This window comes from Phocoena sinus, chromosome 7, assembly GCF_008692025.1.
Source record: "Phocoena sinus isolate mPhoSin1 chromosome 7, mPhoSin1.pri, whole genome shotgun sequence".
Lineage (NCBI taxonomy): Eukaryota > Metazoa > Chordata > Mammalia > Artiodactyla > Phocoenidae > Phocoena > Phocoena sinus.
The window spans coordinates 59330839-59475017 of NC_045769.1; the positions used below are offsets into that span (position 1 = coordinate 59330839).

Genomic DNA, 144179 nt, shown 5'->3' on the forward strand with positions numbered 1-144179 from the left:
ACCACCATTTTTCAGGTAAAGATGGGATGATAAATTTCTACAGTTGTTATGATAAAAGCCTAAAATCAATTAAAAAGAGAAAACAGTGGGCTTCCCTGGTGGCGCAGTGGTTGAGAGTCCACCTGCCGATGCAGGGGACACGGGTTCGTGCCCCGGTCTGGGAGGATCCCACATGCCGCGGAGCGGCTGGGCCCGTGGGCCATGGCCGCTGAGCCTGCACGTCCGGAGCCTGTTGCTCCGCAGCAGGAGAGGCCACAGCGGTGAGAGGCCTGCATACCGCAAAACAACAACAACAACAACAACAACAAAAAACAACAAAAAGAGATCTATACATAGAGAATTGCAGATGACATGATCTATACATAGAGAAAACTACTAGAGCTAATCAATGAATTTGGTAAAGTAGCAAGATAAAAAAATTAATGTACAGAAATCTCTTGCATTCCTATACACTAACGATGAAAAATCTTAAAGAGGAATTAAGGAAACACTCCCATTTACCATTGCAACAAAAAGAATAAAATACCTAGGAATAAACCTACCTAAGGAGAAAAAAGACCTGTATGCAGAAGACTATAAGACACTGATGAAAGAAATTAAAGATGATACAAACAGATGGAGAGATATACCATGTTCTTGGATTGTTAGAATCAACATTGTGAAAATGACTATACTACCCAAAGCAATCTACAGATTCAATGCAATCCCTATCAAATTACCAATGGCATTTTTCACAGAACTACCACAAAAAATTTCACAATTTGTATGGAAACACAAAAGACCCCGAATAGCCAAAGCAATCTTGAGAAAGAAAAACAAAGCTGGAGGAATCAGGCTCCCACACTTCAGGCTATACTACAAACCCACAGTAATCAAGACAGTATGGTACTGGCACAAAACAGAAATATAGATCAATGGAGCAGGATAGAAAGTGCAGAGATAAACCCATGCACATATGGTCACCTTATCTTTGATAAAGTTGGCAAGAATATACAATGAAGAAAAGACAGCCTCTTAAACTATAAGTTGTGCTGGGAAAACTGGACAGCTCCATGTAAAAGAATGAAATTAGAACACTTCCTAACACCATACACAAAATAAACTCAAAATGGATTCAAGACCTAAATGTAAGGCCAGACAATACAGAACTCTTAGAGGAAAACATAGGCAGGACACTCTATGACATAAATCACAGCAAGATCATTTTTGACCCACCTCCTAGAGAAATGGAAATAGAAACAAAAGTAAACAAATGGGACCTAATGAAACTTAAAAGCTTTTGCACAGCAAAGGAAACCATAAACAAGATGAAAAGACAACCCTCAGAATGGGAGAAAATATTTGCAAATGAAGCAACTGACAGTGGATTAATCTCCAAAATTTACATGCAGCTCATGCAGCTCAATATCAAAAAAAAAAAAACAACCCAATCCAAAAATGGGCAGGACACCTAAATAGACATTTCTCCAAAGAAGATATACAGAGTGCCAACAAACACATGAAAGGATGTTCAACATCACTAATCATTAGAGAAATGCAAATCAAAACTACAATGAGTTATCACCTCACACCAGTCAGAATGGCCATCATCGAAAAATCTACAAACAATAAATGCTGGAGAGGGTGTGGAGAAAAGGGAACCCTCTTGCACTGTTGATGGGAATGTAAATTGATACAGCCACTATGGAGAAGAGTATGGAGGTTCCTTAAAGAACTAAAAATAGAACTACCATACGATCTAGCATACTGGTGGGTTTTTATCTTGCTCCTTCATCTGCTGTGTGTTTTCCTGTCTTCTCATTTTGCTTATCTTACTGTGTTTGGGGTCTCCTTTTCGCAGGCTGCAGGTTCATAGTTCCCATTGTTTTTGGTGTCTGCCCCCAGTGGGTAAGGTTGGTTCAGTGGGTTGTGTAGGCTCTCTGGTGGAGGGGACTGGTGCCTGTGTTGTAGTGGATGAGGCTGGACTTGTCTTTCTGGTGGGCAGGACCACGTCCGGTGGTGTGTTTGAGGCTATCTGTGACCTTATTATGGTTTTAGGCAGCCTCTCTGCTAATGAGTGGGGTTGTATTCCTGTCTTTCTAGTTGTTTGGCTGGTCGTTGAGTGGAGCTGGGTCTTAGTGTTGAGATGGAGATCTCTGGGAGAGCTTTCGCCATTTGATATTACTTGGAGCCAGGAGGTCTCTCTCCCAACTCAGAGGCTCAGGCCTGACACCTGGCTGGAGCACCAAAGCCCTGTCACCACACAGCTCAGAAGAAAAGGGAGAAAAAAGAAAGAGAGAGAGAGAGAGAGAGAAAGAAGGAAAAAAGTAAAATAAAAATCTAGTTATTAAAATTTAAAAAGTATTAAAATTAAAAAGTAATAAAAAAGAGAGCAACCAAACCTAAAAACAAATCCACTAATGATAAAATGTGCTAAAAACTATACCAAAAAAAAAAAAAAAAAAAAAACGGACAGAACTCTAGCACAAATGGTAAAAGCATACAAACAAAATCACACAAAAAAGCATACACATACACACTCACAAAAAGAGAAGAAGGAAAAATATATATTTTTTTAAAAAGGAAGAGAGTAACCAAATCAATAAACAAATCTACCAATGATAATAAGGTCTAAATACTAACCTAAGATAAACATAAAACCAGAAATAAATTAGATGCAGAAAGCAAACCCCAAGTCTTCAGTTGCTCCCAAAGTCCACTTCCTCAATTTGGGATGATTTGTTGTCTATTCAGGTATTCCACAGATGCAGCATACATCAAGTTGATTGTGGAGATTTAATCCGCTGCTCCTGAGGCTGCTGGGAGAGATTTCCCTTTCTCGTCTTTGTTCGCACAGCTCCTGGGGTTCAGCTTTGGATTTGGCCCCACCGCCGCTGCATGTAGGTCGCCTGAGGGTGTCTGTTCCCACCCAGACAGGACAGGGTTAAAGTAGCAGCTGATTAGGGGGCCCTGGCTCACTCAGGCCAGGGGGAGGGAGGGGTATGGAATGCAGGGCGAGCCTGCAGCGGCAGAGTCCGGCATGACGTTGCACCAGCCTGAGGTGTGCTGTGCGTTCTCCCGGGGAAGTTGTCCCTGGATCACGGGACCCTGGCAGTGGCGGGCTTCACAGGCTCCCAGGAGGGGAGGTGTGGATAGTGACCTGTGCTTGCACACAGGCTTCTTGGTAGCTGCAGCAGCAGCCTTAGCATTTCATGTCCATCTCTGATGTCCACGCTGACAGCCGCGGCTCGCACCAGTCTCTGGAGCTCATTTAGGTGGTGTTCTGAATCCCCTTTCCTCGCGCACCCCGAAACAACGGTCTCTTGCCTCTTAGGCAGTTCCAGACTTTTTCCCCGACTCCCTCCCAGCTAACTGTGGCACACTAGCCCTCTTCAGGCTGTGTTCACGCAGCCAACTCCAGTCCTCTCCCTGGGATCCGACCTCCGAAGCTGGAACATCAGCTCCCAGCCCCCACCCGCCCTGGTGGGTGAGCAGACAGGCCTCTCAGGCTCATGAGTGCTGGTCAGCACCGATCCTCGTGCGGGAATCTCTCCGCTTTGCCCTCTGCACCCCTGTTGCTGCGCTCTCCTCCGTGGCTCCAAAGCTTCCACCCCCACCCCCACCCCCACCCCCAGTCTCCATCACTGAAGGGGCTTCCTAGTGTATGAAAACTTTTCCTCCTTCACAGCTCCCTCCCAGAGGTGCAGGTCCCATCCCCATTCTTTTGTCTCTGTTTTTTCTTTTTTCTTTTGCCCTACCCAGGTACGTGGGTAGTTTCTTGCCTTTTGGGAAGTCTGAGGTCTTCTGCCAGCGTTCAGTAGGTGTTCTGTAGCAGTTGTTCCACATGTAGATGTATTTCTGCTGTATTTGTGGGGAGGAAGGTGATCGCCACATCTTACTCCTCCACCATCTTGAAGGTCCCCCCAGCTACTATGTTTTTTACTCTTAAGAAACACATGAAATTTAAGAAAACCTTAAATTTTCTAAAATATACCACAAGGTATTAATTACTCACTGAAGTACCAAAGCCCAATACCATATTGGATTTATAGAGTGAAAGTCTCCCAAAATGTTTTATAAATTAATTGGCTGTTTTATAAATATAATAATCCTTATCTTTATCTGGGGAGTTATTATTCCTATTTTGAATATGGAAAAAGGGAACAGGTTGACCTCAGCCTTATAAAAGGCTATCAAGTTGTACAGATAGATTGTCTAGCTAATTTTCTCCACTTTACAAGCCGAGAAGAGGACTGTGTAAATTCTCTCCATCAGTCCTTGAATGTTAATTTAAATGTTTATTGAGCATCTAGCTTGTGCCAGACATAATGTTGAACATTAAGCACATAACAGTGGGAAAAAATATGGTTGTTATCCTCATAAAGCTTCTGCTGTGAGAGACAGATGTTAAACATTTAATTACACTTGTGATCAGGATCACATGTGGCTCTCAGAGTATGTATCAAGAGGCTTGATCTTGAGTGGGGAAAACTTCCCTGAGGAAGTCATGTTTCAGCAAAACTCTAAAGGATGGAAAGAACTACTTATATTAAAAGCACATGAAACAAATGGTGCAAGCAGAGGGTACAGTCATGATGAAGGAACTCGGCACATTCAAGGAACTGAAAGAGCAGAATAGAAACTTTAAAAAAACAAAGCATAGGGCTTTCCTGGTGGAGCAGTGGTTGAGAGTCCGCCTGCCGATGCAAGGGACGGGGGTTCATGCCCGGTCCAGGAAGATCCCACATGCCGCGGAGCGGCTGGGCCCGTGAGCCATGGCCGCTGAGCCTGTGCGTCTGGAGCCTGTGCTCCGCAGTGGGAGAGGCCACAACAGTGAGAGGCCCGCATACCGCCAAAAAAAAAAAAAAAAAAGCATAATAAGATATAGATGGGGCAGATTGGCAGGATCTTGTTGATAGTTGTTAAGGATTGGGACTTATCTCATTGACTCTTTACAGTTTTAGACACAATAGGAAAATTAACAACTTGATTTTTTAAAATGAGCAGAAGATCTGAACAGATTCCTCACCAAAGAAGATAATATAGATGGCAAATAAGCATATTAAGAGGTGCTTTGCATCATATGTCATTAGGGAAATGCAAATTAAAACAGTGAGATACTACTACATACCTATTATACTGGCCCAAATCCAGAACACTGACAACAACAAATGTTGGCGAGGATGTGGAACAACAGGAACTCTCATTGACTGCTGGTAGGAAAGCAAAATGGTACGGTAGTCACTTTAGAAGACAGTTTGGCAGTTTCTTATAAAACTAAACATACTCTTCCCACACCATCCAACACTCATGTTCCTGGGTATTTACCCAAATGAGTTCAAACCATGTCTACACAAAAACCTGCACATGGATATTTATAGCAGCTTTATTCATAATTGCCAAAACAGAGAAGCAACCAGACATCCTTCAGTAGTGGATATCAGCAACCAGACAGTGGAATATTATTCATCACTAAAAAGAAATGAGTTATCAAGCCATGAAAAGACATAGAGGAAACTTAAATGCATATTACTAAGTTAAAGAGCCAATCTGAAAAGGAGGCTATGTACTGTATGATTCCACCTATACAATATTCTAGAAAAGCCAAAACTGTGGAGACAGTAAAAAGATGATTGCCAGGGGTTAGGGGAAGGGAGAGATGAATAGGTGGAGCACAAAGGATATTTAGAGCAGTAAAACTGTTCTGTATGATACTATAATTGTAGATACACGTCATTATACATTTATCCAAACCCATAGAATGTATAATGAGTGAAACCTAATGTAGACTCTGGATTTGGGGTGATAATGATGTGTCAGTGTAGGTTCATCAGTTATAACAAATGTACCACTCTGGTGGGGGATGTTGATGGTGGAGGGGAGGATAGAGGAACAGGGGTACATGGGAACTCTGTACTTTCTTCTCAATTTTGCTTTAAGCATAAAACTGCTCTAAAAATAAAGTCTATTTTTTTAAAAAAGTTTCAGGAGGGAAATTCATGAACATATTTAAAATTTTAATAGATCACTCTAGCTGCAGTGACCCATGTGGATGAAGATAAAGAGCAAAAATGGGTGCAGAAGAACTTAACTGCAGTGGTCCAGGTGAGAGCCTGGTACTAGTTTGGTCTAGCATGGTGTCAAAGGAGAAAGTGAAACATGTGGGCCCTAGAGAGTGGCACGTTTCTGTGCCTAAATAAATCAATGAACTACTTACCCTTAGTTTCCTCACATATTAAAAAAGAGAGGGGGGGCATCTGGGGGTTGCCCAAGGGGCTTCATGATTTAGGAAGAACCTATCACTGAATTATATGTAAGGCAAACCAGAATTAACTGAGCATTTGATACAGTTTTCTTTTGTAATGGCAGCCCTGCATTAGACAAGAGCCATCAGGCAGATTATGATTTTTATGAGAGAATTTAAAAAATAATTTCTGAGGACTCTTTAAATATAATGATCCATTATTTTAGTAATAATCCTAATTGCAGTGATAGTGACCAATAAATATCATAATGCAATCAAACACCTAAAATGGAAATTTCTAGAAACCAATGAAAACATAGTGTTATTTTGAGTTGGAGTTTTCTTTTGTTTATATTTCCAACTTTGAGTCTTACTTGGTAATCCCTGTGTAACTTTAACAGAGTTTTTTTTGTTTGTTTGTTTGTTTTTGCGGTACGTGGGCCCCTCACTGCTGTGGCCTCTCCCGTTGCGGAGCCCAGGCTCCGGACGTGCAGACTCAGCGGCCATGACTCACGGGCCCAGCCGCTCTGCGGCATGTGGGATCTTCCCGGACCGGGGCATGAACCCGTGTCCCTTGCATCGGCTGGCAGACTCTCAACTACTGCGCCACCAGGGAAGCCCTTTAACAGAGTTTTATAATCTTTGGACAGATATTATTATTCATATATAAGGTTCATAATATTTTATATATTATAACGTTCTTAATGTTCATAATATGCTAATATTTCTATTTCATCACCACTGTCTCATTCCTATTCCTGTTTTCACTGAATGAACAGAAGTAAAAGATGAGAGAGATTTGAGACACCAAAATAATATCTCCTATTCCATTTCCTAATCTCCCAGGAAAGCTCTTCTAAAAATATTAACATAAAAGTCTGTTAAGGGGTATGGGCAAAAAAATGCTAGATAATTAGAGCTAAAAGCTCACTGGTCAGCTAAGTCTTGACAAAGAGCATGTCTGAGTTTAATAAAACATTTGCATAATTAAAAGACTGGAATAAGACAATGTGTAAATCTAGAAAATTTTGCTAGAGCTGGCTAATACTTGCCTAAAGCACAAAAAACTTATTAGTTGAGACAATATTTTCCATTACTAAAAAAAAATCTGCTTTCTGTTGTAACTGAGAAAATTATTTGAGGACAATATATAATAAATGTATACATTATTTTAATGTTTCATGCTTTATGCAGAATTGGATATTTAATTACTGTGATTTTTAAAAAGGTATTGTGGCTAGAAAAAAAAATACAAGTCGGTACCTAAAGTGATACCTGGCTATCCATGATATATGTGTCCAGTTCCAATGTTATTTTCTTTCTCAATATTTCATCAAGGCTACATGTAGTTTTAATAGCCAAGCTATCACCTGAATGCTATTAAAGAATAATCAGATCTGCTCAAACTTAATTTATATTATTTACCCATGTAACAGATTCTAATTTTGAGGAAGATTGCTGACCATTTATGCGATCACTAAGAACTAATATTTGGCTTATAAATTCTAATTTCATCTTTTGTACACTGAGGAAAAAGATTAACAATTTTATCCACATCAAGATGCTTGTTTTGAAGGATTGATTCCATCTCTTTGAATAGTTCCTTCTCCAGTTTGCTCATGTTGTCCAACATTGTTTTGGCTTTTTCCTGAACAATTAAAAAATAAAAATAAATAAATACACAGATACACATGTGTGCATGAGCACACACGCACACACACGAGTCTAACACAATTCCAAACCACCTCTACAGACAAGGTTTGTTCATTCTGGTTTCAACTTCTGGTTCGGTTCCCCTTCTCCTATTCTTTAGATAAAGAAAGAATGAAATTCTTTGGGAAAAATCATTGTTCTAGATTCAGTTAATCTATTAACCACAAACTATTAGTTATTTTTAGTAGAAAATACAATAACAATTATGTAGTATTAGTCTATAAGCAAGAAACTTAAAAGACAAATAACAGGTCAATTGAAAATTTGATATTAATTGTGTATGGGGAAGGTTGCTGAAAACTGAAGCTGAAATATTTTCATGAATTTGGATCTTCTACATTTAAAACCAGCATTATCAGATTAAACAAAGGAAATAGAACAGTGATGTTCAAGGGAAAGAGCAACTAAAAGAAAAGTCATTTTCTCTATGATTCCTCCTTGTATCAACAAGGGGGGAAAAAGGTCATGATTCTTATAGAAAGGAGCAATTTTTAAGTTATTAATGAATTACCATCATCAGTTAGAGGGTAGGTACTGACAGAAAAAGTGTATAAGAAGAGAGTTACTAGGGCTTCCCTGGTGGCGCAGTGGTTGAGAGTCCGCCTGCCGATGCAGGGGACACGGGTTCGTGCCCCGGTCCGGGAAGATCCCACATGCCGCGGAGCGGCTGGGCCCGTGAGCCATGGCTGCTGAGCCTGCACGTCCGGAGCCTGTGCTCCACAACGGGAGAGGCCACAACAGTGAGAGGCCCGCATACCGCAAAAAAAAATAATAATAATAATAAAAAAAAAAAAAAAAAAAAGAAGAGAGTTACTAGAAAGTGAGCATAATTTTTAAAATTTGAACCATAATGGGGCAGAACTCCACAAAACAAGGATTCTTAACTTTGACCTATACTTCAGTATGAAATTATATGCAATTTTTTCTGAAGAAACACTGCATTTCATATCAGTGCAAAAAATGTATTTTATCAATAAATGGTATTAGAATAATTGGTCATCTCTTTGGAAAACGAAGTTAGAACCCTACTTCATAACACCCATAAAAATAAATTCCAGATAAAGAACTAATTTTTTTTCAAATATGCATATATGTATTTGAAAGAAAATACAGAAGTTATATTTATTTTGAGGTAAGGCAGCCCTTTTGAAGCATGAAATCAAGATGCCTTAAAGGAAAAGACTAACAAATGCAACTGATTAAATTTTAAACTTTTGTCTGACAAAAAAAGTTAAATAAACAAACTGAGATTAAAAATTTGCTACACAAAAAATTTATTCACATATTTTTGCCTCTTTGAGGCAAAAGACAAAAACAACCAAGAATCAATTGAAAAACAGACTAAGGAAAATAATAGGCAAGTCATTTAAGAGGAAATACAAAGGCCAATAAACATATGAAATTTTCAACCTCATTAGTAATCAAGAAATGTTAACTAAACTACCAGTAGGACTGACTCTCCCTAAAACATAAAAGTAGTTATTTACAGAGCCAGGACTAGAACCCAGGTCTTTGACACTTCTTCCTTCAAATCCCATTGTCTTTCCACTACTTCATGTTGTCAATCAACATTTAATACCTATTAAATACAGCCTAAAATAGTAACTGCTTTAAAATTTTATTTCATTATTACTTAGAAGAATGTCAATCAGCAATTTAATTTAGTTTAACGGGCATTTAGTAATAAGTCTACAAAACCCACCTCCCAGAAGCAGTATTTAAGGGGGAAAGGGAGCTAACAACTCTTGAGAACTATCATAAGCAATGAGAGCAGTGCAGAGGCTGCTCAGGAAGGAGGGGAAATCCCTCCAGAGAAGACATTCATGAAACATATCACTGAAGAACTTGAGCAAAGGCAAGAAGAACCAGGGGCTCATCATTTTTCACAGCACTGTGCTGAGTCTGGAGGATGGGCCAAGCCAAGCCCATGGAGGGAATGACACTTCTGGCCCGGTGCACTGGGCCCTTGTCAGTGTACTTAATAGGCTCCTAGAACAAAACACTTGCCTCTCACTCCATGCCACTAGGCTACAAAAAGGTGTTTACACTGTAGGTCAGAAGTAAAACAAACTGGTCTCAGAAAAAAGCAGTAGTGTCAAGAATCTATAGCAAATAGAGGATCTGTACAGAGCTCTCTGCTTTAAACATAAGCACGGGGGTGGGCCGGGGGGGTGGGGGAGAGAAAAGCAGGGCAACTATGTAAACATACTACAGAAAAAGGAAATAAGTAAATAATTGCCAGGGAGGAAAATTCATCTAATTCATTTAATGTAGAAAGAATGTAAATGTATATACCTTCACAAAGTAAAAGTTATTATAGGCAATAAAAATCAGAAGCAAAGCTGGTAGAAGCAGGTGAGAAAAGGTATAAGATGACCAATCTTTTCCTTCATTGCAAGAATGAGTTGAGAGTTCTGAGAAAGGCCTTTAGGTAGCCCTTCCATTTCCTTCTAATCTATTTTTTTAATCTCTGGGGCAGAGACAGAAGAGGGCAGGAAGGCTGAAGAGGTATGAACATTATAAAATTATTTGTCTACCCATCAATCTATCTGTCCCCCCACATTATATATCTACTTGTTTCTGGAGATGAGATTGTGGGTGATGTGTTTAATCTTTTATTATGCTTACATTTAAAAATAATAAGCATTTATCTTTTATTAAAACTTCAACTCATTATAATAATTATTATTTTAAGTCTACGGGGTGTCAAGTCACTTTCAATTAAAATTAATCTGAGGGTATATGATTAAGAACATTATTTTAGAGACCAAGTTAACTCCCCTCTAGAGGTTTTGTAATTTTTGGTGTGAGATACACTAAGAAAGCTACTTAAACTCTCCAAGTCTCAGATTTCTTATCAGTAAAATGGAAACGATAACAGTACCTACCTGGGACTTCCCTGGTGGCACAGTGTTTAAGAATCTGCCTGCCAATGCAGGGGACATGAGTTCGAGCCCTGGTCCAGAAAGATCCCACATGCCACAGAGCAACTAAGCCCGTGCGCCACAACTACTGAGCCTGCCCTCTAGAGCCCGGGAGCTGCAACTACTGAGCCCTTGTGCCACGACTACTGAAGCCCACATGCCTAGAGCCCGTGCTCCACAACAAGAGAAGCCACTGCAATGAGAAGCCCGCGCACTGCAACGAAGAGTAGCCCCCGCTCACCACAACTAGAGAAAGCCCGCATGCAGCAATGTAGAACCAGCGCAGCCAAAAATAAATAAATAAAATAAATAAATTTATTAAAAAAAAATAGTACCTACCTGATAAAGTGGTTGTGAAAATTAAATGAAATATCCCATGTAACAGTACCATGGTGCTTGGTGTATAATAAGTGTTCAATAAATGTTAGCTATTGTTATTATGTTTAATATACTACATTTCTCTAAATTCACAATATATTCTTAACCATTTTTTTAACCAAAGTTCAAAAATAATATAGCTCTATTATAGTCTAAGCATCTAAACTATTTTTAAACCTATTTTTATATAAAGGAAATAAAGCTGAAATTTCAAAGTTCAAAATATGGATTCAATCATATTTTAAGTTATTCTTTTTTTTTTTTTTTTTTTTGCAGTATGCGGGCCTCTCACTGTCGTGGCCTCTCCCGTTGCGGAGCACAGGCTCCGGACGCGCAGGCCCAGCGGCCATGGCCCACGGGCCCAGCCGCTCCGCGGCATGCGGGATCCTCCCAGACCGGGGCACGAACCCGCGTCCCCTGCGCTGGCAGGCGGACTCTCAACCACCGCGCCACCAGGGAAGCCCTTAAGTTATTCTTAATGATAAAACAGAGATATAATCTAATCATACCTCCTTATTATCTAGTATTTCCAAGGCCTGTTGATGTTTTTGGTAGAGTAGGTGTCTTCTGTCAGGCTTAATGTTAAACTGTGGCTTCTTTTTAACTGAATCTTCAAATGTGGGTGAACTGGTGTCCAATAGTTGTGAAATATTTGGTACAAATATGAAAGGCTTAAAAACAGATCTAGAAGAAAAAGTATTAAGTTTGGTATGTGGGGATATAAAAATATTCAGGCGAAAAAAAAATATTCAGCATTATTCTAAATCTTCTAAGATTCCCTTTACTTTCTACTAATTTATAACATACTAATTGTTCCTGTCATACTACTTATACCCATGCCTGTCTTCCCTGGTACACTGAGATCTCCTTTTGGGGCAAGGGATCATACTTTATTTAGCCTTATATTCCCATGAACCTAACAAAGGGCCTGGCATATAAACAGTGTCAAGTAAAATTATAGTTCATCATTTTCTACTGCAAATTCCACAGTTGGAGGGTAAGAACAATCCTCAATGTAACAGACTGAGCATTAGGATTTGGGATGAAAATAAGCAGCAGTATTAATAAGGGATTCACAAGTTTTATTCCTTTTTCTGGAAGATATCTTTAATAATATGAAAGATTATAATACTAAGAGATAGTGAATATAAGATCACTTCTAAATGTAATGTGCATTAAGTTTTATGAGATACCAATGATTTAAATCAAGGTAGTCTGTATATATCCTACTTAAGATATAACTTGAACTATTGATATTTTGTTTTACATGTATGTATTTTCTAGATCATTTAACCTTTTTACTCTTACTCACCATCTAATATTTAATACTGAAATCTGCATTAAAAAACCAATCTACTTATTTTTTTTTTTCTTTTTGGTACGCGGGCCTCTCACTGTTGTGGCCTCTCCCCGTTGCGGAGCACAGGCTCCGGACGCGCAGGCTCAGCGGCCGTGGCTCACGGGCCCAGCCGCTCCGCGGCATGTGGGATCTTCCCAGACCGGGGCACGAACCCCCGTCCCCTGCATCGGCAGGCAAGACTCTCAACCACTGCGCCATCAGGGAAGCCCCAATCTACTTTTCTTGACAATTTTAAATATAGCTAGGGAAAGAGGGAGTAGGAATAACTGCGTACCAGAAACTATAAACATTTTCGTCCCATATGAATGAGAATAGATATGGCAATGATACACATAGGAAAATGGCAGACTAAAACCTGAATAGAAAATGCATTCAAAAGACCTCTGGTGGCGCAGTGGTTAAGAATCCGCCTGCCAATGCAGGATACAGGGGTTCGAGCCCTTGTCTGGAAAGATCTCACATGCCACGGAGTAACTAATCCCGCGTTCTAGAGCCAGCACTACTGAGCCCATGTGCTGCAACTACTGAAGCCTAGAGCCCGAGTTCCACAAGAGAAGCCACCGCAATGAGAAGCCCGCACACCGCAATGAAGAGTAGCCCCCGCTCACCGCAACCAGAGAAAGCCCACGTGCAGCAATGAAGACCCAACGCAGCCAATAATTAATTAATTAAAAAAAAAAGAAAATGCATTCAAAAATTATTGTGGTATCTGTGCAACAAAAATTTAGCCTGACAAAATCATCACCAAACTAATGACTCTACCCTACCCCTGACCCCCTGCCTGGTTTATAGTATTTTGTGACTTTACCTCTCAGGATCAGGAGTCCCTGTAAGGAAGTGGATGCAAGGAACGTTGGAGTCTTGAGGTAAAATAGAAACCATGCTTGCAGTGGTCAGGAATTCTCCCTCCATATTAATGCCACTTGGTTTATCTCGGAGAATTTCCATCATTGTTTCAAAGGTTATGTTTCCTAGGGAAATGAATTTTAAGACGATCAAATACATATGCATTTGCAGGTTGGTATCCTGCAATTATGAACTGCTTTCTCTATTGATAATATATAATATGAGACACTGGTCTAGGTATAAATTAAGTAAGACTGACTATAAGCAAATCTTGTACCATAACTGTTAGACTCACTGCACTGTCCCAAGGAAGATTTTTTTCTAATATAAAATATACAAAATCTCAAAACATTATAACAGGTTAAATCTGTTATTTCCTAAGCAGACGAAATCAATAATGCAAAATACACTCAATCTCACTGCCCTTCCAAAAATTTTTAAGAGGTATGTAGTTAACAATTAACTAATGACAATAATAACTATTATCTGAGTCTATCCATTCTGGGAACCAAATATTAAGAGAATATTGTGTTTAGTTTCCAATATTATACAAGATGTTCTTTACAAAATAACAAATTATTTTTCCTGTAATATAATTGCTATGCCTGACATTAATACTCTTGTATGAAAGTGTGAATTGTAACCTGAGTGGGAATGAAGGAGGCAAAAGACATTATTGGCTAATGGAATTTGTATGTACATAGTTCCACTGGACTACTTTAAAAATTTAAATGTCCATCACGTGTAATGAAAATAAATGGCATTATATTCTGTTTTCTGCTTTCATAGGTAAAGTTTGATATTTTAAGGAGATTTTTTTGAGAAAAATAGAAGAAAATCTATCTCTTTAGCAAACACAACATGTCCATGGTTACAGAGAACCTCAGAATCCCATATTTGGAAGGCATTTCCACCAAAAAATTTTAAAAGCCAATCATGCCCTCAGACAGCTCTGTTTCTTTCTATATATATCCATAGTCAAAGATGTGATTTAGGATCTGTCTCATGACAAGATGAATAATCTTACCCTTCCACAATGCAGTCCTCCAAAAGTAGCCAAAATATCTTCTTCTCACATGATAATAATTGTCTTCTCCAAAATTTATGATTCAATTCTCCCAGAATCACATTAAAACTCCTTCAAATTAAAACTTACTACTAAGCTTAACTTAAATAAACTTTTCCTCTCCATCTGTCTTTGTCTGTATTGGTCCTATCTTTTGTTTAATCTTGGTCCTGTCTCTGCCATCAGATGATAAATTCCTGATCTTTTGTCTGTATTGGTTCATATCTCTGCCATTAGATTACCAAATTCTCTCAAGACAAGAATGGATTTTTCTCTGTTTAGTTCTCATTCATTCAACAAATATTTATTGAACACCTATTAAATGCCAGGCACTGTCCTAGGCAATGGATAGATAGATAGACACAGACAGACAGACAGATATTGATAGATTTAGACATGGATATAAAGCTCTGTGAATATAAAGAAATGAAAGTTCCCTGATCCAATTTCAATTAAGGTAACCACAGTTAACAATTCAAAAAGGATTTCTCCTGGGACTTCCCTGGTAAGACTCCATGCTCCCAATGCAGGGGGCCCAGGTTCGATCCCTGGTTTGGCAACTAGATCCCACATGCATGCCACAACTAAGAGTCCACATGCCACAACTAGGAGTCTGCATGCTGCAACTAAAAACAAAAGATTCCGCATGCCACAACTAGGACCCGCTGCAGCCTAAATAAATAAATAAATTTTTTTTTTTAAAAAAGATTTCTCCTGAAGAGTTTCAGAACAGGTCTGAAACCTTTTCTTTGAATAAATACAAGAAATTCTCATCAGAAGAAAATTGGTACCAGAAAATAGCCACTTAAAGCAAACATATTTAAATAAGAATCAAAACTTCATGGTATGTAGTGGAGGAAAAGGATTGACTGGATCTTTAAAATGAAATTAAAATACAAAAATAAGTTTATATAAGCTTATAGTTAACAAAATTTAGGTTAAAATTTTAATATGCTAATTCTTAGAACAAAGAATGAAACAAGTGTAATTTTTACAACAAAATGGTAAGAGAATTCGACTTTATTTGACTATTGCAGAATGATCATATAGATAATGATTGCAAAAATATATGAGGACTTCATCAAGTTTCTCAAGTCCCTCTCTTCTTTTTTTTTTTACTGTATAATAATTTTATTGTTTTTCCTTTTTTTAAATTTTTTTGGAGTATAGTTGATTTACAATGTTGTGTTAGTTTCAGGTGTACAGCAAAGTGAATCAGTTATACATATACCTACTTCTTTTTTCTTTTTTTAGATTCTTTTCCCATGTAAGCCATTACAGAGTATTGAGTCGAGATCCCTGTGCTATACAGCAGGTTGTTATTAGTTATCTATTCTTAATTATTTAATATTCAAATCATTTTCTTTTGAAGCACTTTGTTGTGTTACTGCTCTCAGTTTTTCTTCAGTTGTCAATAGGTCTAACTCTCTGTTCATTTTTTATTTGCCAATGGCTTTGTATGTGACCTAATCAGTATCCGATGTTAATTTCATGGGCTTCTGGAAATCTTGCATCTTTTGTAAGACTTTCAGTTTGTATTTTATTTGTATTGTGTTAATAATCATTAAGAGACATCAACAAAAATATTGACGCAAAGAAGAGGAAGGGGGCTTCCCTGGTGGCGCAGTGGTTGAGAGTCCACCTGCCAATGCAGGGGACACGGGTTCGTGCCCCGGTCCGGGAAGATCCCACATGCCACATGCCGTGGAGCGGCTGGCCCGTGAGCCATGGCCGCTGAGCCTGTGCGTCCAGAGCCTGTGCTCCACAACGGGAGAAGCCACAACAGTGAGAGGCCCACGTACCACAAAAATAATAATAATAATAAAATATAATAAAATGCTCAAGTCTTCTTTAAAAAAAAAAAAACAAAAAAAAAAAAAAAGAAGAGGAAGGATAGTGTTAAGTTGGGAAAGATATTTGAATGAGGACTAATTTTATAAATAGATGGTTCATCAGTGATTATCTTTACGTTTAAGACTACCTTTGCTTCCTTATGCAACCCTTGTAACTTTGGGGCATCAGACTGAAAATTCAGATAAAATAGACATCCCTCCTACCATCCATCACAACTTGCTGCAATCTTTGCTTCACTAAACAGCTGATATATGACTAAAATGAGGTCATTTTTTTAAAGTATCTACATCTCACCAATTTTCTTATATGACCTCCTAATTTTTCATGCTTGTACAAAGTTTATATTCCCCAAAGTATAATTCGACAAGAAAATTAAAATACGACCACTAACATATAATTACTTACCTGAAAAACCGAAGAGAATAGATTTTAAAACTATGAAAAAAAATAGACTATCAATGAGGTGTCCCATTAAATAAGTAAAAACACTCAACAGCTTTCTTATAGATCAAAACCAACCAATTAACAAACATAATAGAAAAATATTCCATTCATATTACCAGTAAAAAAATATTAAATATCCAGAAAAAAACTTAAAAGTCAAGTAGGAATCAGTAATCTAAGCTTCCACCTTAACAAACTAGAAAAAGAAGAGCAAAATAAGCTCAAGGCAAGCAGAAGGAAGAAATAATACAGATAAAAGCAGAAATCAATGAAATTGAAAGCAGAAAACAGAAAAGTCAATGAAACAAAAAGTGGTTCTTTGAAAAGATCAATAAAATTGACAAACCTCTAGCTAGACTGACAGAAAAAGAGAAAACACAAATTACAAAATTACCAATATCAGAAATGAAACGGGTATCATGACAGACCCTGCAGACATTAAAAGCATGATAAAGGAATACTATGAACAACTCTATATCCATAAATTAACAACTTAGAAGAAATGGACCAATTATTTGAAAAGCACATATTACCAAAACTCACTCAATATGAAATAATTTGACTAGCCCTATATCTCTTAAAGAAATTGACTTTAAAACTTCCAGAAATCTCCAGGCCCAGATGTTTCACTGGAGAATTCTACCAAACATTTGAGGAAGAATTAACTCCAAATCTACACAATCTCTTCCAGAAAATAAAAAAGGAGGGAACACGTCCTGACTCATTTAATGAGGCAAATATTACCCTTATACCAAAACCAAACAAAGACAGTACAAACAAACCAACACAGACCAAAATCTCTCATGAATACAGATGCAAAATCCCTCAACAAAATATTAGCAAAGAGAACCCAACAATATATAAAAAGAATTATATACCATGACCAAGCTGGGTTTATTCCCAGGATACAAGGCTTGTTCAATATTAGAAAATCAATGTAATCTATCATATCAACAGGCTAAAGAAAAAAGAGAATCATATCAACTGACACAGAAAACGCATTTGACAAACCTCAGTATCTATTCATGATAAAAACTCTCAGCAAACAAGGAATAGTGGAAAACTACCTTAACTCCATTAAGTTGACAAAGTACATCTACAAAAAGCTACAGCTAATACTATACTTAATGGTAAATGACTAAATGCTTTCCCCCTAAGACTGGGAACAAGGCAAGGATGTCTGCTCTCACCATTCTTATTCAGTATAACACTTGAAGTCCTAGCCAGCACAATAAGGCAAGGAAAGGAAATAAAAAGCATACAGATTGGAAAGGAAGAACTAAACTGTCCCTATTTGCAGATGGCATGAAAGTCTATACATAAAAATCCCAAGGAGTCTAACCAAAAAAAAAAAAACCCAAAAAACAAACCTCCTGGAACCAGTAAATTCATTTAGCAAAGTCACAGAATACAAGATCAACATACAAAAAAGTAATTAAAACAATCTGAAATTTTGAAAAGAAGTTCTTATTAAGAAACAATTTGTTTAGGCTCTATAGAAGAGAACTAGAGACAGTGTTTTCTCATTTAGGTTGAAACTGCAAATTTTGTAGGTCCAACTTCATTTATAGAATCTATTCTAAAGAAGTAATTTTGAAATGCAGATAAACTTAATAAATAAGATGTTCACATGATTTACCGTGGTAAAAGGGAAACAACCAAATAGTGAACAATACCATTTGTGTCCTCCCCTCCACCAGTTACTATGTTTCAGAAGGTCATAGACTGTATCATGTCTGCCACTATGTGGCCCCATGCCTAGCACAGAGCAAGTGTTTATAAAAGATTTCTTTAACAACAACAAAAAATGTCAATATGGAAAACCTAGACAAATAAAATTATAAAAGTCTACTTAGAACAGAAAAGAAAAATTCAATAAATGGACAACCATATCTTGTTCTTGACTAGGAAGACAATATTATTAGATGTGAATTCTCCCCTAAAATAATCTATAGTTTTAATTCAAATCCAATCAAACCTCAAAAAGATTCTTCGGGGAGAAGCTGGAAAAATGATTGTAAAATTAACCTTGAAAAATGAACAGTCAAGGATTGTCAGGAAAATTCTGAAAAAGCAGAATAATGAGGAAATATTTGTCTTACCACATTAAAAAAAAACCCTGTAAATTCATTCATATTGTCCTTTGGCTCATAAAGCAAGTATTGAACACTTATTATGTATACTTACACTGTTCTAAATGAAACTGGACAAATACAATAATCTAATTTACACTTGGGTTTACTTAGGAATTTAATATTTGATAAAGTTGGTTGGCATTTCAAATCAACAGAAAAGATAATTCATTTAAAATATGGTGTTGAGATCACTGGGTAAGCATTTGAGAAGTGAGGAAAAAAACAGTAATCCTAATTCATATTTTATTTTAGAATAAGTTCAGAAGAATTATAAATTTTAAAAATAAAACTATAAATATAAGATGTAGATAACCATTTCTGGTACAGTGAAATGGCCATTCTAAAAGCATGACATCAATGCTAGGAACCATATAAGAGCAATTCCACATGGGACAGAATCAACCATTTTATTATTACTTTTCTATTTATGCCAGCTATTGTTTTTCCCTTTTTATCCTTTCTTGCCCTTTTTGAATTTAACAAGTATTTATTATTCTATTTCTCCCCTGTTAGCTTATTACTTATATATTCTTTTATTATTTTATTAGTTTCTCTTGACTTATTAGTCTGCCTTAAACTAGTTCTTCACCACTTAGTTAACGCAAAGACCTTGTAACACTTTAACTCCAATTACTGCCTCCTGTTTTTAGTGCTATTCTCATACATTAATTCTGCTGTGTTCATCTGGGTCCTCTGAGAAGCAGATGCCACAACATGAGATTAAATGTACAAGGATTTTATGAGGGAAAATGCCTATGAGAGAAAATGGAGAGGAAGTTGGACTGTGACAGAAGTCCGAGCCTGGCTTTACTAGAGAGGGAAGAAAGGTTGGGTGAAAGTGACCTAGACTGCCACACCACCTAAGGAAAGCTTTGCAAGGCCCTTAGGGAGTCTTTGACCCAGAGTCGGCCATCACAGGAGTCCAATGACCCCAGGAATGGGCCTACCTTAGTCTCCCTGCTGCTTTCAGTCATTGGCCCGGAGCAGCCTGTGGGAAGCGCAGCCTTGGTACTACATGAATTCAATGCACAACAGAATTTGAGCACTGCAGCTATGGCCATTGGTCATAAAATTATTATTATTTTAAACACACAATATTCATTTAGTTTCACGCACGTATTTACTGTTTCTGTTGCCTTCATTCACTCCTGCTTACCTTGCCTCTATCAAAGATCATTTTTCCTGCCTGAAGAATGGCCCTTAGTATTCCTTTTAATGCCAGTTGGCTAGTGACAAATTTTCTCAATTTTATTTCAACTTTACTTTTAGAGGATATTTTCAGTGGGTATAGAATTCTAAATTGGTAGTGATTATCTTTCTCCATCACTTTACAGATGTCATTTTATAGTCTTCCAGATTCTTTCTCTTTTGAAAAGTTATCTGTCAGTCTTATAGTTCCTTTGAAGATAATATATATTTTCTCTCTGACTGCATTTAAGATTTTGTTTATTTTCCCCCTTTAGCAATCTCACTACGATGTGCCCAGGTGTGGTTTCCTTTTATTTATTCTTGGGATTTGCAGAGCTTCTTGGAGCTGTGGCTTGATGACTTTTATTAGTTTGGAAAAATTCTTGGCCAGTATCTCTTCAAATCTTGCTTTTGCCCCTCCATATTCTCTCTCTCCTTTCCTGCTGGGACTCCAACTACATATATATGAGACCTTTTCAGTGAGTCCTATATGGCTCTCACACTCTTGTCGATATTTTCCAAACTCTTACCTCTGTTTCAATCAGGGAACTTTCTACTGATCTTCCAGTTCACTATTTTTTTTCTTCCGCTATGTCTAATCTGTTGTTAAACTAATCTATTGAATTCTTTTTTATTTTTTGCAGTACGCGGGCCTCTCACTGTTGTGGCCTCTCCCGTTGCAGAGCACAGGCTCCGGACGCACAGGCTCAGCAGCCATGGCTCACAGGCCTAGCCGCTCTGTGGCATGTGGGATCTTCCTGGACCGGGGCACGAACCCACGTCCCCTGCATTGGCAGGCACACTCTCAACCACTGTGCCACCAGGGAAGCCCCTAATCTATTGAATTCTTAATTTCAGTTATTAGAAATTTACAGTTCTATTATTTCCATTTGGTTCTCTTTTATAGATTTCAGTTCTCTGATGAAATTCTCCATCTTTTTGTCTAATTTTCTTGAACATATAAAACATACTAATTTTAAAGTCTATATCTGATAAAACTAATTTGGGGATAACCAGTGGGTCAGTTTCTACTGTCTGCTTTCTCTTGATTTTCAATCACTTGGTCCTATTTCTTGGCATGTCTGATAATTTTTTATTGAACGTTGGACACTATAGATTAAAATCTGTAGAGGCACTGCATGATATTTTCCTCCACAGAGTATTTAATTTTCTTCTGGCAAACAGATGGAATATAGGTAGATTACCTATTGATCCGGCTGAGACTGGTCTATTCTGTTTGTTCTTATTCCTAAGGTGTAGCCTTTCTGGGGTTTTAACTGAAAGCCTGGAGTATTTTCCAGGCCCCTTCTTCTTGGTTGTTCATCAAATCCAATTTTTGTCCCTAAGGCCTTGTGAGACTGCCAAAATCTCTACTTAACGTTTTAAGCTCTTGGTAACTACTCATCCTACAGAGTCTCATCCTACATATGCACGGCTTAGAAGTCAGCAACTGCTTTAAGGAGAAATTGTGACATAGAAGGTCAGACTCTTCTCAGAGTCTTTTCCCAATCTCCTGGATCTAGGCCCCTCATGTCCTAACTGTTTTGGGTGTTCACCATGCCTTCAAACAGTGGGTTTTATTTTCCCAGCTTTTAGTTATTCTTGGGGAGAGGTTAGTCTCGTACTAGCTACTCCTTGTTAACCAGAAGCAAATGTCCAGCTTTGTGCTTTTAACCACTCCAATTTTATGCCTCCCACTTATTAAGTACATCAGTCTCTTTTTACCCTCAAGTAGTATCAATTTCTGAATAACAGTAATGAATGTGGTAGACCCATACTGTAACAAGTACAGTTTAAAAAAATAACACAAAACATATAGTTCCTGTCAGCAGATATTTTCAGATACTTTGTATGGCAATGTTTAATTACTTCATTAAAATTAGTTCTAAAGAATCAAGTAACTTTCATTTAACATAGTTGGTTGACCACAGGTATGTTTTTCCTCTCTCCCCAAACCCTACTACAATGACAGCAAAGGAATAAAAAATGAAATTACTCACAAAGACAAAGAAAGCATGAAGAGCAAGAATTTCCCCCCATCCCCATGATATATGGGAATAATTAAAAGAACAAAAGCTTACATCAAGTCTTGCACCCCAAATTGTGATTTTTGTGACATTTCAAATTAAAATAAAATTGATTTCCATATAAAACAGTCTAATGTTCCACCCTCAGTTAATCACGCAAACTTCCGTTTTATGTTAATAGCAAATTTTCACTTTCTACATAATATAGCTATGACTTCAAATTCAAGAAAAATAATGTATAGATAACTTGTTACAGGAGCAATCAATATCTTTCTGTTAGTTTTGAAAAAATGCAGGAAGAAAAAAAAGGATACACCTGAAAACAACCCTTAATATTAAAACTAAACAATAAAGCAAAAGCCATCCACACCTATCTATCACACACATAGCTTCTGCACCTAGTGAGATTTTAGAATGATTCAAATATAAATTCCTGTAAATGGCAAGTTTTAACAAAAACAGTGTCAGAACCATAACACTGCAGTAACACAGGTATTATGAAAATGTTTTCTGCAGTCAAAACCTACAATTCTCAAAATGAAAGAAGGATTTACATGATCACTTGAGTAGGATAACTATATGTAATCCACTTGTAAGCACTGAATAAGTACTGAGACTGCAATGGCAGCGTTCACTACAATGAATGCAAAACACAGGGTACAATTTCACTGCAATTTAAACTAGTTATTTAAAATACAAGAGTGAATATAGATACAACTTGGATATACATGCAGCACAGTTAATAGCTATCAGGTAGGAATAGTTGTAAAGAACAGAGGTAGGCTCTTCCATCTAGAAGACTCATAGGAAGAATTAGCCATAATGTACTAGTAGACAATTTTCTATAAAAGTACTGGAAAGACATTTATTCTTTTGGCAAAGCACAGAAAGTGGGATGAACTATACTTCATACTTAGGGGAAAAATAAGTTTCATGTCAGATGCATCTATTACTATAATATTTTATGCATTTCAAATCTATAATTCAGTTATTTTGTAGTTAAATATAACAGAATTAATTATTATGATACAGTGGCTAATTAATTTATAATTATTTCTACCTATTTTTCCTTCCTTTCGTTCGATCACCCTAAACCTTATGATTCTTGACATTTTCCTCTCCGCCTTAATTATGTGTTGTTATTCTTCATTTTTTAAGAATACCTGCTAATTTTATGTCTTAAGCCAGACAGGTTTATTGCCAGAATAAAAGGATACAACAATGATCTTTGTTAAACTATCTGCAAATTACAATTTAATTCAATTCAACTAATAATCCTTTGTTAATTTAACAAAAAAAAGAAACTTATTAAGCACACACACACTAGTGCAAGACACTGAACTAGGTGCTGAGAGAAATATAAGGACAAATGAGAGTCCATTTTTTTTCAATTTCATACAGGAGACAAATGAAGAGCACAAACACAACTTCCTCTTTTGTAAAATGAAGATAATACCTACTTCACATGGTTGCTTAAAGAAAATAATGTAATCACTTAGCACAGTGTCTAGCCTTTGATACACTTTTTTAATAAATAGGAGTAGGTGTTGCTGCAACCAGTACTCTGTCTCTACTTTTACAACAACAGTAAGCCTAAAATCAAAATCCTTAGAATAACATATTTTAGCATTTTCTACATATGTATCTATATGAAAAAAGATAGTTTAAATAACCTACTTATAAAATGGCAAACTAATATTAAGAAACTTTATAGGAAACTTTTCAAATGATGACATTCTTCTGGAAATTAAAATATAAGATATTAAATACTTTGAAAACAATGATGTTAAGGCATTCTAAAAACATTCTGTCACAAACTTTTTTCTGCTATACATATAATCAATTTGTTTAATGAATACCTGAGAAGCAAGTATCAATCACTGACTTATCTATCTCTGAGTAGTTGCTTTCTGATTGATTTATAGAACCATTTTATCCTTCAAGTGAAGGAAGATAAATCAGTCACAGATTTTTATTAGTGGAAAAACCCTTTTAGCATTTATCTGCCACCCAATAATCTTCTAAATAAAAGTTATTTTTCTGGAATTATTTGGAGGTGAATAGACAAAGGTACATTACTAGTAATTTTTTAAGAGTTAGTAGTAACCAAATATAAAAATGGGGAAAAGATATATTAAGAAGAGGAAAGTTATTTTAAAATTATAAATTAACATAAGAATATGGTTAACCTCACTAATAGGAGAAATATATTTTAAAGTAATAACATGCCAATTTTGCCTAAAAATTTAACAAGATGGCATAAAAACAATATCCTATATTGGTAAATATATTAGAAAATGGGCACTCAAATATTACTGGTGGAAATTTAAATTGATGCAACTTTTCTGGTGGTCATTTTCGCAATGAGTTTCAAAAGCCTTAAAACATGCACATGCTTTGAAGACACATTCTACTTGTAGGAAATTATTCTAGGAAAATAAACATGGATGTGAAAATAAAGAAGCTATAAGCATATTGTATAATTTTAAGTGGTAGAAAACTAAAAACAAACTAAATAACAGAGAATTTGTTAATTAAAGCATGATTCATACAATCAGTCTTTACTATATAATGATAAAATACAACCACATGGAAATATATAATATACCAAAATAATAGAATACTATGCATCTGTTAAAAATGAGAAAGTTCTATATATATTAAAATAGAATGATCTACACTATATATTGGTAACTAGAGAAAACTTATGTGCAGAAGAGTGTGTATGGCATGCTACCATTTCTGTAAAAAGGAGAAGAATATCTATACATATTTGTTTCATTAAGCATACATCATCTCTGAAGGCATATACAAGGAAATGCCTGTAGGAAAAAGGACTGAACAGGGGCATGTTAGAAGGGAGAGGCTTCACTGTATACTCTTGTATACCTCTGAATTTTGAATCATGTGAATATATTTATTTTTATAAGTAAAAGAATGTCATAGAATATTAAATGACATGGGAAGGAGTTCTGCTTTCATTTAGGCTGAGTAAGCTTCCATCATACTAACCCTCCCTCAGATAACTATAAACTTGGGACAAAATACACTAAGGCTCTTTACTGTGAGCAAAAGCAGGAAAATTCTGGAGGAGAGGTGACACTTGGAAGATGGGATGAAGCACAGAATAAATTTCCCATTTTTGTTACGGCTTTAGCCTGAGGGAAGGCCACAGCCAATGCTGTGCAATGTGGCACAGGTAGTTATAGAAAACCTTGGTCTTTCTGGCCTGAAGAACCAGAGGCCAACTACCGGTACTAGAAGGTGAAGGGAGAATCGCAGAAAGGAGAGAGTTATAGAGAGGAACCCCCAAATTCTTTGTAAAAAAAAACAAAACTCTGCCCAAATCTCCATCTGTTTCATGAATCAGCATATGTGGGGGAGAATGACAGCAGCTCAGCTAAAGATAAAAGAACGAAACTGGAATTTGAGCTGCTGACCAGGAGACAGACTTTGCAGACAGAACACAACCAATTCAACTGCTAAATCAAAAGTTATTGATATTTCTTCCTAGGTGAGTTTTGGTGATTGGTGGCTTTCAAGGACTTGGTTCATTTCCTCTAAGTTACTGAACACACTTAGAGCTGTTTATAGTGTTTCCCTATTATCCTCCTAATGTCTAGGGGGTCTATAATAATATCTGTTTTCCTGACATGTAACTTGTGTTTTCTTCCTTTTTTTTTTCTTTGTGGAGCTGAGTGTTTCAATTTATTAATCTTTTTAAAGAACCAGTTTTTAGTTTGATCCATTTTCTCCACTGTTTTGTTGTTTTCAATTTTACTGATTTCTGCACTTTATTATTTCTTTCTTTTCTTTACTTGGGTTTTTTTTTTCTAGTTTATTAAGGTGAAAGTTTACATTGTTGATTTGAGACCTTTCTTATTCTCTAATATAAGCACTTAATGCTTTAAATTTTCCTGTAAACACTACTTCTGCTGCATGCTATAAATTTTGGTATATTGATTTTCATTTCATTCCACTCAAAATATTTTCTAATTTCCCTTGAGACTTCTTTTTTGACCCATACATTTAAAGTGTGTTGTGTGGGCTTCCCTGGTGGTGCAGTGGTTAAGAATCTGCCTACCAATGCAGGGGACACAGGTTCGAGCCCTGGTCTGGGAAGATCCCACATGCCGCAGAGCAACTAAGCCTGTGCACCACAACTACTGAGCCTGTGCTCTAGAGCCTGCGAGCCACAACTACTGAAGCCCGCGCGCCTAGAGCCCGTGCTCCACAACAAGAGAAGCCACCTCAATGAGAAGCCCGCGCACTGCAACCAAGAGTAACCCCCGCTCGCCGCAACTAGAGAAAGCCCGTGCGCAGCAACGAAGACCCAACACATCCAAAAAAAATAAATTAATTAAAAAAAAATAAAGTGTGGGCTTCCCTGGTGGCGCAGTGGTTGAGGGTCCGCCTGCCGATGCAGTGGACACGGGTTCGTGCCCCGGTCTGGGAGGATCCCACGTGCCGCGGAGTGGCTGGGCCCGTGGGCCATGGCCGCTGGGCCTGCGCGTCCAGAGCCTGTGCTCGGCGGTGGGAGAGGCCACAGCAGTGAGAGGCCCGCGTACCAAATAAAATAAAAATAAAAAAATAATAAAGTGTGTTGTGTGATTTCCAAGTATTAGGGATTTTCCAGATATCCTTATGTAACTGATTTCAAACATAATTTTATTGTCAAAGACTGGACTTTGTTATGTCTCTTTTTAAGATTTGTTTTATGATCCAGGATATGGTGAACTTAGTGTATGTTCCATGTGCACTTGAAAAGAATGTGCATTCCACTGTTGCTGGGTGGAGAATTCTATAAACATCAGTTAGATCCAGTGGTTGATATACTGTTCAATTCTTTCATATCCTTGCTGATTTTCTGTCCACTGGTTCTTCCCATTACTGAGAGAGAAGCATTGCAGTCTCCACCTATAATTGTGGAACTGTCTATTACTTTCAGTTCTGTTAGTTCTTCATATATTTTGAAGATTTGTTGTTAGGTTCATATACATTTACCATGGAGAAAATAATAACCCTGAAATGACCCTTTTTTGATTATGTGATATGTCTCTCCCTGGTAATGTAACTTGCTCAAAAGTCTACTTCATCTAACATTTATATAGCCAACCCAGCTGTCTTTTGATCAGTGTTTACATGCTATAACTTCTCCCATTCTTTTACTCTTCGCCTACTTAAAGTGAGTCACTCATACACAGCATATAGCTGAGTCATGGTTTGTTTTTTTTACTTCAGTCTGACACACTTCATCTTTTAATTGGTATGTTTAGACCACTTAACAATTAATGTAATTATAGATATGTTGAACTTTAGATCTACATTATATTGTTTTATGTTCGATGCTTCTATTTTTATTCTTCCATTTCCCTTTCCTGCCTTCTTTTTGAATATTTTCTTAGTATTCCATTTTAATTCATGTGTTGGGTTTTTTTTTACTGTATCTTATTATATAGCTTTTTAAATAGTTGCTGTAAGGCTATAATATACAAAATTCAATTATCTGTTTACTAGAATCAATATTTTACAGCTTTAAGTACAATGTACAAACCTTAACACCATATGTACTCCCCTCTTTATACTGTGATTATCATGTGTATTATAGGAAATGTAATTTTGGCTTATAACTGTTAGACATATTATTAAGGTCTTAAGAGGAGAAACATGGTATTATATTTACCCCAATATTTACCATTTCTGTGGCTCTTCCTTCATCCCTGAAGTTCCATGTTTCGCTGTGCTATCACTTTCCTTCTATCTAAAAAAATTCCTTTAGCATTTCTTTTATAGCAGGAATACTGACAACAAAGTCTCTTAGTTTTCCCACATGTCAGGATGTTTTTATTTCACCTTCATTCCTGAAGAATATTTTGTCTAGATACAGAATTCTTTTCTTTTAGAGCTTTAAAAATGTTGTTTCACTGCCTTTAGGCATCTATGGCTTATAATGAAAAACACACAGGAATCATTTTTTACCTATATATAATGTGTTACTTTTCTTTAGCTGCTTTTAAGGCTTTTTGTCTTTGGTTTTCAGCAGTTTGTGCATTTAGGCATGGATTTCTTTTCATTTATCTTGTTTGAGGTTTGCTAACTTTCCTGAATCTGTAAATTTAAGTCTTTTGCCATTTTGAGAAGTTTGCAACCATTATTTATTTAAAAACTTTTCTGCATCACACTCTTCTCTCCTTCTGAGACTCTAATGACTCTAGATGTTTAGATATTATCCCACAGTCCCTAAGGCTCTGTTCTGTTTGTTTCAATTTTTTTTCTCTCTGTGTTCATATTAGATAATTTCTACTGATCTATCTTCAAATTCACTGACACTTTCCTCTGTCATATCCATTCTGCTATTGAGCCCATCAGAGGAATTTTTTACTTTGGTTACTGTGTTTTTCAATTATAAAATTTCCATTCAGTTCATTTTTATAGCTTCTATTTCTCTGCTGAGATGCTCTACTTTCCCATTCATACTGGGAGTGTTCACACTTAAAATAGCTGCTTTAAAGTCTTCGTTTGAATGGCACAAATGAACCTATCTACAAAACAGAAACAGACTCATGGACATAGAGAACAGACCTGTGGTTGTCAAGGGGGAGAAGGTTGAGGGAGAGATGGAATAGCAGGTTGGGGTTAGCAGATGTAAGCTATTAAACATAGAATGGATAAACAACTAGGTCCTACTATATAGCACAGAGAACTATATTCAATATCCTATGATAACCCATAATGGAAAAGAATATTAAAAAGAATATATATTGATATATATATACGTTTAACTGAATCACTTTGCTGTACAGCAGAAATTAACACAACATTGTAAATCAACTATACTTCAATCAAAAAAATAACTGAATAAAGTCTTCATTTGATAATCCCAACATCTAGATCATCTTGTGGTTGGTATCTATTGTCTTTTCCCTTCCAAGTTGTTGAGATTTTCCTGGTTTTCATATATTGGGTAATTTTGGATTGTATAATTTAGATTATAACATCATGTTATGAGATTTTGGGCCCACTTTCTGTCCACACCCAGTGCATAGTTCCAGCAATCATACTGTTTGAAACCAGGCCAGGTGATATGGAAGGAAAAAAGCAATGAAACTCACTGCTGGATGAATTCATACTTTGGGTTCTGGTTTCTTTCTCCTATTGCCTGTTCCTTTTTACATTTAAAGGTCCTCAGATAACTGTTCCATACAATATTTCCAGGCTTTTGGTTATATTCAGAAAAAGAGATAGAATAGAGTTTACTTACAGCATCTTATCTGGAACCTGAACCAGCCTACATTAAATGTTAATGAACTATAGTTTCTAATTAAAAGGCAAAACTTATCAGAATGGTTTAAAAAAAAAGATTAAACCGTATTTTTTTTTTACAAGAAATGTGCTTTAAATATAAAGATACAGATGGTTTGAAAGCAAATGGACAGGTGAGTATATGTCATATAAACAGTAAACAGGGGCTTCCCTGTTGGCGCAGTGGTTGAGAGTCCGCTGCCGATGCATGGGACATGTGTTTGTGCCCCGGTCCGGGAAGGTCCCACATGCCGCGGAGCGGCTGGGCCCGTGAGCCATGGCTGCTGAGCCTGCGCGTCTGGAGCCTGTGCTCCACAACGGGAGAGGCTACAACAGTGAGAGGCCCGCGTACCGCCAAACAAAACAAAACAAAACAAAAAAAACAGTAAACAGAAAACTGGGCTAAAGTTGACTTCAAGATAAACAGTATTAACAGTAAGAAATAATATTTCATGAAGAAAAGGGCCTGGGCTTCCCTGGTGGCGCAGTGGTTGAGAGTCTGCCTGCCGATGCAGGGGACACGGGTTCGTGCCCTGGTCCGGGAAGATCCCACATGCCGCGGAGCAGCTAGGCCCATGAGCCATGGCCGCTGAGCCTGCGCGTCCGGAGCCTGTGCTCCGCAATGGGAGAGGCCACAACAGTGAGAGGCCCGCGTACCGCAAAAAAAAAAAAGAAAAGGGCCAATTCACCAGAAAGACAAAACAATTATAAATGTGTATGTACCTAATAACAGATGTTTAATATATATTAAGCAAAAACTGACAGAATTAAAGAGAGAAACAGACAATTCCATAAACATACTTGGAGATTTTCACACTCCTCTCTTAGTAATATATACAACAAGAAAAAAAAATCATTAAAGATGTACATGATCACAGTAACCATCTTGACCTAACTGACCTAATTGATATTTATAAAACTCTATACCTAACAAGTGCAAGGTGTATATTTTGTACACCAAAATAGATCATATGCCAGGCCATAAAATAAGTCTCAGTAAATTTTAAAGGACTGAAGTCATATAGAGTATGTTCTCTGAGTTCAGTGGAATTAAATTAGAAATCAAGAACAATAAGATATCTAGGAAATGCCCAGATATTTGGAAATTCATTAACACACTTCTAAATAATCCACAAGTCAGAAATCACGAGGGAAATTTTAAAACATTTCAAATGAATGATAACTAAAGATGTGGAATGATATTCCAAATATACCATCAACTAAAAAGTGGATTAAAGTAGAATATATTCAGTATTGACCTATTTTTATTTTAAAAAATAAGCTGTATATGTATACAGGGAAATATGGCTACAAAGAATATCTGCTAGCAATGATACATTTTACTTTTGCAATTAAAAATATTTAAATGTTAAGTGAGTGCTGAGTACTTATTATGAGTAATTTTTGTTCCTCTTTGTTTACCTGCATTTTCCAAATGCTTAACTTTGAACATTTGTTACAACGTTCAATTTTGGTTTTGTTTCAGTGACTGTAATTTTCATTTTTAGAATTTCTGCACATTTTAGAATTTGCAAATTTATCTGTTTATTTTTCATAATCTCCTACTCTTGCTTTATGGATTTCATTCCTTCCTTTATATCTTTCAACATTTTAATTTTTTTTTTAACTTTTTATTATAGAAAATTTCAAATATATAAAAGTTCAGAAAAATTATAAAATGAATCCTCAAATATTCATTACTGCTTCAACAGTTATCAAATCCCTCCCATCAAATTATTTTGAAGAAAATACCAGTCACATCATCTCATCCATGATATTTCAGTACTTATCTATACAAAAGGAATTTTTTAAATAAATATAGCTAAAATACAATGACCACATCTGAATTTTAAAATAATAATTCCTTAATATTAACAAATACCTTTGACAGTTTTAATCATTAGCTAACTTTAAATCAGCTAATTTGTTCTTGGGTGTGAATTTCCCATATTTGTTGGGTCTATGAATTGTTTCTCTTTTAGTACTGTATTTGCTCATGTGTTTATAATTCTTTTCCTGTGAAATCATCTTCAAAGGGAATTTCTGGGAGAGTCCTGGCAGACCATGGATAATGAAGGCTTCCATACGGGTGGTTAATAAAATACATACAGCCTCCTTACCTGAATCTAAACTGTTATAAACACTGAATAGCAAGAGCCTACAACCCATTATTTTAAATGGAAGAAATAATAATGTATTCCTAGCCCATATTTTAAAATCAATTTCCCCAAATATTACTAAATACTTGTAAAACCTATGTAACAATCAACCAAGAACTTCTGCATAATGCGAAGTGTGTAAACACTAATCATCTATTTATTTAACTCTCAATGAATGCCCAATAATTGTGCTTGTGTGCAGTTCAAAATAATAACATATCTTACTGGATATGAATTGCATTTCTCTTCTATACTGCAAAAAACACTCAGTATAATGTAAATAGAACTTCTGCTTCCAACCATGAAGGAACAGTAGGGTCTAGAATTACCCTCCTACTGTAGACAAACAGAAAACTGGACAAAATATATAAAACTGTTTTTGGATATTGGACAACAGGTAATGTAGGATTATGATCCCTGAGAGAAAGGAAACAAATAAGGTAAGCCCTACCATTGTGTTGACTCCAGGAGCTCAGTGTTGTTGGAGGCAATTTTCAGACAACAGTGCAGGGAGGGGGACCCAGACATAGCCCAAAGATCACTCTAAGTTGAGGAAACAGAGGTGGAAGTTCAGGGAGGTCAGGGTGGTAGAATTTGCAAAGCAGAGCACCAAAGAGGAATGAGCTACCTCTCAAAAACTTTCTAGCAACCTGTACAGAGGGTCCATTGAGCCTCTGGCTGAATACCAATTTGCACACACACATAGGGTGAAACTCCACAAGACCAAACAAAGAACAAATTATAAGGAAAGAGCAATTATTGGAAACTATGAGTTTTTTAAAAATCCATAAAGCTAACACAGGGCTGGGAATCTTTTGAGTTCCCACTAGCTGGAGTAAGAAGATCTCATTTAATACATAAGGCATTCAGCAGAGATCCCAGAAGGATCACATGCCTTTAGTGGGACTAAACTAGCCCTGGTATAATAGCTACTCTAGAGCTACCCTAGAAAAGCAAATAGGCCTAAAAGAGATGAAACTGTTCCCTAAATAATGAAATTAACTGATAAAACAAAGTCCAGCACTCATTAAAGGAATAAAACAAAATCCAGAACTCAATGATTAAAATCTGCAATGTCCATCATCTAATCAAAAATTATTAAACATACAAATAAGCAGGAAAATATGACCCAAAACCAGAAGAAAATCAAATCAACAGAAACAGACTCAGAAATTACAGAGATAATGGAGTTAGAAGACAAGGATGTTAAAACAACTATTATAAAACAGCTGTCTGCTAAATATGCTCAAGGATTTAAAGAAAAACATGAAGGTAATGAATAGAGAAATGAGAGATATACAAAAAGAACCAACTAGAACATGTAGAGATGAAAAATATAATAACTGAAATGAAAATATTACTGAGATTAACAGCATATTAGATAATGCAGAAGAAAAGACCAATGAACTTGAGGACGTAATAAAGAAACTATCCATAATAAATGTAGAAACTACATCCTTTTATCTGAATATCCATGTTTTTAATGGCAGTTACATGAAGATTCATTATAGCAGATTTCTCATCTGGATGGGAAATTTGAGTAAAATCTGAATATTTGTCATATATTCATAGAGACACAGGTATGCTGGAATTCTGCATACCTGTGGTTCGCAGGTTCCAAACCACTTTGTTTCTCAACACAGCACAGGTAGCCTTAGCTGAGTCTACAAAATACATGTACCTCAGAGTTCAGTCACTCACAAGAGAATGTACTGACCCCAGAGCCTGGGACAGCAGACAGCTCAATTCCAGGCTGGGACTCTGGGCATGGAGCAGAGTACTAATCTTAGTAACTAGTCCAGTTCCTTCTCCCCAAATAGGTCTTTCAGCTAGGCACCTACATTCTCATGGATGTTAAAACTAGCCTCTAAGGATGATATGTGGTCCACAATCTCCCCTTTGACACAGAGAGAAGAAGGACTGTATGGAGAAGAGACACCTCAAATCTTGCTGACACTCTGGGTTCTCTCTTCATTTTTGGTACCTAGTGATTTCCTCTTCTTGTGTTTAAACCTATCTATACATGTCCTTAATGTTTAAATATGTTATTCAACATTTCTAGAGTTTAAGAGTGGAAAGGGAGAATTCTAATATCTGCTCAGTTTGTCTTCTTGACAAGTTATAGATATAACTTTTGAAATTAGAAAATAACTAATAAGGGTACTATCAAAAGATAAATGAAAGAAGCAGCAACAATAGTCAAAGAAAACCATCTCCATGTTCCAATGAACTCTGAGAAGAAAAGTAATCCAAATTTGGCTTTAAGAATATTACTAAGAACTGAAAAAAGGGTTTGAGGATTGCAAATCTGAACTTGTCTTTCAGAAAGAATTATTACCGTCTCACAATTATATAGCACTTCACTCATCTCAAAAAACAGCTTACAGGGGCTTCCCTGGTGGCACAGTGGTTGAGAGTCCACCTGCCGATGCAGGGGACACAGGTTCGTGCCCTGGTCCGGGAAAATCCCACATGCTGTGGAGCGGCTAGGCCTGTGAGCCATGGCCGCTGAGCCTGCGCGTCCGGAGCCTGTGCTCCACAACGGGAGAGGCCACAACAGTGAGAGGCCCGCATACCGCAAAAAAAAAAAAACCCAAGAAAACAGCTTACAGTATCACAATGTCTTCAGTTTTTTTTTCTTTTTTTTTTCTCTTTGGCTGTGCCGCACGGCCTGTGGGATCCTAGTTCGCCAACCAAGAATCAAACCCGTGCCCCCTGCAGTGGAAGCACGGAGTCCCAACCACTGGACCACCAGGGAATTCCCTATTTTCAGTTTTAATAAAACTATATCTTACTTAGAATAATTTTTCAAAAAACAGACTTTATTATACCCACATTATATTTACACGAAATACCATTTTCATTCTAATATTATTTAAAATTACCTTTATGTTTATTCAGAAGCTTGTAGCCTTCACAGTATCTGCCTGGAGAAGTCATCATCTTGGCTGTGTCAAGATAAGAGTATGTTGCAGCAAAATCAAACTCCTTTTTACCATCCCACCAACCTTTCTGCTTAGCATAGCTTCTCATGTCTGGGTGTTCCCGATCAATCTTGGTTGTTACAGAAAGCTGATTAGAAATATTACGAACTCCCTCTATTTTCAAAGAAGAGAGGAAGGGAGAAGAAAAGTCATATTTAATGTAATATATCTATCTCTGTACATTATGATCCTTAATCATTATTTCAATGTAAATATAGGCTTCTAAATGTTGTACCATGTGCATCTATTTATTACATACTCAAATAAATAAATTACTTTTTAAAATTAAACTTTTTATTTTGAGGTAATTATGGATTCATATGCAGTTGTAAGAATTAAAGAGAGAGCTATGCACCTTTACACTGTCTCCCCAAATGGTAACATCTTGCATAATATCACAACCAAAATACTGGTATTTATACTGTCAAGGTACAGAATATCACAAGGATCACTCGTGTTGCCCTTTTATAGCCACACCCACTTATCTCCCACACCCACCCCTTCATTAACCCCAGGCAACCATCTGTTATCCATTTCTATAACTGTCATTTCAAGAAAATCATATAACTGGAATCATACAATATACAATCTTTAGGCTTTTTTTACTCAGTTTAATTCCCTAAAGATTATTCCAGGTTATTGTATGTATCAACAATTCATTCCTTTTTATTGCTGACTAGTATTCCATGTTATAGACATTCTATGGTTTGTTTAAACATTCACAAGTTAAAGGACAGCTAGGTTGTTTCCAGTTTTTGGTATCATGGGAAAAGCTGCTCTAAAAATTCATGTACAGGTTTTTGTGTGCATTTAAGTTTTATTTCTCCGGGATAAATGCATAAGATTGCAATTGCTACACTGTATAATAGTTGCATATTAAGGTTTTTTTTAACTGCCAAACTGTTTTCCAGAGTGACTGTACATTCTTATTAGCAATGTACCATCCTACAGATTCTCAATAGCATTTGGGAGTGTCATTCAAAAATTTTTAGCCATTCTGATAGAGGTGAGTGGTATCTCATTGTGGTTTTAGTTTGCATTTCCCTAATGGCTAATGACGGTGAACATCATTTCATGTGCTTTTGTGACATCTGTATATCCTTTTAGGGGAAATGTCTCTTCATGTCATTTGTCTTTTTACTGTTGAGTTTTGACAGTTCTTTATATATTCTAGATATTAGTCTTTTATATGAATTACTGTTTAAAAAATAGTCATAAGTAAGTTTAGAACAGAAATATAAGGCTTCTAAAAATATCATGGCACTAAGTTATAACAAAATTTTCAAAATACAAAACAGAAGAAACAATAAAAGTCTGTTCTAAACAGATCAGAATAAATGAAATAGATCATGATAAATGAAAATTAATAACATTTTAAAACAGATTTAGAATGATAGTCTGCCAAGTAGAAATCAATTTAATAACTCTAATGAAATCATACTTGGGATATTCTCACTACAAAAATAGACTTAAGTCATGATAGAATCAAAGAGAAGAGGAATTTTCCATGAGTAGATAATTCCCTATAGTTAAACTACTTAGTTCTTGGGCTAATTTAGTAATAGGAAGAGAAACAAGTTGGCAAAGTTAATCTACAATTGGATAATCAGACTCAGTGAAGGTGTTTGTTTTGGATGGCTCGGTGGGGCTATCTTTTTCAACAGAATTTGTTTTTCTCTTGGATGTAGCACACTTGACAAAATAAAAAGTAATTAATGGTATAATCAGGCCAATTATCACAATAATAAAAAGAGTCTAAATTCAGTTTTGTGTATTAATAAACATACATGCAAAATATAAAATAAAATGTCCATCAAAACAACTGTCAATGACCTGTTTTGAAAAATAACATCCAAATCCTCCAAAGCTCAAGGCTACCTTCATGAAGACATCCCAAATTTCTCCAGCTCACGATGACTTTTCCTTTCTCTAAATGTTCATAGCATATATGTGTGTGTGTCATTCACCTGCCATTTAATATTTTCACATGTGTATCTTATCCCCCCTGTAAAACTATGAGATGCAGGAGGTAATTACACAAGAAGTACATGATCATGCTTAAGCACAAGGTTGTACTCTAGTGAAAGAATACTGAACTGAGAGTCAGGATAGAAAGATTTAAATTCTAAGTCTCTCATTCACTGCCTTGAGTAAATCACTTCATATCTCTGGATTTCCTCACTTGAAAAATGAGAGGAATATATGGTTACAAAGAAATCAAGGGGAAAAAAAGCAAAGCATTCTAAAACGATCAACTGTGTTATTTACTCAATGACATCAAATTTTTATACTTTACTATTGTATCAATATATTCTTTCTAACGACTAAACCCACAGTCACCAATCCCCAATAACACTACCCTGTCCTCACCTCCATATCCACACATGATAAAATTTTGGAGTTCAGCCCAAAGTTAAAACAGGAAAAAATGGTAAAGAAATGGTTTCACTTCATAAAAAAGTGAAAAAGGGGAGGGGTTTAAAAAAAGTGAAAAAGTACGATAAAACAGCCAAGAGCTACTGCACAGAAAATGTATACAGGTTATATGAAATTAATGTCATATATATTAAAAAGAGATAACACCACCTTTTCCTCTTTTTCAAGAAAGCCCTTTATAGTGCTCTTTCAATGTATGTTCTTTCAAATTTTTTCATTTCCCCTTCAGTTTTCACCTTCATTGCACTGGACTATAAATCTTGAAAAACAATTAAATGCAACTAAGAGGTTTTTTATTAATTGTAAAACAAATTAAATCATGAAAAGTTGTCCATACCTTGTACTTTTTCTGCTGCCCAGTACTTCCCTGCAGTCTCCAGAACCCAGGCTTCATTCCTATCAGCTATCAGGAAACTGTTGTGATAGCTAAATACCATCTTGCCCTCTGAACAATTTCCACCCTGGCCATATTTTCCTAATAAATCAACAATGACATTGAGGGCTTTTTCAGCTGTATCAGCTCTTTCAAGACCAAGTCTAAAACAAAAATATTAAAGTTCTCAGATTAAAATAAATTTCCATTATGTTTCTTAAATAATTTCATGCACATGAGATTTTGTGTTTATATTCCAAGTAAAAATCCTTTCAAGTTAACAGATACACTGAAATCCAACTTCTAAACTATTCCTTGTGAAGTAGTGAAGTCAGTTTGGAATCATGAAAACAAAGAGTTGGAGTCAAAAAGATCATCGTTCAAATTCCAACTTGGTAGTTTAATGGCAAATCACCTTATCTCTGAACCTTAGGTATCTCATCTGTAAAATTAGGATAATAATAATACCCCACAAGGTCACTGTGAGAATTAGTTACAGTCTGATAAAGTAAGTTAGGTACTTCCAATGAATCATAATTTTCAACTCCTTCCCTTCTCCTAATTAACGATATTTGAGAGTCTTGAAATTGAATGCCTGTATTCTGAAGCATTTTTAACACAAACTAAAATATCAAAGTCCAAAAAATGAAAAAAAAGGGAAGATAAAAACATGTTAAGAGTTAACAACAAATTTTAAATTTAGACAAGTTCTACAGTGCAAAAATATAACAAAAAAATAACCTGACAAGGTCCATGCCCAGTAGTGCCTCTTCATCACAAACTTCTTCTCTTCCCCATACAGCTTCATTCCCAATGCAAACTCCATGCTCATTGGCTCCCATTTCTGCCCCCCATAACCAAGCTGGGCGACTAAGGACAATAGCATATGTTTCAGGAACTTGATCAATTTCTATGTAAGTACACTGTAGAGAAAGTCATAACAATAACAATAAAACCAAAAAAGAAAAGTTATCAAAGTCTAGAATCTTAAAATCCATCAGAAGACATGACGATTATGAAAGAGATAACTAAATTGAAAATTTCAATAATAGAGGCATTACACTTAAAACATTGTCCCTAGAGCATTTATTCATTCAGATATTTGCTAAGCATCTCCTACGATAAAACATTGCTAAGAGATATATTGGTTTCAAAGATGAATCAGATGCAGATCTTGCTGTCAAGAAACTAAGACTTCTACATTATTACCTAAGATACAATGAAATATAAAGTATAAAGACTATGAAGAAAAGTGAAGATGGGGTGCTAATGGAAGCTCAGGAAAGGGATAGTTTCTAGCTGTGGAATCTTGAAACATTTTGTAGAGAAAGATGTATCTGAGTTGAAGTGTAAGGAAACAGATCTCAAACTCAATGTCCAGTGTTTCTTGATTGGTGATGTAAGTTCCATATGGTAGCCCTTAAATATATAGATGCCCATGTCACATGTGGGAATCACCAAGTATATCCACAGCAGTGAAAAGAATGAGAACCACTGGCTTAGAGGATAGGTGAGGCTTAAATATGAAGAGATAAAATACAAATGGATCCAAGGGACTTTCCTGGTGGCGCAGTGTATAAGACTCCATGCTCCCAGTGCAGGGGGCCTGGGTTTGATCCCTGGTCAGGGAACTAGATCCCACATGCCTGCCGCAACTAAGAGTTCACATGCCACAACTAAGGCACCCATGTGCCTCAACTAAGGAGCTGATGAGCTGCAACTAAGGAGCCTGCCTACCGCAACTAAGACCTGGTGCAACCAAATAAATAAAAAATAATAAAAAAAAGAAATGGACCCAAGATGAATAAATAATCTCAGCAAAAGAAAAAAATTGGCCTAGTAAAGTCAGCCCTCCACACACACAGGTTCCACGTCCACAGATTCAACCAAACACAGATTGAAACTATTCAGGAAAAGAAAAAACATTCCAGAAAGTTCCAAAAAGCAAAACTTGAATTTGACATTTGCTGGAAACTATTTAGACAGCATTTACATTGTATTTACAACTATTTACATACCATTCACATTGTACTATAAATAATCTAGAGATAATTTAAAGTTTACGGGAGGATGTGCATAGGTTATATGCATTTATATGCTATTTTATATAAGGGACTTAAGCATCAAAGGATTTTGATATCCTAGGGGCTCCTGGAACCAATCCCCCACGGATGTGGAGAAACAACTGTATACATAAAATGTCTAATATTTAATATATTTTGGTATTAGAATATCAATAAAACGGAATCTAAAATATATATAACTTAGGAATAAAAGCATAGTATGAAATTTTTACTTTAAGTTCCATGCTAAATGGATTTTTTAAATAAAAAATTTAAAGGGTCCTTTAATTGACCTGTATACTATCAAGTGACTGCATAAAGTGTATAGTGTTGATAGTGTTACCACTGGATCCAAAAACCTTTTTTGATGATAAAACTGTTACTTCCAGAGTCTGGAATGATTTTTCCTATTCTACACCAATCAGAATCCTTTTTGCCCATCAAACTCCAGCTGAAACCCCAACTCCTGGTGAAGCCCTCCTTAATTCCTAGTCTGAATTACTTGCTTCTCCACTGATGTCACAACTTGCTGCCCTTACTTAAATGTAGCATTTAAACCATCCTTTTTTACAATGTGGTTAGTTACATACACATCCTATTCCTCTACTAGACTCTAAGCTCCTGGAAGACAGAACTAGTCTTGACAGCAGGCTTTGCCCTATTCGACATGCTTGCATATGGTAAGCATTCAAATATCTGATCAAAGAATTAACATTTCTTATTATTGTTATTTCAGCTTCCTCCAAATCATTGAAATTAAAGACCAGAAGTCTAGTTCTGATTCAAATTATTTTTCAAATTTAAATTTTTAACTTCTATAGCCTCTGCCAAATGGTTAATGATTTTTAAAAACCTGTTTATGATATTTTTAAAGAAAAATATCGCTAACAAAACATGCATTTCACCTACCTTAAGATGTTCCTTCAGATTGTCATGAACTGCAGCAGGAAAATAAACTACCTCCTGTACTTCATCACAGGGTCTATCTGAATTTTTTCCAAAAATAATCCTGTTATTAACTGTTGCTGGAGGTAGTGCCACAAAAGTGTCACAGGAACAAGGTTCCATTTTTTTTAAAACTAAAAATCATATGGAAGATTCAAAATAAAAAGAGAAAAGCATTTTTAGTATATACAAAACAAAGAGTTTTACTTGATGACCAGGGGATATTACTGCCATATCTAACATAGGATATTCATTAAAGTTTCAAATTTCGTATCAGTAAGAAAATGACTTGGGAATGAATCTAGTACTACAAGATTTAGTAAGAAAATAGGAACAAGTACCTTCTTCTAGTCTATAGGTCAAATTACTCTCTAAGCTCTTTCTCTCCCGAAGTCTTCCTTGAATCTCCTTTCACTATTTCCATATTTGGGAACACCTGTACCTAGCTCTACTGTTATAAAGACTATATTTGTGTATATATGTCTTCTTAGTGGACAGTGAGATCCTTGAGAGCTGAGAGTCTGTCTTATTAATCTTTGTATTCTCATCACTGGCACTTATGGAAAAGTCACAGTATTATATACCCAGTGTTTCCTCAAAGATGGGAAGACAGGATCTCTTTTGAACTGGTTACAATACTAATAAGACTGAAATTTTGAAACAGACTCACTGAATCAGACAAATACAAAAACATGTCAATAAAATTCCAAATTGTTGTTATTTCCAGGAAGACGTTCACATTCAACTTGTGAATCCTGATTGTATAATATCAAGATCATGTCTTCATTTGTAATTTGAAAAATCTTAAATCCTCAATTTAGTCGAATTTGTTTGCTTCCAGAATGGCACATTGTTTTAGAGTTTCAGATTTAAATGTAATAAATGATTCATTCAAAAGAAAACAAAATGACTCAAGTAAGAAAGAAACAACTTCAGCCTGAAACACCTAAGGGTTTTTCTATTTTCCTCAATGATGGAAACAGAGCGGTCACAATTGCTTCTGTTCTTTTCCGTGTGAATTTCAACCTTTATATCCTAGATCGCCTTCTATTTGTGTTCCAAAACTAATTCCACCACTACCTAACTTTGGCAGGCTATTTAATCTCTAAGTCTCCTGCCTCATCGGTAAATATCTTGGGGGCTGTTAGGAGAATTTAATAAGACAGTGTGTAAAGCGTTTTTCAGTTCTTAGAACATATCACTTAAAGCTGTTATTATTATTCATCAGAAGAGTCAATTTCTTACAAAAGGCTTATTCTTGAGATCACGCACACCCCCTCCCGCGAGAGGATTTGGTTGGTGGATCCCCTACAGCCACGTCCACTCAAAACCGTGAAGTTTCAAGAGCCATCAAGCTTCACTAGGTGATCTAAACTAACTGCGGTAATAAGGAAAGCTAAGGAAACATGCCACCTAGTTAGTAAGACACCTAGCCCATTTAGGAGGGGAAGCCTTGAGAGCCTTTACTAACTCCTAAAATGTATTCGTCATTTAACAAATGTTCATAAATATCTTTCTGCACCAGGCACCGTACTGGTAACAAAATAGAGTCCTCGCTCCTTTGGAGTTGACATTCTACTTTATATGCTTTAGTTCACCGAGCGGTTTCAGAAACATCACATCGTTTGATCCTCACAAACGTGCTACAGTTAGGGCAAGAATTACTACTTTAGTAACACAGATGGAAAAAGTTGGTTTAGAAAAGTTTATGCAACTCGAAATGGAGTTCACAGAGTAAAGGGCTCGGACTTCAAGCACCTCCTTGCAGAAAAGCCGCCACCCAGCCCGCACTCCTCACCCAAACTGGCTGCACCCAAACTGCAGCCCGCGCCGCGGCCCGGACCCCTCTCAGGAGCCCCTCGGCGCCGCCGCGCCGCGGTTCCCGACTTCCCGCTTCCAACAACTACTATGCTCGCCCCACCCCTGTGCACGCCCCTCACCTGGCCTCCGAGGGGCCCAAAGTGAAAGGAGGAAGGGGCGAAGAGGGAGCACCACAAGCGCTAATTGCCGGAAGCTGTCCCTTTTGACCCCGGAAGTTCTCTCTGCCACGGGAGGCGCAGTTCCGGTTAGGTAGCAGAGTTTGTTTACGCTGCGCTCAGATCTAGCGGCTGCCTTCCCCAGCTCAGGCTCCAAAATGGGAAAATCCTTCGCCAATTTCATGTGCAAGAAGGACTTTCATCCTGCCTCCAAATCCAACATCAAGAAAGTGAGTACGGGGAGCAGGCCCTTGGCGCCTGGGTTCCCAGGGGTTCCTGGAGGTGAGAGTGGTGGAGTCTCTGGGATCCCTGGGACAGTCGCCTCTTCTCCATGCCTAAAGCCCTGACGTTCTCGTCCCTTCTCCGCTGGCCCTCGTTTATTCTGTTGTACATCAGCCAGGAGACGGGCGGCTCTGTGTGCTCTTTCGGTTTTGTCAGCTAGAATGTAAATCTTTAAGATATGAAGACCGATAACCGGCTTCCTCATAACTTCCCGCAGCAGATTCTGATGTTGACTTTTCGAATCCCAGAGATCGCGGCTTCTGAGCTCTGCTGTCCTGTACAAAGAAGACTCCCTGTCTATTTAAGATAGATCTTAAAAGGGAAATAAAGCCACACCTTGCTTACTCTTTTTATCCCACTTGATCATGTCTGGTGACCTCATTGAACTTTGGCTTTTTAAATAACCACTTACAGGTCTACTATGTCCAGTACAGAAAAACTGAGTTGAGTATTATAGTAGTGGAAAGCAGAATGGTGAGGTAGGAGGAGTATAAGCATTGAAACCAGACCTAGATTCTGTTTTTCCAGCACAGTCACTTTTAGCCACACAAAATATTTAATGTCCCTGATCCTCAGTGTCCTAATCTATAAGTTAAGAATGATTAGTATCAGTTGCCTTGACTTGTGAAAATTGTTATGAGGACTAAATAAGATGGTGTAGATAAAGACTTTGAAATAAGTACCACCACCTAGCACTCTGCCCAACACATAGAGTGAGTGCTCAATAAAATATTAATTGCCCCTACACACACCCTTATCCTTAGCCTGCTCCTAAAATACAGGTGGTAACAAGAGTTTCATCCCTGGCCCATGTCTTGCTTACTCTGTATGCTTTCCCAAACAATCACAGCCAATTTTATAGTTTTAACCACCCCTTATTTACTCCTGACTTTCAAATCTACAGTGCGAGATCTTTCCCCTTAGCTGGAGGCACCTGAAGACAGCTATATACTAGACAGTTTCATCTTGATATCCTACAGGCATCTCAAACTCAGCATATTTGAAATGGAACTTACCTTTTATCCTAAATCTGCTCTTCTTTTTATACTTCCTATTCTCATATCAGTACGACATACAGGTAGTAACACAACCCTTCATCCAGTCACCCAGGCCAGAGACTCAGGATTTGTCCTTTCCCATCACTCCTTTATCTTGTCAGCTAATAAATTCTATTGGTCTTACCTCTCAGATATCTGTTGAATCCATCTCTCCTCCTTGTCACTACTGCCTGTATCTTAGCTTAGACCCTCATCATCTTTCACCTAGACAATTATATTTCCTAACTGGTTTTTCTACTGCCAGTCTTGACCCCTCTCAAATCCTTCTCTACCCATCTAGCCATCAGAATAATTATTTTTTTATTTAGCAGTTTTATTGAGGTATAATTCACATACCATACAATCACCCATTTAAAGTGTACAATTAAGTAGTTTTTAGTATATTTATGAATTTTACCATCACCACAAAAGTTCTAAAAGATTTTCATCACGCCCCCCCAAACCCATATCTATTAACAGTCACTCCCATTTGTCTTTAATCCTTCCCCCTCCCCAGCCCTAGTCAACCACTAATCTGCTTTTTGTTTCTGTGGATTTGCCTATTCTCGACATTTCATATAAATGGAATCATGCAATATGTTATTTTTTTGTGACTGCCTTCTTTCACTTAGCATAATGTTTCAGAGTTCATGTTGTAGAATATATCAGTATTACATTCCTTTTTATTGCTGAATAATTCCATTATATGGATATTGCACATTTTATTTATCTATCATTTGATGAATATTTGGGTGTTTCCATAGAGTAGTCATTTTAGAGCACAACTCTGATTTCTTCTAGCTCCTTATTAAAATACTACAGGATAAAGTCCAGGTAACCAGGCTCCAGTTTATTTTTCCTTCTTCATGCCTTACTGCTATTCTCCCACCATAGATTTTATACTCTGGTAAAATCAAGCTACTTAATTCCTGTTTTACACTTCTGGATCTTTGTCTGAGTTGTTCCCTCTGCTGGTAATATCTTACCCTGTTTTTCCCTTGGCAAAATTTTGATCCGCTTCAAAATCCTGTTTAACATGTATGAAGCTACTTGTGTAACAGGGTTACTTATTGCAGCTGAGTTTGTAATAGTAAAAGATTGGAAATTTCTTAATGCCCATCAGTACAGCAGGAGATTGGTTAAATGAATGGTGGTGTAGCCCCACAAAAGAATGATATTCTTCAGCACCCCATCCCCCAGAAAACAAGAAAGCATTTTGTTTACTGATCTGGGAATGATCTTCATGGTATAGAATTTTATTTTATACATATTCTCTGTGTACAGCATATTGTATATATATGCTGTATATGTTACCATTTATGAAAAGAGTGACCAAAAATGCATGTGTGTATATTATATTATGTATATTATGTGTGTGTCCATGTGAACATCTTTGGAAGGATATACAAAACGAATAATATTGGCTACCTGTGAATATAGTTACTTCATTTAAAACATAAAGAACTTCTAAAAACCAAAACTTGGCTATAAAGCATTCCATTATACCAGCCTTCTTCCTTGCCCCCTAGAACACTGTCTTGTTCTATTTCTTCATGTTGAACATACTCTGTTCCAAATATCAATTTTTATTGTTACTATTTTTTTTCCCAGCTGAGGATTTATTGGCGTAAATGCAACCATATAAAAACATAAGTTATGAAAAACACAGTCACCATATACCCCCCTCCCCCGCCCTCAGCCCAGGCCCAAATATTGTTACTGTTTATTTACACAATTCCTGTCTTTTTTATTATGAAATATCTTAAACATACGGAAAAGTTAGTATGATTTTCTGTTAGCAGATTCTGAGTATTTTGTAGGCAAGAATATGTTTTACTACTTTTTATTCTAGTTCATCATAAATATTCATGTATTTAAGCTCTTGAGCAATTGAGACTAGTAAAATAACTTTGTAAAGTCTAAAGCTTTAAATAAATGGTAGTTATTGTTAGAATATGTTAATCATTAGAATGTTATTATTAATATATTTGACCAGGCAATGAGACCTTGCATTTTTCTATTGCAACTGTTTGCATTTTGAGCTACAGTGAAAATTCCAAACATGTGCCTTTTACTGCCCATCCCAAGTGTAGACTTTTCTTCTACTATAACATTACATTGGTAATGTTATGTTGGTTATGGCATGTATATTATGTTATGAAGGCAGTGGAAGAAACTTTCAGAAACTTATACCAAAAGAAATTTCTGGTATATCTGTCCCTGAAGGGTTCTCTTTTCATTTCTATTTTTGCTTTTATCTCCATATTAATCTCAGATTGTGGTGCCCATAGAAGCTTCCTATCTGAGCACTATTAAATACTGATAACTACTGTTTTGCATCTAAAATTGAATAATGGCAGTCTTGTCCCCCATCCTTCTCCCCAAACTTATCTGCCCCCACCTACATTTAATAATTATAATTTTATCAGTGTAAATATTTTTACTTGAATTTACCTTCTAAAACTTAGCTTGTTGGGAGAGAAAGTTTTGCCTTGCTGTTTATGTTGAATGGTTATCAAACATTTTGTCCTTTACTTTATAGGAGGTAGGAAGTCACTGATACCTTTCAAACCTGGAAGTAACATGATTAAATATCCTGCATAAGTTGTGTGGGCCTTTTACCGTCACCACTTCTACGATTCTGAGAATTTCACACAGGGACGCATTCAGCCTGTGGTGGTGGTGCCCTTGAGCAACTGCAGGACGTCAGATGCATCTCTTTGATTCCTCTCTTGTCTCTTCCCTTTTTTCTACAACTACCTTTCATCTCCTTTTCTTTTTTCTCCTATTTGTCTTCCATTTCTCCTCTCTTGGGGTGTCAGTGACACCCACTGGCATCCATGGGCACCATTTAACCTTACTGGTTGTGCCCTGTATGTTTTTTGGACTAGACATATTCCATGTAGAGAGATGGTTGTTCTCATCTCTGAAACAACAACAGAGGGATTGAATGCAAGAAGCAGTTGTACCCCAAGTGCTCAGCGTGGTTATCAAGTTTGACATTTTTGCCTGAAAGTTTAGCTGTTTTGAATGATTATATTTAAGGACTTATATAAAAGCACAAATCAGATTTTCAACTGTTGTTTCGTGATAATGACATTATGACCAAAATAGATGATGTTGTAAACTATATACAATAGCATTTTATATTTTATTATAAAAGAGAGCAAACTTCCTACTTAAGTTTTGTACTTTACTAATTTAGGTATGGATGGCAGAACAGAAAATATCATATGATAAGAAGAAACAAGAAGAATTAATGCAACAATATCTTAAAGAACAAGAATCATATGATAATAGGTAAGAAATTCCACTATGCTAGTGTTTTTAGAATAGTCAATTGCATGAGAATATCCTTTACTGAATCATATATTAAATGAGCTTTATTGAACTGAATGCCCCAATGATAGGATTGTATTCCCTGTGAACTGTCTTTACTCTTATATTGATAGATGGGCACTTTTTCCAACCTTACCCATAATTCACATAAAATACTGATTGATGTGACTCCACATACAGTTTATAGAGAAGTCCCAACTTATACAAAACTTAGAAGAAAAATAAATGTCTATACTTGAACTACTGAGGCCTCTTACAAAGATATTTCTTCAACATACACTGAAATGAAAAGGTACACAGGACAGCTTCAAGAAGTAAATTGAAGTGTCTCTATTTGACCTGCATGTCATTGTTCTGTTAATGGCAGGATCAGAGCTAGAGTTCTTCATTGGTTTACTATGGTACAGTACCTGCCCTTTAGCTATTGTCATTTATGTTTGTATTTGCAGGTCTAACACTGAAGCTGATTTCTCTTGGTTAATCAAGCAAATGAATAGTGGTGCTTTAGTTAGATAGGTCATATTTTCTCTTCCACTCAGTTGTATATTTCATCAAAACATGGAACTTAAGCGAAGTAATACTAAACTATTACTAAATACTCTCTTTAAAATATAGTATATCAAGAGCAAAATTAAAGAAATAAAATGTTTAGTTTAATTAAGTACTTTTCTCACTAATTTATTTAATCTGATTAACTTTTATTGAGTGCCTACTTCATGTAAGACAACAAATGGTATTGTAGTGGCCTATAAAATTGTGATGCATAGTTTCTCTCTACCCCCAAGAAAATCTAATAAGGGATATGTACATACATATAGTTCAAGGCTGAAGGTAATAACTGATTGAAAACACACTTTATAAAAACTGTGGCATGCTAGCATAAGAAAATAATTCCATTTGGGATAACAAGGTAAGACTTCATAAAAGAGGTGACATTTAAGCTGAACTGTGAAGAATGGTAAGGATATAGATCTTTGGTTCTCAACTGAGGGCCATTATTGCCCAGACATGTGGCAATGTTTGGACACTTTTTTTTTTTAATTAAAAAAAAAATTTTATTTATTTATTTTGGCCGCATCAGGTCTTAGTTGCGGCATGCAGGATCTTCATTGTAGCATGTGGAATCTTTCGTTCTGGCGTGTAGGCTCTAGAGCATGCAGGCTCGATAGTTGCAGCTCGCCAGCTGTCTAGTTGTGGTGGGTGGGGTTTAGAGCGCACAGGCTTAGTTGCCCTGTGGCATGTGGGATCTTAGTTCCCCAACCAGGGATAGAACCTGTGTCCCCTGCTTTGGAAGGTGGATTCTTAATTACTGGACCTCCAGGGAAGTCCCTGGACACATTTTTTGATTGTCACAATTCAGGGGTTGGGTGATAACAGCACCTAGTGGGTAGATTCTAGGGATGCTGTAAAACAGCCTACAGTGCACTCAAAGAATGATCAAGTCCAAAATGTCAGTAGCACTACCGTTGAGAGACTGATTTACATATAGTAAAAGCTTATTAAAGATGATCACGGTGGGAAGATGGAGAGGATGTTCAAGAAACAGCCAATATAGTTGAGTTACACCAATGAAGAGATAGTGGAGGTGGAAATATTTGAAGCTATGCACATATCCTTAACTTTGCCCACTGATGTCAGTATTCATTGATAGATCTTGCCTGCATCAGTTATTACTGTGGTATTCTAATAATGATTTTCTATTTCAGTTGCTATACATTGTTTAATTTGAATTCTTCTGGAAAGAGGATTTTTCCTTTTCCCTCACTTATTTATTTAATCATTTATTCCTATCAGCCTGGACTCAGATATTTATTTAATCGGTTATAATCTAATACTCTTATTTATTTTTTTGCTCAAATTGTTCCAGTTTTGGCCTTTGCCTGCTCTGTCAGTTTGACTCCTATGTCCATTTAACATGCCCCATCCTTTTTTTTTTTTTTTTTTTTTTTTTTTTTTTTTTTTTTTTTTTTTTTATTTTATGCGTTACGCGGGCCTCTCACTGTTGTGGCCTCTCCCGTTGCGGAGGACAGGCTCCGGACGCGCAGGCTCAGCGGCCATGGCTCACGGGCCCAGCCGCTCCGCGGCATGTGGGATCTTCCCGGACCGGGGCACGAACCCGTGTCCCCTGCATCGGCAGGCGGACTCTCAACCACTGCGCCACCAGGGAAGCCCGCCCCATCCTTTTTAAAAAAAAAAAAAAAAAAAAAAAAAAAAAAAAAAAAAAGTTCTTCCTGGCACTACAGGATCATCAAATATTTGTCTTTTATTTTTCCCTGCTCCAGCATTGGAGCAGTTTTATTGGTTCTTTTTATTGGAGAAAGATATTTACATACCAGGATCTGGACACTAGGTGTGTTCATTGCTTTTAGGTTTGTTTGTTTGAATTTATGAGTATATAAAAGCAAATTTATGAGTATTTGGAGTGATTTGCTACATTTTTCTTTTTTTCCTCATTCAAAAGTATTGTCCTTGATAGCCAATTCTGTTCCTTAGTACTCTGTTTTTTTCCCTTTTAAGTTTTTAACTGTCCTAGATGTTTCTTAATGTTTGTGGATATTGATCCCTACGTACATTTTTTTAAAGATGACAGTCACATTTATTATTCTGACTGGACAAATAAAAGGATGTCCAAAAGTCTGTACATTTCACTCAGCTTAGAGTCAACAGCAAAAAAAAAAAACAATCTGTACAGGTTTTTAGTTGAAGTTAAAACAGAAATGCCAATATCATAGCTTTTCCTTTTATTTTGTATACCTGTTGAGTTTTGCACAAAATGAAATTGATATTCCAGTTTTGATTTTGTTATTTTTGTTTCAATATAAATGAAATGCTTTTTCAGGGGTGGGAATATATAAAACAAAATTTGCCATTTTTAAGTATGCAGTTCAGTGGCGTTAATTACATTTACAGTGTTGGTACCATTACCACTGTCTATTTCCAAAATTTTTTTCATTACTCCAAATAGAAACTCTATACCCATTAAACAATAACTCCATTCCCCCTCCCTCCAGCCCCTGGTAAACACTATTCTTCTTTCTGTCTCTATGAATTTGCCTATTCTAGGTATACCATATAAGTGGAATTACACAGTATTTGTCCTTTTGTGTCTGGCGTACTTCACTTAGTATAACATGTTCAAGATTCATCCATATTGTAGCATGTATCACAGCTCATTCCTTTTTATGGCCAAATAACATTCCATTGTATGTGTATACCACAGTTGGTCTACCCATTCATCCATCAGTGGACACTTGAATTGCTTCTACCATTTGGCTGTTTTGAATAATGTTGCTATAAACATTGGCATACACATATTGTTCAGCTCCCTATTTTCAGTTCCTTGGGGTATTACCTAGGAGTAGAATTGCTGGATCATCTGGTAATTCTGTGTTTGGCTGTTGAAGAACCACCCAACAGTTTTCCATAGGGACTGTACCATTTTACATTCCCACCAGCAATGCAGTTTTTCCACATCCTTGCCAACATTTGTTATTTTCCTTCTTTTTTTTTTTTTTGATAATAGGCATCCTAATGACTACAACGTGATATCTCATGGTTTTAATTTACATTTCCCTAATAACTAGTGATGTTGAGCTTTTCACATGGTCCATTTTAATTTTTTAAATGGTGTTAATTTAATATAAGATATAATTTATATACTTTAAAGTATATGTTGGTTTTAAGTGTATTTATAGAATTTGGAGCCATCACCATAACTCATTTCAGAACATTTTCATCATCCGAAAAAGAAATCTTGTACCCATTAGCAGTCACTCCCCATTTCCAGACCCTGTGCCCCCTAATACCTCTCAGCTCTAAGTAACCACTAATTTATTTGTCTCTATATATTCACCTATTCTGGAAATGTCATATGAATGGGATCATACAATATGTGGTCTTTTGCGATTGGCTTCTTTCATTTAATATGATTATTTAAAATTTAAAAATTTAAAAATTTTAAATGTATTTTTAAAAACATTTTTTTCAGTGTTTTTGAAGTTCATCCATGTTGTAGCATGTGTCAGTAGTTCATTCCCTTTTATTGCTGAATAATATCCCACTGTATAGAGGTAGATCCTGTCATCCTTTTGCCCTCTTCTTCTTTTACAATTCTTTGTAAACACCAGTGGGAATAAGAAGTGAGGAACTATAATCATGTAGGCTATCCTTTGTGATAGCCTTTTCCAAATAAGAGGAAATTCTGTTCACCCTTTAGCCTTCTTTATAATCAGTACTTTACTTGGATCTTATGAATTAAAGCTTTAACTTGACCATTGATTCAATTTGTAGCAGAGCTTTTTTTCTAAAAAGCACAGCATATCTCTCTAAACAGAACCCAAACAGGGAACTTTTGGTGTTAAAACAGAAATGATAAATAATAAAATGAGGGGCTTCCCTGGGGCGCAGTGGTTAAGAATCCACCTGCCAATGCAGGGGACACGGTTTCAAGCCCTGGTCTGGGAAGGTCCCACATGCCACAGAGCAACTAAGCCCGTGCACCACAACTACTGAGCCTGCACTCTAGAGCCTGTGAGCCACAACTGCTGAAGCCTGCGTGCCTAGAACCCGTGCTCCTCAACAAGAGAAGCCACAGCAGCGAGAAGCCGGCGCACCGCTATGAAGAGTAGCCCCCGCTCACTGCAACTGGAGAAAGCCCGCACGCAGCAGCGAAGACCCAATGCAGCCAAAATAAATAAACAAAATAAATTTATTTTAAAAAAAAGAAAGAAAATGATTTTTAAGATGCAGCAGTCCATCATAGTAATTAACCTGTTGTAGATTATCTTTATTCTCTCTTCATTGGCCTCGCTAAAGAATTTGATTCTCTTATTGCCTTTGACTCTTTTAAGAATTAACTGGATTTGCCTTCCTAAAGAAATTCCAGAGAGACTCATTTTTCTAGAACTGTTTGATTCCTCACAATTAAAGAAAAATGTTGGCACTATTTAACTTAATTCCAAATTTGTGTTGGCGTATAGGATTTCAAAGTTGTCCCTATTTCCACAGCATTTCAAAGTTTAAGAAAAGCATGTGAGGGGAAGCATGGCATTTTTTCCCTCATTTCAGTTGGGAGTGCCGGGATCTCTCAGGTAATGAGGAAGTCTCAGAATTTACAACTAGTTACTAAAGAGGCAGCACTGTTGGAATTTCCAGTCAGATATTTCAGATGTCATCTAATCAGTGGAGTAAACTTCTGGAACTTTATCTCTAATAAAAATATTTTATCCTAATTCCCTTAGGATTTAGGGGTATGGAAGGACAGTTTTTCTGTAATTTTTTCCTCCTACAAAAAATTGCTAACTTTATGTCTTGTTTTATTTAGATTGCTTATGGGAGATGAACGTGTAAAGAATGGCCTTAATTTCATGTATGAGGCTCCACCAGGGGCTAAAAAAGGTACTTGGTCATTTCCTTTTTTTAAGTCTTTGATGTGTTTGCAAGTAAAGATTGAGAACTGTTATGACAGACATTGTTTAGAAGTTGCTCTTCATCTTTTAAAAGTGCTATTATTTTTGTAAAATAATTTTTTAAAATACTGCAATCAGGGGCTTCCCTGGTGGCGCAGTGGTTGAGAGTCCGCCTGCCGATGCAGGGGACACGGGTTCGTGCCCCGGTCTGGGAAGATCCCACATGCCGCGTAGCGGCTGTGCCCGTGAGCTATGGCTACGGAGCCTGCGCGTCCAAAGCCTGTGCTCCGCAACAGGAGAGGCCACAGCAGTGAGAGGCCCACATACTGCAAAAAAAAAAAAAAAAAAAAAAATACAGTAGAATAAATACTAAAAATATTTGTCTAATCTAGTAATAATTTCATGACTTGTCCTTTGGGGAGGAAAATAATCTCAACATCACCAGAATTACATTTATTCTTTTATAATTTGTGTATTTAGTCCTTCTTACTGAGTATACTTGTAAATACAAAGCATAATATTCACTGTCAATGAAAAATATAAAAGTTTAAAGACTAGAAATAAATGTGCTTATTAAACACTATTTCTTATTCACTGTTTTTTATCCTTCAGTGATTTGAATTTTATCTTATGAAAGAAAAAAGTCAAACTAATACATTCTTACAAGTTACAATTAAATACCGTGATATCATAGTGTCGTATATGATAGCAGACTTTTATGTTGAAGTTTTTAACTTGACCTTCCTTTTTTTCCTCCCATGTTTTTGATATGCAATCAAGAAAACAAAGAGGTAAAGTACTGTTTTCTATGTTTGGATTTATTTGCAATAGATTGTAATTTTATGGAAAAATTGAAAGACTTTAATGAATGTTTTTAGAAAGAAGAAACAGAAGGAGAGACTGAATACAAATTTGAATGGCAAAAAGGGGCCCCACGAGAAAAGTAAGAGCTGGTTTTCTTTTAAGATAAAATGTGTATCATTAAATTTAGATAATATCCCATCTTATGTTGCCTTTTAATTCATTAGAGAAAGCAACTAATGTGAAAGGTTATTTTTAATGATTTGTCTTATGCAACTCATTTGGTTGATTATAGTCTTTAGTTCTATTTTTATTTTTTTCATTTTTTTAAATCACAGATCATCAGACTGGATACTTAATAATGAAGTGGTGTTTGCAAATACTAAATAGATTTTATTGTTCTATTTATTTATTGAAGTCATACATTTCATAATTTACTCAGAACTATAAAACTATTTTTAGTTTAATTATTAAATTGTTCTTAATATTGAGTTTGTACATTTTCTCTCCTTAATAGATATGCCAAAGATGACATGAACATCAGAGATCAGCCCTTTGGTATTCAGGCAAGTGACACATATTTATACTGTAAAAATAAGTTTTTTTTATAAACACTTCTTTATACTGTTGTCCAAAAGGTATTTAAGCTGAAAAGGGGCTCTGTGGTTTCTATTTGTATCAGATAATAGAAGGACTAGGAGAGAAAATATTAAATGTACTAAACTGATAAAAGATAAGATTCAAAGTTTTGTAGTAAGGGTTATAATGATAATGGTCTCTGTGGTTTTCAAGGAATTTGGAGAATTAGCTCAAGGTCAAAAAAATATATAAAACTGTCTGGAACCAGAACAAACTATCATCAGAGGGCCAGGTCCTTGTTATAAATAACATTTTTTTTGAACACTGCCTTACTTATTCATTTATATATTACTGGTATATTGGCAGAGCTGAGTAGTTGCAACAGAGACCTTTGGCCCATAAACCCTATAATATTTGCTATCTGGCCCTTTACAGAAAAAGTATGCCAGCCCCTGGTTTAGGAAATTGAAACCTCAAAGGTTAATTTTTTTAAATGAGAGGATTTAACATTAAGCCATGACATCATTCTTTTTTGGTATTTTACCATTTCTTTTTGGATGACATTGTTTTATTTCCACAAAGTAACACACAAAAAGAAATAGGAGGGACTTCCCTGGTGATCCAGTGGTTAAGAATCCGCCTTCCATGCAAGGATTCTTCAATATACGCAAATCAATCAGTGTGATACACCATATTAACAAATTGAAGGATAAAACTTATATGATAATCTCAATAGATGCAGAAAAAGCTTTAGACAAAATTCAACACCGATTTATGATAAAAACTCTCTACAAAGTAGGCATAGAGGGAACCTACCTCAACATAATAAAGGCCATATATGACAAACCCACAGCCAACATTGTTCTCAATGGTGAAAAACTGAAACCATTTCCACTAAGATCAGGAACAAGACAAGGTTGCCCACTCTCACCACTGTTATTCAACATAGCTTTGGAAGTTTTAGCCAAGAAATCAGAGAAAAAAAATAAATAAAAGGAATCCAAATTGGAAAAGAAGAAATAAAACTGTCACTGTTTGCAGATGACATGATACTATACATAGAGAATCCTAAAGATGCTACCAGAAAACTACTAGAGCTAATCAATGAATTTGGTAAAGTAGCAGGATACAAAATTAATGCACAGAAATCTCTTGCATTCCTATGCACTAATGATGAAAAATCTTAAAGAGTAATTAAGGAAACACTCCCATTTACCATTGCAGTAAAAAGAATAAAATACCTAGGAATAAACCTACCTAAGGAGACAAAAGACCTGGATGCATAAAACTATAAGACACTGATGAAAGAAATTAAAGATGATACAAACAGATGGAGAGATATACTATGTTCTTGGATTGGAAGAATCAACATTGTGAAAATGAGTATACTACCCAAAGCAGTCTACAGATTCAGTGCAATCCCTATCAAACTACCAATGGCGTTTTTCACAGAAATAGAACAAAAAATTTCACAATTTGTATGGAAACAAAAAGACCCCAAATAGCCAAAGCAATCTTGAGAAAGAAAAACGAAGCTGGAGGAATCAGGCTTCCTGACTTCAGACTATATGACATAGCTACAGTAATCAAGACAGTATGGTACTGGCACAAAAACAGAAATATCGATCAATGGAACAGGATAGAAAGCCCAGAGATAAACCCATGCACCTATGGTCACCTTATCTTTGGTAAAGGAGGCAAGAACATACAGTGGAGAAAAGACAGCCTCTTCAATAAGTGGTGCTGGGAAAACTGGACTGCTCCATGTAAAAGGATGAAATTAGAACACTTCCTAACACCATACACAAAAATAAGCTCGAAATGGATTAAAGACCTAAATGTAAGGCCAGACACTATAAAACTCTTAGAAGAAAACATAGGCAGGACACTCTATGACATAAATCACAGCAAGATCCTTTTTGACCCACCTCCAAGACAAATGGAAATAAAAACAAAAATAAACAAATGGGACCTAATGAAACTCCAAAGCTTTTGCACAGCAAAGGAAACCATAAACAAGACGAGAAGATAACCCTCAGAATGGGAGAAAATATTTGCAAATGAAGCAACTGACAAAGGATTAATCTCCAAAATTTACAAGCAGCTCATGCAGCTCAGTATCAGAAAAACCAACAACCCAATCCAAAAATGGGCAGAAGACCTAAACAGACATTTCTCCAAAGAAGATATTTAGATTGCCAACAAACACATGAAAGAATGCTCAACATCACTAATCATTAGAGAAATGCAAATCAAAACTACAATGAGATATCATCTCACACCAGTCAGAATGGCCATCATCAAAAAATCTACAAACAATAAATGCTGGAGAGGGTGTGGAGAAAAGGGAACCCTCTTGCACTGCTGGTGGGAATGTGAACTGATACAGCCACTATGGAGAACAGTATGGAGGTTCCTTTAAAAAGTACAAATAGAACTACCATATGACCCAGCAATCCCACTACTGGGCATATACCCTGAGAAAACCATAATTCAAAAAGAGTCATGTACCACAATGTTCATTGCAGCTCTATTTACAATAGCCCAGAGATGGAAACAACCTAAGTGTCCATCATCGGATAAATGGATAAAGAAGATGTGGCACATATATACAATGGATATTACTCAGCCATAAAAAGAAACGAAATTGAGCTATTTGTAATGAGGTGGATAGACCTAGAGTCTGTCATACAGAGTGAAGTAAGTCAGAAAGAGAAAGACAAATACTGTATGCTAACACATGTATATGGAATCTAAAAAAAAAAAAATGTCACGAAGAACCTAGGGGTAAGACGGGAATAAAGACGCAGACCTACTAGAGAATGGACCTGAGGATACGGGGAGGGGGAAGGGTAAGCTGGGACAAAGTGAGAGAGTGGCGTGGACATATATACACTACCAAACATAAAATAGATAGCTAGTAGGAAGCAGCCACATAGCACAGGGAGATCAGCTCGGTGGTTTGTGATCACCTAGAGGGCTGAGATAGGGAGGGTGGGAGGGAGGGAGACGCAAGAGGGAAGAGATATGGGGACATATGTATATGTGTGGAGGTTCCTTAAAAAACTAAAAATAGAACTACCATATGACCCAGCAATCCCACTACTGGGCATATACCCTGAGAAAACCATAATTTAAAAAGAGCCATGTACCACAGTGTTCATGGTGGCACTATTTACAATAGCCAGGACATGGAAGCAACCTAAGTGTCCATCAACAGATGAATGGATAAAGAAGATGCGGCACATATATACAATGGAATATTACTCAGCCATAAAAAGAAACGAAATTGAGTTATTTGTAGTGAGGCGGATGGACCTAGAGTATGTCATACAGAGTGAAGTAAGGCGGAAAGAGAAAAACAGATACCGTATGCTAACACGTATATATGGAATCTAAAAAAAAAAAATGGTTCTGGTGAATCTGGGGCAGGACCAGAGTAAAGACGCAGACGTAGAGAATTGACTTTGAGGACATGGGGAGGAGGAAGGGTAAACTGGCACGAAGTGAGAGAGTGGCACTGACATATATATACTACCAAATGTAAAATAGATAGCTAGTGGGAAGCAGCTACATAGCACAGGGATGTCAGCTCGGTGCTTTGTGACCACCTAGAGGGGTGGGATAGGGAGGGTGGGAGGGAGATGCAAGAGGGAGGGGATATGGGGATATATGTATACATATTGCTGATTCACTTTGTTATACAGTAGAAACTAACACAACATTGTAAAGCAATTATACTCCAGTAAAGATGTTAAAAAAAAAAAGAATCCACCTTCCAATGCAGGGGACAGGGGTTCCGATCCCTGGTTGGGGAACTAAGATCCCACATGCTGCTGGGCAAGTAAGCCCGTGCACTCTAGAGCCCGTGTGCCACAACTAGAGAGCCCACACGCCGCAACTACTGAGCCCATACACCACAACTGGAGAGAAGCCTGCATGCTGCAAAGAAGGGCCTGCACACCGCAATGAAAGATCCTGCATGCCGCAAGGGAGATCCCATGTGCTGCAACTAAAACATGATGCAGCCAAATAAGTAAATAAATAAATATTTTTAGAAAAAAGAAACAGGATTCAGCTTAGCTTTTAGGCATAATTTATGATAAAAGATTTTAGTGTTTGAATTACATTACCAAATATAGTTGTAGAGTCTCTTTCCCTGGAGATCTTTTAAAAACAAGACTAATTTAACCTAAACTCTGCTAAGGAGCGGGGAGTTGAACATTGGTTAGATTATTAATATTTTAGTAACCAAAATAATTAACGTTTACTATTTCTCAGGTTCGAAATGTGAGGTGCATTAAATGTCACAAATGGGGTCATGTCAATACAGATCGAGAATGTCCTTTGTTTGGTCTTTCTGGAATTAATGCAAGTTCAGTTCCCACTGATGGCTCAGGTAGGCACTAGACATAATTTATTTGTTTGTTTTAGAATTTATAAGAGGGCAAACAAGGGAAGCTAAAATAACTTTTTTTGTGTGTGTGTCTCTGGGTATTGGTTTGATTTGGTTTGGTTTGGTTTTGGGGGGTTAGGTTATATTCCCAAAATGTGGTGGTCAACAGGAAACTCTGATCATATGTTTTGAATTTGAAATGCTGTATATTAGAATTTAATTTTTTTAGCCAAGGGCCCTGATTTTAAAAGTAACAGATGTATTAAACATAGTTTATCAGGTTGGTAACCTAAAAATAGAAGGAAGAAATGGCTATTTCTCATATTCATGTCCTTCCGAGTTGTAGAACTGGGCTGGACAAAAGCCTCAACAATTGTATTTTTTGTTTCCGAGATAAAATCAAAATTGAGTTTTAAAAGATGTTAGATATATTAAAATTAATTTTTACTTGAAAGTTATTTACCTTCCTGCATGTTATTGTCTACTTAAGAAAAATTGGTCTAATTTGGTTCGGATCATTTGGGTTCTTTTTATAAAGAGATACTAAAACTGAGAACTTTTAACTTAAATTTATCAGTGCCTTGTTAGTATGTTGTTGAGACAGCCACACTAATCCAACAGTAACTCATAGTGAATCATAATAGCAATAACCTGCTTAACCCTGTAACCTTAAGTCATTTCACCTTTTTGAGTTTCAGTTCTTCATTTTAAAATAAGGATGATAATATAACTTGAGATTTTCAGAATTTTTTAAACAGCTATAGAACCTTTTTTTAATTTTTTTAAAATAAATCCCACACGTAATCCCAGTGTATAGAACATATGAAGGCAGAGCTGGTGTATTGAAGCAAACGTTCTGGGCGTGAAGCCCCAACCTCTCAGCTAATCTAGGCATGTGATGCACCTCTTTAGGCTCCCTGAGGCTTCCACTGCCACTTCTGAGCCCAGGGTTCACCCTCAATCAGCATATGACCTTCAGCCCTCTTCTATAGCTAGACATTGGGCTTTCTTCCAGCAAGCCAGATGCAGGCTGTAGGATTCAAGATGCCAGTTCTCATATTAGGAGTTTAGAAATTTGATCCATTATCAGGTTTGACACTGTCTCATTAATGGTGTTACGAATGTCAGGATGGCTAGAGGAAGTACAGACAGAATATTGCAACTGATTTTTTTTAAATCCTTATTGCTCTTTTAAAAAGTTTAAAAAACCACATCTTAGGTAAAGGGAAAACTGCTCAGTAGTGAGAAAATAGCCATACAGACCTTGGTCTGGCAATCTCTGACAAAAGAACATCCTGTTGGGGCTTCCCTGGTGGCGCAGTGGTTGAGAGTCCGCCTGCCGATGCAGGGGGCACGGGATCGTGCCCCCGTCCGGGAGGATCCCACATGCTGTGGAGCAGCTGGGCCCGTGAGCCGTGGCCGCTGAGCCTGCGCGTCCGGAGCCTGTGCTCCGCAACAGGAGAGGCCACAACAGTGAGAGGCCCGCATACCGCAAAAAAAAAAAAAAAAAAAAAAAAAAGAAGAACATCCTGTTGATGCCTAAGTACAGGTACTCTTAAAACCCACATACTATGCTCCCTCTCCCATGCCCTCACTCAACTGATGAAAGATGGGAGAGAAGCTCCCAAAGAAATAAAGCCCCAAAGAAAATGAGGGCAAAGTAGGATGAATAACCCACTGGCGCAAATATCTCTGACCACTTGTTTTGGTGGTCACAGGGATCTGTTGTTATGTTTGAAAGGTATATTCTGTTTGCTGGAAGGGGTTGCATCTTTCTTCATTTTTTCTCCATCCTTGTGGTGTTCTTCCAGCTACATGACCCCTGCGTTGGCTAGGGGCAGGCAGTGGCAGTTGCTGTCTTTGTTCCTCAGCCTTGTCTTACTTTGATTCTGCTTGGAGAGAATGAGTAGGATAGACTCCAGGATACTAGGAGACTAGGATGTAGACTATACATAGACTAGGATAGCCCTTTATTTAGTAACTAACAGACCTGCTTTCTCTTGAATCTGTATTAGAAAGTCTACTAACAGCAACAAAAAGAACGAGTGCTAAAGGTTTAAAAGAAAAACACATACAGTGTTGGAGCAAATATGATAAAATGAACATTTTAATCCACTATTGATAAATTGGAGCAGCCTTTCTGAAGAGTTATTTGATGATATGTATCAAAAGCCTTAAGAACATGCATATCGTTTTACTGGAAATTCAGCGTTCAGGAATTCATAGTAAGAAAGTGATAAGGTAGATGCTCAAAGGTTAATAGTAGTAAAGATTAGAAATAACCCTAAATGTCTGTCAATAAGGTGTTGGTAAAATAAACTCACTCATTTATTCAACAATCACGTATGGATTGCTTACTCTGTGCCAGCCATTTTTCTAGGCTCTCAGAACACAGTAGCAATACAGAAGAGGTTCTTACTTTCATTCTATTGGGAATGACACAAAATAAACTAATAAATAAGAAAGTACTAGGTATTTATAAATTCTGTAATTAAAATTACATTGGATACTGTGATAAGAACTAAATGGGGAATAACTAGATGAGGTGGTCAGGAAGGGCCCCTCTGAGGAAGTGATGTTAGGCTGAGACCTAGATGACAGAAAAATGCAACCATGCGGGATCTGGGAGAAGAGCATTTGGTATCTCAGGCAAAAGGAACAAGCTTCCACACAGAAGGAACCGTAAGTTCAGACTCTGGAGGTGTGGAGGTATGTAGATGCCTGATTTGGAACCCCTGCTCTCTACTTAGTAGCCATGTGACTTTAAGCAAGCTGCCTAACTGCTCTGTGCCTCAGTTTGCGGTGTCTGTAAAATAGGTATTATACTAGTACCTACCTCATAAGGTTGTTAAGAGAACTAAATGAGTTAATACATGTGTAGTGCTTAGAATAGCACCGGGCACATACACTTTATTGATGTATTTTTTTACATATATGTTTATTTTATTTATTTATTTTTGGCTGCATTGGGTCTTCGTTGCTGCGCACGGGCTTTCTCTAGTTGTGGCAAGCGGGGGCTACTCTTTGTTGCAGTGGCTTCTCTTGTTGCAGAGCACGGGCTCTAGGTGCGTGGGCTTCAGTAGTTGTGGCTTGCGGGCTCTAGAGCACAGGCTCAGTAGTTGTGGCTCATGGGCTTAGTTGCTCTATGGCATGTGGGATCTTCCTGGACCAGGGACTGAACCTGTGTCACCTGCATTGGCAGGCGGATTCTTAGCCACTGTGCCACCAGGGAAGCCCTATTGGTGTATTTTTTAAAAATTAATTATGGGGACTTCCTTGGCGGTCCAGGGGTTAAGACTCCACGCTTCCACTGCAGGGGGCACAGGTTTAATCCCTGGTTAGGGAACTAAGATCCTGCATGATGCGCAGCATGGCCAAAAATTTTTTTCTAATTTTTAAAATAAATTAATTATGGAATTAATTGGAATACCAATATAGCCAAAATGGAATACCATATAGCCATTAGATATAGATATATGAATCAAGCTATTGATCTATATTGACAATCTATTGACACATGAGGGTATACCAGGATATATCAAGTAAAGAAAAAAAAAAATAAGAAGCAGTATTTTAAATTTCTTAAATCCTGTGTCTTACTTTTCTAAGAATACCTCAAAGCACTGAACTCTGTGATAAGATTATGGTAAAAATAGATCAGTAACTTTCACCATCTGTGATACCACATAAGATGATGAAAGTTACTGATCTATTTCTGATGCACTGTCAGCGTTGAGAACCATCAGCTTCAGCTGTATGTAAGAACAACGGAAGATTTGGGAAACAGGACCTTGTTTTTTCTGTTTAAATTATGTTTTACTAATATTACACAGTCATAAATTTATCCTACAGAAATAATCATTGATACGTCCCAAGATTTTTGTCGTAAAGCATTGTGTATAATAGTAAGACAGGTAGAGAACCTAAATATCTAATAAAAGGATGTAAGTGAATAATTATGGGATATTGCCACAGGGGAATACTATACTATGCAGCCATTAAAAATGACAGGAAGAGGGGCTTCCCTGGTGGCGCAGTGGTTGAGAGTCCGCCTGCCGATGCAGGGGACACGGGTTCGTGCCCCGGTCTGGGAAGATCCCACATGCCGCAGAGCTGCTGGGCCTGTGAGCCATGGCCGCTGAGCCTGCGCGTCCGGAGCCTGTGCTCCGCAACGGGAGAGGCCACAACAGTGAGAGGCCCGCATACCCCAAAAAAAAAAAAAAAAAAAAATGACAGGAAGATTTCTTAATGAATGGATGTTGTTTACAACATTTGGTCAAATAAACATTATAAAACAAGGTAGGGGCTTCCCTGGTGGCGCAGTGGTTGAGAGTCCGCCTGCCGATGCAGGGGACGCGGGTTCGTGCCCCGGTCTGGGAGGATCCCACATGCCGCGGAGCGGCTGGGCCCGTGAGCCGTGGCCGCTGAGCCTGCGCGTCCGGAGCCTGTGCTTCGCAGCGGAAGAGGCCACAACGGTGAGAGGCCCGCGTACCGCAAAAAAAAAAAAAAAAACAAGGTAATTACATGGATTCCATTCATGTTTCTCTATATGTTTAGGTAGACATATAGAGAGATACTTTTAGAAAAATAAAAATGCCTGGAAGGAGATACACTAAAATATTAACAGTGGTTATACATTTATAGTTTTTAAAGGAATATTAGAGGAATTAAAATTTATACATAGAAATAAATTATTTTAAATGGTTTTGCTCACTTAATACCTTTTAAAGTTTGACCTGAATTTAGCGATACCACTTAACTAACATTATTAGAAACTCCTAAAGGTTTCTCAAAACCAAATCAAAAATACTCTACTGTATCAAAGAGGAAAGCAAATAATGATGTTATATTCAAAATTTGAATGCAATGAATAATAAACTGGCCAATTTCCTAATCCACTTGCTGATTCAAGCTAAAAACTTTTCATTTAAAAAAATCACCTATTGAATAATGTCTCACCAGTGAATAGAGATTATTTTTGCAATAAGGCAATTTCAGTGGATACGGTTATCATGGGATAATCACACCCCTGGGGTACAGCCTTGTGCCTGTAATCTCCCAGGAGTGTAATTATTTCATGATAACTGCACCCCCTGGTGTTACATTATTTCTATTATGAAATTCTTAGTTTAGTACATAAAGTAACTTACTTTGATCACTGGAAACTGCAAGGTGCTGTTAGAACATTCCAGCTGTGAGGTTTACAGAGACCAGCTATAAGATTTACTTCTCCTTTACAAAGTTAAATAAGGCAATCAAAATGCTTCTTTTGGCTAAGCTGGTTTAGAATATCTTTTCTACTGATAAGATCATCTTAACTTTATAAGTTTTTGTCCACTCTAGATATATCAAAATTATATATAAAACTTACAAGCTTCAGTGGTGACTGAATTTTTATAAAATATTTTTATATTACAACATAACTAAATGCCTGACCCACCAGCCTTTTGTTTATACTCTGTAGCCCTTACTCTTTTTTGTTGTTGTTGTTGTTGATGTTCTCTATTGTATTTTATTCTCTATTTCATAAATTTTCACCCCAATATCTATTGTTCCTTTCTTTCTTTTTGCTTTGGTTTTAGTTTGCTTCTTAAGGTTAAGATTAGGTTATTGTTTTTTGTTTTTGTTTTTTTGAAATAAATTTATTTATTTTATTCATTTATCCTTGGCTGCGTTGGGTCCTCACCGCTGCGCATGGGCCTTCTCCAGTTGCGGTGAGTGGGGGCTACTCTTTGTTGTGGTGCGCAGGCTTCTCATTGTGGTGGCCTCTTCCGCTGCGGAGCACGGGCTCTAGGCGCGTGGGCTTCAGTAGTTGCAGCACACGGGCTCTAGTTGTGGCTCGCAGGCTCCATGGCACAGGCTCAGCAGTTGTGGCGCACAGGCTTAGCTGCTCCGTGGCATGTGGAATCCTCCCAGACCAGGGCTCAAACCCGTGTCCCCTGCATTGGCAGGCAGATTCTCAACCACTGCACCACCAGGGAAGCCCAACCCTTACTCTTATCATTGCCTCTTACCTTCTGTTACTTACTCATGTTTTTAATGTATATTGAAATTAAACATCATTTTTTAAATCCACAGTGGGGGTTTTCAACAAGGCAAGTGGGTTTTTTTGTTTTGTTTTGTTTGGTTTGGCTTTAGTAGATTTAATGGTCACAGATATCTGTATGTCTACTACTTAATCTTTTTGTTTGTTTTGTTTCAGTCTTATTTGTGTTTTTTCTTAAAAGACTTTTTTTTAAGAGCAGTTTTAGGTTCATAGCAAAATTGAGAGAAAAGCACAGAGAGTTCCCATATACCACCTGCCTCCACAAATACATAGCCTCCCCCATTATCAGCATCCCCCATCAGAGTGGTACATTTGTTATAGTTGATGAACCTACATTGACACATCATTATCACCCAAAGTCCATAGTTTACCTTAGGGCTCACCCTTGGTGTTGTACATTCCATGGGTTTGGACAAATGTATAATGGCATGTATCCACCATTATAGTATCATACAGAGTAGTTTCACTGCCCTAAAAAATCATCTGTGCTCGGAGTATCCATCCCCCGCTCCCCTCTAACCCCTACCAACCACTGATCTTTTTACTGTCTCCATAGTTTCACCTTTTCCTGAAGGTCATACAGTTGGAATCTATAGTATGTGGCCTTTTCAGATTGGCTTCTTTCACTTAGTAATATGCATTTAAGGTTCCTCCATGTCTCTTCACGGCTTGATAGTGTATTTGTTTTTAGTGCTGAATAATAGCACATTGTCTGGATGTACCAGTTTATTGATCCATTCACCTGCTGAAGGACATCTTGGTTGCTTCCATGTTTTGGCAGTTACGAATAAAGCTGCTATAAACATCTATGTGCAGGTTTTTGGAATGTGATTGCTGGATCATGTGGTAAGAGTATATTTAGTTTTATAAGAAACTGCCAAACTGATCCAAGGTAGTTGCACCATTTTACATTCCCACCAACAATGAATGAGAGTTCCTGTAGCTCCACAGCCTCACCAGCATTTGGCATTGTCCGTGTTAGGAATTTTGGTCATTCTAGTAGGTATGTAGTGGTATCTCATTGTTCTATTTTTCATTTCCCTGATGACGTTATGCAGCACATCTATTCATATGCTTATTTGCCATCTGTATATCTTCTTGGAGAGGTATCTGTTAGGCCTTTGGCCCATTTTTTTAAACTGGGTTATTTGCTTTCTTATTGTTGAGTTTTAAGAATTCTTTATATATTTGTGGTATCAGTCCTTTATCAGATATGTCTTCTGCAAATATTTTCTCCAAGTCTGTGGCTTGTCTTTTCATTTCCTTGAGCAAGTGTTTTTAATAGCTTTATTGAGTCATAATTTACATACAATACAGTTCACCCATTTGAAGTATACAATTCAGTGGCTTTGAATTTGCATATTCAGAGTTGTACATCCATTACCACAGTCAATTTTAGAACATTTTCATTTCCTCAAAATGAAACCCCACGCCCCTCAGTTCTTATCCCCAGTCCCCAGTCTCCCCCAGTCCTAGGCAATGAAAAATTTCACACTTTAACACAAAATTTCCTTGCCTCTCCCTACCCCAAACACGTAGCTTCAGTGTCCTCTCTCCACGGGTCTGGACATGTCATCTTCTTTACCTATTGACGTACACCAATATGCACAGAGTATTGTTAATGAGGGAAACTCATCCAGGCTGTCCAGAGTTTTTATTAGGATTTAATTACATGGGCATGATTCATTGAATCATTGGCCATGTGGTTGAACTCAATCTCTAGTCCCTCTCCCTTCCACCAGAGGTCAGGCTGATATGTGGCTCAAAGCTCCAACTCTTTAATCACATGGTTAGCCTTTCTGGTGTGGCCAGCCCCATCCTGAGTCATCTCCTTGGCAAAACCTGTCTAGGGGCTCACCATGAATAACAAAGACACTCCTATCACTCAAGAAAACTCTGAGATTTAGAGGCTCCCTTCCACGAATTGGGGACAGAGTTCTTCATTATACAACAGTTGTATTTTCATTTTCATTTAGTTCAAAATATTAAGTTTCTCTTGAGACTTCTTCTATCTGAGTGTTATTTAGGAGTGTGTTTATTTAATCTCCAAATATTTGGGGATTTTCTGGCTATCATTCTGTTATTCGTTTCTAGTTTAATTCCATTTTGGTCTGAGAGCATTCTTTGTATGATTTCTATTCTTTTAGTATTAAGGTATATGCTAAGGTTATGGCTCAGCATGTGGTCTTGGTGACTGTTCCATATGACAGGGGTCCCCAACCCCTGGGCCGTGGACCAGTACCGGTCTGTGGCCTGTTAGGAACTGGGCCACACGGCAGGAGGTGAGTGGTGGGTGAGCAAGCGAAGCTTCATCTGCTGTTCCCCATCGCTCCCCATCACTCGCGTTACCGCCTGAACCATACCATCCCACCCCCCACCCCCCGTCCGTGTTAAAATTGTCTTCCATGAAACCGGACCCTGGTGCCAGAAAGGTTGGGGACTGCTGCCATATGAGCTTAAGTATGTGTATTCTGCTGTTGTTAGATGAAGTACTCAATAAATAACAACTAGATCAGGTTGATAGATGGTGCTGTTCAACTATACCCTGCTGATTTTCTGCCTGCTGGATCTGTCCATTTCTGAGAGAGGAGCACTGAAGTCTCCAACTGTAGTTGGGGATTTGTCTATTTCTAAAAACACTTCTGTTAGTTTTGGCCTCACATATTTTACTGCTCTGTTGTTAGGTGCATATACATTTGGGATTGTTATGTCTTGGAGAATGAGCCCCTTTTTCATTATGTAATTGTCTTTCTTTATCCTTGATAAATTTCCTTGGTCTGAAATCTGCTTTATCTGAAAATAATGTAATACTCCAGCTTTATTTTATTAGTGTTAGCATGGTATATCTTTCTCCATATCTTTCCTTTAATCTCTCTCTCTGTGTCTTTATATTTAACTTGGGTTTCTGTAGACAACACAGAGTTGGATCTTTTTTTAATCTATTATTGACATAATTGGATTAAAATCTGCCATATTTATAATTGTTTTCTATTTGTTGCCCTTGCTCTTTGTTTTTTTGGTTTTTTTTTGCGATATGCGGGCCTCTCACTGCCGCAGCCTCTCCCGCCGCGGAGCACAGGCTCCGGATGCGCAGGCCCAGCGGCCACGGCTCACAAGCCCGGCTGCTCCGTGGCATGTGGGATCTTCCCGGACCGGGGCACGAACCCGTGTCCCCCGCGTCGGCAGGCGGACTCTCAACCACTGCGCCACCAGGGAAGCCCCCTTGTTCTTTGTTTTTGTCTTCCACTCTCTGCTTTCTCTGGTTTTGAGTATTTTATGTGATTCCATTTTCTCTCCTCTCTTAGCATATCAATTATGCTTAATTTTTAAAAAATGTTAGTTGTTGCCCTAGAATTTGCAGTATACATTTACAGCTAATCTAAGTCCACTTACAAATAACACTGTACCACTTCATGAGTAGTGCCAGTACCTTATAACAGAGTAAACCAATATCTGTTATACAACACAATTCCTTTCTCCTGTCTCTTATAACATTACTGTCATACATGTCATTTATCCATAAGTTATAATGCATCCAGTTTATTCTTGCTGTTATTATTTTGAATAATATGTTATCTGTTAGATCAGTTAAGAATAAAAAACATAAAATATTGTATCTTTTATTTCTTATCAAATGCTCTTTCTTTATGTAGATCTAAGTTTCTGATCTATGTCATTTCCTTCTTTCTGAATAACTTCTTTTTAATATTTCTTGAAAGGCAGGTCTACTAGTAACATGTTCCTCAATTTTTGTTTGCCTGAGAAAGTATTTCTTCTTCACTTTTGAAGGATAATTTTACTGGATACTGGATAATTTCTATGTTGGTAGGTTTTTCCTTTCAACCTTTAAATATTTCACTCCACTCTCCTCTTGCTTGCATGGTTTCTTAAGAGAAGTCTCACGATTCTTATCCTTGTTCCTCTCCTGGTAAGGTTTTTTTCCCCCTCCGACATCTTTCAAGATTTTCTCTTCATCTTTGATTTTCTGCAGTTTGAATATCATATACCTAGGTACAGATTTTTGGTATTTATCCTGCTCCATGTTCTCTGAGCTTCCTGGATTTGTGGTTTGGTGTCTATCATTAGTCTTGAGAAATCTCAGCCATTATTATTTCAAATATTTTTTTCTGTTCTTTTCTGTCTTCTCTCTTTCCCTTCTGGTATTCCTGTTGTACATATGTTACACCTTTTGTAATTGTCCTACAGTTTTTGGATATTCTGGGTTCCCTTTTTTTTTTTTAATTTTCTGTTCAGTTTAAGAAGTTTCTGTTGACCTATCTTAAAGCTTACTGATTCTTTCCTCAGTTATGCCTAGTCTACTGATGACCTCATCAAAAGCATTCTCCATTTCTATTAGTGTTTTTTATTTCTGTCATTTCCATTAGATTCTTTCTCAGAGTTTCCATTTCTCTGCTTACAGTACCTATCTGTTTTGCATGTTGTCCACTTTTTCCATTAGAGCCCTTAGCATATGAATCTTAGTTATTTTAGATTCCCAGTCTGATAATTCCAGAATCTTCATTATAGCTGAGCTTGATTCTGATGCTTGCTTTGTCTTTCCAGACTGTGGTTTTTGCCTCTTATCATACTTGTAATTTTTTGTTGAAAGCCAGACATGGTGTATCAGGTAGACAGAACTGAGATAAATAGGCCTTTAGTGTGAGGTTTTATGTTTATCTGGCTAGGAGTTAGGTTGTATTTACTCTTTGCTATAGCTGTAGATTTTAGAGGATAAATATCCTCTGGTGTCATTGTTTTGGTCTCCTCTGTTATCTTTGGGTTTCCCTACAGACTCTGTTAATAGAGGCTGAGCCTGGCTTCAGTTGTAATCTTATGTTATTTTACAGGAGCCCTACTGTTGTAGTGGTAAGATATGAGGGGAGGGGAAGCATTCTATAATCCTATGACTAGGTTTCAGTTTTTTAGTGAGCTTCTGCCCCTGGGAAGTAACCTTCACGTGTGTTTCTCAGCTTTTTTTCCCCCACTTCTCAGCTTTTTTTCTTCACCCACATAGGTTAGGCTCTGGTGAAATAGCTTCCTTTGAGGGTAAGCATTTGTTCAGGACAACAAAATGCTCTGGGCGTATTTCAAGATGATTACTTTTCCCTTCCCACTGTTGGAAGTACAAGGGGATTGTTATTTGATGTTCACAGTGAGAACCTGGTGGGGCTTCTGGAAGTAAAACTCACAGAAGTGTTGGGGCCCCTTTAAGGTTGAGCCCCCAGGAGTTTTCATCTCTCAAGCTAGTCCTTGCTCAGTCTCCAAGAATAGTCAGTTATCATTTAAGTATTTCTACCAATTGCTGGCTCTGTTGGTTTCTGGTCTCGGTTAAACTGAGTCTCTGTATCACCTGTCTCTCCCATTTGGGGGCAGTGATTTGCTCTGTGATCTCAATTCTCCGATAGATCTATAAGATTTATTGATGTTCACTTTTTTCAGCTTTTTTCTTGTTGTGAGAATGGGAGGAATTTCAGGCTCTTCATATATTGGACTGAAGCCTAAAAGTTGTAAAAGCAACATAAAAGTGAAGAAACATTGATTCGAAATTTGTTAACATAAGATTCATATTGTAGTAATTATTTGACTTTTGTTTTTTTAGGTTTAAGTTGCTATATATTTAAAGTTACTTTGCCATTTTTTTAAATGATTTTTAAAATTTATTTATTTATTATTTATTTTTGGTTGCGTTGGGTCTTTGTTGCTGTGTGTGGACTTTCTCTAGTTGCGGCGAGCAGGGGCTACTCTTTGTTGCAGTATGCGAGCTTCTCATTGTGGTGGCTTCTCGTTGCAGATCACGGGCTCTAGGTGCACAGGCTTCAGTAGTTGTGGCACATGGGCTCAGTAGTTGTGGCTCACGGGCTCTAGAGCACGGGCTCAGTAGTTGTGGTGCATGGGCTTAGTTGCTCTGTGGCATGTGGGATCTTCCCAGACCAGGGCACAAACCTGTGTCCCCTGCATTGGCAGGAGGATTCTTAACCACTGTGCCACCAGGGAAGTCCCTGCCATTTTTTTTTTTGGGGCGGTACACAGGCCTCTCACTGTTGTGGGCTCTCGCGTTGCAGAGCACAGGCTCCGGACACACAGGCTCAGCGGCCATGGCTCACGGGCCCAGCCGCTCCGCAGCATGTGGGATCTTCCTGGACCGGGGCACGAACCCATGTCCCCTGCATCGGCAGGCGGACTCTCAACCACTGCGCCACCAGGGAAGCCCCCTGCCATTTTTTTAAACTTAATTTTAAGAATATTTGGAACTGACTCTATATGATAATATGGTAAATTTCACGTTTTTAATCAAAGTAAATTTTAAATGCAAAATGGTATCACTGGATATTCTTGACATATACAAAATTTCTTTTTCTTTATAACGCTTAAGTATGAGATCCAGCCATACCACTGACAGCTAAAATGATGATTGGTACTTAATGTTTCAGGTTTCTCTAACCAGTCTTGTGTACGCCAAAGGTTTTAGTGCATTTAAACAATATGAAAATTAATAATAGCTTAAATTGAGGAAAGTATTATTTTATACTTGTTGCAAACATTTGTTTACATATCAGTGCTCTTTTCCTTGCCTTATTTCCCCTAAGTCTTGATTTAATTTTTGTTGAAGAATATTACACTAAGCTGTAGTACTAATAGCAGTTTCCTGCGGTAGTACTCCCACATGCTGCTCCTCCATCTTTCCATCAACCTGTCATGTTGGAGGAATTTTTGTTGCTTGAGAATATGTTTGGGAAATTTAACAAAATAATTGTCTGATCATAAGCTTGTACTAGAAGGACACCTAGGAGCATGCTGGAGCATGCTGGAGGGACTTTGTTTAGAAAAAAAGATGATAAACTCAGTTGCCCTTCTGGCACATCCGGCCCTTATCTGTTACGGAGTTCTTTTATGTAACTCCTTGAAGAAGTTGAATCCTCCCAGGATAGCTACTGAGATAGCCCTACATCTGATGGCAGAATTTTTTTTAAATCCTTCAACATAATTCTACTGCAGAAAAAGTATTTGTTACCAGAATCCCTTTAAAGCTAAACTCTTCAAATAGGTGGATTTTAAAACTAATAAAGGATTGACCTCAAAATAAAAAGGAAAGTTAGGCAGGCACCACTTCTTCTCTCCTTTAATATGTAGTTGTGTGGTTGTTTGTTATTGAGATGTATGAGCTCTTTGTATATTTTGAAAATTAAGCCCTTGTCAGTAGTTACTCAGCCATAAAAAATAATGAAATAATGCCATTTGCAGCAACATAGATGGACCTAGAGATTGTCATACTGAGTGAAGTCAGAGAAAGAGAAATGTCATATGATATCGCTTATACACAGAAATTAAAAAGAAATGATACAAATGAACTTATTTACAAAACAGAAACAGACTTACAGACTTAGAGAACAAACATATGGTTACCAGGGAGGAAGGGAGAGAACAAACATATGGTTACCAGGGAGGAAGGGTGGAGGGAAGGGATAGTTAGGGAGTTTGGGATTGACATGTACACACTGCTGTATTTAAAACGCATAACCAACCAGGACCTACTGTTATAGCACAGGGAACTCTGCTTACTGTTATGTGGCAACCTGGATGGGAGGGGAGTTTGGGGGGGAATGGATACATGTATGTGTATGGCTGAGTCGCTCTGTGGTATACCTGAAACTATCACAGCATTGTTAATCGGCTATACTCCAATATAAAATAAAAAGTTTTAGGGACTTCCCCGGTGGTGCAGTGGATAAGAATCCGCTTGCCAGTGCAGGGGACATGGGTTTGAGCCCTGGTCTGGGAAGATCCCACATGCCGCAGAGCAACTAAGCCCGTGCGCCACAACTACTGAGCCTGCGCTCTAGAGCCCGCGTGCTGCAACTACTGAAGCCCACGTGCGTAGAGCCTGTGCTCTGCAACAAGAGACGCCACCACAGTGAGGCCCACTCGCTGCAACTAGAGAAAGCCCGCGCACAGCAACGAAGACCCAGTGCAGCCAAAAATAAAAATTTAATTTAAAAAAAAACATAAAATAAGTTTTAAAAAAATTTGATAAGTCGGGAACATACATGTTTTTAAATGCATGAGAAAACTAATTATCTAAAAAGAAATATTGACCTATTAAAGAGATTATTCAGTAAAACTTGTCAATTCATAGTGTTTCAAAGGTCAAATTGATGTTCTTGATTAGTACTTTAAATTTTGGCTATTTTAAGTGACTACAGATGGTTACTCATTTTGAACTATTTATAAGCACTATTACAATTCAGTGATTAAATGTGGTGTTAGAGTGGCTATGCCTTGAAATTCCATTGACATTAACAAATTAATTGCAATCCTGTCAGTAAATGGCTCTGCTCTGTGTTAAAGGCATATGTGGGGCTAGTGGAGGCTACACCTCCCCAATCTCAAAGGGGTATTATGATTCTCAGATCCCAATCATAACTCTCTTTTACATGACTCTTCCTGTTAATATCATTCCATCTACTCAAGGTCTGCCAACTTCAAGTAAAGGAAATTAACTACTGATTACCTGGGTAAAGGAGAATGAATGAAGTGTAGTCTACCTAGTAAATATTAATTCTACCCAAATCAAACTTAAGTTAACATGAACCTTCGTCATGTTCCACTCATTTAAAATGCCATATTTTTTACCTTTTTCTAAATCCTATGAGTTTGAAAGTCAAACTCAGTTTCTAGTTCTTTCCTAGAAAGTATTGCTTTTCTGAAATATGTAATGTATCTTATTTATTTTTGTATTCCCAATGCTTTCCACAGTGCACATGCTTACTAAATAATAGTTCAGTGAGTGGCTGAAGAGTTAGGCTTTGCTAACTGTACTAAACATCACTGTTTATCATCTTATTCTCTGAATATATCTTATAACACAAATTTATAATTTATATTTTTCCTATTCTTTTATATTAACTAATTTTCCCAAAAAAGATTATAAGCTTGAAGGCAAAAACCAAGTTCTCCATTCTTTATTTTCAAGTACTTAGTGAGATAAAATAATAAGCCCTCAATAATACATATTGATTTGTAAAATCACTTTCTATGTTATATACTAGGGAAGAATAAGTTGAAATTCCCTATGCAGGGCTCTCTCCATAGTTTGAGAGAGATCTAGTATAGAAATGTAGTGAGAGTCTATAGTAACTCAGTCATTCAGTAATTACTGTTGACTGATTTAATTTATTTTTAAGTAAAATGCACTGGTCTTAAGTGTAGATTGAGTTTGACAAATGTATGCACCCATGTAACCAATGTTTCTGACAAATACAGAGCATAGAGCATTGCTGTCACCCTGGTAAATACCCTTCTATCCCCTTCCAGTTGGCATCCTCCACCTACAACTACTACTCTCATTTCTAATCCCATATATTACTTTTACCTGTCCATGAACTTCATATAAATGGAATCATACAGTATGTGTTCTTCTGTGTCTGACTTCTTTGACTCAGCATACTGTTTTTGAGGTTCATGGATGCACAGCTTTTCAAGAGCGTTCGTATTCTCATAACTTCTTTAGAACATAGTGCTGACTTCTAATACTTCATGTTCATCACAACACAAATGATTTTTCTTAGTCCTCTAGGACTATGAATTCACTTTATTATCTTTATTCACTTTAGTATTTAGTGATAGTTGTATCATCAGTAAAATACCTGCATGTAAATTAAGTTGAAAATATGTGTGAAGACATAATCAGATATACCTCAAATATCTTTAACATTATTGATTCTGTAAGGCAAGATTGTGTTTTATAGTGTTTTTCACTAGCATACAATAAGGGCAGTTTCATCTTTCCCTGCCTTTGTGTATTTTCCAGACACACAGACAAAAATGAAATGTTTAATTTTTCTTTTACATTGTATGTCTTAATAGAGATCAAATTAGCTTTCTTCAGTATGAACTCAGGATAAGGGCAATAAGAAACCTTATTGTTTCCAGCCTCCACTAAGATGAACTGGCAACGTGTCAGGAAAATTCTCAGTATGGAGCAGTTTTATTACAATTCAGTACAATTGGTTCTTGCATAACCTTTAGAAAATCATACATAAAACATTCTCATCTATATAAATAAAAATCACCCACACACTTTATTAATAGCTTTGTTCACTTTTTCCCTGGGACTTGTGCTGCATGCTGTGCCCCCCTTTTCAGTCTTTTTTTAAGGTAACTTTCTATAAGCTTTCTTTAAAGCAAAAAGGTTAGGTAATATTAGGATTCAAATACAAATGTAAGATAACTGTGATAATTCTCCCTCTTGATCGTGTACTATTACTAGTGTTTCTAAGTGTCCGTTTTACATTTAGTGACAGGGAGTGGCTTTTTCACAATATATAGTCAGTTTAACCGTAAGAAAGAAGGAAGAAATCAATGTCATACTTTTCATGGAAATAAGAATCATAATTCATTTGTGATGTGTTTGGGGGTTTATTTTCAAACCCACGCATTTTTAAGGTTGTATCACTGTTACTGTGACTACAATAAATACATGATGAAAGCAAGAACATACCAGGTTGAAGTCTCAGCCTTTTTTCCTTAGTCTAGTTCATTAGCAAAAATGTGTTTCTTTCCAGGTCTCATTTTCCTGAATCCAAACTTTAGAAAACTTTCCATTATTCCCCTAAAGTATGTGTTATAAAATACCAAAATAATGTAATAATAAGCCTCTAGATCTAACTGCTCATTTACAGTAAATACAAGGGCTAGAAGAACATATTAAATGACATCACTACCCAGAATGGGGGAGATTCTACAGTACAAATGACCCAGTTTCTTCAACAAATGAATAGCAATAAGGGGGGAGTGGAGGAAAAGTGGCTACCTTTTTTTAGATTAAAAGAGATTTAAGATATGTGTCATTTGTACCTCAAAAGTAGAGAGGGAGAGAGAGACTTAAGAGATACATAAACCAAATGCAATGTGTGGAACTTGTTTGGATCCTAATGTGAACAAGCCAACTGTAAAAAAAAATTTTTTTTGAGGTAATTGGGGAAATCTGAATGTTGACTGGATTTTATAACTGTCAGTATTAATAAGTGTAACAAAGGTGTTAGGGCTTTATTTTTAAGAAATAGCCCATATTAGTGATTTATATACCAAAGTGATGTCTGAATTTTTATTTAAAATACTCTATCAAAAAAGAAACAAAAAACCCTGGAGGTAATAAATAAAACAAGGATGGCAAAACATTGATAATTGTTGAAGCTGTGTGATGAATATATAGAACTCTTTATTCTCCCTAGGTTTGAGATTTTTTCATTGTATCAAGTTAAAATACACACACAGAATGAGAAGGAAAATAATTAATCACCACTGTCATCACAAACAAAATGATATTCACTCTAGGAATAGAATTTTAGTCTCAGGAAGCAGTAGCACCCTATAAATTAAATTAGTGTATTAAATTTGGGGGAAGGAGGGGAAAGTATTTCTAATACAGCCATACTTAACCTGTAACTCAGTGTCCTTTTTCCCACTGAATACCATAAAACTGTAGAAGGTAATGCTTCATTTGAAAGGAACAGTGAACTTTGGAAGGAAGGTAGCTCTGTCCTTGGGAAGAGCAGATGGGCCCAGGCTAACAGTGAGACACAGGAATATCTCTTCCTTCAGCATTAGTCTCCCTCCTGTGCCATTTGTGGGATTCACGTGGGACTGCTGTCCTCTAATTGGGGAGTCGGCGACAGGGCCTTTCTCACGGCCAGCACTTTTGACTCCTATATTATTCTCTGATAAAATACCTATTTTACTACAGAACAATTTTTACCTTCTGTTGCTTCGTTCTATAAAAATGAATGCTCTTAATGAATGGATTAAACCCTTTACAAACATAATTTTGTACGACATAATTTGCCTTCTGAGAATTTATTTTTTCTGTGACATTGACTTCATGTTGTTTTTCTAGTAGAAAATAGTCTGGGTCTAATCAGGGCATAGAACTGAATATCATAGTCACAGTATTTTGGTGCTTACCCACATCACAGCAAAGAAAGTTTGCAAAATTAATGAATGTTGAAAAACAGTTTCTTCAGTGGACCAACTTTTCTACGTTGGAACACTGGTTTTCAAGCTATGGAGGCTTAACCCAGCCTGACTGAAGTGATCTAGAAAGGAGCCTTCACAAATCTACATTTTAAAACAAATGCCCTTTTTCTGAGTTCTCTAGAATCATTCTGCCATAGCAAATTTAAGAGCAAACCAAACCTTCCTGAACCCCAGCTCCATCTGTAATTTAAATTATAAAGGCATCCAAAAAAAGTAGTCATTTTGCATTTGAACATATTGTAAAATCTGTCTTCAACATACCTATATAATCTATTGATATTATATCAATTAAATTTTGAGTTCTCAGAGAGCTGGAGTCATTTCTGTCAGGTTAACTCTACATAGCCACTACCACAGTAACATGAAAGTATAAAGATACCTTGCTGAATATATCTTAATTAAACCTGACTTGTCATATCTTTCTAGAAGTTTTGATGATAGAAGGAGAAAGTTTAAGTACAAAAAGAAGTGAATAAGACTGGATTTTGAAAAATGTTACTATTAAGAGCATTTTTTGTGAAAAATATATAATAATCACAAAAGTTTTATAGCTACTGACAAAAATAATAGTTACTATTTGTTAGGTACTTCACTAAACGTTGTTTAGAGTCTTACAGTGTGGAAGTATATGCTAAGCATACGTACTACAAAATTTCAGTTGAGATTTTGGAGAAATACAAATGATGGAAGAGTAATGTTTGTTTTATAGTCTGAATAATCTCTGTCAGCCTGGGGAAAGAGAGATCATTTTCTTGAAGTAGTTGGAAGTACTGTAATGAAAAATTTTAAAGTATGTTTTCTAAAGCATTTTATTAAAAGTACCCATCTTTTGATGAAAACTGATGAAATCAGTACCCTTTCATCATAATGGCCAAGCTCTTTAGCCCTTTACTGGAGTGGTTTTTATCCTAATTCTTAGCATGTTTGCTTTCTGAATTCATTGAACATCTAAAAAAGTTGTTGACAAGGAAATGTAGTTTTGACACTTCAGGAAAGACATTTTCTACTTTATAAAATTCGGTTCCTACATGTGAAGTTTGAGAAGCCACCAAAGTGAGACACTCTATAATTAATTTAAAGCTATTAATTATATTAGCACTTCAATGCCATTTAGAGGCACTCCACACTAATATTTAAAGTTCAATTTTTGGGACTTCTCTGGTAGTGCAGTGGTTAAGAATCCGCTTGCCAGTTCAGGGGACACAGGTTTGATCCCTGGTCCAGGAAGATCCCATATGCCGTGGAGTGACTAAGCCTGTGTGCCACAAGTACTGAGCCTGTGCTCTAGAGCCTGCGAGCCACAACTACTGAGTCCGCGTGCCACAACTACTGAAGCCCGCACGCCTAGAGCCCATTCTCTGCAACAAGAGAAGCCACCGCAATGAGAAGCCCGTGCACCACAACGAAGAGTAGCCTCCGCTCGCCACAACTAGAGAAAGCCCGCGCGCAGCAAAAATATTTTTGCAGCCAAAAATAAATAAAATAAATGAATTTATAAAATTCAGTTTTTTACTTAACATATTATTATCAGTATTATCAACCAAATTGAATTTTTCTAGAAGTCATTAAAGTAATCCACAGGAAATTAAATTAATTGTATAAAAGAAAAAACAAACCAAAAATCCAGTGTTGTTTTAAAATGAAATATTAATATCAATGAAATAAAGATGGTGCTTTATGATGTTTTTGTTTTGTTTTCAATTAAATAAGGCTTTTTCCTGCAGTAAATTAAAGCATCACATTATTAATACTTCCCATACACCAGTAATAGGCAGTTTTTTCTAATTATCTCCCTAATACCTATAGCCAACTTTCAGTTGTTTTTGGTAATATGAGTAGAATGGTAAAGCCCAGAGTCCAATAAAAGTTATTAACCTATACCTGAACTTGTCTGACCAAACTTTTTACCAAAGATGCTATTGGCAAGAGAACAGATTTGAATTATATTGCCTATTGCCTTTTGTTTTTTTATGGTAACATGTAAGTGAGCATGCAAAATAAGTAGTAAAAGACCAATAAATCAGGGAAAAGGTAAAGAAATTAGATGACGTATTTAATCAACAAACTAGTGTATCAGTTTCTGAATATTTCTCTATCCCCCACCCTCCCTTATGAGTTCCTTGTTGGCAGGAACTGTCGTATTCTTACCTGTATTCCAGATACATTGCCCAGTACAGTTCTTTTAAGGCAGTGTAATGATTTAGGCCAGAAACTAAAAAGCTTCCATGAAATGTTGTCATTATTTGCTACTTGCAGGGAAAACAAAGTGAAACTGGAATATATAAAAGAAGGAGGAAAGAATCTTTCCTATCTTATGTAAACATAATAATGTTTGAGGGAAGGGTGCAGATGTTTAAAATTTTTTATTTTTAATTATATCTATGTTTAGTCCATATTATTTGTCTTTAGAGCATATTATGTGACCAAAAACAAGCTCACTTTTCAAAAAGTTTGGGGATTTTGTAAAAGTGGAAACAACAGCTTGTAGAAAATATAACACATACACACCTATAGCTAGCCTAAAATTGCTTGTCACCAACCCCAAACTAATGACTAGAAGTTTCAAACTCTGAAAATGTATATATGCAAGATTAACTAAAGTACTTGATTGTTACTGATAGCATATGTGTAAGTATCTCTTTTCAAATTGAATTCTTACTGAGAGAATAACTATTAGAAGTTTAATTGCAGTCTTTTATCATTTTGCTTTGATTTTATACTAAAAACTGCCAAGCAGATAACACTTAAGTGTATCTTTTTCAATATGACAAAGTTACATAAGAGAATCCCCTAGCACGTAAGAAAAATGCAATTATTTTCTATTCTGAATCTCCAGACTGCTGTTTTAGAAAATCATATCTGATTATTTGCTCAGCAGAAGATTATTGAGTTGATTTAGCTGTGATTTTACTTAACAAAGCTTCAACTGCATTCCTACTGTGGAGTCCGAAAAAGGTAGAGAGTTATAAATGATACATTCAAACTGTGATTTTTGTGAACAGGACCATCGATGCACCCCTCAGAGCTAATAGCGGAGATGAGAAATAGTGGGTTTGCATTGAAACGAAACGTACTGGGGAGAAACTTGACCGCAAATGATCCATCACAGGTAATGATCTTTTTATCAGTAAGCTGAAAATGTCTATAAATCTAAATGTGATTGCTTGTGAATTGCTACTTAATGTTTTCCAATATGTATATATCCATAGGAAGGCAAGATAGAGCAAAGAAAATGCCTAAAACGTATTTTGATTTTGCTTATTATTTTAACCTAAATGAAATGTTTTTAAACCTATATTTTAATAAACGAACCTGCTCCTCTGGGTTTATATGGATAAAATATCTAACTGATCTGGTGATACGGTTGTTACTTTTTCCTTCCTGCTAACTTACCCATGAAGTGACATTAAACAGAACCAATGGGAAGAAGTGTATAAAAGCAAACCCCTAAAAAATATGGAAAATATTTTAAACAGTTACTTGATTAAAGTGTACATAGAGCCAGAAAATGGTTGAGTTTAAAGGGTTAAATGCAGATGTTCTAATACAAACCATTCATTTCATTTAATGAGGAAACTGGAGCCCTCAGAAGTTAGGTGATTTCCCTGAGATCATGTGGCTTTTTAGAGACAGAGCTGAGACTAAAACCCAGACTCCCACTGGCATAAACTTGTACTGCTCTGAAAGAGTCACCTTCCTTCTCAAACATTGCTAGGGATTGTACGTATAACGTATATATCATGTATTTGTACTGTTTAATATACTTGATAATGTACTATTGAACTTGTAAAGGCAAAAATTGTGGATGTTTTGACCTTCTCCTAAAGTTCATGATCTTCCTGGTTTTTATGTTCCATTAAATTAAAAAGAAAATTGAGAGAGTAGAAGCCATGCTATAAACATTTTGTCTATGCTTCTCTGTCGTCCTCTCCTGATAAAGGTTGTTAATGGTGGCAAAGCAGTCATCTTAACCTCTTAGGGCATTATGATCCTCCTTGGCAGGTAGACTACAAAAATTTTTTAATTCCACTTTCCAATCCAAAATGTCATACTCATTTACAGTATGTCCCTAATACAAAATTTCTTATTTGTAAATGTTTCCTTTCCTGTCTGATAACTAACTTGTCTTATAATCTAGCAATTTAATGATGTCTTTGTTGACTTAGGAATATGTTGCAAGTGAGGGTGAAGAAGATCCAGAAGTCGAATTTTTAAAGTCACTAACAACCAAACAAAAACAGAAACTTCTCAGGTGATTAAAAAGTGTCTGTTTAATGAATTCAACTACATTTTTTCTTATGTTTCATCTTAGTGTCATATTCAACTCTGATCCTAAGTTTAAGGTACTTAAACCATGTATCACATTCATTTACTGATTTATTCTTCAGCTATAGTAGTACAATTTTATCTTTCTTTCAGTAATATGAAAATGAATGTAAGATTATATACTCAGTTTATACCGCAAAGTCACTGCACTTTTCAGAACATTTAATTTGGAAATAGATTTATTTGTAGGTTTTAGTTTTCACAGATTTGTATATATCTTTGCATACGGTTTGTTCTTAGAAGATTGTGGGCCATGTATTACTCTTCTTACATTTTGTACAATTTTATGAGGAATGCCAAAAAATGCTTAAATTTAAAGTCAGTATGAATCGTGTTAAACAGACTACCTCTGGATTAAAGAATCCAAGAAATGTCTGCTGAGTCCAACAGAGGGAGCTCATGATGTTTCAATATGTGGAGTTTTGAGAATGGCTGGACAGAATCCAGTGAAGACATTTTTATTTCAGAGTAACTCAAACATATCATATAAACAAGTTACTCTTCTGAGAATGTGAAATACTCTTTAGAAATTCAGAATGCCATAATAGAATTGTCCTAATTATTTATTTATAAGTCTAAACAATTGTTGAAAACTAATATGTGATTATTTTATTTTATGTAACTAAAATAGAATACTAAAAAAATGTAAAATGTATTAAACTTATTCAGACTTTCTGGAGAAAATGCCCTTGAAATTTGATAGTGTAATGTTAATGGGTATTTCCATATTTAAAATAGTACATACATAAAATTAATGTTTCATCTGATTAGAGCTTTATATTTCAGTTTGCAGTTGGTCCAGCTAATCTTACAAACTTTTCTTTATGCCAGGATGACCATTTATTTAGGGTACTATATAATTACAAATTCTGATTCAGTAAGAATTTTTTTAATAGTTATTACTATTGAGGAAAGTATACTGAGACAGTTAATGCATTTTTTAATTTAAATTATAGTATATGTGACTTGAATAATTTACAGGGAAGAAAATGATTTGTCATTTAATAAAAGTAAAGAATGTATTTGTATTTGAATACCACTTTTAATAGCTTCTAAGAAACTATATTGTCTATTCAAAATTTTATATTTGTCGGTGAAAGGACTGTTTTTACATAGCCTGTCACTGTTTTTTCCCAATAACAGGAAATTGGATCGACTTGAGAAGAAAAAAAAGAAAAAGAGAAAAGATAGAAAAAAGAAAAAGCTTCAGAAGAGCAGAAGTAAACACAAAAAACATAAAAACAAATCCTCCTCCTCTTCCTCTTCCTCCTCTGGTGGCACTTCAGAAAGCAGCAGTGAGAGTGACAACAAAGAAAAAAAAATACAGAAGAAGAAAAGAAAGAAACACAAGCGTTCAGGGAATTACAACAGTGGTTCTGAAGAGATAGACAAGTCTAAGAAGAGAAAACTTGATGAAGAACGTTCTAGCAGTCACAGTAACAAGGAAAAGCCTAGGTTTTTAAAACAAGAGAGTTCTGGGGAGAAGAGCAAATGGAGGCATTCTGATTCTGACAGAAAGCCCAGAAGCCATAACCAGAGTCCAGAGGAGAGAGGATCTGGAAGAAATGAGAGAGGCAGCAGGAGCCAGAGCAGGGATGAGAGGAGTAGGAGAAGCCGAAGCAGAAGTCATGGTGGTTACAAGCCAGGAGAAATAAGAAGACGGCCACGGCCAAGTCCCAGCGAAGAGTGGGACAGAAGAAATGACACCAGAAGCCACGGCACAGATAGATACAGAGGAGGGAAGATGCACAGGGCATTATCAGGAGACAGGCACACTAGAGTGATGCAAAGAGAATGGAGAAGTAGAGAATAGAGACTTGTATGTGACAATTACCTGGAAATAAAAATATCTTCACTTCCTTCTTGAATACCTTTAGCAAGGGCTAAATTATGTACTATTGTCTTTCTAATAAAAAAGCTCTATTTTAATTTTTCATCTCTGTAAACTGTTATATCAGGTACAAAACTACATGAATCCCATAAGAATGAACTTGGCAAATATTTGTAAGTGATCTATTGGGGGGCTGTAAAAATATTTTCTGTTGGGCTTCCCTGGTGGCGCAGTGGTTGGGAGTCCGCCTGCCAATGCAGGGGACGCGGGTTCGTGCCCCGGTCCGGGAGGATCCCACGTGCCGCGGAGCGGCTGGGCCTGTGAGCCGTGGCCGCTGGGCCTGTGCGTCTGGAGCCTGTGCTCCGCAACAGGAGAGGCCGCAGCAGTGAGAGGCCCGCGTACCACAAAAAAAAAAAAAAAAAAATTCTGTTCATTAATGTTTCTTGTGCCCTATAACAAAAACCCCATGTAACTGCGTGACATTTTCTTTGTTCTGAAACATCATTAAAAGAATGACAGTACATTGAATGGGTATAGTTTATTTTTTTTCAATTCAAATTTATTACTCTTAAGATTTGAATTTACTTGAAGCCAAGTGTAATCATTGTAGAAATTCACTGCTATGAATTAAGTAATGGATTGGTCAGTATTTCTTTAAGACTTTAACTTCCCTTCAGTTTTGCTCTAGGGTCAGAAGCTATTTACATTTGGATGATGTATTTTCTATGCTGCCATAACAAAAACCTCCGTCTTAACGCGAATACAGTTCTGGAGATCAGAAATCTGAAATGGGTCTCACTGGGCTAAAATCAAGGTGTCAGCAGGTTTGATTCTGGAGACTCTAGGGAAAATCGGTTTGCTCGTTGCAGCTTCTAGAGGCCACCTGCATTCCTTGGCTCCTGGCCCTTTCTTCCATCTTCAAAGCTAACAAAGTCAAGTTCTCACATCTAATCACTCTGACACTTGCACATTCTGCATTGTTTTCCACTCTTTGGGACCCTTGTGATTACATTGGGCCCACCAGGAAAATCTCCCTATTTCAAAGTCAACTGATTAGCAACCTTAATTCTATCTGCAACCTTAATTGCCCTGTGCCATGTAACCTAACATCTTCACAGGTTCCAGGTATTGGGATTGCTATGTCATTAAGGGACCATTATTCTACCTAGGACAGATGGCCCTTCTACTACTGACATTCAGCTATTACAGATTTTACTTCTAAAGGTGAAGCATTTACATAACGTCACAAATGAACCAGTGTAAACTGTTTAGATATATTTCATAAGTATAGGTATATAAAGTATGTTTAAATTTAGCTGCAAGGTTCCCCTTGTGTTTCAAAGCATATGGTGAAGGAAAACTATAGAAAAAAATCATTTAGTTCAAATTAAAAGTAACATGCAATTCCAAAAAATATATACTAACCATCATGGACACAAGTATTGTTATCAGGGTTCCACATTTTAAAAACACTTCTTATTTAATACAAATATTGATTAGTTTGGATGGTTTTGAGAATGGAAGTCCTAATTTCATAATTTTATAGGAAAGAAGTTTGAAAGAAGAATTAAGTAAAACCTCTCTGTGTAGTCTGGTATATGTATCTTTGTCTTGTATACGCACACACAGAGATGTCCTCTGATTTACAAGCAGCTAACTAAAGGCATAAGCAACCCTTTGATTATTTATATTTTTAAGAGAGTTGGGAGGGGAGAACTTGAATTCATTCTACGGTACTCTTCAATAACTTACAGCACACCTCAAAGATCCCTTTCCCTCTTCATTTAAAAAAAGCATGCATTTGAGATTGATAAAGACCACTAATTTAAACCTTGAGTTCATCAGTGTTGCACTGATTATTTTCTATCTTAGGCCTTTTTAGACTTTATAATTTTTATAATGTCAAAACCTATGCAATATTTACTGCCTTAAAGGATTTCTGAACCAGTGTTCATGAAGAGAAATGTTGAAAAGCATCCTGTAATTAAAGTGAATTATATACTTTATCATTTCTTTTTTTTTTTTTTTTTTTTTTTTTTTTTGCGGTACGCGGGCCTCTCACTGTTGTGGCCTCTCCTGTTGCGGAGCACAGGCTCCGGACGCGCAGGCTTAGCGGCCACGGCTCACGGGCCCAGCCGCTCCGTGGCATGTGGAATCCTCCTGGACCGGGGTACGAACCCGTGTCCCCTGCATCGGCAGGCAGACTCCCAACCACTGCGCCACCAGGGAAGCCCTACTTTATCATTTCTTAACACTTTGACTTCCACAAAAGTGTGGTCCCCTTTTAACTTTATAAGTGGCTGCAAGAATTTTTCAAATCTCTGGTTTACTTATCCTTCACCGTTAAGATTGAGAAACTATAAAGTACCAATAGCCCCAACATTCTTATCTATCCAATGGTGAGAAAAATTCCCATGTAATTATAGGAAATGTTGGTTTGCTGTTTGGCTTTCAGACTTGGTCACTAAAGGATGCTAGACAGCCCCAAGGGGCTAGCATTCCAACTTGGCAAACTTAAAAACTGAAGGGAGGCATTTTCACGTACAATCATAACATGGTAATAAATAGCTTTAAAGAGGCTCACCTGACTTGTTCTGCACACTCTAACGATAAGGGTAAAAGGAATTGAAAGTGATTTTTAAAATAAAATATTAAGCATCTAATTATACTTTTGCTTTTGAAATACAAGGTAAAAACCAAAGAGATAAACCTCATAATAAAAAAGATATCTAGTTGTATGTGTAGAGGTTCCCCTAAGTACTAACGCCAAAAAAAGAATCCTCCAAGTTTAATGAATATGATTCAAGAACAAGAGTCCCCAACAGTGAGAGACTTTTTTTTTTAGAAAAACCACAGGAAACGTCTGGTGATATGTCCTTCTTCTTACCCTTAATAGAGAAATTCTTTTAACGAAATCTGGGTGTGCCTGGTGACATTTGTTCAGCGGCCTGGCACTGCACTGGCCAACTTGGGAGACATTATTGGGGTCCCCTCCTCCCCTTTTCCCTGGCCTAACATTTAACATAATTTAACACTAGCAAATTAATTCCTGTAGGAGGTGCTGTCGATTTACAAATGGTCAGGCACGATCAAGTTACTAGGTTAGGACTTGTTTATCTGAACGTCTATGTGGTAAGTTAGTCATCATTTCATCTAATAAATGTGCCAAAATAGGCAGAGGTTGCTGCAGCACAGCGGCAGGTCTGCTTACCTTGCAGTAGGAAATGGAGATCTTACTTTGTATCATACGGTTTTAATCTGAAGAAAGCTTTTTATCTGAAAGGCTTGGAGAGACCTTCCTTGTTCTTCCATGAGAAGGCTTGCTGATAGTGAATCACATCCGTCCACGCTGTAGGGAGCTCGGCGTTTCCCAGTTTCAATCAAATATTTACTATGTTTTTAGCATTGAATCTCAAAGATTTCAAATCCACCTGAGCCATTGCACTCTCCTTCCCTAACGACCACTCGGCCAAGATGCAGGTGGAGGCCGCTCGACAAGGCCGCGTCCTCCACACCCTGTGTTTAAGATCAGGGAGAAGGCTGCCTTTTAGCTTCAGTAGCTGAGGGGTATTAAGAAATCTTATTTCGGTTTTCTGAAAAGAAAACCTTGATAGTTACCACTTCTTGAAAAGAGCTAAAGGTATGCCATAGCTGCAGACCTTGGGAGCGGGTTTTTCAGATCCAAAAGGAGAAATGCTTTTTTAAAGTTGTGAGGAACAAATAAGGCCGAGGGAACTCTTAAGTTTTGGGAAATGCCATGGCAACTGAGAGCTGATGAAGCTCCTCAAACCCCGTTCCTGCTGACAGAAAAGGAAGCAGATCCTCATGCCCTTCCCCCTTTCTCCTCCCTTCACGCCACACTTAACATCACCCTCAGAATGTAACAGTAATAATGAAGCGAGGTGTGGGGTGAAACGCAGGAACGGCTTGTCATGGAAAACGCATACTCTGGCCCAAATTGCCCGTGAGTCGCCTTTCCGCGACTCGTAGGCACGGGAAAAACCCAGTCCTTTCGGTTCGAAGGTCCTCCCGACGGGGTGGTCAGAAGTGGAGGTCCAGCGGTTTGGGTGCTGACCGGACCGAGGCTTCCAAGGACCTCGCCTTAGACCGGAGGCCGGAAGGGGGCTGGAGTGAGTCCCGGGCTGGCGTGCCCCTTCCCATCCCCACAGGCGCCTCCACCCCTACGTACGGTGGTGCTTTCCTTCTAGACGCGCGCCTGGCAACCTTCTGAACATACCTCAAACCCAGATGAAAGCCTGAGAATTAGGGGGAGCGTCTCCCTCCTAGAATATGCGCTTCCCGTGCGAGGAGGCCGCTGGACTCCCCACCGACAAAGTGTAACGGGAAAGGAGGCAGGCTAGCTCGCTGCAAGGGTCCCCCTCCCCCACGACCCTGCCAGTGGCCCACTCAGAAGAAATTCCAGGCTGCGGACCACGGGAGCTGCGCCCTGGGGACCAGCACTCCCGGGCCGCCACGCGCCCTCGCCTGCCAGTTCCAGCCTAAGCTCGCCCGGCCTCCAGCGCCTTTCGTCTACGCAGGTCAGAGGGCGGACTTGCCTTCACTAGTTAGGAAAGCGAGCGAATTTCTCTCGTCTCTCGGGCTCCACAGGTGAAGAGGGCGCTTTAGGGCGCCGCTGCTAATCTCTCGCTCCTGGGGCAAAAGTGAAAATGTTGACTCTCGCCAGCAATCTGCAAGCAGAAAACAAATCGGGGTTGCCGAGGAGGGTGTCGGGGGGGACAACACATCACTTTGCATTTCTTTTATAAATGAATCACCCTGAAGGTTAGATGTTTGCAAAACAATGCAAAATCCCTGGTATGAGTGCAAGGGTCTTGGAAAATCTTAAACCTTGTTTTTCTTTCCCGGGTCCCTGAGAACAGGCCCTGACGGAACATGTTTCCACGGACCTACTGAAACCTTCCCCTTAACTGGAGTTGCAAACACACTGTATATATTTATATCAATAACATATAGGGTAGGCATGTCTGTATGTATTTACCTCATACATATTTCTATAAACTCCAGCGTCTGGAAAGGGTGGGGGTAAATAACCCCGAACGGTTAAAATTATGGAGAAGGGATAATAACTGATTACTAATTTGAAAGTAAATAAACAGGTGACTTTTTCAGATCAAATCCCTCCTTGGATCGTTACAATAAATGTCTCTGAAGGAAGCTCTCTATTTATGTTGTCATTGATTAATTCTTCACTACCTCATTTGATTTCGATTTAGAACGATTTGATTCTAATTTAATTAGCATGTAATTTGGATGTACATAATTACTGTAATTATGACATTCAGGTAAGGCAGCTTTAGGCTGAAAGGCAATTTCAAATTTTCTAGCAACCTACTTTGTACTGGGAAATGGACAAGGACTTTGCGCCCTGCTATCCAAGTAGTAATTAGCACATCTTTCTGAAACAGGCAGTGCGGCGGGGTTTGTATTAAAACAGCAAATACAAACCCAACCGAGTTACCGGCTGCAAAGGTGGCTGCGAGTTCCCGGAAATGCACGGCGTTTCCCTGGCGCGAGATCGGGGAGCCCGGCGCCCCAGCGCCTGGGCCGGCTCTAGCTGCTGCGGGCTCCGGCGCCTCTGCGGCCTCTGGCGCGGGATTTGGAGGTGTAGCTTTCAAGATTAAAATACAATAAACGTGCGGGGAGGGTGGGGGACAAGAAAGGAGGGGAAGAAGCCACTGCACGATGTCTGAAGACGCGGGGTTGGGTAGTGGACTAGGAAGAGGAGGGAAAGGGGCGGCGGGAGGAGGGCGAGGCAGAGTGGAGAGAAAATTGATCAACGCCCCCAAGTGTTACCCGATTTTAGATTTGGGTTTCGAAGGGAAAAGGTGGGGGCCAAAGGGGTCAGTTTGCGCCAGCAGCGAGTGCGGACCCTTCGCAAAGGTCTGGGGTCAGGGGTTTCGGGACTTCTGGCAGCCCTAGGGGGCCCTGCGCTCCCCGCAGGGCCCCGGCCTGCCCAGCAGCACCCAGCACCCGACTCGGGCGGGACGGCGCCTGGAGGACAGAGGCGAGGCAGGAGGCTGCTTCGGCCATCCCCGGGTCCAGGCTGGAGAAAACTGCGGGTCCCTCGCTTCCTCCCCTTCACAGGGGGGCCTGGGGACCTGGGACGGTCTGCTTGCCTGGTTTAATCAGCTTGGTTCGGTCGGTCCCAGATAACCCACGTGGGTCCCGCCGACCGGGAGCCTTCGGATCCGGGTAGTTGGGGGAAGAGCGCGGGGGCGCTGCAGCCACGGCCGGGCCCCCATGCCGGGGTTCACGTCGCCGCTAACAGCGCCCAGCGTGCTCACCTCCAAGTTGGAAGACCCTAAAGTTGCCTTGAAGGAAATGCAAAATGCGCCAATTCTAAGACTAGGGCCAAGCAGGGCGTTATATTGTTTTGTTTGGATTTTCAGTTAGCAAGTTCCAGAAAAGACTTCCTTTGTCTGGGAGCATTTAATACCGGCCATTACTAAGCAGTGCCGCCCAGTAGCGGGGCTTGTCCCCCACGAAGCACAAAAACTCGCTTTTCTTTGCTCGATTCGCTGGGTTGCTGCAGCTCGCGGCAAACGCCGACTCCCCGCGCTCGAAGCGTCGAGCAAGGGCGGACAGCGCGGCCTTCCCGGCCCGGAGCTCTAGATGGCGCCAGCGAGCCGCACTCGCCAAGCTCCTCTTAAGGGAATCAAGAGCGACTGTCAAACATAAAAGCAAATCAGAGTTTTCAGTTTTTTTAATGTGTTAAGAATGTTATTCCTTAAGAAAATTTGTAGCTAAATTATTCTCACTTAAAATAAACACTTAGTATACCAATTACACAAATGGGCGGGATTTATGTAAGATTTACTTCATCTGCATTTTTGTAGTGGGAGAGAGCCTTGGTGAATACAGATAATAGATGCAAATAAGATTAGAGTTAAAACAAATAAAGTTTCCATCTGAATAAAAAGAAATTCAATTTTACACGACTTATAACGATTTGACGGAATGTCCAGACAAGCCGCTCAGGTGCACCATCTAATCGTGTCAAACTAATGTTGTTTTCCCTCCTTGAGGAAAGAAAAATCTTTCTTTCTTTTTTCTTTCTTTTTTTCCCCCCTTCATCAGGTAGGATCCAATTCACTCCGCGGGGGAAAATATAAAGCCAGAAAAGGAAATCGCCGGGGGAGGGTGTGGATCGGCGCTGGCTAGGCGAAGAGCCGAGGAAAACTTGGTCTTCGTTCCTCTACTACGCAGGGAACTACAGCACAGGAAACGCTGGGAGAAACCGGCTGAAACGAAATCGCATTTCCCCTCACCCGGTCCTGAGCGGACTCAGGACCCCTGTCTGCGTCCCTCGCCCCACACCGGCCTCCGAGCAGCAGCCCCCGTCTGCGCCCCGACCCCTGGCCGCGGCCTCCCGTTTCAACCGGGCCCAGGAGCCAGATTGGCCCGGGCCCCGTAGCCCCCAGGTGGCCCAGGGGAGACGCGGCTCCACCTCGGGTGGAGACCGAACTCTTCCCGGGTTCGTGGACTCTCCTCCCACGCACGCTCTCTCCAATTTGCTCGGCCGCAGCGGGTGGCTGCCCGCTCAAGACAAGGTATACCCGCGCCCCCCAGAGCCCCCTGGGGCTGGGGGTTGGGTAGGAGCGCGGGGGTCTGTCTTGCCTGCTGGTTTCGGCTGGGGGCAGGGGCCCGCTCCCTCCGCGTGCAGGTTCCGCGAGCTCTGCCCACCCCCCGACTGGATGCTCGGGCCCGGCCGCCGCCCGCCGTTCCCGGGAGCCGCGGTGATGGACGTCGGCTGACCCGCGGGGCAGAGGCAGCGCGCAGAGGCCTTGATCACTGGGCTGCGGAGGGAGCCGCGCGGCGAGCGGGACCTGCACGGCCAGGCCCTTTGATCTGCTTTTATTATCCACGAGAAACAAAGCTGCCTGGGACAGACGCCCGGGCGCCCTCATTCCTCGGGAGACCCCACCACACCCTCACCTCCGCGCCGCCCGCCCTTAGCCCCCAAACACGCCGGGCACCCTCTCGGCCTCCAGCACCTCGGCCCCGAGCCCCCAGGGTGAACGTCCCCCTGGCCAGCTGCTCCAGGCCAGACCTGGACCAGAGGCGCGAGGAGTGTGGGCTGGGGCGCCCGGTGATAAACTGTTTGAGCGGGGTGCAAAAATGGCCAAAGAAAAGAAACACTCGAGGAAGAGAGGGGCAGCCGAGGCTGCGGGGACAGCAAGAAGGAGGAGCGGGAAGAAGCCACCCAGCGCCACGCTGCAAACGCCCCTCTGGGGACCTTCGCTGTACGTTTTATCGCTACTTTGCTAATTGGCTTTTCACTGCAGTTTGCGAGGGAAATTTTGTTAACTATTAATAACAACAATTTATTTTTCCCCCATGAAAATAAAAACATTCATTCAAGTTCCCACGGCAGTAATAATAAAAAAAAAATTCCCCCCCACTGCGGCTGACTTTACTTGCATTTCCTATTGTGTGGGGAGCTTTTTAGAAATATTTTTATTCTGTAAATATGTACTTTATTTTCTAAACTAACATTTTTTCGAATTGGGAAATTATCTCATTTACCAATTTTCTTTTCGTCTCTCCCTCTCTTCTCCCTCTCTTTTAAACTGGGGCTGTTAAGTTGGTGGTCAGAAGACAAAGAGAGTGAAAATAATTTTCATTTCAGTAATTGCCTTCTGGTCAATTTAACTGTGCCTTATTTTGAAAGAGACTGTCTAAATGAGATTCCTGTCCCAAATGTGTTCCCAGGCCTGATCCCAGCCTTTAATTATTCCTGAGTTTTTTTTCTTCAGAATAAGACGCCGCACTGAGTAATCACAAAGAAGTCAGAGAGCATCCTTGAACCTTTTCAGAAGCAGCGCCACTGATATTCAAATAACCTGCGAGGGCCATTTGACGGCGCGGGGACCTAGGCATTTCCAATTCACTATTTGCATAGATCAGCCGTCTTTGAAAAGGAAAGGAGCAGTTGTCTTCCATAACATTAAAAAGCCTAGTTATCAAATCAAGTGCTTAGTTTGGGGGCTTTTAAAACGTTTACATTTTATCTCAGGTTGCCCTTTACCGTTTGACATGCAAATTTGGTGCAGTTAATTTAGACAATTAAAAAGATCTTCAAGGGAGCTTTGTCACGGAGAATATTTGGAGTTTTCCCCGTGGACCAGCTGAGATAAAGTTGGCCAGAACAAATGATGTCTAGGAGATTAATTAGATATTTGATAAGACATGAATCCCTAATAAGGGAATACAAGGCACAGGGGGCTGCTGTGTGCTCTAAGTCAAAATTAATAACATTTAACAAGATTTTCATTTAGGCATGAAATGTCTTTTCCGGGGTATTGACTCTAGCGATTTATTCCCCTGAGTCACCTCCCAACGTAGAGGGTCTTGGGAGCTACGACTTCTTTTAAAAAGCTTTTTCCTTTCGAAGATTGTTTTAAAACCGCTTTTTAAAAACAAACAAACCCACTGGAGTTTCGTCAGACCCCTCCGGGAGGGGTAGGCACCTCCCCAGTTAAAGCTGCCAAGGACCTTTGCTTTTTTGAAGGGGTTCCAGAGTTTTAAAATGTCACCTTTTGAGAGCTCTCTCGTTTAGTAATACAACTACACCTTCTTATAACCTAATTTAATTTACGCTGTTAATATACAAATAAATAATTCTCACTTCTCAAAAACGTATCGCTTTTATAACTCACATAAACCTTACATCACCTAAAACTAACATTAAGGGATTTTTTTCCCAACAAAAAAAAGTCGGCCCACTTAAAGGTTATTGAGGGGGTAACAGGATCAAAAAAAAAAGAAAGTGTATTGTTCAGAGTCCTTTAATAATACCAAAGTGAAAATATGATGTCAAAATTTTCTTCATACAGATAAACGCATTTAATTTCTTTAGGTGACCTTAACTTACGTGTTTGTGAGTGAAATGATAACTCAACATTTTAAATATCTTTTACATATATACTGACTTTCACAAAGTGCATCAGAAAATTAAAAAAAAAAACTCCCTGAATTTCAGGAATTCACCAAAAAAACTCTATTCGAATGAACATTTACAAGAAAATAAAAGAGAACACAACCTTTTGAACCCTATTTATACAGATGTTATGAAATACAGAGAAACTGTCACTAGACTTCCAGTTTAATTTCTCACCTTCGGCCTTTTTTGATGCTTCCTTTTATAAGAAAAAAAAGTCTTATTGTAAGTAGATATCAAGCAGGACTTGGAGCATTTTATATATAATATAATCCACGCAAAGGGTCTGTTTTTATAGGTCCCGTTTGTTTTCAAATGTTCTGACAGTCCTTTGCAGGGTGGTGGCTAGCTTTTGGAAAAAAGGACAGAGAAGGGTGGTGGAAGGGGGTGGGCGGTGGGGGAGGAGGGAGCGTTTCTGTGTATTGCTCTTCGCTCGAGAAGTTTGTGCGAGTGGTAAGTGTGTGTGCGCGCGCTCGAGTGTGCGTGCTTGTGTTGTAGGTTTCCGGTGTGTGTGTGTGTCTGTGCGTGCAGCTTTTTAAAGTGTTGTTTGTGTCGAAAGATGCTTCGCTTTTGTTCCTGGACCACGCGTTTGATTCTCGTCTGGGCTCGGGCAGCAGAGGGGAGCTCCTAGCGTGGCCGGCAAGCGGCGGCCCGCGAGCCGGATGCCGCTCTACCTCGCGCCGGCCCGGGGGCGGCCGTGGAGCTCCCGCCCGTCCATACCCCGCTCGCCCTCCGAACCTCTCGCTCGCTCGCGCTGTCTCTACTCGCTCGCTCACGCCTCTCGCCCGGCCTCTAAGAGTCGTTGGGGCCAGACGCGGCTTCCTTGCCTCCTGCCGAGGCCGCCGCCGCCGCCGCCGCCGCTGCAGCCGCCGCCGCCGCCGCCCGGGCGGCACTGACGCCGGAGTCGTGCAGGATGAGGTCTGGGGACTCGGAGCGGGGCGTCTCCAGGTTGCTGGCGTCCGTGTCACTGTCGCTGCCCTTTTTGCCCCCGCCGCCCCCGTTGTGCGTCTTAATGTGTTTGCTCAGGTGGTCGCTGCGCATGAAGCGCTTATTGCACACCGGACAGGCGAAGCGCTTCTCGCCCGTGTGAGTCCGCAGGTGCCGCTGCAGCTCGTCCGAGCGCGTGAAGCGCTTGCCGCAGAAGAGCCAGTTGCACACGAAGGGCCGCTCGCCCGTGTGCCAGCGCAGGTGCGCCTTCAGGTGCGACGTCTTGCCGTACACCTTGCCGCAACCCGGGATGTGGCAGCTGTGCAGGCCCTTGCGCCGCAGACTCGCCCCGGCCGGGCCCAGCCGCTCCGCTTCCTGGCAATTGGGGCAGTCGCAGGTGGCGCGGCCGGAGTAGCGGCGGGCCGAGCGCGCCGAGCTCCCCCCGGCGGCGGCGGCCGCGGCGCCCGAGATCATGGCGCTGGCTGCGGCGGCCGCCACGGCGGCGCTGGAGTCCGAGTAGGAGGGCAGCACCGGCTTGAAGCCGTCCTGGGCCAGCAGGTGCTGGCTGGTGGAGAGCAAGTGCGAGGCGGCGGCGGCCGAGGAGCCGAGGCCCGTGGAGCTGAAGGCCGAGTGCGTGAGCGAGCTGAAGTCGGGATTGTAGGTGCCGAGCTGCGAGTGCAGCGAGGCCTGGGGGGCGCCCGAGTGCAGCGAGCTCTGGAGCCCCCCAGCGGGGTTCTGCACCTCCAGCCACGAGCCTGGGCTGCTGTGCACGTCCCACCACGACGACGCCGCGCCGTTGGTCACCTCGCCCGCCGCCAGCGTTGAGTGGAAGCCTGACTTGTACCACGACTCGTACGGGTGCGCCATGCCCACGCGCGGGTACAGGCCGTCGGCCGCCGTCGTGTGCACTTTGGAGATGAAGGCCGACTGGCCGCCCGCCTCTTGCGGGGACACCCCGGCCGCCGCCGCCGCGGCCGCCGCCGAGTTGGAGAAGAGGCCGCCGTAGTCGCTGCTGAAAGCGGACGACGTGGGGGACGTGGAGGCCAAGCAGAAGGCGCTGTTGGCTGCGCCAGAGCCGCCCGCCAGGCCGCCTGAGCCGCGGCCGCCGGTGGCCACGGCGAAGCCCGAGAGGCTGGAGCCGAGGTTGCAGCTGGACGAGGAGCGCTTCCAGGGATGGAAGCCGCCCTTGGCGAAAGCGCTCGACTCCGGCAGCGTCGTCAGCGGGCTCGTGTTGCCGATCTTGTTGCAGGTCGCCGCCAGCATGGCCAACGGGGTCGTTCCGAAGCGCGGCTCTTCCTAGAGTGGGTGGGGTGGGGGAGGGAGCAAGGAGGAGGAGGGCAGGAACAAGTGGGAGGAAGACACAGAGTGCACCCGTGAGCAGCCTCGTCCTCCCGCGGCTGGTCCCGGGGGGTCGTGGCTCCCCGGCTCGCGCCTCCTCCCCGCACGCTCGCCGAGGATGCGCCGCACCCCGCGCGGGGCAGAGGCGATCACAAGGGCGAGGGTCCCGGCGCTGGAAAGTTGTTCTTCAGTGGGACTACAAATCAAAGCTGTCTCGGTTCTCCCCGCCTCAGTCGCTGCAAACCCTGCCCCAAACCGGACTCGAGTCGCTCGCCTTCCGTTCGCCATAAGCCCGCTCCTCTCACAGAAGCCCCCAGATCGCCCTTCGGGGTGAAGCACGGAGGTAAACACATCGACAACAAACGCCAGGTGAGGGCAGAGGCGGCCGAAATAGCGACCCGGGGGTGGGGGAAACTTGGGGCACTCTTCCCAAGGGTGGCTAGGACTTGACTTTTTAACAGAAAACATTTTAAATGTTTACACACACACACACACATATACACACAATTACGAAAAGAAGAAGTCCGAGTAGAAGCGACCCCCGCGATGGATTTCAGAGTCACAGACGAACTGGGGATCCGCAAAAGTGTAAATGTTTGTTAACGTGACTACATGAACTGCAAAACAATTAAGGCTGTTTTCTGGAAACACCAATGTCGCGTAATTGCAACAATCCCCGAAGCAAGGGGGGATGGGGTATAAATCACGAGGGGCAGAAAAGAAACCTCTAAAGCAGAATATTAAAAGGACTTGCTTAACAAATCCTTTTCTTACAAAGACACCTCCTGGGTTCCAATAACTTGGGAAGAATCAGTCCTGGAAATGTGGAAAGTGCTAAAAGAAGCTGAGGCTGCAGTCGGGCAGCAACAGTTTCTCCAGAGCCGCGGACCCGGAGAAGCCATAACGAAAAATTACTCCAGTTATAACAAGCAAATGCCGCACTTCCGACTTACCCCAAGTATAGACGTGGCCATAGCAGGTCCCTGGGCGGCGCGGCGGGGCCGGGAGCGGGGCTGAACCTGGCGGCTGCTCGGGAGAACTGTTCGGGTACCGCACGGCTCCCGTGTCCCCGCGCTCGCGCCGAGCGGACTCCGGGCTCCCGCCGGCTAAACTCAGCCTAAGTGCTAGGAGCACCCGCTTTGAAGTGCCGCTGGCGGCGCCTCTCACCCAATGAGGGCGCAGGCAGAGCAGACTGGAGCTGCCCCGCAGCCAATCAGACGCGCCGAGGGGCCCGAGCCCGGGCTCCTGGCGCGTGCCAGTCACCGCGGCTGGCGGGGGGGAGGGGTGTCGCGGGCTGGAGATCGAAGAAATTACAGAGCAATTAAAAATTTACACACACGCACCAAGCCAGGTTTAACTATCGTTGAGACCGAGCCACAAGCCCCCCGAACCTCCCCGAGATGATGCAAGTTAAGACTGACAGTCCTCGACTCTCCACTTGTGGGAAAGGAGGCAGGAGGGGAGGGGGCCCGAGGCTGAGGCCGCACCAGCAAGACCCAAGTGGAGACGGAAATGTCAACGCTCACTTTGTGTGTCCAGGCTCTCGCCCGCGGAGCACAACTTCAGCTGGAATCCATCATTCTCGCTTCCGATTTTATCATTGTCATTTATCTACCTAGTTCCTTATTCCCACTGGATTCAGTTTTACTCTCAGAGTCACATTGAAGAGAAGGGGGCGAAGGGACAGCTCCTCCGAGAGGAGAGAAATAGGCCTCTCCGTCCAGGTCTACACCCACAGACTTGCTGGGAGGGCCTGGAGCCTCCCGCATCCCGCCATTTCCCCTAGCGGCCTAAGTGACTTCCTAATTGTCGCTCTGGCCTCTGACCCGGGGGGTAATACAAGTGCCACTCACACCAGAAGCTTCTAGTGGTAATTAAGGGCACCCTTTGTACCGTTTCGCCAGCGCCTAGATACCAGGCTAACCCAGTTGTCAAATATGACTAAACAGTGGGACGTGCTGTCTGCCGGGTTTCGCTGGGGGCTGGCGTGGGGGTGGGAGGCATCAGCCCATACAACACGCTGCACGAAGCTGCTTATTTTCACAATGTAACGACTTTGGAAACAGAGACCCGCGCGAGCCGCGTCCGCCCCCATCGCCACCCCCGCTGAAGCTGAAGCTTGCTAGGCTGTTTGTTTAACCCGGTGAAAATTTGCATGTCACGTTTCAGCCTGGAAGCGAGTTTTCTTGCCCCAGCGCCAGCCCACTCCCACTCCAGACCGCCTAGGCCTAGAGGCTGCTTTGCAGGGCAAGGGCGCCGGGTTGAGAAGTGGGCTCGCCCCTAGCCCTGCTTTCGTGGACGTGCTCAGGGAGCTTCTCTCCCGGACCTCTGTCCACGAGTGCCTGGGACGAGGCCACACGTGGGCGCCTCCACATTTTGCAGGCTGGAAGCATCCTGAAGTCCTCTCCGGATCCTGTCGGTGTGAGGAGACACGTCCTCAGACGGACAACTGAGCGTCCTGGAGCCCCTCGACACTCGCTGAGCTGTTTGTTTTTCTTCTTTCTGGGTCTCCTTTTCTCTTTCTTCTTCAGGGCAGCCAGGAGCAGCTTTTGAACCAGAAATACCAGTGCCCTCAACAGACCTGGGTACTGATTTTAATGTACCACATTCTCCTGAAAGCCCACAGCCTGCTTTCAAAGACATTTTAAACCACGAACCTCAGATGCTTGGGTGCAAAAGGCGAGTTGTTGAGGAGGGGGAGCAAGTGAGGAGGACATGGAACTATGCCCCCAGCGTTTTCTTCCTTCTTTTGCAATATCTCTTGGCGCAAGAGTGCGACCACCGTGGCTCTTCTCTCGGCCCTGAGATGGAGCCTGCGTGTATCCCAGAGAACTTCGTAGGTGGAGAAGGCTATCTGGGTTGCTTTCTTTGCTAGTCGTTAGAATATCTTTGCTCAAAATGCCTCCCCCCGCACTTTGATCTAAGGTGGCGAAAGCACCGAGGCACGTATGACAGAGAAAGGGGAGAGAGTGAGAAGACCGGCGCGGCTATAATGAAACTCTGTGCCCTGGGGGGTTGTGGTAGCAATCGGCGGGGGAAGCGGGGGGAAAAGGTGTGAAAAGCCCCCGGGACACTCGGGGTGGAGGGGTGAGGGGGAGTCCAAGCACCCCGGAAGAGCCAGAAAGCCCGGCAGTGGGACCCGGGAGCCCTTCCCAACAGGTGACTTCTGCCCTGGAAGGTCAGACTGGTGCTCGGCTTCGCGTAGTCTTCGCGTCGATTTACTAATAGAGGGATTGTTAAGTGGCAGCCAGGCGTTGCCGACTCACCCAGTGCAGCCCCGAGGAGAAGCGCGTAGGTTTCCCCCATCCACATCCTCCCTCACCCCCAACACACGCTCTCCTTAAGGAAACCTGACAAAGTAATAAATAAGACAATCCGAAAAGCCATTTAGCACTCGTGACATTTTCAAGTCAACCATTTAAAACAATTCACGCTGGCACCTCGGGCTCCCGGCGCCTTGGTTGCCTGTCTCTTCTCCTCCTCTTCTTCCTCCTTTCCCCTCCCCCTTCCCTCCCTCCGTTTTCAGTGTAGTTCCAGCTGTCAGACTCTCTACGTGGGCACTCGGATATTCCTTTAGATACACATCACCGGATCACAATAAAAGTTAGGAAATCTTCCAAACGATCGCAGGCAGACCCTCCGGGCCCTTCAACTCCAAAGTGGGGCCCCCATGGAAATCTTTCAGAAGAAGTCCAGTTTGTGTGTGTGTGTGTGTGTGTGTGTGTGTGTGTGTGTGTGACAGTTTTTTTAATTCTCTAAAAAATATAGTTTTTAAACAAAGATCAATGTGTTATGCTGAAGTGTTGAGCTGACTGTTAAAACATTTGGGGAAATAATGACAATGTAACAAAGGCCTGGTTTGGAGTGAATCATCACCCTTTTAAAAGTTAAAGCAATTTTCAGGAGAATAGCTTTCAGCAAACGCTTTACATTATTCAAAACGGCCAAATAATGCTCTATTATAGCGCCTGAATGCTGCCAGTCAGCCTCTAAGTGCAATTTGTGCAAAGGCCCCGGTGCCTTATCTCCACTTCTTTATAAAGAGGTGAATATAAAACAATTTCTTCCAAACCCAGACAGAGAGCACGAAAATTGCTTCCCTTTCTGCAATCAGGGCAATTTAACTGGAGTGCAATTAGCACTATTAAATGTCGATTCTGCATAAACAAATCTGACTGAGCAGCGAAAGTGGGGTGAGAACCTCATATACACTGAAACTGATTTTTTAAAATTATGTATCCGGGTCCTTTACAATTGATCCATGACGTTTTCATCTTGGAATATATTTACATCGTAAATACACTATGGTTAAATCAACATAATTTTTTTACAAAAAATTTCAATAGGAATCCTAATAAAGAAGAATGGGGTAATTAAAGGAAAGAGTTCACTTCCTTTGAACAAATATTGTTTCCCCCATCCTGCCTGTCCTGAGAGCTTTGATCTGAGCAACTGCTCAAGTTGCTGCATTTAGTGGGCAAAACCGGGGAAACAATTCCGTCATTAGCGCGGATCCGAAGGATTGGAGCTCCTACGCCACAGGAAAAAAAAAAAAAAAAGCTTCTCCCTGATGCACAGGGAGACGGGGGAGGAACAGTTATCTTCTGAATAACTCGAAATATTAGGTGGCTGCCCAGTCTCCCAGGGGCTTTGGCCAGTCGCAGAGTTGAGCAGCGGATATACTGCACAGGGGTGGGGTGAGGTAGAGTTGGGGAGACTAGAGGATGTGGGCGGGAGGGGAGGAAGAACCGAAGGTTCTCACCTGGGCGCTGCTGGCTGCTGCCAAAGCCTCGGCCACCAGGACCTGGGTGCGCGGGAGCAGGGAAAGGAGAAGGCAGGGAGAGGAGCCCGTAAAAAGCATTTATCTGACCTGTCCTCCTCCGGCATGCCTTTATTTATTTGCTTAGCCACCGCGCTCCCTTTCTGGATAATTTGCACGATTAATTATGCTTTTCATTTGCATGATCTACACTACAGCAGTGATTATCAGGTCAGCACAGTGTGGGATTTGGGGAGATACATTAATAATGAGTTAAAAAACAAAACAAAAAAACCACACACACGAAAATCTGCCCTTGTGTACCACAGTCACCTGCCATGAACAGGGGCTGAGGAAGCCACTACAGACTATAGCGCCTGTTGAGTCCAATGAGTCTTTTCCTCAGTTGGAGTTTGTCAGTTATGGATGAAAATGAAATGCAGCTTTTGATTACAAGGGAATCTTTTATAGTTAACATATCTATATTTTTAAAAGCACTAGCCTTGAGATCATCTGGGTGGAGAAAATAAATTGAAAACTGAGGAACTCTCCCACAATTTCCATTGAGCTTTCATTTAATATTTGTTCTATAACACCCTCATTCCATCCCAGCCCTTGCAAATAAAAGAGCCAGGAAGGATCACCAGGCCATTGGAACTTTCATCTTTTCTCCATCTCAGAAGTGTTACTGCTATTTAGAGATGGCAGGAGATGCAAATCCGTTTTGTCTGTAAGGTCTACTGGAGAAACCGAAAACGCTTAGTCTATTAAGTACACTCCAAACATTTGCTACACAACTAATTTTCTGCTGCTAGATGTATCTGGGCCATATATTTTAAGCCTGCCTTGATCTGTTTATCTGAGCCAAAAATGCATGAACAATTAAAGGAAAGACTCTGGTGTGTCAAAGGAAGGAAGGTGACTGTAGACTGTGTGATGATTTTAATGACTGCAATTATTGGAAGATTATTCGACAAGCATCATAGATTTGTTTACTGCCTTGCTTGGAAACTACGGGGGGCCTATTCGGCTTGGGGTTTTACCTTCCTCCCTCCCTCACCAACTACCACAGAGGGGTATTAGACCTAAGCAAATGTGCCATTCACTGTTGGCTTCCTTCTTCTCTTTTAGGGCATTTCTACCAAAATGGAGCACATTTGTGTCTCAGCCAACTCTAATCGAACCATCTTTGGAGATATTCAAGCAATCTTTTCACTCAGACCTTAAGCTAATATTTTTTAAAAAGCCAAAGGCCAGGGAATTCTTGTCATTCATCAGCTTCTCCCAGCCAGGGTACCAGTTTCCTCAGTTTCACTCTTTCATATGCAGGCTTTGAAGAGACTTCCAACTCTCCCTCCTCCTTTCAGGGTTTGAAGGAGGCACAACTGCAAGTTGTGAAACAGGACTTTAGGCATATCTCCAGGACTCCATCCATACTGGAGAAAGTTTGGCTTTTTCTTCCTTCCTTTAACAGTGTCCGCCTCCCCCATATTATTTTCTATCACAATTCCTAATCTTACGCTGTGAGAAATAAGTAAATAAAAAGAAAAGGTATGACTAAGAGCGGTTTGTGGCTAAGGAATTTTTTTTACTGTATTATATACAGACACAAGGAATGCAAATAAGGAAGATTTCTTGTCTGATAAAAGCAAAATCATCCTGTCTACATTAATCAATAAATCACAGCCTGGGCTTTGCTCATTAGTGCAATTTGAAAGAAAAAAAGGTATAGCAAATATCCCTAGTAAGCCCCCTTTCCTCCCTCCCCTGAGGCTCTGAGACTGCAGATGACCTGGTCGTCGTGGTGCTCTTCCTTGGTCTGGAATCGAGAACCTTCCCCGTTCAAACCGGAGCCTTCAGAACTCTGCAAGTGGCAATTAGGAGCCTATTACAAGCCATTAGATTGATCAATGTACCTTAAACAATGCAAATGATTTATATGGCTGATTTATATGGAGAGGAAAAAGAAAAGGGGTGGGGGGGGGAGGACGACTCCATATCCTTCACATTATCGCAATGTTCTGGAGAAAACACGGGTCCAGCCTCTCTTCATCACTGCTTAGAACCACCAGAGCGATTTATTCTGAAAACTTTTCAAGCAAAGACACAGGCTCCCCTGGCTCGTTCGATGGATGGCGAGGTGCCCATTCTTTGCCCCTTTTCTCTTCTTTTTAAGGAAGAGCTTAGAAGGACCGAGCCCGGGGTTCACAGCGACGCCACTCCCCCAGCGGAGGACACTGCCGCGAGCAGTCCCAGCTGCCTCCTTTCCCCGGGTCTGTCCCCGGAGAGGGGGAGGATGACTTACAGATTTGTTTTAACGGAGTGTTCGAGTGCAGTGTGGCCTCCTAATTACGGCAGGAACACACAACCATTAGCCCTTGAAGTTTCAGGCGCGACTCGGGGAGGAGCCGCGACCCAGCTCCCTGCTTGCACACGACGCGGGGGAGGGGGCGGTGGGGAGGGAGAGAACTCCTCGGAACCGACCTCCTCGCTCGGGCTGACTATTTCAGCTAATCTAACTGGCGAAGACAAAATTACAACAGAGCCAAAGCGATCAAAGCAGGCCCCTGCCAGCCCCCTCCTCCCGCCCTCCTTCCCGCCCCAAAGTCTGTTTGTAGTTGTCTCCTGAACTGCAGACTCGTCGGTCTTCTCACGACAAGGAAATTCCAGCCAGTTTTTCCAGAGCCTGAAAGGAGAGGACAGACGCACTTCACACTTCCCTGGGGAGAATTCCCTTTGTCTTATCTCCCCCTCCCCCAGTCCGCCCTCAGCTCTGAAATGGGGGACAGGCAGTGGGCCTAAAGACCCTGGGCGCGGAGGGGGCGATAGTAACCGAACCCCACGTCCAACTCTGTCCCTGTAGATCTCCTCCCCCTTTTCTCCTCTCTCTTCTTCTCTTTCCCAACCTTCTCTTTTCCTTTCTCCCTCCCTTTTTCCAATTCTGTATATCCTCTTACCACTCAAGTCTTCTCGCGGGCTCCAGCGCCTAGAGCCTGGGCAGGCGCAGTTTATTTCCCGGCCTTAGTGGTTTGGCGGGAAAGGGCTTCGTCCTGGCTTGTCCATGGGTGTCTGGGACAAATCATTTTATTTGTGTCTATATGTGGAATGGGAAGCATTCCGGGTTGATAATGGGACACAGAGGGAAGAGGGGAAAAACAGAGAAACTACATGCATTGGGAGAGTTGCCACCTGTGTCTTTTGCAGCCAACCTGCGATGGGACCCCAGGATATGGAAACTCTTCTAGGCGGATGGTGACCTCACACACACACCCCTCTCCCCACAACCGCTCTCATCTGTCCTTTATTACCCCATATCTTACTCTCCTGAGTTCTTCCTTGAGTTGCTTCCTTTCATTCCCCACCCTGCCTCCCTTCCCAGGGCTCTACAGCTTAGTGAGAGATTGAGAAAGAAGGTCGGTTAAGAGTCCCACCAAGCACCCAGGTACTCCTGTGACATCTCCGAGAACAGGCCTGTCCTGGGCCGACACTTTCATGCTTTCTGAATTTCAGCCACTCTAGAGTCCTCTCTTGTCACACCCACCCCCATCGAGAGGCCAGATTGCACCTCCACCCTGACTCGCCTCTTGAAGTATCAAGAGCCGGGTACACGGAGGGGCAGAGGGAGGCTCCGCACACATTAGACACGTGCGCCTCCTCCTGCCCCTCCCACTTCCCCCGCTGCCGCAGGCAGAATGCACATTGATGACACTGACACACTCACTCGGGCACGCGTCAGCAGCGTCGATCCTCCTTCCCTGCCAGGCGGCAGCAGGCGAGACGGCCTTGAGGCAGGTGACATCGCCGCGGGGAGGCAGACTCCGCGCTCCAGATGCCACCCTGGGAGTGGGGATGTTCGGGTCCCCCAAAGCCAGCTGCGGGGCTCCCCTGCCGTGTGGCCGGAGGCCTCGCTGCTGCTGGTCCTCCCCTCCGCCTCTTGCCGCGCTCCCCGCGCCGCCCCCTGCTCTGCGTCCGGCTCCGCACCTTCACCGCCGCAGCCCCCGAGCGCCCGTCTCCAAGAAGCCTGCCGCCCGCCCGCCCGCCCTCCTCCAAGGCTCGGTTACATCTGGGATGCATTGCCCCTTAATTGTCAACCCCATTATTGTGATCAAGTGAACGTTGCTAATCTCTACATTTGTTGTTTAGGTAAATAGAGGCTGCGTTTAATCAATACGCGGGACCCCAGCCCTCGCAGCGCCAAGTAACTTAAGTCAACGGTGAAGATTTCACTGTGTGTGTGATTACAGAGCACACGGAATATTCACTCCAGCCTAATCCCACATCTCTTCTCCCACCCCGGGGAGCGAGCAGAGGGAACATGAGGAATCTCCACCCTCCGAGGGATCGAGGGCCGGCTCCCTTCGGGGAGGAAAAGGACTTCTTGGCTGTGACCCCGCGCGCCGGGCGCGGGGGCCTGAGGCTGGACTGGGGACCGCCCTTACATCCGAGGGGCTAAATCCCGCGTTCCGTGCCTTCTCCCCCAGGGCTTCTGGCCCCTCCCCTCCAAATCTGCAGCAGTGAAGAGGGTGGTTCCCCACCCGGCAGGTCCCCGCCACCCGGAAAGGCTGAGGGCAGGGCCCCGGGAGACGGGTCGGGCTATTCCTGACGCCCAGGCCTCCGCAAGCGGGCTCCGTCTCTTCATCTCCCTCTGCTCTGAGTTGCCGGGTTCCTCGCCCCGCGGGAGCTCTTGAGAATGCCAGGCTTGGGCGCGCAGAGCTCGGGGTATTTGCGCTTCTTCCTAAACAGCTATTGTTTCCTAATTAAGAGGACCTTAGCCCAGCGCTAGGCGGAGAGACCCGGATTCGCAGCAGGGAATAGGCAGACCTGGGGAGGTGGGCGGTCCTCTCTGGCGAGGGGTGGTGTCGACTCCTTCCTGCAGCCCGGCTGCGGGAGTGGCCTTGAGAGTGAGGGCCTCTGGGCTCTGCAGGGAAAGGGTTAATTAGCTAGGCCACTTCCCGGCGGCGTTTGGAAGAACCCAACCCCTCCCGACGCCCTGGAGCGGGGCCCAAGAGGCTGAGCCTCTAGTTTGAGGCACTATCTCCTTGGGCACTTGGTCGCTGGAGTTTGTTTCTTCTGGTGTCTCTTTCTCCGCTCCATTCCCGGGAATGTTCGATATAAACAACCAATAACTCCGGTTGTAATCAGATACTCTCCTAGCACGGAATTGACCCGCTTTCAATAAGCTGGATTCTAAAGTCAACTGATGATTTGCAAGTTTAGGGTGTCGGCGTAACCACGGAACTAAATGACAGCTGGGGCTTGAATTGGGGCCCACGGTTTTGGATGGTAGCTGTCTGGTTTTAATTTTTGGAATTGCATGCTCTCGTATAAGGTATCTCTCTCTGCTTTCTCCTTCCCATAAAAGTTGAATAGCATTTAGAACAAGAGGAAAATTAAACACAAATGTCAGGGCAATCCTGAAGTCCTTTTTCTTTCTAATACTTCTTCCTGAGAATCCCCTCTGCCAGCCTCAAGCTCCCACCCAAGCCTGTGACTCTCCTTATCAGATGTGCAGTTCTTTTACCACCCTGCGGCAAACCAGCCTGCCAGGAAGTCCACAGGACAGATAAATATGGTATCAGACTCCTTTGGGGACAACTTAACTTTTTATTGATTGTGGTTGTTTTTAAGTGAGGACAAGGAAAGAAAGGCAAGGAGGCTGATGGCCAGGGCTCCTGGATAAGCACAAGCCCTTTGGGGCTCTCAGGAGCTGAGTGTGAGTTAAGGTCCACCACTTAATGCTGTGACCTTGGGTGGGCCAGGAAGCTTCTCAGTTTCTTCCTCTTGAAAATGAAGCTAACAATTTCGACTTCGAAGGATTTTTAGAAAGGTTAAATAAAACTGTGTAGGGAAATTCCTAGCAACTGCTCAATACTTATTAATAGTTGCCTCCCATTTTCCATTGAAATTCCCAACTAAAACTTACTGTGGAACTAAAAGCAAAATCAACAACAACTATAATACAGAATTTTAGTGCGTGTGGAAAGTACGGGGCCTAGTACAAAATCAGGTTGGAGGAGGACGAATGCAACAGCTAGCAGCTGCCTGTGTGGGAAGGAGTGAGGTTAGCTGCTCCAGTCAGCAACACATTTTATGGTCTGGCTTTCACAGGTCTGCACATGGGAAACAGGAGATGTTGTCTCTAACAATAATAGCTGACATTTATTGAGCACCTATTATATGCCAAGCATTCTGCCAAGTGCTTTACACACAGCATGTGATTTAATGAACACAATAATCTTATCAGGTAAGTATTATGAGTATTATTGATATCTCTCTTTTTAAACTTTTATTATGGAAAATCTCAAATATGTATTTAAAACTAGAGAGTATATTATAATGAACCCCTCTATGTTGATCACCCAGCATCAATAACTGTCAGCTCATAGCCAGACTTCTTTAATCCCTACCTCATCCATTTCCTCCTCCCTTATTTTAAAGCAAATCTCAGACATCATATCATTTTACTTGTAAATATTCCATTACTATCAAAAGACAACTAAAGGGCTTCCCCAGTGGCGTAGGGGTTGAGAGTCTGCCTGCCGATGCAGGGGACACGGGTTCGTGCCCCGGTCAGGGAAGATCCCACATGCCGCGGAGCGGGCTCGCTGAGCCTATGCTCTGCAATGGGAGAGGCCACAACAGTGAGGGGCCCACGTACTGCAAAAAAAAAAAAAAAAAAAAAAAAAAAAGACAACTAAAAAAAAAAACCCAAATCACAATACCATGTTATAATCATACATAAACATATTTGAAATAATTCCTTATATTATCAGACATCTTATCAGTGTTCAAGTCCCCCAATTATCTCATAAATGATTTTTACAATTGCTTTTTTTTTTTCAAAACCAGATCTAAGCAATACCCACACATTTAGTCTCTCATGTCTCTTTTAATCACAGGTCCCTCTCCCTCTTTTTCTTTCCTTGCAATTTGTTTATTGAAGTAACCTCGTCATTTATCCTTTTTATAAATGAAGACACAGGCTCATAGAGGTTAAAGGAATTTAGTAAGAGATAGAAAAGGAATTCAGACCCAGCCATGTCTGACTCCAGAGTCCAAGTGCTTAATGGCTTTATTATATTCCCTTTAAATCAAATGATGAAAAGCAAGACACAGGAAAAACACAACCACCCATAAAAGATTTCAGAACATGTCTAACTCCCCTAAGTGACTAGTTCCTTTACTAAGCGTCCACAGAAATCTGTTCATTTCAAACCCAGGCAGGGTTTGAATGTGGGAAGAGAAATTGAAAACAGGATAACCCAGTATCCTCCTTCTGTTTTGAATCTGACTAAATAATTCCTGCATTCATATGTATCTGTAACATGGTGAAGGGATTTTTATTTCCAACAAATATTTAGCAAAGCAAAAACATTTCTTAAACGAATCTACCAGTTTCCTTTTTCTTTCTTTCCTCCTTATTTTCCTCCTATATTCCCCTTTTCTCTGTTCTCCATAGCTAGATAAGGAAAAAACCATCTCTTTTAAGTAGTTATTTTAAAATACCAGTCAAATTAACAATTTGGTAGTTTGATATGTGATATCTGGCTTTTGTTACGGTAGTTTTGGAACCACAGTTACCCTAGCAACTGAATAAATTTTTTTCTTTAAAAAATTTTTTAGCTGCCTGGAGGAGAAAAAAAAGAAAAAGAAAACTTATTGCCAGAATTTTCCTGTAATAGCCTCCATTAACTGCAGTGACTTCTATTGGAGAGGCCAGCACTGCTGTCTCCTGCTGTCACCCATCATTCACTGATCTAGCAGATGTTTTGTTTGATAAGGCCAATTTGAGCTTTATAAAACATTTATTTTTTTACCTCCGAGGAGCAAATACCAGTAAGGATGGGATTCAGCATCTGTCACTGGATACCATACAAGGGCCTCAACCTGCCAGTGGAGCTTCTAGGTGAGAGGAAACACTAAAACAAACCTAAAGGCTTCATTTATTTTTTTAAAAAAAAGAGGGAGGATGGTTAGAGGGCATTAGATCAGTCCCTTGAGACTTAGCAAGAGGGAAAAAAAAAAAGTGAGTAGAAGAGCCAATATGGAATTGGCTATGCCATTATGGAATCTACTATGGAATCTTTCTGGAAACACCTTGGTAGGTGAGCAGTTGCCAAAGTGGGCAATGATATTAGTTAGTGAGATGACGGAATAAGAGAGGGGGTGATGCACATAGCGTTGAGTTTTATAGATTTGATAAAACATGTGTTAGTATTTCAAGGAGGAGAAGTAGAGAAGAATCAGCAAGGAAAAAAGTTCTACATTAGGGCTTTTTGGAGCAACTAGACTATGAACATTTGTAAGAATATTCATGCATTTGCTTCTGAATAAAATTCCCCTAGTAATCATGCTTCTAATGCACACAACTCTAGATTCCTTTTTCTTTACAAAACAAACAAACTGACTTTATAAATTACAAATATCTAAATCCTTTTCTCTTGACTAGAAGGAAGATTGGTTTCAAGACCTGGGGCTATGGTGTGAGTAAGCCAAAAGGTAGCAAAAGAAGTGCTGGGCAGTTCTGCTCCTGTTGGTAAGATGCCTCCTCTTATGAGTCTCCTGGGCCAGGAAGTCCTCCTTTGTAATGTAATGGCTCGACAAAATGAAGGTTCCAAGTCCTTCCTTTTTATTTTAGATGGCCCTACCTATGTAAAATATTTTGACTTGAGGAATTACATTTTGAGCCAGGGTAAGAACTAAAGAAAGAGAGGAAAGAGAGAATGTTGCTTCCATTTGCGGAAAATGTAATTTCTGTACAGTAAACTTACCCTGAACAGCAACAAAATTTTTTGCAAACATACGCACATTCCTCTCTAGGTCAAAATAGAAAAAAAAAAAAAAAAAAGCAGAAACAGCAATATCAGCTAGGGGCTTTTTCTTAACTACTTGAATCATTAAAGGAATCTACTGCTTCTTTCCCCCAGCCCCCCACCCAGCTTTTTTGAGATATAACTGACACATAACGTGGGGTAAATGTAAGGTATACAACATGTAGATATGATACAAATGTATATTGTGAAATGATTACCACAATAGGGTTAGTTAACACATTCATCACCTCACATAATTACCTTTTTTTTTTTTTTTGGTAGTGGTGATGGTAAGAACATTTGAGATCCACTTTTTTTGAAAGTAAATTTATTTATTATTTGTTTTTGGCTGCATTGGGTCTTTGTTGCTGTACGTGGGCTTTCTCTAGATGCGGTGAGCAGGGGCTACTCTTCGTTGCGGTGCATGGGCTTCTCATTGCGGTGGCTTCTCTTGTTGCGGAGCACGGACTCTAGGAGCGCAGGCTTCAGTAGTTGTGGCACGCAGGCTCAGTAGTTGTGGTTTGCGGGCTCTAGAGCGCAGCTCAGTTGTGGCGCACGGGCTTATTTGCTCCATGGCATGTGGGATCTTCCCAGACCAGGGCTCGAACCCGTGTCCCCTGTATTGGCAGGCAGGTTCTTAACCACTGCACCATCAGGGAAGCCCTGAGATCTACTTTTTTAGCAACTTTCAAGTACACAATACAATACTGTTAACTATAGTCACCATGCTGTACATCATTAGATCCCCAGAAATTATTCATCCTATGACTTGGAAGTTTGTACCTTTTGACCACCATCTCCTTGTTTCTCCTCCCCACAGCCAGTCCGGAATTCAGATTGAGTACAGTGGGTATAGATGGCTTGTCTCTGCTCCACCATATTTGAAGCCTTAGCTGGGAAAACTCAAAGAGCAGGGACTAGACTCATCTGGATGAGTCTTCTTCATTCACGCATCTGTCAGTGGATGCTGGTCGGGACATCTCTACATGGTCTCTCCACATGGTATCTCTGCATAGGCTAGTTTGGACTTCCTCACAGCATGCATGTGAATTCCTAGAGCCAGTGTCCAAGAGAGCAAGATGAAATAGCATGGTATCTTTGTGATCTCTTGATTGGGACAGTCACAAGTATTTGCCCAGGTTTGAGGGGAAAGGACATAAACTCCACCTCTCCATGGGAGGAGTGTTAAGATCACATTGTAAAAAGAGCACTCAGGATATAAGATACTGTTTCAGTCCCTTTCGGAAAATACTGTCTGCAATAATATATGTATATACATGTAAAGGGAGCTTCCTAACAGAGTGCAGAGAGTTAACATCTGAGAGCTAGTTTTCACTGTCTGTGGCAGTTGAAAATTAAAGTCTTTCTGGGACTTCCCTGGTGGTCCAGTGGGTAAGACTCCATGCTCCCAGTGCAGGGGGCCCTGGTTTGATCCCTGGTCAGGGAACTAGATCCCGCATGCCGCAACTAAGAGTCCGCATGCTGCAACTAAGACCCTGCATGCTGCAACTGAGACCCGGCACAGCCTAAATAAATAAATATTAAAAAAAATATATAGGGCTTCACTGGTGGTGCAGTGGTTAAGAATCCGCCTGCCAATGCAGGGGACATGGGTTTGAGCCCCCGTCTGGGAAGATCCCACATGCCGCGGAGCAACTAAGCCCATGTGCCACAACTACTGAACCTGCTCTCTAGAGACCGTGAGCCACAACTACTGAGCCCATGTGCCACAACTACTGAAGCCCGCACACCTAGAGCCCACGCTCTGCAACAAGAGAAGCCACCTTAATGAGAGGCCTGCGCACTGCAACTAAGAGTAGCCCCCGCTCCCCTCAACTAAAAAGAAAGCCCGCACGCAGCAACGAAGACCCAACGCAGCCAAAAATAAATAAATAAATAATAAATAAGTTTATTTTTAAAAATGAAGTGTTGAAAATAAATAAATAAAATAAAGTCTTTCCTCTGCAGCTGCTCACCAAACATGAACACCCATTTTGGAATTCATAGAAGTGAGAAATAAATATTTTGTGTTATCCATTAAAAAATAATAAAGTCAGTCTGAGATGTAAAGCAGGATTTTACATCTTCCCTATGCTTTCTTTATTAAGAATTATTTTCCATTAATTTCTTGCAAGTGTAAACTTTGCAGTGTTTTGATTTACATTTTGCTCTCACACGCATAATTGGCAAGTGCATTACAATTCTTTAAACTTCTCATCAGCAGATGTACAACAGCAAGTACAGAATTTCAGTAACTACCAGAGTTTCTCTTTTGGCTCAAAATACTGTAATAAAAGTATTGCTCTAATAACTCGATCACGTGCATCTCTTTAAAGTAAAATGTGATAGACGGCTTTAACAGAGAATTACTGATAATAGAAAAATATAATGCCCAGTCTCTCAGTTGTGCATTCCTTTTTATTAGCTTCTATTCAATTACATAATGCAAAGTTTTGGAATATTTGAAATTAATGGGCACCTTTGAAAGAAACTTTAATACTTTTCTTTGTTACTGCAAGTCTTTTTTTTTTTTAATATGAAAAAAGACTGAGGAAATGTCTTAATGTTTGGTTAACAAATTAAAAACCCATGTTTAGGGGCTTCCCTGGTGGCGCAGTGGTTGAGAGTCCACCTGCCAATGCAGGGGACACGGGTTCGTGCCCCGGTCTGGGAGGATCCCACGTGCCGCGGAGCGGCTGGGCCCGTGAGCCATGGTCACTGAGTGTGCGTGTCTGGAGTCTGTGCTCCGCAATGGGAGAGGCCACAACAGTAAGAGGCCCGCAACAGTGAGAGGCCTGCGTACCACAAAAAAAAAAAAAAAAAAAAAAAAAAACAACCCATGTTTAAATGCTTTAATATCCTGGTCCTATTTCACTGTGTCATCAGGGGTTGATTTATCAGCTATAGAATTTCGTAAGAAATCTTTTTTTTTTTTTTTTTTTCGGTACGCGGGCCTCTCACTGTTGTGGCCTCTCCCGCTGCGGAGCACAGGCTCCGGACGCACAGGCTCAGCGGCCATGGCTCACGGGTCCAGCCGCTCCGCGGCATGTGGGATCTTCCCGGACCGGGGCACGAACCTGTGTCCCCTGCATCGGCAGGCGGACTCTCAACCACTGCGCCACCAGGGAAGCCCGTAAGAAATCTTTTAAATGTAGAACTGTTAACAATAGTTCAACTTCTGTACATATACTGTGATCTTCTGATAATGACAATATCAATTGTGACAGATCACTGCAGCTCACCCACACCAGCTCTGAAATCAGTGATGCATTTTCAGAGATCTGAGACAGGTCACAAGGCTGGACTTGATTTCACTATCCAATGCTTGCTATGCATACAACAGTTCAGGCCCTTTCCACTCTTCTCCAAATCCTTTGTGCAAATCTTATGAACAAAACACTTTTTTCAAGAACCAAACAATTGGTGCGTTTGGGTGATCTTTCAATTACGAAGACAAAAGATGTTGATCATATTACAAGGAAAGACTCAACGGAAAGGAGTTTTGGAAGTTGACAATTTGTCATTTTAAAACATCAAGTTGAATGGAATACACCTCAGTGAATAGTTAAATTATATCTGGAGGCATTAGCTCAGAGCTAACCCCTTTTTCTGTGTGCTAGTTCCATCATAATTGAGGGATGGGGAAGATGTACACAGAAGTGTATAGAAGTTAGGATTCATCTGGCTACATGTGTCAAAACAACCAGAAACCAAGATAAATAACATTGGCTTGAAGTTTACAAAATAGAAACTTACTTCTAAACTAATATGGCAGCTCCATGATCATCAGGGATCTTCTGCCTCTCTTGATGTCTCACCTATTTTACATAGGACACAGCCTTACAGGTCAAGATGTTAAGTTTCAGCTATTGATTCTATATTCTAGTCAGCAAAAAGGAGGAAAGGAAAAGAAAACATAGTCTTTCCCCTTACGAATGTTACCCAGGGGACTTCCCTGGTGGTCCAGTGGTAAAGAATCCACCTTACAATGCAGAGGATGCAGGTGCAGGTTCGATCCCTGGTCAGGGAACTAAGATCCCATATGCCGCGGGGCAGCTAAGCCTGTGTGCCCCAACTGCTGAGCTTGCACGCCTCAACTAGGGCCCATGCACCACAACTACGGAGCCCATGCGCCCTGGAGCCTGTGTGCCACAACTAGAGAGAGAAAACCTGCACGCCACAACTAGAGAAAAGCCTGCACACCACAACGAAGATCCCGCGTGCCGCAGCTAAGACCCAACACACCCAAAAAATAAAGTAAAATAATAATAAATAAATCTTGAAAAGAAAAAGAATGTTACCCAGGAGCTAATTTAACACTTCACTTAACATCTGTAGTAGTAGAATTTACTCACATGACCACATCCAGCTGCAAGGAATGCTGGGAAGTACAGTCTTTATTCCTCATGACCATATTTCTAGATAACAAATCTGTAAGGAAAAGGGAGAGATGAGACATTGGAGGCCAAATGGTATCCTCTACCACAAGATATGTGCTTTGGGGGAGGAGGGATGATCTAGAATCCAACAAACTGTTGTGATGAGGCAAATTTGTACAACATTGGGCTAGTCAGTATGTGACTGAATAGCAAAATGATTTTTAAATTTCATTCTATTCCAAGTAAACATCAAAAATTGTATCTAAAAGAGACAAAGTAATTATTATTGATATTGTTAAGTGTGAAAATGGCATTGTGGTTATTTTAACATAATGCCCTACTTTTTAAAGATTTATGTTGAGTATGAAGGGATGAAATAACATGATCTCTGGGATTTGCTTAAAATATTTCTGCAAAGGAACAATGGGGGAAAGATGAAGAAAATACGGTCAAAATATTGATAATTTAAAATTTGGGGTTTTAGGTATATGGGATCTATCATCCTACTATTTTTTATTTTTAGTAAGTTTGAAACATTTCATTATAAAATATTTTTTTGTAAATAATCAGGATTGAAATTTCTAGATCCTAAGTGATAATATGAGTTCCTTGTAGCCTTGGCCAAGTTACTTAATGTTACTGAATCTCAGTTTCTTCGTATGTAAAATGCAGATGGTAATAACTTGTCCTAACCATTTAACAGTGCCACAGCAAGGGTCAAACATAAAAATGCCTGTGAAAGTGTTTCGGAACCTATAATGTGGTATGGTATCAGTTATTGTTAATGATATGCTTGCTGTCATTTTTGTTATCATTATTGATGTGAGGGCAAAGGCCATGTCTCATTATTCACTGCTGTATCTCCAGTGACTAGTAAAATGCCTGGCACATAATAGATATGAAATAAATGTCCGATGACTGAGAACAAAAATTGGTAAGCAAAAAATTTGTATCTGCAACTGACATGGGCTAGAAGAGACATGAGAACTTATCCATAGTACATATTAAATGACTGGCTTAAAGTGACACAGGATGGCAGAGGGTCAGTACAGTGGAAAGGCAAAGGCATAGTCATCCTCAAAATTACAAGGGAAACACCAGAGACCCAGAAAAGAATGTTGTTTTCTTTTTAACTACCTTGGGAAAAACATGCCATAACATAATCACGTCACTTCTTGTTAGAGTCCGAAGGAACAGTGCATTTTCTAGCAGTACTCAGTTTTGTTTTGTTAACTACTATTTCTAAACCCGAGGCCAACCAGAGGGGACTCAAAAGTCCTTTTGTCATGCAAACATTTTGGTTCTAACGGTCACTATTGTAAGAATTGATTTTGTAAATGGAATGACTACTTACCTCTTTTCTTTAAAAGTTCTCATAATACTGTTACGTGATCTCTGTAGCCAAGAGCTGTGACTTCTGTCCAAGTCTTTCATGGGAAATTCTCTACTTGAGTATGCATCTGGATCAATCACTTCAGCAATGTCCTGACACAACAGGGTTGAGTTAGGACCACATTTTCAGATTATCACTCTAGTCCTATGTGTGAGATACGTATGCTCAACACTCCGCTAGCAAATAACAGCAGAGAGCAATCATTCAGTAGCCAAGATTTCAGTGATAGAAATTATAGACATTAATTTATTTTGACATACAATAAATATGTATTTTTGCTCATGAATGTATACATTGGTTAGGTAGTTCTGCTGATCTGAGCTGGTCTTGGTTGATCTCAGTGGGCAGGTCAGCTGGGAGCTGATTGAAGCAGGATGTTCATGGACGAGATGACTCATCTCTGCACTCTTGTTCTCCGGCAGGCTATCCCATGCTTGTCGTGGTGAAGGCAGGGTTCAAAAGAGCAAGCAGAAGTGTGTAAGTCTTCTTGCAGGCCTTAGCTGAGAACTGGCACATTCACTTCTGCTGCTTCTACTGGTTAAGCAAGTAACAAGGCCAGTAGAGAAAGGCAGGGAAAATAGATTCCACTTCTACATGGGATGCAAAGTCACATCATAAGAGACATGCATACCTAGAAGAGAAGAATTGGGGCCAATTTTTTTGCAATCAGTCTACCATAATAAAGATGAGATTTTGCTAGGGATACCTTAGTGAGGTTTCCTCTTGGAGTGTCCCCAACTAACCAAACAAAATATTTTACCTCTTGAGTAAGAAGAAGAGAATTTCTTTGGAATAGTGGAGAGAAGCTTTAAGTTAGGTAGGCTGGTGACAGATATTGGACTTTATTTTGAATGTTACAAAAACAGGCATAGATCTAATTATTCTGTGCTTTCCAAAGTTTGCCCATGCCCAATAACAACATGGATTTCTATGTTCTGCGTATTAAGCTCTTTACATATTGCAGCTCATTTAATTCTTACAACTACCATATAAAATATCATTATCCCTATTTTATGGATGAGGTACCTGAGGCTTAGGAAGGTTAAAGGTTAGGAAGGTTTAACAGCCTGATCAAGGTCTCTCAGTTGTAAGTGAGAGAGTGTGGATTCAAACCCAGGACAGACACTCTGACTTCAAGGCCGGTGGGAGATATTAAACACTATGATATTCAGTCTCCCAAAATGAAGAAGTTCCCTCTATCCCTGCAAATGGCATTGTACTTCCATTTGGAGGTACAGAAAACCCTAACCATCTCAAGCTAAAAAAGTAATCGAATTTTCATTTGCGGTTTATATGCTAAAGCAGGTTGGTGTCATATCGTAAAAGAGGAGTCAACAAACTTTTTCTATTAAAGGCCAGATAGTAAATAGTTTAGGCTTGTGGGGCAAATGGTCTCTGTTACAACTGTCAACTCTATATGTAAATGAATGAACGTGGCTATGTGCCAACAAAACTTTATTTACAAAACGGGTGGCCAGCTGGATTTGTCATAGAGAATTTGATACCAAGCCAAGGCTTAGCAAAAAGGCACTTTGTTCCAAAGTCCAGTTTGAAGTGTTCTCCAAATCCTCTCAAACATGATAAATAGAGTAATAATGCACATTATAATAATTCATATATGCTATTAATAAAATATACTTTAAAATAAGGCAAAATCATGATTGTTATGTAAATACAAAAACACACAGGTCAAAGATCTTATTTAATTTATTAATAATTAATGAGAGGGCTTCCCTGGTGGCACAGTGGTTGAGAGTCCGCCTGCCGATGCAGGGGATGCGGGTTTGTGCCCCGGTCCGGGAAGATCCCACATGCCGCAGAGCGGCTGGGCCCGTGAGCCATGGCCACTGAACCTGCGCGTCCGGAGCCTGTGCTCCGCAACGGGAAAGGCCACAACACTGAGAGGCCCCCGTACCGCAAAAAAAAAAAAAAAAAAAAAAAAAAATTAAATAATTAATGAGAGAAACAGTGAGAGGTTAAAACTTTTTCAAAAGAGAATTCAAAGAACAAACACATATAGGAGCAACCAAGAATACTGAAATGAAATTGCCAATAGGTGATAAAACAATATTTACAGGGAATAAAATGTAATGTTTGGAATCGTCTCTTTTACATGGTGACAGTCAATTGCATCTTCACCAGAGACAATTTATTGTCATGTCTACAGACAAGACTCAGTTGCGTCAGTTTTATACAACTTAGAGTTGGATGTAAAATTGCCTGAAGATCATGAAAACCACAGACACCTATATAGTCAGAAAACCCCAAAGGATCAGCTAGACAACATCCACTGAGAAGATACCTAGTAATCTTCACCCATTCTGAATTTTCCCTGATGATCTATTATAATTTTTCTTAACACTATGCTTTTCAAAAATTGAAGTAGAGTTGATTGACAATATTGTCTTAGTTTCAAGTATACAGAAAAGTGATTCAGTTATACATATATACACACATATATTTATAATTTTTTGATTCTTTCTCATTATGTTATTACAAGATATTGAATATAGTTCCCTGTGCTATACAGTAAATCCTTGTTGCCTGTCTATTTTATATGTAGTAGTGTGTATCTGTTAATTCCAAACTCCTAATTTATCGCTCCCCCCACATAGTTTGTTTTCTATGTCTGCGAGTCTGTTTCTGTTTTATAAATCAGTTGATTTGTATTATTTTTTAGATTCCACAGGTAAGTGATGTAATATAATATTTGTCTTTCTCTGTCTGACTTACTTTATTCAATATGATAATCTCTAGGTCCATCATGTTGCTGCAAATGGCAATATTTCATTCTTTTTTTATGGCTGAGTAATATTCCTTTGTATATATATATATATACCACATTTTCTTCATCCATTCATCTGTTGATGGACACTTAGGTTGCTTCCATGTCTTGGCTATAGTAAGTAGTACTGCTATGAACACTGGGGTGCATGTATCTTTTCGAATTAGAGTTTTTATCTTTTCTGGATATAGGCCCAGGAGTGGGATTGCTGGATCATATGGTAACTCTATTTTTAGTTTTTTAAGGAACCTCCATACTGTTCTCCATAGTGGCTACACCAATTTACATTCCCACCAACAGTGTAGGAGGGTTCCCTTTTTTCCACACCCTCTCCAGCATTTATTATTTGTAGACTTTTTGATCATGGCCATTCTGACCAGTGTGAGGCGATATCTCACTGTAGTTGTGATTTGCATTTCTTTAATAATTAGCGATGTTGAGCATCTTTTCATGTGCCTGTTGGCCATCTGTATGTTTTCTTTGGAGAAAGGTCTATTTAGGTTTTCTGCCCACTTTTTTTTTTTTTTTTCCTGCCCACTTTTTGATTGGGTTGTTTGTTTTTTTTTGATATTGAGTTGTATGAGCTGTTTGTATATTTTGGAAATTAATCCCTTGTTGGTTGCATCATTTGCAAATATTTTATCCCAGTTTGTAGGTTGTCTTTTCATTTTGTATATGGTTTCCTTTGCTGTTTAACACTATGCTTTAATCCAAGTTTTCCAAAGGGTGGAAGATATAACACTAGTGATACTAAAGATGATTTTAAGTGGCATGGATAAATGTTTTTTTTTTTTTTTTTTTTTTTTTTTTTGCTGTACACGGGCCTCTCACTGTTGTGGCCTCTCCCGCTGCGGAGCACAGGCTCCGGACGCGCAGGCCCAGCGGCCATGGCTCACGGGCCCAGCCGCTCCGCGGCATGTGGGATCCTCCCGGACCGGGGCACGAACCCATGTCCCCTGCATCGGCAGGCGGACTCTCAACCACTGCGCCACCAGGGAAGCCCGGATAAATGTTTTGTATCTTAATGATCATATATTTATTTTATAATGGGTTGTAAAATTAAAATTAGTTAACTCATGATTTCACAGATACTATTTTTAAAAAAAAATATCTAGACAGGTCACTTTGAACTTACAGAACACTGTAGGTCAAGAGATGATTCTAAAATCCTGTAGAAAAAATATTTACAAAGGAACAAAAATGAAACAAACATCAGACTTCCCATACACACCATTGGATGCTTAAAACAAGGGAAAGGGCTTCCCTGGTGGCGCAGTGGTTGAGAGTCCGCCTGCCGATGCAGGGGACGCGGGTTCGTGCCCCAGTCCGGGAAGATCCCACATGCCGCGGAGTGGCTGGCCCGTGAGCCATGGCTGCTGAGCCTGCGCGTCCGGAGCCTGTGCTCCGCAACGGGAGAGGCCACAGCAGTGAGAGGCCCGCATAGCGCAAAAAAAAAAAAAAAAAATAAACAAGGGAAAAATGTCTTCAGTTTATAGTGAAAATTATATTGAGTAGAATTTTATTTCAATCCAAACTTTTCAATCAAGAATGAGAGCAGGGACTTCCCTGGTGGCACACAGGTTAAGACTCCAAACTCCCAATGCAGGGGGCCAGGGTTTGATCCCTGGTCAGGGAACTAGAGCCCACGTGCATACCACAACTAAGAGTTTGCATGCCACAACAAAGGATCTGGTGAGCTGCAGCTAAGGAGCCCACCTGTCACAACTAAGACCCGGCACAACCAAATAAATAAATAAATAAATAAATAAAATATTTTAAAAAAGAGTAAGAGCAATGTACAGTTATTCTCAGAAATTCAATAATTCAGAAAGTTTAACACCCACGTCAATTCCAAGTAACTTAAAAATGTACTCATTTCCAGTCAAGATGGAGTAACAGAGACCAGATTGACCCTCCTGCCTGAAACAACTAAAAAAAAAAAAAAATCAGATGAATTATATGAAAAAATGGTTTTCAAGACATTGGCCATGAGATAATGAAGGACAGTGATCCCTGAGAGATGGGAAACACAGCAAGCGACCCCAATGATTATCACAGTTTAGTGCCTGGGGACAGTTTCCAGGCTGCAGTGGAGGAGGGGGAGCCCAAGCAGAATGCAATGATCTCTGAGTGGAGCAGGTGGAGCTGGGAGTTGAAGAGATGAAGCTGAGAGAGGCCAAAGCTGCTGGAGTTCGAAGAACAATGAACCAGAGAGGAGAAAGCTTCTCAGAGAGAAAGAACCCCCCAAATGTCCAGAGGTCCTCCCTGAAGTATTCACCTGAGAGCTTACCAGCACATGTGTGGGAGGACACTATACTAGATCATGTAAAGAACCACCCATGAGGACCTCACACAGGGCCACGAATAGTGCCAATGCCCACCAACCATATTGGGAAGCCTTATAATTCACGGGGTATTGGGTAGAGCATGCAGAAGGGTCTTGCTTCTGTAGCAGGGCAAAATTAGCCCTAGATTAAATGCTGTTCTGGTCTTACCTAATGAAGCTTAAAAGCAAGACCTGAAAGGATCAAACTTTTTTCCTGGTAACTTAGTTGCATCCCAGAACAAAGCTCAAGAATATTTATAGGGATATGAGAATATCCATAATCAACAAAGTAAACTTCACAATGTCCAGCATATAATAAAAAAGGTATCGGGCACATGAAGAAGCAGGAAAATTATAAGGAGAAAAATTAACAATAGAAATTGGAGAAAGCTGATACAGATGATAGAATTAATAGATAATGACATTAAAATAGTTATCATAACTGTATCACATATGTTCCAAAATCTAGAGCAGTAGTTTTCAAGAGGGGACTGATTTGTTTTCCCCCAGCCAACATCTGGCAATTTCTGGAGACAGTTTGATTATCACAACTTGAAGGTAGTGGTGCTACTGGCATGTGGTGCGTAGAAGCCAAGGATGCTGCTAAACATCCTACAATACATAGGACAGCCTCCGCAACAGAGAGTTATTCAAACCAAATATCAGTTGAGCTGAAGTTGCGAGATCCTGATCTAGAGGAAAGATAGAACATGTTAAGTAGAAACACAGCAAATGTGAAAAAGACACAAACTGAGCTTCTAGAGATGAAAACAACAATGACAGAGATGAAAAAATACACTGGATAGGATTAAGTAACAACAGATTAGATTAGACACTGCAGAAAGATCAGGAGTGAATTTGAAGACGGGGCGATATAAACTGTACACAAGGAACACAGACAAAAATAAGTCTGGGGGAAGAAAAGGAACAGAGCATCAGTGAGCTGTGGGCCAGCATCGAGCGGCCTAATATGTATGTAACTGGAGCCCCGATGGAAAGGTGACAGGGGGAGGGGTTTACAGAAAAAATGTATTTGAAGAAATAAAAGCCCCAAATTTTCCAAATGCAATAAAAACTAGATCCAAGGAGTTCAACCAGCCCCAAGAACAAGAAACACTACACCAAGGTAACATCGTAATCAAATTCATTAAAACAAGTTACAAAGGGAAAATATTAAAAGCAACCAGAGGGGGTGGAAAGACATGACATGTATGAAGAACAAAGGTAATGACAGAACATTTCTTGTCAGAAACAATGTAAGCAAAAAACAAAACAAGACAAAACAAACAAACATACAAACCAAAAACCCAGTGGAGCAACATCTTTAAAGTACTAAAAAATGAAAATAGTCATATATATACTATACTAGAATATGTTTTTAAAATGAAGGCAAAATAAAGAACTTTTCAGTCATTAAAAAGCTGAAAGAATTCATATCCACATTACAAAAAATGTTAAAGGAAATCTTCTAGGCAGAAGGAAAACATTATCAGTTGTAAATATGGATCTACCAAAAGGAATAAAGAGCAATTGAAAGGGTAAAAATGTAGGTAAATGTGTAAGATTTTTTTCTTATTATTTCAATATTTTAAAAAGATAACTGACTGTTTAAACAACAACAAAATAATGTAGTGTGGGGTTTACAACATATGTGGAAGTAAAATGCATGACAACAACAGGACAAAGTGCCAATTTGCTTGGAGGGGAGGCAAAGTGGGGTGGTCCAGGAGCTCTGTCTGTGACTGACTGATTTGTTAAACTTAGTAGAAGTATTAGAAAACCTGTCTGGCCTAGAAGCTGAGTCCAGCTCTCCATTGTTAAGTACAAAGCCAATATTTTCTTTCCTAAAGAAAAGGAAAAGGAAAGAAGGTGTAGACTGATTTGTACAGGCATTTGGTATGGATTTCCTCAGCAATGATGTAGGTCAGTGTTTGAGTGTCCCTTTGAGTGAAGGTCCCCTTCACTCGGTCCCCACGCCACCAGGACAGCAGGCCCTGCGGGTAGGCCTAGCGGAGCGTAGGCTGAGATTGGGGAACAGGCATTCAGGAAGGTTCCTTTTTAGGGTACACGGCAAGGAACAGACCAGCAAGTTGTCCTTCCTCAAGCTAGGAGGACCTGGCTATGTCAATACTCAGATGGCAAAGCCCCACCTGGCTTAGTGGAGCTGCCGCCCCAGGTTGATGCTCGTGGGCAGGGAGCCACCCTCTACAGAGGCCTGGCTGCACTTCCCTAGGTCTTATTTGATCCCCAATATGAGAACCCAAAGAAAATGATACCTATCTTTCTAATCACAGGAAAGCAAAGATATTTCTAAATATAAGACCAAAGCCAGGAATAAGGACTTACTTTGTGCCAACATTATATCAAACAACTGATTTGCCTAATATTTTCACGGATTTCACCAAACATTTTGACATTGTGCAGATACAGAACTTGAAATAGTTTCTTCCTTCAAAAATTGAGGCTGCAGTATTTGGCTTTAAAGATGCCAAGCCTAGAAATTCCAAAAGATGGGTTCTCATGATAAAATACAACTGAGAGAGGAACTAATTATGGTCTGGAGCTTCATTAGCTATAAAAACCCATAGAAAGTTGTCTGGCTCCTACTGCTTTTGTGCTCTGTTCTAATATATGACTTTGCTTCTAATACTGTTTGGAATGTTGCAGAGCAATTGAATTATTTATTAAAACTCATAAACATAAATTCATTTCTTACTCTATACAATTATACTGGAAATTAGTAATATTTTGTCCTAAAATGGAGATTCCCTTAAAGGTCAGTATGCGGTTTTTAATTTTAATTAATTAATTAATTCATTCATTTATGGCTGCGTTGGGTCTTCGTTGCTGTGTGCAGGCTTTCTCTAGTTGCAGGGAGCGGGGGCTACTCTTTGTTGCGGTGCAGGAGCTTCACATTGCAGTGGCTTCTCTTGTCGTGGATCATGGGCTCTAGGTGCGCAGGCTCAGTAGTTGTGGCACACGGGCTTAGTTGCTCCGCGGCATGTGGGATCTTCCCCGACCAGGCTCGAACCTGTGTCCCCTGCATTGGCAGGCGGATTCTTAACCACTGTGCCACCAGGGAAGCCCCAGCATGTGGTTTCTATTTGGAGAGATATTAGGCTGATAACAGTCTTTTTTTTTTTTTTTTCCTGTTGGCCTCCAACAAATTTTATCACTCTTTTCTTTTTCTTATTTGTTATTTATCTTATAATATCAGTGTATACATGTCAATCCCAATCTCCCAATTCATCACACCACCATAATCCCCCACCCACCGCTTTCCCCCCCTGGTATTCATACGTTTGTTCTCTGCATCTGTGTCTCTATTTCTGCCCTGCAAACCGGTTCGTCTGTACCATTTTTCTAGGTTCTACATACATGCGTTAATATACGATATTTGTTTTTCTCTTTCTGACTTCACTCTGTATGACAGTCTCCAGATCCATCCACGTCTCTACAAATGACCCAATTTCATTACTTTCTATGGCTAATATTCCATTGTATATATGTGCCACATCTTCTTTATCCATTCGTCTGTTGATGGGCATTTAAGTTGCTTCCATGACCTGGCTATAGTAAATAGTGCTGCAGTGAACATTGGGATGCATGTGTCTTTTTGAATTATGGTTTCCTCTGGGTATGTGCCCAGTAGTGGGATTGCTGGATCATATGGTAGTTCTATTTTCAGTCTTTTAAGGAACCTCCATACTATTCTCCATAGTGGCTGTATCAATTTACATTCCCACCAACAGTGCAAGAGGGTTCCCTTTTCTCCACGCCCTCTCCAGCATTTGTTGTTTGTAGACTTTCTGATGATGCCCATTCTAACTGGTATGAGGTGATACCTCATGGTAGTTTTGATTTGCATTTCTCTAATAATTAGTGATGTTGAGCAGCTTTTCATGGGCTTCTTGGTCATCTGTATGTCTTCTTTGGAGAAATGTCTATTTAGGTCTTCTGCCCATTTTTGGATTGGGTTGTTTTTTTAATATTGAGCTGCATGAGCTGTTTATATATTTTGGAGATTAATCCTTTGTCCATTGATTTGTTTGCAAATATTTTCTCCCATTCTGAGGGTTGTCTTTTCATCTTGTTTGTAGTTTCCTTTGCTGTGCAAAAGTTTTAAGTTTCATTAGGACCCATTTGTTTATTTTTGTTTTTATTTCCATTACTCTAGGAGGTGGATCAAAAAAGATCTTGCTGTGATTTATGTCAAAGAGTGTTCTTCTTATGTTTTCCTCTAAGGGTCTTATAGTGTCCGGTCTTGCATTTAGGTCTCTAATCCATTTTGAGTTTATTTTTGTGTATGGTGTTAGGGAGTGTTCTAATTTCATTCTTTTACATGTAGCTGTCCAGTTTTCCTAGCACCACTTATTGAAGAGACTGTCTTTTCTCCATTGTATATCTTTGCCTCCTTTGTCATAGATTAGTTGACCATAGGTGCGTGGGTTTATCTCTGGGCTTTCTATCCTGTTCCATTGATTTATATTTCTGTTTCTGTGCCAGTACCGTATTGTCTTGATTACTGGCTTGGCAGTATAGTCTGAAGTCAGGGAGTCTGATTCCTCCAGCTCCTTTTTTTTTCCCTCAAGACTGCTTTGGCTATTTGGGGTCTTTTGTGTCTCCATACAAATTTTTAAGATTTTTTGTTCTAGTTCTGTAAAAAATGCCACTGGTAATTTGATAGGGATTGCATTGAATCTGTAGATTGCTTTGGGTAGTATAGTCATTTTCGCAGTATTCATTCTTCCAGTCCAAGAACATGGTATATCTCTCCATCTGTTAGTGTAATCTTCGATTTCTTTCATCAGTGTCTTATAGTTTTCTGAGTACAGGTCTTTTACCTCTTTAGGTAGGTTTATTCCTAGGTATTTTATTCTTTTTCTTGCAATGGTGAATGGGATAGCTTCCTTAATTTCTCTTTCTGATCTTTTCTTGTTAGTGTATAGGAATGCAAGAGATTTTTGTGCATTAATTTTGTATCCTGCAACTTTACCAAATTCACTGATAAGCTCTAGTAGTTTTCTCGTGGCATCTTTAGGATTCTCCATGTATAGTGCCATGTCATCTGCAAACAGTGACAGTTTTACTTCTCCTTTTCCAATATGTATTCCTTTTATTTCTTTTTCTTCTCTGATTACTGTGGCTAGGACTTCCATAACTATGTTGAATAATAGTGGTGAGAGTGGACATCTTTGTCTTGGTCCTGATCTTAGAGGAAATGCTTTCAGTTTTTCACCATTGAGAATGATGTTTGCTGTGGGTTTGTCACATATGGCTTTTACTATGTTAAGGTAGTTTCCCTCTATGCCCACTTTCTGGAGAGTTTTTATCATAAATGGGTGTTGGATTTTGTCAAAACCTTTTTCTGCATCTACTGAGATGATCACATGGTTTTTATTCTTCAGTTTGTTAATATGGTGTATCACATTGATTGATTTGCATATATTGAAGAATCCTTGCATCCCTGGGATAAATCCCACTTGATCATGGTGTATGAGCCTTTTAATGTGTTGTTGGATTCTGTTTGCTAGTATTTTGTTGAGGATTTTTGCATTTATATTCATGAGTGATATTGGTCTGCAATTTTCTTTTTTTGTAGTATCTTTGTCTGGTTTTGGTATCAGGGTGATGGTGGCTTCATAGAATGAGTTTGGGAGTGTTCCTTCCTCTGCAATTGTTTGGAAGAGTTTGAGCAGGATGGGTGTTAGCTCTTCTCTATATGTTTGATAGAATTCACCTGTGAAGCCTTCTGGTCCTGGACTTTTGTTTGTTGAAAGACTTTTTTTGTGTGGTATGTGGGCCTCTCACTGCTGTGGCCTCTCCCGCCATGGAGCACAGGCTCCAGACACGCAGGCTCAGCGGCCATGGCTCACGGGACCAGCCGCTCCGCGGCATGTGGGATCCTCCCGGATGAGGAGGATCCGCGGCATGAACCCGTGTCCCCCGCATTTGCAGGTGGACTCTCAACCACTGCGCCACCAGGGAAGCCCTACTTCGCCATCTTGAACCAGTCTGATAACAGTCTAAATTTGACTTGAGTACAATGAAAATCTTTTTAATGAAGATGGAGAAGCTGGATATATTATACTCTACAACCTGTTATCAACCTTCCAAATAAGTGAAAAATTCCTAGGTAGAAAATTAAGATTAGCATCAATTATACTTCTTTGTGAGGCATGTTTCTATCTAAGCTCTTTGGACTCTAGCACTGCAAAATATATATTGCATAGTTGACAACTATTGTTAATGGATAGCTACTGTACTAATTTAAATTTTTTTTTTTTTTGGCCACGCCACGTGGCTTGTGGGATCTTAGTTCCCCAGCCAGGGACTGAACCCAGGCCCTTGTCAGTCAGTGAGAGCGTTGAGTCCTAACCACTGGACAGCAAGGGAGTTCCCTACATGGTTATTATATGAATGAGTTTTGATAGTTTATACTGCAATAAGAAACATGCACAAATCTCAGTGGCTCAAAGGTTTATTTGTCACTCATGGAATGTGTCAGCTGTGGCTGTGCTCAATATGTGTTCATTTCAGGATCCAGGCTGAAGGAGCAACACCTATTAAGGACACTCATTATTGTGGCAAAGGGAAAATGGTGTAATGGTTGACCTGTGCAATGGCACTTAAGCTTCTGTTTATATGTACATGTTGACTACACCTCACATTTCATTGGCCAAAGCAAATCACATGGCTAAACCCAATGTTAATAAACTGAGGAAGTATGTGTCTTCTATACAAAGGGACTGAAAGTCACATGGAAATGTGTAGGATATATAACTCTCTTACAGGAGGTGTGGTGAATAGCTGAGAACAATAATGCAATATTCCACCATTATTAAATGGGATGCATCAGATGAAGAAGTAATTCAACAGACTGTTCTGCTCTGATTATTCAAATAAGACCAACCTGATGGTTTATAGCATCCTTTGAAATTTTATCATTGCACTTTCCATTTAAGAATCATGGAACTTCTAGTGAAATACAAACCATTGCCACTCAGTGCTATTGTGTTGTGTTTTGTTGTTGTTGTTGGTGGTGGTGGTGGTGGAAACATGGAGGAGAAAAGTCTCCTTAACAAGATCAATCACTAACTAGTTATGCCAAAGATAGTGACTCTTCTCTAATAACAGCTGTGTTGTAAAGCATTTCTTCCTCCATATGGCTCACATGTTCTTTTTTTTTAAATTTATTTTTATTTAATTAATTTATTTTTGGCTGTATTGGGTCTTTGATGCTGTGCAACAAAGCCCTCTCCAATTGTGTAGAGCGGGGGCCACTCCTCGTTGCAGTGCATGGGCCTCTCATTGCGGTGGCCCTCTTGTTGCAGAGCATGGGCTCCAGAGTGTAGGCTCAGTAGTTGTGGCACGCAGGCTCAGTAGTTGTGGCGCACGGGCTTAGTTGCTCTTTGGTATGTGGGATCTTCCCGGACTAGGACTCGAACCCGTGTCCCCTGCACTGGCAGGTGGACTCCTAACCACTGCGCCACCAGGGAAGCCCAGGCTCACATGTTCTTGTTAAAATGTATGGCAGCCACCACCATTCACACTTCCTATTACTGTCTATAACCCTGTCCTTTAAAATTTGTCCCCTACTCAAAATCTTTCCTCAGGAAGAGCTGTCATTGATTTTTCTCCAGTATTCCACTGAGAGGCCACATTGTTTGAAGCAAAATGTCAGTGAATATCCTTCCAACAATTCTTCTGGCTTGTAATCATCCCCACACCTTCACTTTGGCTCATCATGTAAGAGCTAGTTTGTTCTGATGCCACACACATGTCCTGGGCAGGGAACTGTTTTTGAAGAGCTCTGCTACCATATGGTTTTTGTAAGTCTTCATTTGTGATTCAAGTATTTTGGCGTGATGTTGAATTTTATATTTTTTTGAGAGAGACTGAGCTCTGCCAGAATTTCAAAGACCTTAATTTTTGTCTATAGCTTGATGCTGCCCTGTTTTTCAGTTTCCATTATATGATGGTCTTCCTGATATTATTGCTAAATTTTCTTTATTAGTGCACGTGAGAGAATTATCGTCATCCCACCCCACCCTGCTGCCTTTATAGAGAAATTGGTCATTATTTTTGGACGAGTTGAGTCATCAAAGAGATTCTGGATAATGGGCAGATCTGATAGTGTATATAGGTAAAGGTAAGATTATTCATTTTGTTTAGAACTCGCCTCTTATCTTTGCCAAGCACTTGAGTGGGGAGTTCGAGGTTTCCAAAAGAAAAAAAACATCAACTGAGTGGAAGATCCAACAGAGAGGCATAAACTTTGAACTTGAAGAGTCAGAAATTCTTCTGCTTGCCCCTGGTGGGATGCTGCCATAAGATGGAACTCATGCTTTGAGCACTACGATGAATGGAATTGCTGAAAAAGCAAATGTTTCTTTTCTTTTCTTTTTTTTTTGCAATTGTTTATAATTCACCAACAAAAGGCCTTTAGAAATCCTATAAGGGACTGAGAAAAAGGTCAAGGTTAAAGGCCCCATCTTCACCAATGTGAAAGAGATGACTAGTCAATCAATACAGGATTCCTGCAAGGAATTCTGAAACCAGAGAGGGAAGTCTCTCTTCTGTCTCTAGGCAATCAGGAAAAGGCAGAACTCAAGAAGCAAAGTGTCTGATGGTACCGGTTAGGGCACTGGGCCCACATCCTGTGATAAGAACCAGCAGATGGTTCCTGGAAGAGACAAGAATTCTGTCAGTTCTGGTGTTGGTGCCTGCCAGATATTGCTCAGGTTAACACTCTGACTGCTAAGTATCTACCTCACCAAGTATCTAACTCAGACTGGAGCAAGGCATGGAGGTGGGCGCTCTGTCAGCCAAAGCTTATCTGGGGCTGAAAGCTAGTTTCTTAGATAACGATTTTGTGTTCTGTAAACTATAAAAAGGGAAAGGGAAATCTGTCCGTTTCTCCACGGACGAGGAGTTGATACACTTGTCAGAAGTCAAGAAACTTATTAGACTACAATTACCTGTGGGCAGGGTCACTGTGATTAAAGACATGGATTTTCTTCTCTTCCTCGCTTTCATGTAATGAGATGACACGGCCTCTGCTCAAAACATTCAGATAGGGACTTCCCTGGTGGCACAGTGGTTAAGAATCTGCTTGCCAATGCAGGGGACATGGTTCGAGCCCTGATCCGGGAAGATCCCACATGCCGCACAGCAACTACACATGTGCTGCAACTACTGAGCCTGTGCTCTAGAGCCCGTGAGCCACAACTACTGAGCCCATGTGCCACAACTAATGAAGCCTGCGTGCCTAGAGGCCATGCTCTGCAACAAGAGAAGCCACCGCAGTGAGAGAAGCCCCCGCTCACCCTAACTAGAGAAAGCCCGTGCGCAGCAACGAAGACCCAACAGAGCCAAAACCAAATAAAATTTAAAACAAACAAACCAACCAAAAAAACCCATTCAGATATTTTGCTCCTTTTTGGTACTTTCTGCTGGCTCATGCAGCAGAAGGAATCAGATGATCTGGAGCCTGCCTCCTTAGGGAAGGCTGGGTTATCTTTCTCTCTCCTTTTTCATTAGATGTTTTAGTTCCTGGGTTAAGTCTCCTGCAGGGGAAGTGTGGCCTTGCTTGGTCCAGGTAAAACTACCCATATTCTTAAGCAATTTAAGAAATATTTCTTGTAGTGGCCAGAAGACAGACTGTGCATTTCCAGACAGCAGCAGTGTTGGTCGTGGATATCCTGAGCAGCGCCACCAGCGGTGTGGGTGAGAAGCGATTTGAAGTGAAAAAATGGAATGAAAAAGTGGAAAATCTGGGCCTGGGATATTGTGGTTGATAACTGTGCCACCTGCAGGAACCACATTATGGTTCTTTGCGTATAATGTCAAGCTAACCAGGCACCTGCTACTTCTGAACAGTGTGCTGTTGCATGGGGAGTCTGTAACGTTCTTTTCACTTCCATCGCATCTCCCGCGGGCTCAGAACATAACAGGTGTGTTTGTTGGACAGCAGAGAGTGGGAATTCCAAAAGTATGTGTGCCAGGAAGGGAGAATTCTTCCATTAAGCTCAACTGTTTGTTATGCATTTAATGACTTGCCCTCCTGTTACATAATTATAAATTATGTAGAACCATGTCTTTTCTGCTTTGTCTTTTCAGTTTTCTATTCCTGAAGCTATTTTGTATTCTGTGTAAAATAAAATCTAGGAGGATTCTTTAAAAAAGGAAAAAAGAAATCTTTCTTGTGCCCTGGAAATTTCTGTGAAGAACAGGATACACCAGGCTGAACCTGTTTCCAACCCTGCTTCATTCTATTGCTTGGAGAGAATTAATTCACTCTTCATGGGCAACATCAAAGAAAAAACAGGCAGGATTTTCAGGGCTACCAAATGTGTTCAGTGGTGTTCAGATTCCAGGTCTACAGATGCTTGGCTTTCATTTGTTTCAAATGTTTGCACAGGTTCATGACTGGATAAGCAATATACTGGGTAGTGGACTTATGGTAAACATATCAGATAATCCATGCTCTACAGGTGTTTTACATATAGGAGTCTTTTATGGGTGAAATTGGGGAGAAAGCTGTTCTACAGCCCTTATTTCAGCGGGCCTTTTCTTTTTAAGAATAATGAAAGTATATAGTTCCCTGCATATTTCCTATTTCTGCTGTCACAAAGATTGTATCCAGGAAGCATGTGATTCCAGAAAATCCATTTGATGGTGGGTGAATACTACAAATTAATTTGACTGAATTTCTGGAAGTTGCACACAACTATCCTGTCCCCTTTGAAGTGCTGCACCGGATGGCAATTTGCTGCTGGCCTTCTGCAGACTCTTTTGTGGTAGATGAAAGGACCGGCTTCATGTAAATCAAATCACTAAAGTGTTTAGGCCCTCTGCATATATTGCTCCCTCAAGGAACAAGGCTGTGTTGGCCAGAAGGTGACCCATAAATCATAATGGGAACAAAAAAGTGTGGGAAGGATAGCAGCACGATATGGAACTTGCTTTTAGGCTTTCAGACAGTGGTAGGAAACAATAAGATAGGATATCATGATGGGGAGCTAACTGCTAGGTACATCCATCAGGAATCTATCACCTTCTGCCAAGATCCATGAGACCAGATGTAACCTTAGAATTAAGCTGCTCGCCAGAAATTGTCCTGGTAATTTGATGGCCTTGTCTGTTGGGAGCAGGAAGAGAGCAAAGTAACACTGAATTGAGAGCATTCCTGGGGACTTCAGGGGAAGATCATGAACTGGGCGTGTTTGCCACTTTCTGATTCTTACCTGATTTATAACATGATTTAAATCCAAGAATTCTCAGAATATGAGTTATGGATATGATTACTTCAGGTAAACTAAGTAACCAGTTCTGATCAGAACTTAGTGATTTTTTTTTTCTTTCTTTTTTTTGCCGTACGCGGGCCTCTCACTGCTGTGGCCTCTCCTGTTGTGGAGCACAGGCTCCGGACGCACAGGCTCAGCGGCCATGGCTCACGGGCCCAGCCGCTCCGCGGCATGTGGGGTCCTCCTGGACCGGGGCACGAACCCGTGTCCCCTGCTTCGGCAGGCGGACTCTCAACCACTGCGCCACCAGGGAAGCCCGATTTTTTTTTTAGTTTAACTGAAATATATTTCAACATTCAATGTTATTGTTGCATCATTACACTCTAGATTCAGAAGTAAAAAATGTCTTTTCCCAGGGTTTCTTGCTTTGAGTGATAATTGGAACTCAGTATTATATAGATGAGCCAGTGACTATGTCAACACTTATAACTCCACATATATTTACTGCATATATAGTATTTGAAAAGATGAATCAAATAATGGATACGGTTGGGAAAGAGATTAAGTCTAAATATCAAAATATTCTGGTGAAATGTCAAAACTGTAATGTCCAACATCCAGATGTTTACAAATTGAAAATTTATCAGAGTATTATCTTCATGGGACAGTGTGAATGTGGCCTTCAAATACTGATTTACACTCAATGCCCGATTCTGTTACATTCTTCCAGCTTTAAACAATCACTTCTATTTGACACAAATAAAAAATCCATGTTATCCATATTAATACAGTTTTTCAGTTCTCAGAATAATCTGCTTGATAAAGACACTTTTCCGGTATTTTTCTCTTCTTTTTAAAAAGAAAATTCATAAAGAATTCAAAAAAGAAAAATCAAAGAAAAAATCATAAAATTCACCCTTCTAAAGTGTACATACAATTCAGTGGTTTTTGATATATTCATAAGGTTATGTGACCATCACCATTATATAGTAACAGAATACTTTTATTACTCCAAAAAAGAAATCCTGTGCCCATTAGCAGTAACTTCCTGTTCCCTTGTGTCCTCATGCAATGAGAACCACTGGCAACCACTAATCTACTTTCTGTCTCCATAGATTTGCCTATTTTGAACATTTCATATAAATGGAACCATATAATATGTAGCCTTTTGTTTCTGGCTTCTTTAACCTGGCATAATGTTTTCAAGATCTGTGCATGTTTTAGCATGAATCACTACCTCATTCCTTTTTAATGGCTGAATAATATTCTATTTAATGGATATACTTCATTTTGTTTATCCATTCATTGCTTCATGGACATTTGAGTTGTTTTCAGTTTTTGGATATTATGAATAATGCTGCTATAAACATTTGTGTACAAGTTTTTGTATGAAAATGTGTTTTCAATTCTCTTAGGTATATACTTAGGAGTGGAACTGCTAGGTCCTATAATAACTCTGTGTTTATTTGAGAAACTGCCAGACTGCTTTCCAAAGTGTTTGCACTATGTTTTTTTTCAGTGTTGGGGGTGGGAGTTTATTAATTAATTAATTTATTTTTGCTGTGTTGGGTCTTCGTTTCTGTGAGAGGGCATTCTCTAGTTGTGGCGAGCAGGGGCCACTCTTCATCGCGGTGCGTGGGCCTCTCACTATCGCAGCCTCTCTTGTTGTGGAGCACAGGCTCCAGACGCGCAGGCTCAGTAGTTGTGGCTCACAGGCCTAGTTGCTCCGCGGCATGTGGGATCCTCCCAGACCAGGGCTCGAACCTGTGTCCCCTGCATTAGCAGGCAGATTCTCAACCACTGTGCCACCAGGGAAGCCCATTTGCACTATTTTACATTCTCATCATCAATGTATGAGGGCTGCAATTTCTCCACATCTTTGTCAACACTTGTTATTGTCCATCTTTTTCACTGTAGCCATCCTAGTGGGTATGAAGTGATATCTCATTGTGGTCTTGATTTGCTTTTCCCTAGTGACTAATGATGTTGAGTAAGCATTGTTCATGTGCTTATTGGCCATTTATATATACTCTGTGGAGAAATGTCTATTCAAGTCTTTGCTCATTTTTTAAAAATATTAATTAATTAATTTATTTTTGGCTGCATTTGTTATTCGTTGCTGCGTGTGGGCCTTCTCCAGTTGCAGCGAGCAGAGGCCACTCTTCATTGCTGTGCATGAGCTTCTCATTGTGGTGGCTTCTCTTGTTGCAGAGCATGGGCTTTAGGTATGCAAGCTTCAGTAGTTGTGGCTTGCGGGCTCTAGAGCACAGGCTCAGTTGTGGCACACGGGCTCAGTTGCTCTGCGGCATGTAGGATCCTCCCGGACCAGGGCTCAAGCCTGTGTCCCCTGCATTGGCAGGCGGATTCCTAACCACTGCACCACCAGGGAAGTCCCTGCTCATTTTTAATTGGGCTGTCTTTTTATTATTAAGTTGTAAGAATTCTTTATATATTCTGGATACTAGAGCCCTATCAGATAAATGATTCGTAAATATTTTCTGATATTTTCTCCTCTTCTGTGGGCTGTCTTTTCACTTTCTTGATAGTGTCCTTTGAAGCACTCCAATTTTTAATTTTGATGAAGCCTAATTTATCTAGTTTCTTCTTTGGTTGCTTTTTCTTTATGTGTCATATTTAAGAAACCAATTCCTAATCCAAGGTAATGAAGATTAACTCCTATGTTTTCTTCTAAGAGTTTTACAGTATTAGCTCTTGCATTTAGCTCTCTGATCCATCTCTTTTTTTTTTTTTTAACATCTTTATTGGAGCATTATTGCTTTACGATGGTGTGTTAGTTTCTGCTTTATAACAAAGTGAATCAGTTATACATATACATATGTTCCCATATGTCTTCCCTCTTGCGTCTCCCTCCCTCACACCCTCCCTATCCCACCCCTCTAGGTGGTCACAAACCACCGAGCTGATCTCCCTGTGCTATGCGGCTGCTTCCCCCCTCCCCATGTCCTCAAGTCCATTCTCTACGTCTGGATCTTTATTCCTGTCCTGCCCCTAGGTTCTTCAGAACCATTTTTTTAAATTTTAGATTCCATATATATGTGTTAGCATACAGTATTTGTCTTCCTCTTTCTGACTTACTTCACTCTGTATGACAGACTCTAGGTCCATCCACCTCACTACAAATAACTCAATTTCGTTTCTTTTTATGGCTGAGTAATATTCCATTGTATATATGTGCCACATCTTCTTTATCCATTCATCTGTCGATGGACACTTAGGTTGCTTCCACGTCCTGGCTATTCAGAATAGAGCTGCACTGGTGGGAATGTGAATTGGTTCAGCCACTATGGAGAACAGTATGGAGGTTCCTTAAAAAACTACAAATAGAATTACCATATGACCCAGCAATCCCACCACTGGGCATATACCCTGAGAAAACCAAAATTCAAAAAGAGTCATGTACCAAAATGTTCATTGCAGCTCTATTTACAATAGCCCGGAGATGGAAACAACCTAGGCGCCCATCATCGGATGAATGGATAAAGAAGATGTGGCACATATACACAATGGAATATTACTCAGCCTTAAAAAGAAATGAAATTGAGCTATTTGTAATGAGATGGATAGGCCTAGAGTCTGTCATACAGAGTGAAGTAAGTCAGAAAGAAAAAGACAAATACCGTATGCTAACACATATATATGGAAGTTAAGGGAAGAAAATGTCATGAAGAACCTAGGGGTAAGACAGGAATAAAGACGCAGACCTACTGGAGAACGGACTTGAGGATATGGGGAGGGGGAAGGGTGAGTTTTGACAGGGCGAGAGAGAGTCATGGACATATACACGCTAACAAATGTAGTAAGGTAGATAGCTAGGGGGAAGCAGCTGCATGGCACAGGGATATTAGCTCGGTGCTTTGTGACAGCCTGGAGGGGTGGGATTGGGAGAGTGGGAGGGAGGGAGACGCAAGAGGGAAGACATATGGGAACATATGTATATGTATAGCTGATTCACTTTGTTATAAAGCAGAAACTAACACACCATTGTAAAGCAATTATACCCAAATAAAGATGTTTAAAAAAAAAAAAAAAAGAAAATAGAGCTGCAATGAACATTGCGGTACATGACTCTTTTTGAATTATGGTTTTCTCAGGGTATATGCCCAGTAGTGGGATTGCTGGGTCGTATGGTAGTTCTATTTTGAGTTTTTTCTGATCCATCTTAAATTAATTTTTGAATATCATGTGAGATAGAGGTCCAACTTCATGTGGATTTTGCATGTAGATTTTGCATGTGGATTTCTATTCCATTTTCTAGGCATTTTTCCTTCTATTTTAAAATATGGAAAGTATTGATAAAGGAACTGATATAATTATAATGAAATATATTAACAATAAACTGAGAACTCAAAATTTCTGATTTCTAGGTTTATGTCCAAGTTACAGTGCTTTTCATCTAAAGGAAACCACCAGATTTCTTTTGCTTAACTTTGAAATCATTTGTGCATCATAAAGTTGTAAAACGCTGAAATATCAGCTGTGTATAGGTTTTAGTAGTTTCTTTTTTTAAAATAGATTTATTTTATTTATTTATTTTTGGCTGCATTGGGTCTTCGTTGCTGCACGCAGGTTTTCTCTTGTTGTGGCGAGCTGGGGCTACTCTTTGTTGCAGTGCGCAGGCTTCTCATTGCAGTGGCTTCTCTTGTTGCAGAGCACGGGCTCTAGGCGCACGGGCTTCAGTAGTTGTAGCACGCGGGCTCAGCAGTTGTGGCTCGTGGGCTCTAGAATGCAGGCTCAGTAGTTGTGGCACATGGGCTTAGCTGCTCCGCGGCATGTGGGATCTTCCTGGACCAGGGCTTGAACCTGTGTCCCCTGCATTGGCAGCCAGATTCTTAACCACAGTGCCACCAGGAAAGCCCTTGGTAGTTTCTTATAGGGCATTTTCAAAGATCAAACTGCTTGTTGATTTTGAATTCTTCAGTTGGTAATTGGTATTCTGAAGCAAGGATAGTTTTTAACCAATAGTGAACAGTATATTTTGTTATCTTATTTTAGCATTACTCTCTCTCTATCATTTTACACTAATGATTAGACAGCCAATATTTTTAGCTTTACTCTCTTATTTCTTGGCATTTATTGACTTGGCTTTAGTCAATTGTAGTTGTTAAATTTAAATTCTGTTCTCCTATCACCTGTAATGTTCCCTTGCCTATTTGTAATGAGAAGTATGGAGCTATTTTATTCAGAAATGGTCAATGAAATTACTCATCCTGGCAGACAAAAATAACTCAAATGAGTAAAGTTTGGCTTCATCTACCTCATTTTTGAAATTAGTGCAATTTCCAACTTAGCATTCCTGATCAAGGAAATACTGACTGCCTTTGAAAATTTATGGGAAAAAAAAAAAAGCAATGCACCTATATTCCTCAAAGACATTCAGACCTAAGGCCATTCTCCAACATGGCTTCTGTGGAACTGCCATTCTAACAAGCAGATGCTGTAAGCAAGAATGTGAATTATTAATGCAATATAGCATTGTCACCAACAGACCACAAAATCTATTTAAAAAATTCTTTTACTTACATAGTACAGATTCTGCTGTGGCACTGTGTGCTCTAAAAGCTGCAGGTACATTTTAGAAAACACCGATGAAGGCATTACTGCTCTGTCCATTTGTTCATAGTATACATCATTATTCAAGAAATTTAAGAACCATAATGAAGGAAAATCACACAGAAAGAAAAGAAAAGGAACATGGACTCTGTCAGAAACAAGGACTACATTTTTATTCAAGAGGTCCCTAATGATGGAAAATCACAGTGAAAGGCAGAGGCGAAACCAGGATTCCATAAAGGACCTGACACACACCAGTAGTACAAGTAGGAGAACAGTCATAGCAGAGGCATAAAAATAAAGAAAAACAAAATTAACGAGAGACAAGCTGTACTGGGGGCTGATGTACCAAACAGCAACAAATCACAGCAAATTCTGAAGATTAATTTCAGAATCTTCTGAAATAAGCAAGGAGACAGACAGCATCAATATTAATGAAGCTGAAATAGAACTCCAAAAGAGCCACAGCATAAAATGGCACATGAATGTTTTGTTTTTAAATGGATTATAGATTGGATCACAGGACCATCAGGAAAATGAAGGGACATTCACAAGAACATCATAACAGGGCCAGCTGTGTGATAAGCAATTACAACATCAGTGCTAAAATCTCCAATGTAAAAGAAAAACATCAGTGGTGAAATAAAAGAAAATGTCAACAGTCTGCAGATGAGGTAAAAGAAAGTGAAGAATAGATTTTATTGAGACTCAATAGCCTGCACTGCCTCAATATCGAATGTCTTTGATAAAACAGACAATAGACATTCAAAGAAAGATCAGAATTTGATTCTGTCTTGTAATGTACTCAATTTCCCTTCAAATTGTTAGCTAAGGCAGCCCTGGAATCAGCCCAATGCTTCCACTGCTTAAACCACTTGCTGGTTGTAAATTAAATGCTTTTGGAAGCTGTATAACTTTGACAGGCTTCTAGAGCTCTGCAGAGGTCTCATGCATCCCTGTAGGTCAAATTTTAAAATAAATAGTTTAAGTGTGTTAATAGCGCTGGTTACTGAAAGGAATGTTACAGTCCACATTTTTATAAAATGAAGGATTTGTTATTAAAAGGCAAGTTGTCAATTATCATATCCCTGTTGGTTTTATGGAGTGCTGTCCTCCAGATGGACAGGTCCAGGGGCTATGTCTCAGAGTAGCTGTGGCAATTCCACTTGGCATTTCCATTGCTATGTGGTACCACAGAGGGAGAAAATAACACCCACTTCAAGCTTTTTCTCTCTTCCTATAGCTCTATAACATTTATGATTGCAGGTTGTTGAGCTATTTTAACCACTAGCTGAGCCAAAGCCTGTTTGCAGGGGAAGAAAGCGTATAGGGGGGGTTCATTTCCCATCCACAATTAGAAAAGCAAGTCATGTCTGGCATAAAACTGCCTCTGTAGGGTTGGGTTCTTTGCCAGTCTCCCCCTAAAAAATGGGTGGGAAGTTGTGGGCATTTCTGGGGAAGTTAAACCAAGGCGCCCTTTCACACAGATCTGCTCTCTGTACTACCATAAAGAAATATTAGCACTCTAGTAATTTAAAGACATGTCCACAGATTCTTTGGTATTCTTCCCTTCAAGAGCTGGCGCTTAATTCTCCTCTCCCTGATACTAGGCTGGACTTAGTGACAAATAGAATATGATGAAAATAATGGGGCATAATGTTGGAGACTAGGTCATAAAAGGCATTAAGTTTTCCTCCTTGCTCTCTCTTGAATCATTCACTCAGGGGAAAGCACGGGCCATCTCATGAGGTAATCTCGAGGGCATTCAAACAATCCTATGGAGAGCCCGACTGGTTGAGAAACTGAGCCTTCCAAACGGCAGCCAACAGGAGTAAAAGGACCTCACTGTCAAGAACCATGCGGGTGAGCCATCCTCTTGTCCCAGTCGGCCTTCAGATGGCTGTGGCCAGGGCCGTCTTGAATGCAACCCTGTCTTGGATGCAACCTCGTGAGAGTCCCTGAGCCAGACTCCCTCAGCTAAACCTCTTCTAAATTCCTGACCCACAGAAACTGTGAGGTAATAAATGTTCATTGTTTAAGCTGCTAAATTTGGGGGTGATTTTCTTTTTGGTCACGTCGTGCGGCTTGTGGGATCTCAGCTCCCCGACCAGGGATTGAACCTGGGTCGTGGCAGTGAAAGTCTGGAATCCTAACCACTAGGCCACCAGGGAACTCCCTGGGGGTGATTTTCTATGTGGCAATCGATAATTAATACAAGCCCCTGCCATTTACTTATGGTAACTATGTGCCAGGCTCTGTTTGCCAGACAAAACTTCTTGTAAGATAATGAGCTTCTCTAAAGAGGTCTAAGATTGCTAATTTCCATACGGGTATGAATCAGCCTGTTAAAAATGTTATTTTCTGTGGCTCATTTCCTAACATGGACCTATGAATCTGTATTTTAGCTAGCTTCCCAAAATTATGCTAGGGAAATTAAATGATTCCTAGAATCACCCAGAGTAAAATCTTAAGGGCAACAGTTTAGCTTTTAGTATATTTTGACAAGGTAATAGCTATTAAAATAAAAATTGGGCTTGGTTTAGTTGTTAAGATGTTTGTCATTCAAAAGACGTGAGCTAAACATCCATCAAGCAATGCATAGTTTAACAGAATATGGTATACATTCAAAGGCATATTATTCAGCCTTAAAAAAGAATGAAATTCTGATACATGCTACAATATGGATGAATTCTGAAAACATGCTATAAGTGAAATAAGCCAGACATAAAAGGACAAGTATTATATGATACTACTTACATGAAGTACCTAAAATAGTCAAATTCACAGAGACAAAAAGTAGAATAGTGGTTACTAGGAGATGCGAGGAAGGGGAAATGGGGAGTCGGTGCTGAAAAGTTGCAGTTTGGGAAGATGAAAAACTCCTAGTGATCAATAGTGGTGATGGTGGCACAACAATGTGAGTGTACTTAATGCCACTGAATTCTACACTTAAAATGGTGAAAATGGTAAATTTTAGGTTGTATATATTTTACCACAATAAAAATAAATTACCTTTTTAAAGCCTGGGCTAAGAACCAGTTCTACCACTTAAAAGTTATGAGATCTTGAGCTATACATGTATAGAAGCCAAAAGTTCCTCCTATACAAATAGGGATAATAATACCTACCTCATAGCCTACCTGAAAGAGCTTTTGTGAGAATTAAATGAGATAAATTATGTAAAGTATTTAAACAGCTTTTCTGGACAAAGTAAAAGTGAAGAAATGGTATATGTGTGTGTGTGTGTGTGTGTGTGTGTGTATATGTATACATATACATATATATATATATTTACCTCTCCATCTCTAAGGTCAACAGTTTATTGAATGAGTGAAGAAAGGAATGAATTGCAGCGCACTTTTCCCCAGTATATTCGAAATGTTAGAACAATGACAATAAAAATGACTATTAATATTTCCATAATGATTTAGAGTTCACAGAGACCTTTCATATACATCACTTCATCTGAATGTCATAATAACAGAATGAGTAGTGCAGATGTGAGACTGCTGTTCTTAACCACCAGGAACCTACAGCAAGGCAGCAATTAGGGTGCTTAGTACAATGGAAGAGGGAAGAAGCAAAGTTAAACTTTAAACTCAGGTTTGGAGCCCAAGATCTTTTCCACAGACACAGTACAAAATGATCAACAGGACGGGAAAATGTGCAGACCGTAAGATGACGTGAAAAGTTGGTAGGTAGTACCATTGTTTGGTACCTTTGCCCCAGATACCCTTCCTTCCCTCACACCTAAACATTAGCTACTATGCCTCTGGCAATTAGGGGTTAAAGTGGGACTTCAGTGCACCTGAGATAAGATACCTTTTTTTTTTTTTTTTTTTGCGGTACGTGGGCCTCTCACTGTTGTGGCCTCTCCCGTTGCGGAGCACAGGCTCCGGACACGCATGCTCAGCGGCCATGGCTCACGGGCCCAGCCGCTCCACGGCATGTGGGATCTTCCCGGACCGCGGCACGAACCCGTGTTCTCTGCATCGGCAGGCGGACTCTCAACCACTGCGCCACCAGGGAAGCCCAAGATACCTTTTGATGGTGAGTAAGAGCCAGAAACGGTGGGAAAGAGAGGAATCTGACACTGATAACCCCAGAGCAGGAAGGAGTAGTGTCCTACAATTTCATTCCCATCACTGGAAAAAAGCCCTGGGAGGCTGTTCCATTTCTTGGCCAATGAGTTCTCCTATTGCTTAAGTCACTGTCTATACAGGATGGAAGATGGATAAGGAAAAGTTGGAAACAGACAAGGAAATAGAGTTACTGCAAACTGGACCAGATTAGATTTTGACTGTGATTTTTTTCTAGAAGTTAAGAATAGTGACTTAAGCAATCAGTGAGGAAGGTACCAGCCAAGAAATGGGACTATCTTCCTTTATTGCTGCAGAGCATCTGGCAGCAATGAAAATGAGACTATGGAGTCTTCCGTGCATTATACTGTCTGTGGCGACTCTTCCTCCATAATTCCCTGGACTGTCTTTTTGTGTTTGTTTTTTCAGACTAGATTTTTGGAGGTGTTATCTTCTACCTTCAAAATACAATTTCTGCCCTTAAATTCTGCACCTGAAGTGTTTACCACATTTTCATTTCCTTTAAAATGTTAGAACTGAGTCATAATAAAGCTGGATAGTCATACAATAACCCTGAAAAGTGCTTGAAGCAAGCCTTAGTGAGATGACTCCAACCTCCAACTATATGGCAAGCACACAGTTCTCCCAGTGCCTTCATCATGATAGAGGTGATCTTCCTGTAGTCTCTTTTGTTGTCTGCCTGCCTAAGATGCTCTTCCTGGCTCTAATGAGTGAGGATATAGACACATGTCACTGCTCCTTTCTCTCTACTCCTTTGACCTTGGATAGCATGCAGCCAGATTCTGTCTCCATCGTTACTGCATCAAGTGCCATCTTTAAAGGAAGATGCCTTTTGCAGTCTTGTAAGAACTCCAGCTGGTCTGGCAAAGGTTGTAACCTATTTCACATCTTCAAGGATTACTCTTTTTGGGGGGTGTCTTTAAAAAGCAACACTCTACAACTACCTGTTTCCTTACGTAAAATTCTCCCATATCCTTTACCCCCATGCTTTAGAACACACTTTTAGGTGGCATAAATACTACCGGTAAGATCTGAAAAGCTCAATGTTAAAAATCATTAAATGTCATTAATTGTACATGGCAAGAATCTTTAAAATACACAGAAACTTCTTGAACAAACATCCGTGTGACACAATATACTTTCAGATCACGTCAGGTTGTTGGTCTACTAGGAGATACTGAGAAATTTTCATATGGATGTGAAATTATGATGGCTTCTAGGCTACTGGTGTCTCTGAAAAGAAATATCTGTTCCTAATATTTCGTGTCTAGAGTTTGATCACACGGTAATATAGATGCTACTCTCACTATTTCTACTGAGGCATATAGAACCTTGACGACTGATGAGGGTGACAATGTAATGGAGCCTGTAGGTAGCTCAGGACTCCCTGGAGGAATGGAGCTCAAGGTAGGAGGGGCTGTGTGCTAATACGAAAAGTATCTTAGAGAAGAGATGGGATTCACAAAGTTTGAAGGAGGCAGTAGGTGGCCTAAGTAGTAGGTATTTAGAAGGAGATTCTGGTGTAGTACATAGGAAGTATATTAGTTTGTTTGGGCCGTGATAACAAAGTACCACAGACTGGGTGGCTTAAACAACAGAAATTAATTTCTTCACAGTTCTGGAGACTAGAAGTCCAAGATTAAGATATCTGCAGGGTTGGTTTTTTTCTGAGGGTCTCTCTCCTTGGGTTGTAGGTGGCCATCTTTCTGTGTCTTCGTATGGCCTTCCCTGTTTGTCTGTGTCCTAATCTCTTCTTCTTACATGGACACCAGTCATTTTGGATTAGGGAGCACCCATCTGATCTCAGTTTACCTTAATTACCTCTTTAAAGGCCCTGTCTCTAAAGAGTCAGTTCTGAGATATTAGAGGTTAGGATTTCAACACATGAATTTGGGAGGAGGGACACATTCATCCCATAACAGAGAGCAATCTAGGCAGGGACATGAAGACATGAAAAGTATATGATGATGACTGGGTGTTTGCTGTAGCAGACGTGTAACGTGCTCTTTGAGGAGTGGGGAGAGATGCAGCTGGAGAGGTAGATGGGGCTCACAGGATGAAGGGTCTTGTCTACCAGGCTGTGGAGTTTGGATTTTATCCTGGAGACTATGAGAAGCCATGGAAAATTTTATTTTATTTTATTTTTTAAAAATTTATTTATTTATTATTTATTTTTGGTTGCATTGGGTCTTCGTTGCTATGTGCGGGCTTTCTCTAGTTGCGGCGAGCCAGGGCTACTCTTCGTTGCGGTGCGCGGGCTTCTCATTGCAGTGGTTTCTCTTGTTGTGGAGCATGGGCTCTAGGTGCATGGGCTTCAGTAGTGTGGTACACGGGCTCAGTAGTTGTGGCTCGCGGGCTCTAGAGTGCAGGCCCAGTAGTTGTGGCGCATGGGCTTGGTTACTCCGTGGCTTGTGGCATCTTCCTGGACCAGGGATCGAACCCGTGTCCCCTGCATTGGCAGGTGGGTTCTTAACCACTGCGCCACCTGGGAAGCCTGAAAATTTTAGATTATGGAAATGGCACAACCACATTTGTGTTTTTGGATACTCTGTCTGCACTGGGGATTGGATTGTAAAGGGGGAAAGTGTTTGAAGGCAAGGAAACTAATTAGGAAGTTAAGGGTGAATCCAGAGAGATGAGGAAGCTGGAAGGAGGTTTTCAGGGTGCTAGGTAGAGACTTCAGAGGAGGAGATGGTGTGGAAGAACCTGAAGCTCTTATGAGCAAGTGGACAGGATGAGGTCTTGAAGGAAGCCAAGGGCACAAAAGACACGGAGAAGGCGGTCAGTGAAGAAAAGAAGAAAGATGTAAGGATGAGGAAGGATTCAGAGAGCTTAACAGGTGTAGGGGCATTAAAGGAGTCCCTGCCTGATGCCTCTATTTTTGCTTTTATTTTTGCTTCTGTTAAGAGGATGGTGGATAAAGTCTGGGACTTTAGGAGAATAGTAAAGACTTGGAGTGACCACCGTGAATAGAAAGGGAATAAAGTAATTTCTGAGCTATACTCAGTGGAGTGCATGGCTTTCACAGGAGTGTGGAGGGGCAGGAGGGTAGTAGTCCTGGAACAGAGAAACTGAACGAGGTGAGTTTCTGTTTGGATGGCTGAGAGAGTTGATGAGGCCAAAGCCCCAGGCTGAGGGAACTTGGGGGGCTGGTGAGAGAGTGGCTGATATTTTGGGATCCAGGCCAGGGGAGAGAAAAGGAACCGGGAGAGGCTAGAAATCTGACAACTTAGGACGTTTGAGGTAGAGATAAGGCTGAAGAGCTGGTTTAATGAAAGAGAGGACACATGAAGTGCAGGTGGAAAGGAAGCGGTGGTGAAGACAAAGAGGTTTCTAATGAAAAGTTTCAGGGGAAAGAGAAGCTTTAGGTAGCGACAGTGTCCTGAAGTCAGTGTTAATGAGTGGAGATACGTGCTGAGATGACACAGGAGAGTTTGATATTAGACCCGAAAGGAACATTTCCTAAAAATGCTGTCAACATGGCTCTGTTGTTTGGTCTTTTTTAAACTTTGGGCTTGGGGGATATTGGAAACCTCTGTTCCCTAAGGAAGACGCAAGTGAAAAGATAGAGCTCTGAGAAACAAGTACATCTGGGGACCATTAATTATATGTAAAAACAAAAACACCCTCAAAACAAGAAACAGGACAGGAGAGGTAAGCACTCTGCCTTTTTCGATGTTAAATAACTAGCTAGAAAGAATTCTTTGCCTAAATCTTCATAATAAGGCAATTTTATTTGGTTTATAGTTCCCGTAAATCTTGAAACCAGAGAACTTTTATTTAAGTTTTGTTATATAAATCCCCCCTACCCTTGAAAAACAGCTTGAATTCTCTTTTATGTTCTTGTCATCCTCCTGGGGTTATGAGTTTGATTAGTAAAGTGGACCTGTAATTTCTAACTTCACACTCTGCACTTTATCTAACTATTCATTATTTGCCCTAATTTCTCCCTCCAGAAATCAGTTTTCTTTTAGACAGCTTTCTTTTCCAAACTCTCTATAATATTAAAATAAAAACTAAAAAAAGAAAAAGCAGGGCTTCCCTGGTGGCGCAGTGGTTAAGAATCTGCCTGCCAATGCAAGGGACATGGGTTCGAGCCCTGGC

The 144179-nt window shown here is 40.0% G+C and overlaps 3 protein-coding genes across 4 annotated transcripts; 1 reads left to right on the forward strand and 2 right to left on the reverse strand.

Annotated features, from left to right (window-relative positions):
- Positions 1-5341: 5341 nt before the first annotated feature.
- SCRN3 (secernin 3) lies at positions 5342-42450 on the reverse strand. 2 transcript variants are annotated; one of them, XM_032636754.1, is made up of 8 exons: positions 42361-42450; positions 40385-40554; positions 38154-38335; positions 37377-37576; positions 34505-34717; positions 13407-13569; positions 11748-11922; positions 5342-7871 (listed from the first exon to the last, which is right to left on the reverse strand). In XM_032636754.1, the coding sequence occupies exons 2-8, from the start codon at positions 40541-40543 to the stop codon at positions 7701-7703; spliced, it is 1263 nt and encodes a 420-aa protein (XP_032492645.1). In that variant the 5' UTR covers positions 40544-40554; positions 42361-42450; the 3' UTR covers positions 5342-7700. The 2 variants fall into 2 exon arrangements, with proteins under 2 accessions (XP_032492645.1, XP_032492646.1); XM_032636755.1 differs by having other exon boundaries at positions 42219-42416.
- A 12-nt stretch (positions 42451-42462) lies between these two features.
- CIR1 (corepressor interacting with RBPJ, CIR1) lies at positions 42463-82579 on the forward strand. Its single transcript, XM_032636756.1, has 10 exons — positions 42463-42626; positions 46921-47015; positions 52378-52451; positions 53243-53253; positions 53341-53405; positions 53781-53829; positions 58124-58241; positions 79320-79426; positions 80484-80569; positions 81787-82579. The coding sequence occupies exons 1-10, from the start codon at positions 42555-42557 to the stop codon at positions 82454-82456; spliced, it is 1347 nt and encodes a 448-aa protein (XP_032492647.1). The 5' UTR covers positions 42463-42554; the 3' UTR covers positions 82457-82579.
- Positions 82580-92267: 9688 nt separating this feature from the next.
- On the reverse strand, positions 92268-95814 carry SP9 (Sp9 transcription factor). Its single transcript, XM_032636540.1, has 2 exons — positions 95654-95814; positions 92268-94658 (listed from the first exon to the last, which is right to left on the reverse strand). Exons 1-2 carry the CDS (start codon positions 95672-95674, stop codon positions 93228-93230), a joined length of 1452 nt encoding a protein of 483 aa, XP_032492431.1. The 5' UTR covers positions 95675-95814; the 3' UTR covers positions 92268-93227.
- Positions 95815-144179: the final 48365 nt, after the last annotated feature.

Bases quoted from the DNA above. Each gene is read 5' to 3' on its own strand.
- SCRN3 (XM_032636754.1), bottom strand. From the start codon at position 40,543: ATGGAACCTTGTTCCTGTGACACTTTTGTGGCACTACCTCCAGCAACA. The intron at 34,718-37,376 runs GTATGGACAACT...CTTTGAAAATAG, and splicing joins GGCAGCAGAAAAAGTACAAG to AGGGAGTTCGTAATATTTCT. The intron at 13,570-34,504 runs GTAATTTTAAAT...TCATTTCCCTAG, and splicing joins GCTTCTGAATAAACATAAAG to GAAACATAACCTTTGAAACA.
- CIR1 (XM_032636756.1), top strand. From the start codon at position 42,555: ATGGGAAAATCCTTCGCCAATTTCATGTGCAAGAAGGACTTTCATCCT. The intron at 53,406-53,780 runs GTAAGAGCTGGT...TCTCCTTAATAG, and splicing joins AAAGGGGCCCCACGAGAAAA to ATATGCCAAAGATGACATGA. The intron at 79,427-80,483 runs GTAATGATCTTT...TTGTTGACTTAG, and splicing joins CCGCAAATGATCCATCACAG to GAATATGTTGCAAGTGAGGG.
- SP9 (XM_032636540.1), bottom strand. From the start codon at position 95,674: ATGGCCACGTCTATACTTGGG. The intron at 94,659-95,653 runs GTAAGTCGGAAG...CACCCACTCTAG, and splicing joins TGGCCACGTCTATACTTGGG to GAAGAGCCGCGCTTCGGAAC.